The sequence below is a fragment of the Silurus aristotelis genome (assembly GCF_946808225.1).
Source record: "Silurus aristotelis genome assembly, chromosome: 14".
In the NCBI taxonomy this organism is placed as follows: Eukaryota; Metazoa; Chordata; class Actinopteri; order Siluriformes; family Siluridae; genus Silurus; species Silurus aristotelis.
Genome location: NC_139587.1, coordinates 17,548,188 through 17,673,388, shown reverse-complemented (window position 1 = coordinate 17,673,388; position 125,201 = coordinate 17,548,188). Strand labels below are relative to the sequence as shown.

General features: G+C 36.7%; 8 protein-coding genes and 1 long non-coding RNA gene across 16 annotated transcripts in view; 7 read left to right on the top strand and 2 right to left on the bottom strand.

Annotated features, from left to right (window-relative positions):
* Window positions 1–6,301, top strand: part of guf1 (GTP binding elongation factor GUF1) — a 7,900-nt gene extending 1,599 nt beyond the window's left edge. Inside the window, exons 4-17 of the mRNA XM_083561598.1 lie at window positions 1–81; window positions 1,465–1,542; window positions 1,632–1,715; window positions 1,803–1,867; window positions 2,080–2,283; window positions 2,512–2,651; window positions 3,096–3,219; window positions 3,335–3,467; window positions 4,012–4,155; window positions 4,448–4,581; window positions 4,704–4,805; window positions 5,026–5,145; window positions 5,254–5,290; window positions 5,391–6,301. Coding sequence (XP_083417724.1) covers window positions 1–81; window positions 1,465–1,542; window positions 1,632–1,715; window positions 1,803–1,867; window positions 2,080–2,283; window positions 2,512–2,651; window positions 3,096–3,219; window positions 3,335–3,467; window positions 4,012–4,155; window positions 4,448–4,581; window positions 4,704–4,805; window positions 5,026–5,145; window positions 5,254–5,290; window positions 5,391–5,519 — 1,575 coding nt within the window. The 3' untranslated portion in view covers window positions 5,520–6,301. The remainder of the gene's footprint in view (window positions 82–1,464; window positions 1,543–1,631; window positions 1,716–1,802; window positions 1,868–2,079; window positions 2,284–2,511; window positions 2,652–3,095; window positions 3,220–3,334; window positions 3,468–4,011; window positions 4,156–4,447; window positions 4,582–4,703; window positions 4,806–5,025; window positions 5,146–5,253; window positions 5,291–5,390) is intronic.
* A 169-nt stretch (window positions 6,302–6,470) lies between these two features.
* Window positions 6,471–17,049, bottom strand: gnpda2 (glucosamine-6-phosphate deaminase 2). Of its 2 annotated transcripts, none has more exons than XM_083561659.1 (7): window positions 16,926–17,049; window positions 15,829–15,958; window positions 15,580–15,681; window positions 12,850–13,032; window positions 12,004–12,188; window positions 9,836–10,010; window positions 6,471–7,968 (listed from the first exon to the last, which is right to left on the bottom strand). In XM_083561659.1, exons 2-7 carry the CDS (start codon window positions 15,950–15,952, stop codon window positions 7,904–7,906), a joined length of 834 nt encoding a protein of 277 aa, XP_083417785.1. In that variant the 5' UTR covers window positions 15,953–15,958; window positions 16,926–17,049; the 3' UTR covers window positions 6,471–7,903. The 2 variants fall into 2 exon arrangements, with proteins under 2 accessions (XP_083417785.1, XP_083417786.1); XM_083561660.1 differs by having other exon boundaries at window positions 15,829–15,961; window positions 16,926–17,042.
* Window positions 17,036–50,171, top strand: frmpd1b (FERM and PDZ domain containing 1b). Of its 4 annotated transcripts, XM_083561564.1 has the most exons (18): window positions 17,036–17,093; window positions 17,403–17,717; window positions 25,075–25,211; window positions 32,790–32,901; window positions 34,546–34,709; window positions 38,282–38,384; window positions 39,973–40,018; window positions 40,111–40,215; window positions 40,364–40,459; window positions 40,646–40,771; window positions 40,909–41,028; window positions 41,196–41,332; window positions 41,662–41,788; window positions 43,853–43,945; window positions 44,198–44,380; window positions 44,620–44,764; window positions 44,855–45,862; window positions 46,004–50,171. In XM_083561564.1, the coding sequence occupies exons 4-18, from the start codon at window positions 32,798–32,800 to the stop codon at window positions 48,247–48,249; spliced, it is 4,803 nt and encodes a 1,600-aa protein (XP_083417690.1). In that variant the 5' UTR covers window positions 17,036–17,093; window positions 17,403–17,717; window positions 25,075–25,211; window positions 32,790–32,797; the 3' UTR covers window positions 48,250–50,171. The 4 variants fall into 4 exon arrangements, with proteins under 4 accessions (XP_083417690.1, XP_083417689.1, XP_083417691.1 ...); XM_083561563.1 differs by having other exon boundaries at window positions 17,056–17,717; XM_083561565.1 differs by lacking the exon at window positions 17,036–17,093 and having other exon boundaries at window positions 17,210–17,717; window positions 38,282–39,001; window positions 39,227–40,018.
* A 4,705-nt stretch (window positions 50,172–54,876) lies between these two features.
* On the top strand, window positions 54,877–59,355 carry LOC310737365. The gene is made up of 2 exons (XR_014536810.1): window positions 54,877–56,932; window positions 57,094–59,355. It is a non-coding gene; the product is annotated as an uncharacterized lncRNA (long non-coding RNA).
* Window positions 57,953–65,789, bottom strand: slc25a51b (solute carrier family 25 member 51b). The gene is made up of 2 exons (XM_083561642.1): window positions 65,691–65,789; window positions 57,953–59,330 (listed from the first exon to the last, which is right to left on the bottom strand). The coding sequence occupies exons 1-2, from the start codon at window positions 65,695–65,697 to the stop codon at window positions 58,333–58,335; spliced, it is 1,005 nt and encodes a 334-aa protein (XP_083417768.1). The 5' UTR covers window positions 65,698–65,789; the 3' UTR covers window positions 57,953–58,332.
* Window positions 65,790–66,051: 262 nt separating this feature from the next.
* On the top strand, window positions 66,052–78,974 carry cenpu (centromere protein U). The gene is made up of 12 exons (XM_083561636.1): window positions 66,052–66,221; window positions 67,307–67,409; window positions 67,518–67,773; window positions 67,934–67,985; window positions 68,805–68,915; window positions 72,495–72,603; window positions 76,451–76,547; window positions 76,665–76,743; window positions 76,880–76,927; window positions 77,114–77,175; window positions 77,286–77,442; window positions 77,794–78,974. The coding sequence occupies exons 1-12, from the start codon at window positions 66,174–66,176 to the stop codon at window positions 77,929–77,931; spliced, it is 1,260 nt and encodes a 419-aa protein (XP_083417762.1). The 5' UTR covers window positions 66,052–66,173; the 3' UTR covers window positions 77,932–78,974.
* Window positions 78,975–79,955: 981 nt separating this feature from the next.
* casp3b (caspase 3, apoptosis-related cysteine peptidase b) lies at window positions 79,956–86,580 on the top strand. Its single transcript, XM_083561655.1, has 7 exons — window positions 79,956–80,070; window positions 80,739–80,817; window positions 82,055–82,185; window positions 82,278–82,406; window positions 82,573–82,748; window positions 84,958–85,075; window positions 85,997–86,580. Exons 2-7 carry the CDS (start codon window positions 80,744–80,746, stop codon window positions 86,224–86,226), a joined length of 858 nt encoding a protein of 285 aa, XP_083417781.1. The 5' UTR covers window positions 79,956–80,070; window positions 80,739–80,743; the 3' UTR covers window positions 86,227–86,580.
* Window positions 86,581–87,633: 1,053 nt separating this feature from the next.
* Window positions 87,634–98,178, top strand: irf2b (interferon regulatory factor 2b). 4 transcript variants are annotated; one of them, XM_083561732.1, is made up of 9 exons: window positions 87,634–87,887; window positions 90,064–90,156; window positions 90,545–90,644; window positions 90,813–90,989; window positions 91,211–91,245; window positions 91,522–91,633; window positions 92,720–92,866; window positions 94,031–94,074; window positions 95,826–98,178. In XM_083561732.1, the coding sequence occupies exons 2-9, from the start codon at window positions 90,070–90,072 to the stop codon at window positions 96,144–96,146; spliced, it is 1,023 nt and encodes a 340-aa protein (XP_083417858.1). In that variant the 5' UTR covers window positions 87,634–87,887; window positions 90,064–90,069; the 3' UTR covers window positions 96,147–98,178. The 4 variants fall into 4 exon arrangements, with proteins under 4 accessions (XP_083417858.1, XP_083417859.1, XP_083417856.1 ...); XM_083561733.1 differs by having other exon boundaries at window positions 87,669–87,887; window positions 91,211–91,239; XM_083561730.1 differs by having other exon boundaries at window positions 87,728–88,243.
* Window positions 98,179–111,258: 13,080 nt separating this feature from the next.
* On the top strand, window positions 111,259–122,328 carry enpp6 (ectonucleotide pyrophosphatase/phosphodiesterase 6). The gene is made up of 8 exons (XM_083560027.1): window positions 111,259–111,859; window positions 116,503–116,682; window positions 116,904–117,015; window positions 117,477–117,618; window positions 117,757–117,936; window positions 119,138–119,275; window positions 120,173–120,296; window positions 121,637–122,328. Exons 1-8 carry the CDS (start codon window positions 111,616–111,618, stop codon window positions 121,846–121,848), a joined length of 1,332 nt encoding a protein of 443 aa, XP_083416153.1. The 5' UTR covers window positions 111,259–111,615; the 3' UTR covers window positions 121,849–122,328.
* The last annotated feature ends 2,873 nt before the right edge of the window (window positions 122,329–125,201 follow it).

The following is a 125,201-nucleotide window of genomic DNA, read 5'->3' as shown; positions in this document are numbered from 1 at the left end:
GGTCATGTTGACTTCAGCTATGAGGTGTCACGCTCCATATCAGCCTGCCAAGGAGTTTTGCTGATAGTAGATGCAAATGAGGTACTGATGAAATGTGAATATCGACATTATCTATACCAGCGGTTTTTAGTACATGGTGGCCAAAGGTTTGTGGACACCTGACTAGGGCGGAAACGATTCCTAGGGTAAATAGAATACAGAAAAATCCTATAAAAATTTTTTTTTTTTTTTTTTTTTTTTTTTTTTTTTTCAATCGGGCAGCGTCACTTCCTCTGTATTAGGCTGCAATCAATAGAATCATATAGTATCAAACTAAGCCTCTGATTCCTGGAGAAAACTCTGTCCAACAATCAGCCCTGGATGAGGCGGAACAGGACAGATGAAGCAGAGGAGGCCTCGTTTATACACCAACAGTTTCAAACCTCAGACCGACAACATGGTTACCAGTGGAAATGCACCAAAAATGGATGACGAGAAAAAAAAAAGTCACAATTGTGAGAAAAAAAAATTAGGCAAACTTTTTTTTTTTTTATGTGGCAGAAACGGGCTTTAAGGGATTCAGGCCAAAGAAAATGACAGGAAGTTTCCAAAGTGTACTTGTCTGTACTTTTATTTTTCTATTAACTAACTTTTAGAATCAGTAATTTGAGATTTTTTTATTGATTTATATAATTGTATTTGCATTTAGATTTTTTAATTGCACAATTAAATGCACTAAACAGGTTTAGTTTTCACAGATATCCTTTTATGCAATTTCAGCAATAAAATGTATTATTTTTTTTTTTTTTTTTAAAGGAAAGCAAATTACTTGTTCATTATCAGAGACCCGTCTTATTTTCTCTTGTAGATTCAGTATTGCTTTTTAATTCAAATAATAAAGATCAACCCGATTCTTATCCGATTAAATGATGGAATAATCAGTAGAATATTCGATTACTAAATTATGTGACTGGCTTGCACACAGCCCTGACCGCAACCCCAATCACCTTTGGACTAAAATGGAGATTGCAAACCAGGTATTATTGTCCAACATGTGCCTGACCTCACAAATGCTCTACTGATGAATGAGCATTAAATTCTACAGAAACTCTCCAAAATGTTGTTGAAAGCCTTTCCAGAATAGTGGAAGCAAGTCCATGTCTGTGTATTTAGAATACTGTGTCATTACAGTGCGTGTCGGTGTAAAGGTCAATTATCACAATACTTTTGTCCGATAGTATTTTTACTTTGTAAAGAAGTTTTTTGTTTGGTTGTTTGTTGAATATCTATAATGCCCCATGAGAACTCCAACATAATTAATAAAGTGAGAGCATAAGACAGTAAAATAAAATAGGTAATCTTTAAATAAGATGATGGTCATCTTAAGCCAGGCATTGACATACATTATAGTCACTTATATAAGTAAATGCTGTTTTACATAAACATTAACCATGTTATGTTCATTTCTGCTTGTCTTTATTAAAGGGAATACAGGCTCAAACTGTAGCAAATTTTTACTTGGCATTCGAAGCTCAGTTAACCATCATACCGGTTATAAATAAAGTAAGTGCATATCAAATATATTTTGATCGTTGAAAGTCTTTACATTTGTCTGATCGAATTTTTTTGTTTGTTTGTTTTTTTGCAATCAGATTGATTTGAAAAATGCGGATCCTGACAGAGTGGAAAAGCAAATTGAAAAGATGTTTGATTTTCCAAGGGAGGACTGTATCAGGGTAAGCATGAATGGTTAGCTGAGAAGTAATTTCTTTTGGTGTTCATAATAACTGTTTAGTTTATGCTTTTGAAATCTTTGTTTCAAGATTTCTGCAAAATTAGGCACCAATGTGGACCAGGTTCTTGAAGAGATAGTGAAGAGAATACCCCCGTGAGTTTTCATCATTTTCTTTTTTTTTTTATTCAGATTTACCATAGTAATTTGGAGTATTTTGCTATTTTCTATTTGATTTTTGTTAGAAAGCAGAATGTTTAGTACATTTCAAATCACATAGGGGGTTTCTGTTGAAATATATTCACATTTATGTGCATTTCTAAACATTTCCTTAATCTTGAAAGGTTTTGTCTTGACTCTCTTTTTAGACCTACAGCTAAGCTTGGGGAACCGTTTAAAGCCCTGGTCTTTGACTCAACTTTTGACCACTACAGAGGAGTAGTAGCCAGTATCGCCTTGTTTAGTGGACAGGTCTGTAAGGGGGACAAAATTGTCTCAGCCCATCTGGGAAAGACATACGAGGTCAATGAACTGGGAATTCTGAGGCCAGATGAACAACCCACAGAGAGACTGTAAGCAACCCTTACAAGCTACGAGATCTATTTTCTTATTTTATGCACAATAAATACAGCTTAGTGTATACATTTCATATGCCATTGTACATTTGCCAAACTTTCTTTCGAAATGCACTATAAGAACCTGAGCTAAACCAGGTTAATCCACAGATTACATCTAATAAAAATCACTACTACAGATTTGTTATATTTATTTTGTTCCCGAACTCTCACTTTCTATCTAAGCTTTGCAGGACAGGTGGGTTATGTAATTGCTGGTATGAAGGAGGTGAAAGACGCTCAAATCGGAGACACATTCTATCTTCAAAAGCATCCAGTGGAGGCACTACCTGGCTTTAAAGCTGCTAAATGTATGGTCTTTGCAGGTAAACAGCTTTCATTGAAAGCTTCCAATGACTTACTATAATCATACACAATAAATGTGTATATTTCTAAGTTACACTGCATTATATTGAATTAATTTATTTTCTAATTGCTTAAAGGACATCATTAGACCTGCAGTGATCGTGATAATACTCACATTTTTACTTCAGAGTAGATATCTACGCCAAACTAAACCCAAAAATTTTTTTTACCTCTGTAGAACAGTTCAGTGACTAGACAGATGCCTCTTTCTGTAATTAAATACCGTGAATTTGTTTACACCACATCCAGAATAGGGTTCATTCAAGCCTTTTTAGATAATAAGGCAATAGGAAACGTTCCAAATGAATGTTCTCAGAGTAAGCAGGACCATCCAAAGTCCATTTTATTTAATTATGTCCAACTGTTTTAATCAAATTCAATGTGTGTGTATGTATGTGTGATAGGTATATACCCCACAGACCAGTCGGAGTATCCTTCACTGCGCAGTGCGGTGGAGAAGCTGACTCTGAATGACTCCAGTGTGAAGGTGCAGAAAGACAGCAGTCTGGCTTTGGGGGCTGGCTGGAGGTCTGGATTTAATGTTTAGTTTCACTGACCACCTGTACTGTCATGTTATAACACAAATATTATGGCATAAATGCAGTAATTATAAGAAACTCATGGATCTTTTTTGTTCTCTCAGGCTAGGATTTCTGGGTCTGTTGCACATGGAGGTCTTCAATCAGCGTCTAGAGCAGGAATATAATGCCTCTGTTATAGTCACAGCTCCAACAGTGCCGTACAAAACTATCCTGGCCTCACCCAAACTCATAAAGGTATAATACTTCACTTCAAGACTGATTGTGGTACTGACATTTCTTTATTTTATTACATTTTTTTAACACTATGTGACCAAACCTATGTGGTGATCATCACCGTTATGATTCATAAGCACCAAGTTGTAAAGGATGTCTTTGTATGCTGTAGCAGTACAATTTTAATACAGGGGGTTGGAATGAAGAACTCAAATGGCCTGGGTGAATACATGGCAAAATATATATTTTTTTTTACTTCAATGCCTGACCACACTAAATGCTCTCGTGGCTGATATGGGCACAACAGCCACACTTGAAAATCTAATCGAAAGCCTTTTCAGAATAGTGGAGGAGGTTATTATAGCTGCAAAGTGAGAATGGGATGTTGGAATGGGATGTTCAGCAAGCACATATCGGTGTTCAAGTGTATACATATGTATAGATATACTAAGCTATATAGTAAAATATATCCTTAAAGAGAAAATCAAAAACACTCAGATAACGAAAAGTAATATGTTGTTGTAGTGGATGAAGTATAAATGGACTGTCTTATTGTTTTGAGTAGGAGTATGGACAGGAGGTGGTCACCATTGTAAACCCAACTCATTTCCCTGAGAAGTCTTCTGTGGTGGAATACCTGGAGCCCATGGTAATGGGAACTATCATCAGCCCTGACGACTTTACTGGGAAGATCATGAGTCTGTGTCAGGTATCATTGGCTTATATGAACCCAAACCACAGTGCAATTTAGAATTAATTCTAAAAGAATTCATTAAGATTACTTACTTTACTTTACTGTTCTACTATTAATAAATATTTGTTGAAACAATTCACAAAATGCTTAGTGTTCAAAGCTATTGATCTATTATGGAATTATTGATGATAAACCTACTTTCCTACTGAACGTATAATATTTTGCAGTGACTGCTATAGTGTACATGTGTCTATTCAACACATGTCTAGTTTTTTTGTTTCACCCTTGACGTTACTATTATTTTCAGAGTCGCAGAGCTGTTCAGAAGAACATGGTTTACATCGATGACCATCGAGTGATGATGCAGTACCTGTTCCCTCTAAATGAAATCGTGGTCGATTTTTACGATGAGCTGAAATCCATGTCATCAGGATACGCAAGGTAATGTTACTGACTTGCCCGTACAAGCCGTTCCTTCGTAGCCCTGCAAAGAGTTGTGAACTGAGCTGTCGTTTTACACTGATCCAGCATTTTCACACCGCAATGCAATTTCTCCTTTCCAGCTTTGACTACGAGGATGCTGGCTATGAACCAGCTGAACTGATTAAGATTGATTTCCTGCTTAATGGGAACCCAGTGGAAGAACTCACCACTATTGTTCACAAGTGAGCTGGTGCTTTTGCGTGGCTGGCAGAGTCAGCGAACGCTACGTAGTTGTGCATAATAAATACTCTTTTTAAAGTCAGTGTAAACAAACATGTTTGAGTAAAGGGTAATTCATGAGCTGTCTCATTTAAATGGCAAACTATTGCTGGTGTAAAAAATTGCATGGTGGAAGTAAAGAGATGTATTTAATTAGAGCGTTTGCTGTCTTGCTGCTTTTAGAGACCGGGCCTATAACACAGGAAAAGCCATGTGCATAAGACTGAAGGAATCCATCCCCAGGCAGATGTTTGAGATCGCCGTACAGGCAGCGATCGGGAGCAAAATCATTGCCAGGGAAACGTGAGTGATGGTGCTCGTATTAAGAAATGGGATGTAAATTATTGAAATTATTATTTACATAAATTATTTACATGTTTGTCACATTTGCATTCCTGCATATTCTTGCAGGATCAAAGCATACAGAAAGAACGTCCTAGCAAAGTGTGTAAGTGACTCATCTTTGCCCCTTTGTTGTTTTTTATCCTACTGGTATTGGTTTACTCGTTTGGCTTTGACACCAATAGAAATTCAATTGTTTCTAACAGTATGGTGGAGATATCACACGAAAAATGAAGCTGCTAAAAAAGCAAGCAGAAGGCAAGAAGAAAATGAGGCGCATCGGAAATATTGATGTCCCAAAGGAAGCCTTCATTAATGTACTGAAAAGGAAGTAGAAAATGTCTGAAAATGCTACATACTGAGGCTGTATTTAAAGAAAATCTGAGGCTGGCATATGGCTGGTCCTTTGTTGTCTTATTTATTACCCATCATCTGTAGGAGCCTGTGAAAATAAATTAAATACCACATGCGCCATTCCATTAATACCACTTCAGTAACTACCACAAGAGGGCCCCCTGCAAAAAAAAATACATTAATAAATAAACAACTCTCCTTTATATGAAAGCATGATATGATGATGTTTATTTAGTAACTGTACTAAAAGAGTTCCTGAAAAACAGGGGGGTTCCAAACAAAAGCCCTTGTTCATCTGTGCAACTTATATATATAATACTGCAAAATACTGACTTTATTGTACTTCAATACTTTATCATAAATTTTTACATATTTAAATACAAAATTTCAGATACCCATGTGATTGTTACATTAAGTGACTGGTATAGTATTTTATATTTATTTGTCTCCAATAATTAGCTTTACAGGCCTTTTTTGCTTAATTTGTTGTAAAGATTCTTGAACAGGTAGCTTTATAGTGGTACCTGCTCTTTAGGATGCTGAATTTAGACAATAAAGGAATCAAAGCAGATGCCTTCTGTTTCATACACCTCCAAAGAAGAAACGTGTATTTATTCTCGAGTTGTCGATTGTGTAATGTACTGAGTGACAGTATGTAGTACATGCTCATTTCAAATGTAAATATGGGTGGAATGAAATGCTAAGAGTGCACTTAAGGGCATTAAAAATGAAATAAAGCATTTTGAATTCTTTGTGAAATACACTCAAAGTCTGTCTTCTAGAAGTGCTAGGGCTTGGGTGAAATACACCTTTGGGACATCGGGACATTGCAGGGCACCATGCACACTATAACACAACACATGAACACAATAATTCATAGCTTGGGAGACATTTAAAATAGAGGGTATACAGAAAAACATTTCCGAACATAGTTCTTCACTCAGATGCATTTTTAATCCAATCAAACATTATCATTCATTAAAGACATGTAAAGAGCATTTGGTATTGAAATGAAAGTCTGATAACAGCAGATTTACTAATGAGATTCAAATCTGTTAACACAATTGCTCTCAGCTTTGTCAAGTATAGAACTTTAATAAAATCAGTATATTGAGGTTCACTAACGCTACAAATGAATTTAGTCGTACACAATGTAACTACAGTAACATTCCATGCAGTAACTAAACACTAGGAGAAAAAGTAACAATAAAACTATAGCCAACACAGTGATAAGGAGGAGTGTACATCCGCTAACAACATATATGTTCGTTCTAAATAGGCTCAGTTCCATTTATGATGCGGAAATGTTTATGGTTCAGGCTTTATGAGCCACTGTTTGTCAAATAGTCAAGTTGAAATACACTCAATAATGATAATTTCGGAAATCATTTTAGGGGAAAAAAACACAACTGATGCTGGTCCCAAATAAACTTCAATCAAGTTTCCAGAGATGGTTTGGTCTCTAGCATTGCACACTATGTCCTTTTAAAGCATAAGCAAATTAGAAAGAAAAGCAGGTGTTGGGTTACATAGCTGAAACAAATATATTACGGTTTCATATAAAATGGTACCATTTTAATATAATATAATTATAATATTATATATATATATATATAGTAATACCGGCATGTAAATGGAATAATTTTAAGCCACTACATAGGAAGTCATTTAGCCTATTCAGCCTTTAACTTTGTGTTTGGTTTAAATTAACAGTATATTAATTAGCAGATTCAGTGTTTCTCCAGGTCTGGGCTACAGAAAGGACCCTGTAGTGAAATTTCCATGATGAACACTTCTACTGATTGTGTTCTTGAGTTAATGTTTTCCCAACATATGTCCAAAATGATACAAAAAAAAAAAAGTGTTAAATACAACTGTTTGTCAAGTAAATTAAAAAAGGAACACAATGTTATTTACCCTTGACCCATAGCCGTTTTGAAATATATGAAACGTCTTGACCTCATTTCAATACAATAATAGCACTTAAAGGCACATTGAATACACAATCAACAAATATTTTTTTTGAACACAGGAGTGAATTTAAATGGTTTTACAAAAGAGGTCTTTTTTCAGTAACAGTGCAAGGCCAGAATTAACTTTAGACTTGAACCAAAACTTAAAACTACCCCCCCCTCTTTTTTTTTTCTCCATAATACTGGTTTCAACAATAGTTTCAAATTGGCAGACAAAAGTTTGCATTTGCTGTTGTGCAAGTAAACATTAATGTGATGCAAACCTGTAGTCTACACGATATTTCAGGCACCTTTGTGAGCCGTGGGGGCTTTGAAACCACGTTCCAGTACTGTAAACCGATGCAAATCCGCTTCATTCCCTTATGACGCAACATATTGCTGGGCCTTCGTCCTTAATCCTTATAGTCCTTCATGCTGTGGGTCGGCTCAACCAGCTGATTGTGGACATGCATTAGCCCTGTAAGGAGAAAGCATTTGGAAATGAGCAGAACATTTCTGCTTACTGTGAGGAATGAATCTATAGTTTTGGGCAAAATGGAGCGTTGTAGATGCTGCATAATCTACCACAAGAAATTCTATAGGAAAAAGGAGTTTGCATGTAGATCTATGCTGATCAAACATGTAACCTAAACTACTGAGGAAAATTAAGATTATAATCATGAAGAAAACAGGAATAGAGTGAAGTGTTTTATTGTGTTTGATGGATTAATTTAGCTTGATGATTTTCCCAAATAATTTTACATTACAAATTTCTGCTCCACGTCCACCAACATTTACCATTCAACCTGCCAGAACTGGAGAGGATCTGCAAGGAGGAATGGCAGAGGATCCCCAAATCCTGGTGTGAAAAACTTGTTACATCTTTCCCAAAAAGACTCCTGGCTGTATTAGATCAAAAGGGTGCATCTACTAAATACTGAGCAACGGGTCTGAATACTTAGGACCAGTGTTGGGCAGTAACGGGTTGCTAGTTATGCGTTACTTTTGACAGTAACTAATAATGTAACTGTAATACTGTTTTTAAATAAAGTAACTCTGTTACCGTTACAGTATGATGCGTTGTCCATTACTTTTTTTAATTAATTAATTTGGGCTGAAGTGTAGCCTACAGTCTAACCTGTTTACAGCAGTGATGCATTGTAGGATTGGTGGATGAACCACTGTAAACACGAAGAAGACGCGCTGTGGGCGTGTCTCCGTTTATTCATGTCTGTGCGGCAGTAATGGCGAGTCGAGGTGAGAGCAAGACGAGTTTCTCAAAGTGGAAATATGTTCATTATTTCACTTTAGTTGAGCATAAAGACAAAAACTTTTTAGTCAAATGTAAGCTGTCTTTCTGGTTCGAAGGTTGTATTTACTGTGATAAACAGCAACTCCAATCTGTCGAAGCTCCTCCAGAAACTCCATGCCTGGACGAAGCTAGTAGCTAGAAGCTAACCCAGTGTTCTGTTCTACATTGTTGATAGTTTTCATACTTCAGCTGTGAAAGGAACATTTTTAAGAGCTCAACATAACAGCTTTTATGATGCAGAAGCCACTTTAGTTTTTGATTGTGAATATATTATTCAGCTTGTTTTGTTATTTATTTCAGAAATCCTTGTGATACATTCAGTTTGTGCTGCTCTGACTTTAATAAAATAGTGTTTAAAAATGACTGTGTTTAAGTCAGTTTTGTGTTTGTATAGATCATAACGCATATAAGGGCATTAATGGGAACATTAAAGAAGGTTCTTAAAGTAACTAAAAAGTTACTTTTAACAGTAACGCATTACTTTTTGGTGTAAGTAATCAACAAAGTAATTGAGTTACTTTTTGAATGAAGTAACGAGTAACTGTAACTAGTTACTATTTTTTAGTAACGAGCACAACACTGCTTAGGACCATGTGATATTTCAGTTTTTCTTTTTTTAATAAATCTGCAAAAATGTCAACAATTCTGTGTTTTTCTGTCAATATGGGATGCTATGTGTACATTAATCAGGAAGAAAAATAAACTTAAATGATTTCAGCGAATGACTGCAATATAACAAAGAGTGAAAATTTAAGGTGGTCTGAATACTTTCTGAACCCACTGTATATGTTTATAACAATGCAAAGAGAGATGCCACTTACTATGGTGAGTATTGAATTGTATACGTCCAGTTGTGTATACTATATTTTTATGGAGCTTCAATGTTATATATTTTCAACTGAAAAAAAACACTTACAAATGATGTTCAGTTGATACAATCAGCTTCAATGAAAAGGGAATTATGCATACCGGACCCTAGTAATGATTACTATCTTGCCCTGGATGATGAAATGGAGATTAAATACTCACATACCTTTAAAGTACTTTACAGTCTTGACCCTGAGCTCGAGTGTGGCGTCTTCATCACACACAAAGATGGTACGAGGATGCTGCTGAAATGCAGATACAGTCCACATGTGGTTCACCCCTTCTTCTATGGCCTTATATAAGGCAAAGGCTTTGTGTGCTCCTGTGATCAGGATCATAACCTAGAAAAACATTCAAGTGAAAGAATTGCTTTAAGAACAACTAAAATATATTGTTATGTTAATGGTTATTGTGGTAATCAAATGATGTGTCAGATAAATCAACATAAACACATGGATACTTCTTCCTAAATGCAGTGTATCTGTGACAAGATCCTACATACATGATCAGATTACAGCTTGTTAGCAGGATGCATAAGTTTACATCGTTATAATCATTATGCATATACAATATACAGTGAGGAAAATAAGTATTTGAACAGCCTGCTATTTTGCAAGTTCTCCCACTTAGAAATCATGGAGGGGTCTGAAATTGTCATCGTAGGTGCATGTCCACTGTGAGAGACATAATCTAAAAAAAATTAAAAAATAAATCCAGAAATCACAATATATGATTTTTAAACTATTTATTTGTATGATACAGCTGCAAATAAGTATTTGAACACCTGTCTATCAGCTAGAATTCTGAACCTTAAAGACCTGTTAGTCTGCCTTTAAAATGTCCACCTCCACTACATTTATTATCCTAAATTAGATGCACCTGTTTGAGGTCGTTAGCTGCATAAAGACACCTGTCCACCCCATACAATCAGTAAAAATCCAACTACTAACATGGCTAAGACCAAAGAGCTGTCCAAAGACACTAGAGACAAAATTGTACACCTCCACAAGGCTGGAAAGGGCTACGGGGAAATTGCCAAGCAGCTTGGTGAAAAAAGGTCCATTGTTGGAGCAATCATTAGAAAATGGAAGAAGCTAAACATGACTGTCAATCTATTGTCGGCTCCATGCAAGACCTCACCTCGTGGGGTCTCAATGATCCTAAAGAAGGGGAGAAATCAGCCCAGAACTACACGGGAGGAGCTGGTCAATGACCTAAAAAGAGCTTGGACCACCGTTTCCAAGGTTACTGTTTGTAATACACTAAGACGTCATGGTTTGAAATCATGCATGGCACGGAAGGTTCCCCTGCTTAAACCAACACATGTCCAGGCACGTCTTAAGTTTGCCAATGACCATTTGGATGATCCAGAGGAGTCATGGGAGAAAGTCATGTGGTCAGATGAAACCAAAATATAACTTTTGGGTCATAATTCCACTAAACGTGTTTGGAGGAAGAAGAATGATGAGTACCATCCCAAGAACACCATCCCTACTGTGAAGCATGGGGGTGGTAGCATCATGCTTTGGGGGTGTTTTTCTGCACATTAGACAGGGCGACTGCACTGTATTAAGGAGAGGATGACCGGGGCCATGTATTGAGAGATTTTGGGGAACAACCTCCTTCCCTCAGTTAGAACATTGAAGATGGGTCGAGGCTGGGTCTTCCAACATGACAATGACCCAAAGCACACAGCCAGGATAACCAAGGATTGGCTCTATATAAAAGCATATCAAGGTTCTGGCGTGGCCTAGCCAGTCTCCAGACCTAAACTCAATAGAGAATCTTTGGAGGGAGCTCAAAATCCGTGTTTCTCAGCGACAGGCCAGAAACCTGACTGATCTAGAGAAGATCTGTGTGGAGGAGTGGGCCAAAATCCCTCCTGCAGTGTGTGCAAACCTGGTGAAAAACTACAGGAAACGTTTGACCTCTGTAATTGCAAACAAAGGATACTGTACCAAATATTAACATTGACTTTCTCAGGTGTTCAAATACTTATTTGCAGCTGTATCATACAAATAAATAGTTAAAAAAATCATACATTGTGATTTCTGGATTTTTTTATTTTTTTTTAGATTATGTCTCTCACAGTGGACATGCACCTATGATGACAATTTCAGACCCCTCCATGATTTCTAATTGGGAGAACTTGCAAAATAGCAGGGTGTTCTTACTTATTATAATAATAATAATAATAATAATACTTATTTTCCTCACTGTATGTTAAAACTATTGTTGAGTGATTAAATGGAGCCAGTGTGGGAAGCCATAGCCCTTCTTTTTCAGTATTGCTTTGTGTATTATTTGCTTAATTTGGCCATGAGTGATTCTGACCTCTCTAGCATCCATAACAGTGCCCACGCCAACTGTGAGAGTCATGGAGGGCACTTTAGACAAGTCGTTCCCAAAGAAGCGAGCATTGGCCACTATTGTGTCTTTAGCCAGTGTCTTCACTCGGGTCCTTGACACCAAACTGGACCCTGGTTCATTAAAGGCAATGTGGCCATCTGGTCCAATTCCTACCAAAAAAAAAAAAAAGAATGTAGTAGTAAATTTTATTATATTAAACTATATAGCGCTGTTCAAATATCAAATCTAAATTGTTAGAATAATTATTGTCTAAAGCAGCAGTGCAGACCGTAGCACTGAATATAATTCAAATCCCAGGTTTATAGTAATCTGCTTAATCAAATACAATGTTTATGCAATAATGTAATTAATAACAGGAACCTCAATATTGAATGTATAAATGTAAAAATAGCTACAAGAAGTTCTTGACAAGATGCTGCAGTGCAAAAGAAATAACTCAATTTGGTTTGTGCTGTTACTTTGTGCTAACAGTAACACCACTTCAGGACAGGCTTCATTACATTACCTGGTGGTATATTTTCTAATAAAAGGCATATCTGTGATGTTTTCTTTCATAAGAAAAATTCAAGTTTGCTAAAACTAAATAGTATTTGCTAACAATGACCAAAACTGGGTTTTTTCCCAGCAATTTATGGGCTGCATAGAGATGAAATAGCTATAACTCATACCAATTTTTTCTTCTACATATATACCAATTAAGGACTTCAGTGCACATAAACACTACATATACACAGTATGATTGTGCTATTTGTCAAACACACACACACACACGTGTTAAACCTCATTAATTAGCATAAACTCTGGTCACACCTCCTACAAATAACTCAATGCCCCCAGCAGCTGTTATCTTCTGTTCAAACAAGTCACACTCAGTCTGCAGGTCAGTTGCGTTTCCATCCAAAATGTGGGTATTCTGTGGTTCGATGTCAATATGTTTGAAGAAGTTGTTCCACATGTAGGAATGGTAACTCTCCGGGTGGTCCCTAGGCAGGCCTACAAGACACACATAATAAGAAGAAAACTGCTTTAGGCATGAGTATCCTAATCATGTTGATCTCTGGTATATATATATATATATATATATATATATATATATTATATATATATAAATATAGAAAGAATATTTCATAAAATACTATGCTTGAGTTATTTTTATATGCTTAATTTTTTTCTTTGAATAGATTCATTTCCTCTCCACAATTTCTACTTGCGCTACGGTCAAAACACAAAGGCAAATAAGGAAAGACAGGGAGGTAAACTGAGACAATGTTAAGGAAATCCTATATCACCATAGGCCTCTGTATGCGGTATGCGTTGTGGAAAACCAGAGACAGGGGCTGACGTACATTAATACATTTCTCATTAGCCAAAACCCTCAAGAGACACACAGAATGTCATTGTTGTTTTAAGTAAACTCCTGGGCAAAAAAAATGGGTCAAGAGCAAAATGACTAAGTATTAAGCTGGAAGAGCACCACAGATGCATTATTTGCTTTGAGAATGTTGATGGAGAAGTATAGAGAAAGTCAGAAGGAGTTGCATTGTGCGTTTGTGGATATAGAGAAAGAGTACGAAAGAGTGCCGAGAGAGAAGTTGTGGTATTGTATAAGGAAGTCTCTGAGGTGTGTCAGAGGCGTATGTGAGGGTGGTGCAGGACATGTATGAGGACAGTGTGACAGCAGTAAAGTGTGTAGTAGAAACAACAGACTGGTTCAAGGTGGAGGTTGGACTTCATCAAGGATCAGCACTGAGCCCTTTCCTGTTTGCAGTGGATATGGACAGGTTCACGGACGAGGTCAGACAGGAGTCTCCATGGACTATGATTACGGATGATATTGTGATTTGTGGTAAAAGTATGGAGCAGGTTGAGAAGATCCTGGAGGTGAGGAATGAAGGGTGAATAAAAGTCAGTAGGAGTAAGACAGAGTACACGTGTGTGAATGAAAGGGAGGGCATTGGAGTGGTGCGGTTGCAGGGAAAAGAGGTGGAGAAGGTGGAGGAGTTCAGGTACCTGATGTCAACAATGCAAAGTAATGGAGAGTGTGTTAGAGAAGTGAAGAAAGGAGTGCAAACAGGGTGGAGTGGATGGAGAAGAGTGGCTTTGTGATAGAAGGGTATCTGCAAGAGTGAAAGGAAAAGTTTATTGGACTGTGGTGAGACCTGCGATGTTGTATGGTTTAGACAGTGACATTGAGTAAACGACAGGAGGTGGAGCTGGAGGCAGCAGAGCTGAAGATGTTGAGGTTTTTGTTGGGAGTAACGAGGATGGACAGGATTAGAAATTAGTTTATTAGAGGGACAGTGCATGTAGGATGTTTTGAAGACAAGGTGAAGGAGGAGAGATTGAGATGGTTTGGACATGTGCAGAGGAGGGACATAGGGTATATCAGTAGGAGAATTTTGAGGATGGAGCCACCAGGAAGGAGGAAAAGAGGAAGGCCAAGGAGGAGGTTTATTGATGTGGTGAGGGAAGACATGCAGGTAGTTGGTTTATTTGAGACAGATGTAGAGGACAGGGGGGATAGAGACGGATGATCCATGGAGTGGTGACCTCTGATGGGAGAAGCCGAAAGAAGAAGAAGAAGAAGAAGAAGAAGAAGAAGAAGAAGAGGATTATTTCTTGCTAAATTTCTATCAATAAAAACCTTGAATTGTATTTTTTTGCCTGGGAGTATAAATGCGTAATGTAAACAAAATGGATTAGTGTCGGAAGTATTATTGCACTGCTACAATAATACTAAGTGCTAATCCGCAGATCACACAGTGGGCACTATTGCCATCTCACAATTTCAGGGTCTATATTCTGAGGTACATACTGCCTGTGTGGAGATGTTACTGCCCACTGGTTCTAAATTGACTAAGGTTGAACATTCAAATGTGTGTGATTCCCCATGATGAACTGGCATAATAATGAGGGTGTATTTCTGCCTCACCCTCAGTCTTCCAAAAATCTCAAAAAAAAGATAATGTGGTTTTAGATGAGGAATTAATAAATATTTTTTTCTCTATTAGGATCTATATCTTATACGTAGACTGGTGCATGCCATCAAGCAGTCAACGTCTTCCTGAAATACCTAGTTTCAAAGTAGGCTAGCATTCTTCTTAGGACATTTTAAAGACACTAAGCTATTTGGTTAGACATGGTGGTGTGGTGTCAGTGATGTGCTTAGGAAAAGCAAATACGGATTTTAAATACTTGTAACTCCACCTTCAATTCCTCCTGAGGGCATTTCCTTCTATCTTCAAAACACTATTAGATTTCATATACACTGTTATGTATTACCTCTGTTCTCAATTTCATCGAGTGCAACATTTTCATTAGAGGAAAATCTATTTTGGTCATTCAAAGATTAATTTCATCATAGAAGCAAAAAATAAATATAAAGCCAACTGCAGTTACAAGACAATATAAGTGCTGATAAATACTGCGTTTTTAAGATTTATAGTATGTTTAATTTTAATGTACTATAAAAACGTAATCTATTTGTATTAAGAAAACAACTGTTTTTAATATAGAATTATATGTACTTCTATAACTTACCAACATACTCATCCATGTTAAAAGTCTTCACATATTTAAAGGAAATGTCTCCACTCTTGTAATATTCAATCAGCTTCTTGTAAACACCCAGTGGTGTGCTTCCTGAAAAACATAATACATAAAGAGTCAGAGAATTTTTCAAAGGTGGAAAATTCATGTACAAACTTATAGAGAAATATCTCGTTAATGATGCCATAGAACATGAACTATGGTGTATAGGATGTATGTGACCATTTTGCACTCCTGTACCTGTGGGCAGACCAAGAGTAAAGTATCTCTCTGCACTGGGCTTAAACTGGATAATACGGTTGCGGATGTATTTGGCAGCCCACTCACTTGCCAAGTCATAGTCATCAAGGATCACAAGCCTCATTGTCACCTACTGAAAAAAATGCAGATAAGCAGTAACAAATTAATCAATGAATCAATTCAGTAGTCAAAGTGATTGAATCATAGATCTGCATTATCTAGAACAGATTATATTCAAAATACAATATACTTTTTTTAATTTTACAATTTAAAGTACTTTTTATTTTAAAAGAAAAACAACAAACACAGACATTTGAGAATATTAGCATGCATGTGGCAAGAAAATACAACCGTTACATCAAATTGGCATGATTGTAGCTGGAATCACATCAAAGTATGAGATCAGTAGTTGCTGTATAGATTCCCTAAATATGCATAATTTACTTTCTTTATTATTTTAGTTCAATCATTAAGACGTTAAGATGGGGGGATGGGTTATCTCCGATATAAAATTATTTGCCTACATGGGGATATTTCTCAGGCTAAACCAACTAGGTCAAATATATTTGCAAGTCATGAGTTCTAAAGACTGATTTGAGTCTGAAGCGAGATCTTGACTTTCTATCTTTTAAAATACTTGCAAAATGCAAAGCATTTAAAATCCGTTTTAATTTTTACACCATCCTTTTTTTAACATGCATAGGGGAGAAAAGCGTGCAATGGGGGTTACATTGTTTTCTTTCTCAACCCTTTTTGAGGTTCAAAAAAAAAAAAGAAAAAAAAGAATGGAAGATAAATAAAATAAGAAGACGTGTACACACACCGAGCTGGAGCTCGGGTAAAAAATAAAATCAAGCTAAAAATAAAGTAAAATAAATATTATTAAGATTTGCACACGCGAGATCTTCATGTCTCCATGTTAGACAGGGTGAAGAAGCCATTATTCCAGTGTGCGTGAAGTAAGCGGAATGTATCTAAAGTTTATATTACACTCCAGATAAGATAAAGTCGGCGTGATTTTGTGCATAACAAAACCATTTTAAACATATTGCTTAATAAGAAAACACACTTTAAATAGTATATACTGGATTTCTTACCGTTAAACCTGTAATACCGCGTTTCTATCAAGCAGCGTCTGTGTGAATGGATTCAATATTTTTTGTAAACACTAATCATATGATTGTTTTCCGGTCATATGCTCTGATGTCATCAAACCGGAACTAGGATTTGTCTTTGTATGGTGGCCGAAAGGGTTCAATCAGCTTGTATGCACAGTCCTATTGCACATTTTCCTAAAAACATGTACTGTTGGTTGTAGACAGTGATTGTGTATTTTGTATGTTGAACGCCAGAATGTAGTCACAAACCAAGTAATTTTCAATGTATATAAAAGCATTATATTTTAAATTAGCTTTAAAAATGTATAAAGTAAGTTTTTGTGGGGTTTTTTTTTTTGGCTTGCAGTTTGTCTGTTGGTCCTTTTTTGAAAGAATATGTCATCTGTGATCACTCTGTCTCTCATGCCATGTTACTTTTATATATTGTTATGGGCTACCCGGCCTGACCTTGCAAAGAGGAGTCTGAGAAGAGCCGGGCAGGCGGAGAGAGAACAATGATGTGTGATAGGCAGAAAGGCCAGGGTAAAGCAGAAGATGCCAGGGAGGAGGAGGAGGGGCGGGGCAGACTGAGCTTCCTCTCCCTGAATTAAACGCCCATGAGCGGTGCTCTTCGCTGACAGCATCCACATTTACACCCGTACACACACACACACACACCCACACCCCGAATCCCGTCCCTTCCACTCTTGGATTCAGCACAGATTTGGGACGCTTTCACCTGCGCGCGCCTCACCCGCTGTCCGCTGATCCGCGCGCGCTGGAAGCCACGAGGTGATTGCATTTATTTATTATCATCATTACCGCATGCTGTGTTTAATGCTGTTTTTTTTTTTTAATGGCGAATGGGTCAATGCTTCCTCATAAACGCTGTCATCAAACTATCCGCTTTGTTTTGGCTGTACTTTTTGTATCACGGTTTGATCAGGTGTTTGGTTGAGCTCCTGCGCTACAACACGCACTGCATACATGTGTTTTCTCCTACAATGGGATCCACATCCGAAATCGGATTACGGTACAGGACAAAAAAAAGGCCATGCTTTTCTTTGTTTATTGCATGATTACACTGATCTTTTGTCTCACAAGTTGCAGAGGAAAATGTGCGGGTGTGTGTGTGTGAGTGAGTGAGTGAGGAATCATTGTAGCTGAGATTGTTGTTCTAATCCATATAAATTAGGTCAAATTTTAGAATGACTAAATAAAATTGTAAAACTGGAGAAAAGTTGATGAATTAGCGATCGGTTTTATTTACTGACACGTCCAGGAGAAAAGAAATAGCCTCAGACCAAATGTGGGATGTCTGGCTCATTGTTTGGCAGAAGAAGCTTTTTGTGTTAAGGAGGGGACGATGGCTGATGGCTGGGAACGTTCTATTGTGCATCATGGACATGTAGATCTCGGTGTGTCTGGATGCATGTGAGAACACTGCTGTTGTCTTAAGTTTGAGAAACGAGGCCAGTTGGACAAACCTCCAAAGCTTGTCTTCTCTCAGTAGGTGAGGTGTGGCACGATGCCTGCTGCCTCACTTGGTGTGTGTGTGTGTGTGTGTGTGTGTGTGTTCTCCTGAGCGCTCCGCCTGTGCGCGCACTCGGTTTGGAAGCCGAGCTCGATTCAGCTTCTTTCCTGACGCACCGCAGTGATCAGCTGAGCTGAATCCTCCATTTGTGTGTGTGTGTGTGTGTGTGTGTGTGTGTGTGTGTGTGTGTGTGTTTTGTCACTGATGATATATACAGTCGAGCTGTCAGTGAGTCGACGCTTGAATAAGGATGCCGTGTGCAGGATCTGCTAGTGCCGCGTGCATGTGCTGCGTAATTGTGTGTGTGTGTGTGTGTGTGTGTGTGTGTGTGTGTGTGTGTGTGTGTGTGTATGTGTGTATGTATATGTCACCCCCAAGGCTTAGTCATGAGTCAATGAAAAATAGGAAACATGTGATGAAGGTTGTTTTTGTAGGGGAATATAGGGGGATATTCAGGCACACATACTGCCAGCTCCCCTGTCCCATTGCATGAATCAATCTCTCTCTTTCTCACACATACACACACACACACACACATTTGTGGGGCTTGTAATTCAAGGCATGGCTATACTACAACCTAATTCTGTATTCGATTCATCAGCAAACTACAAATTGCTATTTTAAAAATATTACCTACACATATCATATCCATTTCCTCATGTAAACATAAACATGCAAATTACCAAAAAAAAAAAAAAAAAGAAACCAACCATATTGCATTCAAGTTAGTTCCATGGCCTAGCATGCAATTAAAACATGACTATAAAGAATATGGTTGATTGTTACAATAATTATCCTCAATATGTAACTACATTAGAGGATACATTTAATTGGTGTGATTAAACTGACTGTTGCTCTTGCTCTATCTCTCTTTCACCCACTCTCACACACACACACACATGTGCAGACATATGAACCTAGACATGTGAGACTGTGTGGAGAATTGATTGGCCATCTCTCGCTCTCTCCTTGCATACTTACCTTCCAAACACAGCTGCCTCCCCTTTCCAGACAAAACCTTCTTATCAACATACTGTACGTTCAAAACAAGTCTGTGGAAGCATAAAGTGTACATAATGCATTCAAATTAATTATCTAATCAATCACTTAATATACTATAGTTAAACCACTAGGAGCAGTTTAGTGTTGTACTAAAATGTCTATATGAGTCAAATAAAAATGTTGTTCAAAGCATGTTTTCTGTAGACAAACTTTTGTCTTGCTGTGTGATATCTGCACTGAGTGTGAGTATATATAGGCTTTCTTCTAGTCCCTTTTCAGGAGCAAAAAATAGCTACCCTGGACACGTGGATTACTAATCACTAAATGGTGGTAAGATTAAAAGGCAACAGAAGTCATTCTGGGTGGAACTGAATCGAAAGGAGCAGAGATGAGGTTCAGTTTATTATGCTAATGGATTTGTTCTGACAGACTAAGGACGGATTTAATTATTACAAGAGATGAAAGACAGAATCATTAGCCACACCTAGCAGAAAACATAACACAGCAGAACCAAAGACAAAAATTTTGCTGAGCTATTAATGTTAAAAGCTCTGCTTTGCTGATTTAATACTGTCAGTGAGGCAAATCTTCAAATATGATTTGACATTTATATCATATTTTTTTTGACCAAGTAGCAGATTAGAATTTTTGCTTAGGGAATTTCCCACTATGGTAAAATATTACAAATCAATCAACAGGATAATGTGATGAATAAATAAACCAAATAAAATACCTTGCACCTTCTATTACATTCCCTGTATTCATCCATATAGATTTGGTGTCAGGACAGTGTGTTTATATGCTTTTCACATACTAATGTGACCTCAAATTATATTCGTCCCAGCCCTGTTGAGGTTTACTGCCATTACTTTTTTTCGGAGATTTTGCAGTACCGTCTGGTTCATCTTGGCCAGACCTGTCTCTGCCTATACAGCCATACAGCAGTTTGAAGAGGATTTAAATGCACAGAGCATTGACCTACTGGCAGAGCTTACAGACCTCTTCTTTGGCTCTCTACAAATGAGAAAGAGAGACGGTGGGATACAGAGAGAAACAAATGAGGGCAGTAGGGGGAGGAGTGAGAAAATGCAGCAGCTGTGTGACAGTGGAAAAGGGAATGAATGAGTGTGAGTCCAGATTTATATCTTGTTTCTTGCATGAGTAACTCAACATGGGACATAAAGAAGGTATTTGGTTGATGGAGAAATATTTTGGAACTATGTTGATTACTAGTGGGCGATATGATAAATTAGGTCACGCATTCTTTTCCTTACAGTAACGCACATATTGTCTGTATTCATCGTTATGCAACTTACTCACAGTATGTGGCTTTTCGGGTGTTAATGTGTATTATTTTTTTATTTTTTTATTTTTTACAATAGTTTAATATTTAATTATCAGATTTGTTTTTTATACTTCTTTTTTTTTTTTTACTGAATAAAAAATATGTGTAATATGAATTGGCTGAAATTTATAATGTCATTACAGTTTAATCACTGTTAATTCTGCTTAATGGTATAAAGTTCCAATAAAATAAAGAAAAAAATGTTTTTTTTTACAGAAATAAATTAGTAGCTTTTGGATTCTAATGGGACTCTAATGATGGCTAGTACAGTACTAGAACTAACTGTCAAAATAAAATATCTTCAATCTTTTCCTCTTGAATTAGTTAAAAGTTAAATTTCAATAAACATTTCATAATGAACGTATAATTATTTTTTGTTAGGTTTCTAAACCGATTTTAAACGTATTTGAAACAATGTTAGAGTATTATTTTTCTTTTGTGTTTTGACAATTGTGTTTTTTTCTGTATTGTTTAAAAGCATTATATTGAGAGTGATGTTTAACTGCAATGGCGTTTGTTTGTATTTTGTCTGAGGATCTTGTTTGCATGCTTTAGTTTGTCAATGGATTTTGCTGTATGTTTTTTTTTTTTTTTTTTCTGTAAACATGATTTGAGTTTTTTGTCTTTATTTGGTTTGTGGTTTTTTTCCAGCATGTTGGTTTATTTCCAGTGAGTGAGTGTGTGTGTATTGTCATGCGTATGAACACTAATATGGTCAGTCTGTGTCTAAGGAAGCTTCATTGGAGTTAGAATGAGCTTTGTGCATGTTGGAAATTTATAGTATTTTCGTAACCTTACGTGTCAGCCTTTATTAGGGCAACACAGACAACACAATCATTTATTCCTCTTTGTGTCAGCTTAAAGACAAGATGACTCATCTCTGTTACAGATGCAGATTGTTATTGATTACCATCAAAGTCATGTTTGTTCCTGAACCATCCATGATGATAACCATTTCATCTCTTAGCTTAATTGATGGTCAAGGACCAACCAGAATACAGTATTCAAAGCATCCATCCTAGAACTCAGTGGCTTGCTGGTCTGAATCCTTGGTGGTGTACCAAAGGCTTTTTGACATAGTAATTGTTGCATGTGTTATTCATAGGAACAACTTAAAAAAAAAAAAAAAACACTGTTGTGCAGCCTGAACAGTATTTTTAGCAAGCACAGCTGTTAAAGAAACTTGAGCCTGAATTCAGCAGTCTGGAGATTCAGGAGGTACAGAATTTATTTCAGATGTATTTTGTTTGCATTGACTACATTTGATAAATGTGCTATCTTCAGGGCTCGCAGTTATCGGCTACTATATTCAGCATCGCTCAGCTCTTTCTCACATTCTTCTCTTCCCCCTGTTTTTCACACCTTTCCCACCCATCCTGGCCTTCTCTGACACCGTGCCTCCCAAAAGTGTCATTCCGCTGAAACATTTTTCTTTATATTTAAAAGGAAATTCAATTATGCATGTTCTGTGTATTGGTGTTTTTTTTGTTGGTTCTTCCAATCAGCTTTCCATCTTTATGAAATGCTTTTTGCTCTTTGGCAGTGTCGCTTTCAATTTCGCTTCACTTATTTAATCCTGTTACCTTTGTTTCTTTATTTGTAGCTCTCTGCAGCAATTTCTTAACCCTATGTTGCCCTTTTTCCTGCATTATGAAGTCTCGTTTACAGCATGGGGCCATTGCGATGCAATAAGGAATTCATTTTGCTGCAATAACGAAATTTATTATTTATACATGAGTTACAGTTAGCCCAGATTTCTGTGTGCAGAAAAAAAAGGACAAGGAGGAGTCTAGAGCAGGCTTTATGTAGAGTGGAGACAAACAGGGACAAAACCTTTTCTGGAACCCAAGAGTTTTTACAGGAATTAAGTAACCTTGGATGCATTTCCACAGCATGTAGAGTTGTAGTTTTTAGAGATTCTTTCGGTTCTTACACAACAGATGGAAATGCATATTGCTGATTGGTTACAACATGCTTCACAGAATGACCATAGACACTGACATGACAACCTTTTGTTTAACCTTGAACAACTTAAGTCTCTAGTTTCTCCATTGCTGTGTCTGAATGAAAGCTGCACTATGTAGAGTGTACTGATTTTGTAGTGCTGTCTGAATTCTTAGTGTACAAACCACATAGTGCATTATCCTCCATAGCGCAGTTTCCAAGTAATGCATACTATTTCAATACCAAGTACCTTATGACTGCGATTTCTCTTAACACAAACTTTATTTGTTCAGAATGGAGCCCACATAAAGGAAATGAGTATAATGTCATGTGGTTTAACACCCACAAAGGCCAACATGTACTTGTTAATTGTGTATTTAATGCATATTTATTTTTAATTCTTCTGTATTGCTTGCTATTTCCGCTACAGTAATGGGGTAATTTAATGGTGGATCACCAATGTATTATCAAATATACAAAAGAGGGAGACCACTTAAAATAATTTGGGATTTAGGTAACAGATGGTTTAGGATGTATTTTCTTTGGACACTAAGCATTTCTTTATATGTATGTATATGTAACCTTCTGCACTATTTGTAGGTCTTTATTTAGATATAAGCAAATGTTTAATACTCATCATGTTTACTGCATTGATTAATGGATCATATTTTCTCTTATATATTCTCTTCTATTAAAACATGTGTTTAGATGATCCTCTGATGGATTTGATTTAATAATTGAGCAAATAAAAAAAGCAGAAAGTTAACAATGGCAAATACTAAGAAACTCAAGTCATACTAAAAAGATTGTCAATATTTTTGCTCAGGTTCAAGTAATTTGTGCTCAAATGTTTTGTATCATATAAAAAAAAAAAAAGGCATATGAAATAGAAGCATTTTTAATAATACTTTGGACTTCTAAACCACAAAAGTATAGCATAGGCTGGTTTCTCTCTCTATACAGTGCTATAGTAAATATATTCAAGTGGTATATTGTAGTACAATAGTAAATATTGTACAGTTAATTGTGAATTCTTCTGGGTTGAGCTCTATAACATGCAATCTTATTGAATAAGCATACAGTTATTAATCATACACACAGGAACATGCACACATCTATTCATTGTAAGGTGGGTCTGAAACGGAAAACAAAATTGTAAAACAAAAAATTGATTTAACAACATAAGTTAATAGGCTAAACCTAAACATTTTCCCAGTAAGCATAATTTCATGTCTAGACCTGCACACCTGGCTACAGGATATTAATTTTAAATAGCTGCTGTGGATGAGGCAGCAAAATCTAAGAAAAACAAAGCATGAAAAAAAAAGGAGAAAAGTTTTGTTTTTCCACAGTTTTACAAGCAGCAACTCACACTACTAAGTTAAATGATGCATTAATAATAAATATAAATTTTGAGTTAAATGCAGTATTTGGTTTTAGCTAGGCTGTCTATAAGCAGAGTAGTTTATGTAAGAAGAAATGATCAACCCTTTATTTTATTACATAATAACTGGTTATTGCAGGAAACTAAATACTTTTTGTTTTTGTTCAGATCAAATCCCTGATTTGTATTTCCGATTTGTTTATGAGCTAAAGAAGTCTTTCAAGTTCATAATCAGCAAGTGTCTCTTCTAAATTGTGGGCAAATACGCTTTCTTTAAATAAAAGCATATTATATAACTATACGATCCATAGAAATCAACAGAAAAAGTTTTTATTTTTTATTTGTATTTTTTATCTTTTTGGGTCAGTCACAACGAAAACATTGTAGTAAACTCGGTCAGTTTGTACAGGAAGTTGAATTTGGGCAGTTGCAGAAATGTAAATTGCTGATCATAAAAAAAAAAGCCTCAAACTATACAAAGCATTCTTTAACTAAAGATTCTATGTGAAATTATTTTACTTTACCTTGACTGTAAAGAGTCTTCCACATTGGTGTACAATTTGCAATGTAATCATTTAGTGTCAATTATGCAGCTTGAGTGCAGCGACTTTTTCAAACAGAAAACAAGAAATGGGACATAAAGCATTTAGAAGGAGCTTTTGCAGGGGAAAAAATGTAAGGCGGAGCTGTATGTCTAGGACACCAAGTGTAAACATGACTATTGATGTGTGAAGTGTTAAAAATGAATTATGTGACCACACTTTACCTATTGATTTTTTTGATTTTTTATTAAGAAACTGTTAGAGCTTATTCTTTGAATCTCTTGTTTCGTTTCTTCCTCAACCATTTTATTTTATTTATTTATTTCTTTTTTAATGGAACATGCAGTGACATTGTAGTTTAGATATACAATGTTTATTTTCCTCGCTTTGTCTTGTAGATCTTAACTCTGGTCCTGATGGTTATAAAAGCATACCTCCGCTACCCTTTATCATATACAGGAAAGAAGGATGTGATATCCAAACCAATTAAGGAACTTCAGCGTTTTGAAACTTGTAAGACACTACTCACTCACAGGTAAGTGCAGATATTGATATCCATTTTATAGTATAAAGTATTTACTTGTTGACTGAAAAAATGCTGGAATATTTTTTTTTTTTTAAATAAAATGTTATTCTGATTAATGATTACATTATTTTTTATAGATTTTTTAAAATCATTAATCATGGGCTATAATCAGGATACATTTTTTTATTTTTGTGAGGTCCTCATTGTAGAACTGTGTCATAGTTCATATATCATGATGGCAATTTTATGTTATAGATTGCAGTGTACCTTTTTGCTAATGTTAATGCAACCATCAAGCTTGTAATGTTAAGGGGTTCACAATAAAAAAAGGGTATGATGCTCTGTGATATACAATCTTGTTTGTATCATGTCCAAAAAAAAAATCATAAATTGTCATCCTAAGCTTTCCGCATTGAATCTGGCAGTTGGAGGTTATATGAGAGGGGAAAAAAAAACTCCTTCCACTGTCTTTGTAGCTTGTTATGGACATTAGTCACATTTTTTTCTTATTGTTATGTAGTTACCTTATTACACTATCACTTCCTCAGCCTTGTCTTCAAATGTGTTTTGGAATTCTTATGATCTATACAAGTGTCAAAACAAAAGTACTGTGACAATCATCATAGTTTTATTTTTTCATCATGTGTGTGTTAGTGTTCTTTATCCAAGCATATAAAACTTATGAAGTCCACTGAAAATTATTTGGTCATCCATCAGCATTAGCGTGAGAATGTCCAGGCAGCTCATGATTAGATTTTTGATGTTTACTGCCACGATCAGTTTGTGATCCCCCCCACTCCACCAATATAAGCACCTGCTGGCCTGTAAAACACATTTTTTTCAATAAAATAAAAAACATTGCTTCAAATCATACATATTTAATACAGAAAATGCAACTCCGTATACTCCATGGTGGATTTCTTTTTATATGCATAAGTTTTCTAATTAAATATTAAAAGCAATCAATTTTATTAAAATGTTACTGAATAAATATTATTGTTTTTGTAAACATTAATACATGTATACAGTATGTTTATAATGAATATGTACACTATAAACATAATTAAACACATAAAAAGCAAGTATATCCTAAATCTCTAGGTCATTTTCTATTGTTTTCTGTACCTAAATCTCAAATAACATTCGGCATGTCGTGGACTAGAACATTTATAAGGGCATTATGTTATACCTTATGTAGTCAGCCTGCATGACTACATTCATGGCAAAGCTACAGTGGATAAATATACAACACTGAATACAGTTGATAAAATGTATGATAAAATTGGCATTGCTTCGGTGGAATGAATGATTTTATCATATGTGGAAAAAGTGAAAATGTCTGTCCCTAAGCATACACACAGTCCTGATATGTAAATGCTACACCTATAAACCTTTGTTGGAAATGAGTAGCATCCTGAATTACACAGAGTACCAAGATAGCTCAGCCAAAAACCTGTCAATGCCACTTTTTAAGCAGAAGATGGATGATAATAATTTAAAACCGTTTAAGATAAGTGGTCGCTGAAATGAGAATCGGTACTTTGCCTTTACCATCTTTGCTGGCCCCTGAGTCGAACCCTATTAAAAGCCTGTGGTCTGAGTTGAAGAAAGGCTTCCATAACCACACACTTTCCAATCTCAATCATCTGTAGTGGTCATGAAGGACTTATCTAACCTGATAAAGCATAATTGAATTATTATATGCTTTTGTACCAAGAGAGTTTCTATCACATATTATATAGGTGCCAATATATTATTTTTATTTTTATTTATTGGGGGGTTGGGGTGGGGTATCTAACAGAGCAGTATATTTTGTATTTGTTTTGATGGCCTAATTAAACCATAAGCGATTAAATGGTTAAGTGTTTGAATATTTATGTTGCACACACTGCCGAGTTCCATCTTTTTTGTGGCAAAGGCTGCATTATCAATAGGGAGATCTGTGCAGCTCTGCAGAGTCACACCTGCAGATACCACACCACCATTCTCACTTTACAGAATATTTTGTTTCTCTTGTTAACAAAGAAGAAGGTGAGGTGTTGACAACCAGTCAGTGTGCCTAACAGTGATCTACGTGTGTGTGATTTTAGGTTTGCTTCAGCCCCGCTCTATACCGGAGAGATCTGCAGCACATCTTTCTGTATAGAAAACGCGGTCAGCAGTATGTGATGCATAAAAAATTTTTTTACTGCAGCGATCCAAGATGTTATTGACCCACTGCCAAATGCAAAGCAAATGTGTGTCAAGAAATGGTATTTATTATATTGAGAGACTGTGGAGACATGCATAGCTGTTCTTACGTTGCTAAAGTAGAAGCAGAGACATATTCTGAAGTGGAGTGATGCAGTTAAGCAAAGCAGGTGTAGAGTTTCTGCAGGTTGCAATATGGTGTGAAAAGTGATATCAACGCACTAAAATGAGAGATTTCTTAAGAACGAATTAAAGGGTTTACCACAGATATGCAGGTATCCTTCTTCAAAACTACGGAGAGAGATAGACAGCATGGCAGCATTATAACTGATGAATTTTTACACTGGGCACAAATTTCTGCTGTCAAGTTTATTTCTATAGCGCTTTTCACAACAGACATTGTCTCAAAGCAGCTTTACAGAAATTGACAGTTTAGGTGAACGCTGTGCATTTATCCCTGATGAGCAGCCATGGCGACTGTGGTAGGGAAAAACTCCCTTAGATGTTATGAGGAAAAAACCTTGAGAGGAACCAGACTCAAAAGAGGAAGCCATCCTCATTTGGGTGACATCAATAGTGTGATTATAGTCTTTAAACAATACAGAACACTGGAGAGTGAGAACTAACATGAGCACTGGAATGTAAGATTATGAGTAATGATCTTTCTACAGTCTTTTACAGTCATTGTGGTTATAAAACTAGGAGCTACTGAGCAACTCATAAAATATTCTGTCTGGATTGAAGTACGATTGTTCCCAGTTCCCTCTGCAGTGTTGGTTTGGTTTCAGGCTACCTTGATTCTATTGAACCCCACTGCATTTGTCTCATCACAAATATACAGAGAACACATACAATAATATTGGTATTGCCTATTATGTGCAGCAAAAGGTTTATATGCATCGATCGCTGTAATTCATCAGAAGCTCTCAAGTGGGGTAAATCTGATGAGACTTCCGATCGTAAGGATTTTGTTACATGCGTTTAGGTAAACTAATTACGTCACTGTCAGCAAAAACACATGCACAAGTCACTGTGCACCAGTGCACCTGAGCATTACACGCATTCACTTTCACAGTTCCGGTGCAACTCGAAGCACCACTTACAGCTAGTCTTGAGTTCTGTGCTTGGAGTGCTTCCCAGTCCAAATGACAACATTTATATTAACAATTTTTTTAATCCAGTTCATCCATGCTCTTTTAAAGACCAGAAAGCCAGCATACATGCAAAGCCATGATCTAGCTTTTTTTTTTCAATCTGCTGCCTATTGTACATCACGGGGCAGCATAGGACACCAAAATAAGTGCTAGCTGCCCTCTTCCACACACCTGATCCCTAAGCTTCGCACAATTGTCTAGTGTTGCTCTCTGATTGATAAGGGAGTTGGTTATGTAGTACTTCCCACCCAAAGAGAACAGGCCATTTTTGCCCTCTCTGACTCCTGACCATGGATAGCTGAGGCATTTGCGGCATTCGAACTCCTGACAATTAGCTGCCCCAGAATATGATATATATATATATATATATATATATATATATATATATATATATATATATATATATATATATATATATATATACATACACACACACAGTACAGACCAAAAGTTTGGACACACCTTCTCATTCAAAGAGTTTTCTTTATTTTCATGACTATGAAAATTGTAGATTCACACTGAAGGCATCAAAACTATGAATGAACACATGTGGGATTATATATGGAATTATATACATAACAAAAAAGTGTGAAACAACTGAAAAATGTCATATTCTAGGTTCTTCAAAGTAGCCACCTTTTGCTTTGATTACTGCTTTGCACACTCTTGGCATTCACTTGATGAGCTTCAAGAGGTAGTCACCTGAAATGTTCTTCCTACAGTCTTGAAGGAGTTCCCCGAGAGATGCTTGGCACTTGTTGGCCCTTTTGCCTTCACTCTGCGGTCCAGCTCACCCCTAAACCATCTCGATTGGGTTCAGGTCCGGTGACTGTGGAGGCAAGGTCATCTGGCGCAGCACCCCATCACTCTCCTTCTTGGTCAAATAGCCCTTGATGCCTTCAGTGTGACTCTACAATTTTCATAGTCATGAAAATGAAGAAAACTCTTTGAATGAGAAGGTGTGTCCAAACTTTTGGTCTGTACTATATATATATATATATATTTATTTATTTATTTATTTATTTATTTATTTATTTTACTGCAAGATTTCTAAAGCTGTCAGACTGATGCTTTATGTGTTAGCTGGTTAGCAGAGTATTAGCTGGGATGACTTGGGGATTGCAGACGTTACTGGTTGCCCACTGACTGCATGGAACACAAATAGACTAATTTGTTGTTAGTGTGTGAATAATAGCTATGTTCTCAAGTTGCAGTTTGAAGCTGCACCGAGTGTGATAGACTTTGGATAATGGTATAAAATATCTGAAGGCTGTATATGTGAGGGACGAGAACAGAGTGGTAAAAATGGATCTCGGTTATGGTGCTACAAGAGCTCATACATTAATGGATGAAGCATTTGGGCTTTATACCTTTTGACATGTCAACTTAGACAACTTAAGGAGTCAGCAAAGGCGTTAAGATCTCGACTGAATCAGCAACAAAATGTGCACACACACACACACACACACACACACACACACACACACGCACACACACGCACACACACGCATACAAACTGATATATGAGTTGAACAATCTTAAAACAAATATATGTACCTTTGTACTTTTCAACTAGCACACTCTGACACCTCTTTATATCTGCAGTCTGGCACCAAGCATCTAAACGTAATCGTATATATCAGTGAACTACCACTCACAGTGTATTCCCCAGTCACACACACAGTTTTAATAACCATAGATCGAAAAAGCAGTGATTAGGTTATTTTATCTCCTGTTTTCTTACTGTCACTATTTTTCTCAGTGATAGCATGCGCTTACTATTGTATTTAATATGAAAGAATAGAGTTAGACGGAAATGGTAGAGGGTGGCTCTCCCACATCAACACACATGAGCATAGCAAAAGCACATTTTGGTCTAATTTATCTCTAGTGTATGTGCAATGGCCATAGCTTCCATAATATGTGGGGGGAAAAATTTATCATTATTTTACAGGACAGCATGTAGAAAAATTTAGTCTGGGTTAGTTGTACTGAGGCTACAGCTTTTACACAGTACTGAATAAAAGCACTTTCGTTTGACCGGAAGAAAACATTTGCATTGGTAGTTTTAAAATGCCACCTCATATGACCCACTGACAGAGAGGAGATTCCTTCATTATGCAGTAAAAGAGTAATTAGGGAGTGAGTGATGGCCAGCAGCTGCACATGTCAGATCAGCTCTGTTCGGGTCGAAGCGGATCAGCACAAAGGAAGAGCTGGGGCTGTCGAATCATGCAGGAAATGCAGTTTAATCCTTTAATACTAAGCACACACACTGTGAGCATATACCTTTTGTGTGTATGTTTGTACGTAAGCACACAGCAGTGGATGAAATAGAGAAGGGTTTGAGCATAGTCTTGGCTGCAACTGTTAAGTGTTGTGTGCTTTGATTACAGATTGGGTTCATGTGCTTGGCAAGTAGAAGTTGTAGAAGTTTAGCAGGTCAGTTTAAAAACTTTTTTTTCCTTTTTTCCCACAGCAGTATAGAAATCACTGATGCAGGCAGTGAGGCTGAGGTCAGGCGCCATGACACTGAGCAAATGTGAATAAGAGCAGCGTTTTTTTTTCCTTGTTAAAGCATGAATGGACTCTTTCTTTCTGCCTTTTTGTCGCTCACGGTCTCTGTGTCCCTCTATAGCTCTTAGCTTTAGGAGTCTCTCTCTCTCTCTCTCTCTCTCTCTCTCACAGCTGAGAGAGACAGACTATATATATATATATATATATATATATATATATATATATATATATATATATATATATATATATATATATATTACAGACCAAAAGTTTGGACACACCTTGTGTGTCCAAACTTTTGGTCTGTACTGTATATATATTATATATACAGTACAGACCAAAAGTTTATATATATATTATATATACAGTACAGACCAAAAGTTTGGACACACCTTCTCATTCAAAGAGAATTCATTCTTTATTTTCATGACTATGAAAATTGTAGAGTCACACTGAAGGCATCAAAACTATGAATTAACACATGTGGAATTATATACATAACAAAAAAGTGCACTGAAAATATGTCATATTGTAGGTTCTTCAAAGTAGGCATCAAGAGAATGCCAAGAGTGTGCAAAGCAGTAATCTAAGCAAAAGGTGGCTACTTTGAAGAACCTACAATATGACATATTTTCAGTTGTTTCACACTTTTTTGTTAAGTATATAATTCCATATATAATTCCACATGTGTTAATTAATAGTTTTGATGCCTTCAGTGTGACTCTACAATTTTCATAGTCATGAAAATAAAGAATGAATTCTCTTTGAATGAGAAGGTGTGTCCAAACTTTTGTTCTGTACTGTGTGTGTTATATATATATATATATATATATAATATATTCTGAGAGAGAGAGAGAGAGAGAGAGAGAGAGAGAGAGAGAGAGAGAGAGAGAGAGAGAGAGAGAGAGAGAGAGAGAGAGAGAGAGAGAGAGAGAGCGCGCGATAGATATATACTGCATTCTATCATCACACATAGTGTACAATGATTGTGTGTGTGTGCGTGTATATTATATATACATGCACACGCACACACACATACACAATCATTGTACACTATGTGTGATGATCGAATGCAGTTCTATAGTTGGAGTAAAGGCTCATTGATTACTCAGTTTCATCAGCAGATCAATTCATCATATTTAAGCACAGTTAAGATACTACCATTGATGGTGTCCCTGTGGTTTAGCAGAGTAGTTAATGGTCTATTTATCAGTGACTGGAGCTTTTATAGCCCCTTGTATCTCTACGCAATGATGGGGAAAATCATATCATAAGAGAGTGTTTCTTTATTCTTACAGCGGAGAGGCAACATGTACAGAAGTATAAGAAATGTAAAAGGGTGTGTCTGACAATGTGCAGGCTCATGTGTATGCGTCACCCCCAGAACAAACGCATTTATGTGTTTGCTTCTGAGATTACGTGAGAGCATGTTTCTGTCTTTACTGTTAAATCTGCTGTTTTGTAAATACACTGTCTCATTTTGTTAGTGTTTCACTGATGTTTACTGACACAAGTGGTTACAGACATAAAGTGTGGGTTAACTGAATAGAACTGTGAATATTTTTATGTATAATATAAATGCAGATACATTTCTGTGGGCCATATGCTGCAATTAATGAGAATTATAATCAATTATTGTAGATTATAATCAAAGAACTTGCCATCTGTACTGCCATCAATCCTGTTACTTAACATAGTTCTCAAACTTCTTTTCTCTCTATTTAAGTCATTTAAATGGAGGAAAGAGAGAGGAGTAGGAGTCGCTCTCCACGCAGGGTGCGTCGGGTAGAGCAGGTTGTGGGGAGATGGCTGCGTCGATCACGGGACTCCCTCAGCAGGTAGACTTCACACACAAACACACACACACACACACACACACACACGAAATGTAATTAATTAAGCTAACTCTTAATGTGGTCACACAAGTGCTTTTCACTGCAAGTGTAAGGACAAAAAGCAGCAATCTAAATCTGACACCCATAAACACCCTACTGTGCAAATACAGCAATGGATTTCTTCTCTATTTGTCTTTGCTCTTGTTTGCTGTCTCACAGTACAATGTGCTAATCATTTATCAAATAGGCATACAGCATTGCATGTTGTGTTTGTTTTGCTGATTGTGTTTGCAGGTCAGTTGTATTCATCTTTCACTCTTAGCCAACTTGCTGATTACCATGCACAAAGAATACTGTGTTCCAGAACAGTGTTCAACTGCTGACAGTGCTGTTCTTGTAAAATGTGCACACGGCTTCTTAAATTTGTTTATCACACCTTAAGGGAAAATTATACTGGTTCACTGACCATTGTGTACTGTTTTTTTTTTTGAGACACAAACAGTCTCAATGAAGAACATATATGAAGTTTAGTTAAAAGGATATGATTTGTCTATTGACATTGTGACTTGTAGGTGTTTCTAATCACTTTTCTGATCACAACATGCAGAAGATGGAACTATTGTTGATTTTAGTGACCATGCTAGCCTTTTTAAGATCTTGTAACTACCAGTTTAATGGCTGAACCATAACATGTGGGTGGTTATTAATGAACAGCATAAAAACACAATTGTCAAGTCAAGTTTATTTCTAAAGGGCTTTTCACAACAGACATTGTCTCAAAGCAGCTTTACGGAATTTAACAGTTAAGGTGAACGATGTGTATTTACCCCTGATGAGCAGCCATGGCGAGTGTGGTAGGGAAAAACTCCCTTAGATGTTATAAGGAAGAAACCTAGAGAAGAACCAGACTCAAAAGAGGAACCCATCCTCATTTGGGTGACATCAAGAGTGTGATTATAAATCTTTAAACAATACAGAACACTGGAGAGTGAAAACATGAGCACCAGAATGTAAGATTATAAGTAATTTCCTTTCTACAGTCTTATACAGTCATTTGAGATTATGAAACCAGGAGCTACTGAGTAACTCCAAAAAAAGCTTAACATGTGCGATCATCATAAATCCAACAACAGCTTCTCCATGCCAGAGCCTTTAAACACTCAGAGGTCCAATGTCCAAACTCCCCATGAAGTGGGATCCAAATAGCACTACTTCTTTAAAGGTCCACAATTATGGTAGATTTCTACTCTTACCTTTGAGTTCATGGGTTACCATCCAATGTCAAATGTTTTAATTATTTATTTTAAATCTACACACAATACAATATACAATACACTACACATGAGATTGTGGAAATGATTTATAAAAGCATATCTTTCCTCTCAAGGCCAATTGAGGGATATTAAATATTACTCAATAGCAAAAAAAAGAAAACATTGAACACATCACAGATGTAGATGATGTATTACATGTCTATAATGACACTTTGGATTCCTTGTATATATTTTATTGCTGAAATTAAACCAAAGATGCATTATAACCATTAGAGCGGTGGAATCTACACCTTGTCATTAAAAAAAGCTGTGAGTGTATACATATAGGTGTATGTGTGAGCTCACTTTAAATTTACTATGCTGTTTCTTAAAGGGAGCGTATTTTGGGGGACAGGAAGTCAGGCCGCTCAGACGATGGAGGCCAACACCATTTCCCAGTAAAGGAGACTGTGGAGGTGATCAGAGATGCTGTGCTGGACTCGCATGGCTTCACACTCTCCACACAGCTTCCCCTGCTGGTCAGGGATGTTATTCCAGGTACACAAGAAACAGCATTAGGTATACTTTAAACCCCATTTACTGGTAGTTCCATTTGCTTAGACAACATCAGTGCAGTTAGTAGCAAGGTGTTCTGTCTCTATTGTGTTCATAGTGTGATTTTTTTGTTGTTGTTGCTGGCTCAGATAGATTTAATGTGCATACTAGTAAGCTATAGAAATAAAGATAATCAGCTCTTGTCAAGTTAAGCATTTCTTAAATGCTAACAGACTTTTTATGGTAGCTGTTACAAAGGATTTTTTCTCTATCGGTGAAGAGTTTCTGACGTACGCCTGCGCTGTACCAGAGAGACAGAGTCGGCACACCATTTAGGCAGCTGCTGCAACACATCTTAAGCTCAGATTTAGCCGTGAAATCGGCTTAAATGGTGGGCGCATGGCAAATTAAAAATGCACAAGGTTTGTCCATGTTGTGGAAAAAATTTCCTGCAATCTCTGATTCGTATTCTCATTGCAATATTGTTTAATTTAAAAAAGGGAATCCGAATAAGTAGATGTATGCATGACTGATACTGAGTGACACATTTTTTTCTATAATTAATTTCTCCATAGTTTTACAAGTGTTTTTAGTTTTTTGATAGCCCTTTCTTGTTTCCCTTGCTGCTTCCCCCCTTAATATTAATATTTGCAGTACACACCTTTTTTCCCCACTCGTCACAGCCTCCTTCAGCAAGAAAAGAAGGGAAAAAACTCCTTAGTATTTGTCATCTAGCAAAGTGCGCTTGCGTTAATAACAAGTAATGGTGCCACTTAATGTACAATAAAAAAAAAAATATCTGAAAAATGCTTCAGAAACATTTAGACTTTTGCAGTTTGCTTGCTGACTGTAGAATTCTCTCTTAACATCTATTTTAGCCCCTGTTTTTTTATTTTTAGCTGGGGCCTCTACAAAAGGCAGGGACTTGGACAAGCTACTCTTTGAGATAGCTCTGGGCCACATTCTTCAGTGTATAGTTGCTATCTGAGTACAAACCTGGCAACGCTGTCTCTTTATTACAAGTCACATTGCAACATTTCCCACCCAGTGCTCATTTTATATTTAATAAGTTGTATGGACTAACTTGGGGTTTGGTTGTTAGGTGAGAACTGAATTCTATTGGTTGTGATTTAAAGGACCGGATGGTCGGAGTTAAAATTTGATTAGATGCTCTTTTCATCTAAAAAACAATAGCCTTGGTAGGGCAAAGCAATCGTGCTGCTTCTCATCTACAAACAGTCTGACATTTACTCTGTCTGTCTTTTTGGTTGCTGTGCATGTGCGTGGCTGTCATGAATACTTCTCTCCCACTCTGTGTGAAGCATCCAGCTGTGCACCACATCAAATCAGATTCAACTTTATTCACCCTGCCTTTTTCTTTTCTATCCTTCTTTTTAATTATCATAGCCAGGGTTACAGTGAACACTCTCCTAATCACTTCTTTCCCTGTGTGTGTGTATGTTCAAGAGACAGAAAAAGTCTAAATCGGTCACACGCAATTATCTCTGTTTGGTTTGTGTGATTGCGTTTCATGCCTGTCAAGTTCAGAGAGCAATGAGAACCAGCTGCATCTCTTCTATTTATTTCATTCTATAAGATGCAGGTGCACTCAGGGACTAATGTGTATGTATATACACACACACACACACACACACACACACACACACACACACACACACACACACACACACATTTCGACACATTCACTTACACGCAGGCCACTAACTTGGCTCTATATTTCCTCACACATGTAAAACACTCTTTAAGCTGCATCCTCTTACCTAAACAGACTCTGACTTTTGTGCACAACCACATATATGCACATATACTTCCTCACTGTCAGAGAAGCAGCATGCTGACACCATGGCTTCTGCGGCAGAAACAGCTGATCAGAGCCAAGTGGGAGAAACTTGCTGCCCTTCAGCCTGATAATTACATTCTAGAGGAGAGAGAGGGAGGGAGAGAGGGAGGGAGAGAGGGAGGGAGAGAGGGAGGGAGAGAGGGAGGGAGAGAGGGAGGGAGAGAGGGAGGGAGAGAGGGAGGGAGAGAGGGAGGGAGGGAGAGAGGGAGGGAGAGAGGGAGGGAGAGAGGGAGGGAGGGAGAGAGGGAGGGAGAGAGGGAGGGAGAGAGGGAGGGAGAGAGGGAGAGAGGGAGGGAGAGAGGGAGGGAGGGAGGGAGGGAGAGAGGGAGGGAGAGAGGGAGGGAGGGAGGGAGGGAGGGAGGGAGAGAGGGAGGGAGAGAGGGAGGGAGGGAGAGAGGGAGGGAGAGAGGGAGGGAGGGAGGGAGAGAGGGAGGGAGGGAGGGAGAGAGGGAGGGAGAGAGGGAGGGAGGGAGAGAGGGAGGGAGGGAGGGAGAGAGGGAGGGAGGGAGAGAGAGGGAGGGAGGGAGAGAGAGGGAGGGAGAGAGGGGGGAGAGAGGGGGGTGAGAGGGAGGGAGAGGGAGATGGAGACAAGAGGAGTGGGAATAGGGAAGGAGACATAAGAAGGAGTGTGTGCGTGTGTCTGTGCATGCATGCTTGTTGCCAAGGTATATTTTGGCCTAGAACCAAGGTGAGAAAGAAAGAGAGTGGGATAGATACAAACGCAGCAATGTGCAGTCTGGCAAAGAAAGCGAAGAGATATCATTAAAGGAGGGGGTATTTTTACAGCAGGAGGGCGAATTGTGTGTTTGAGCATTTACACACGTATGTGAGTGAGGTCTTATTCTGACCTAAAGAGAAGGGTGCCTGACCAGAATACTGAGCATCTTGCAGTATTCAGGTCATTTCTCTCTGCATAAATACTGAAAAAAAAAATAAAAAAAATATTCTCTATGTTACATAATGCAGTACCTAAATGGTACAGCAGAATGACTCAAATATAAGTACTCATTCAAATTTAGTTATGTAAAATGTGATTTTAGCAAGTTCCTTTATTCAAGGTTGCTGTCATAATCAGGGTAACAATTTACTTTCTTACCTTTCTTTTAGTTAGTTATCTTTAGAATTTTTCCTTTTTTTGTTTCCTTGATTTAAATAGTCATATATTTTGTTATAAATGTAGTTGAGCTATGTTTCCATCCAGAGCAATACATAAATTCATACTCAAACAAATACATTTTATAACAAAAAAAAATTGAAATTAGCAGACTAAAAACATGAATCATCACCATCATTAACATCAGCTTTATCATGTCTGGCATGCTTTATTGTCTGTATTGATGTTATGTAACATAATTACGTAACATCATCAAAAAGCATGCAGTTCCTAAATCAAAGGAAATTCACTGCAACCTGCAGTAAATCAAAAATAGGGTTTTTCTGTTAGTTTTATGCCTTAAGCACATTTTATTTAAATTTCAAAGAGCTTCCTCTTGACTGTTCTGTATATAGAATAGAATATATTGACATTCTACAATGTTCCTTGTGCTCTATATAGCCTTTATTATGCCATTTGGTATTTAACTAGAGGGGAAAGTGTTGTTGTGTTGCTGTAACACATTACTATCCACAACATTACCGATGTTGATAAGCTTCTTGCACTGTAATTAAAAGACAATTGATACATTTTCACGTGATTATTTTGGTCAAATTGTAGGAGGACCAGCTGATGGGCGGCTCTTACCAGGTGATCAAGTATTGAAAGTGAATAACAAAGCCATCGATGACCTATCTCCTGAATATATAGACAACATGATTAGGTAAATCATTGTTTTTTTGTCTCTCTTAACATGCATTTTTCTTCTCCTTACAACCTGAAATGAATGTCCCATACAGCAAAAGAGCAGTCCTACCTAGCATAAGGTAAATAGGTTTTCTCTTTGGAAACATGAGCCATGCGACTTATGAGTTTGCTATTAAAGTAATAATGTACATTTTGTTATGTCGCAACTGAGTTGGTGGCTACAAATAATTTAACCTGGAAGCCATAATTGGGAAATATATCTAAAGCTCCTTTTTTCTACATTTCAGAACAGCTTCCTGTACTATGTTTTCAATAATTTAAACAGGAAACTCTACAGTGCCTACAGTTTTACTGACTTCCTGAAACCTTCATTGGGTCTTTTAAAGAACCCTAACTGCAGTTTATAAAGTATACAAATGACACATTCTTCTAACTAGGAATTCTGACAGGAAATATATGATACTCTCTATATGTACTGTTTAATTAGGCTTTTTACCTCAAATGACACAAACTAGACTACTTTGACTATATTAATGTGTTTGTTTAATGTTACTGATAATTTTTCGTCTAACCCTGTATGTAATATATTAATTCTGCCCATTAACACTGTATTGTTGCTAAAGATTATAACAAGCTCATAATTTATTTATTTATGTATTAAAAGCATTTTAAAATATCAATGCATATTAAAATATTCCTAGCACACAACCAGTTTAACCAGCTTCAAGTCTCTTAATGCTGCTATTACCTATGCTACTATTCAAATGTTTTAGCACATGCTGGATCAAATTTATTCCTTAACAATTCTAGAACAAATTTAACTGGAAAATGCACTAATATAACATATGCATTAAACAGACAAAAGTATTGGGACACCTGACCTGTTCAGCCATATGTGGTTCTTTCCCAAATTGTTACAACAAAGTTGGAGGCACACAGTTGTGTAGGTCTTTGGATATGGAAGCATTATATTTTCTCTTCATTTGAACTAAGAGACACAAACCTGTCCCAGCATGACAATGCCCCCTGCACAAAACAAGGTCCCTTAAGATATGGTTTACATGGGTTGGAATAGAAGATCTTAATTGCTCGGCTATAGAGCTCTGACCTCAACCCTACTGAACACCTCTGGCATGAATTCAAAAGCAGACATTGAAACCGAGACCTTCTTACCCTACATTAATACCCTATTTTACTAACAGCTTTATGTCTGAATGAGCACAGATCTCCACAACCATACTCCAATCCAAAACCTAGTGGGACATGTTTTCAGAAGGGTGGAGGGTGTTATAACAGCAAACAGGGACAAAATTTGGAATGGGATGGTCGAAGAGCACATGAATCTTAGGGTCAGGTGCCAACAAACTTTTGTTCATGTAGTGTATCTGTGTCATGAACACTTCACAAGACAAATTCTATCTCATAGTAATTTATAGTCATATAATTTATAACTGCAAGTGAACTTGATTTAATATAGCACTTTTTAGAGTAACATCACTGAATGGAAAAGAAGAAATCAGGTCTTAAATACAGATATTTATGTATTTGATGGAACACATTTTTTGCCGTACAGTTCTGATTAACCTCCTGTTTTTTTTTACTAGGCAGTGCCAGGATTCTGTAACCCTGACAGTCCTCAGAAACATGTTGGTGAGGACATGCCAACCGTGCTTATATAGAATATGACACTGTAGAAGCTCCTGTGTCTTGGTAACAGAAGGGTGTGGATGCTTTATTTTCAGAACCCCAAGTCCTCATTTATGTCAGCAGAAAAGAGAGCTCGACTGAGAAGAAATCCGGTTAAAGTGCGCTTTGCAGAGGAAGTATTAGTCAACGGACACACTCAGGTTGAGACACCACATGCAAACTACCCCCCATATACACACACACACAGACACACACACGAACACAAAGCATTCACTTACACAGGTTTCATCCAGTCATTCACTATTTTAAAAATAAAAACAACCAAAGACCATTTATTTGTGTCCCCAGGGAAACTCTCTTCTCTTCCTGCCCAATGTGCTTAAGGTCTACCTAGAGAATGGGCAAACCAAAGCCTTCAAATTTGATAAAACTACCACAGTGAAGGTTTGTTTGCAGCATTTCCCTGTGACTGTATAATCAGTTTTTAAATGAATATACCTATTACCAAGCCACATGTATAAATTAAAGAATAACCTGACCCCATTATACCAAAAAAGTGAGAATTATATGTTTATGTTGATACACAAATATACTCTTTAAAGGTAATGTTGCTCATGTTTGTGTTTGTAGGACATTGTGCTGACTTTAAAGGACAAGTTGTCAATTCGATCTATTGAGTATTTCTCTCTGGTGCTGGAACAGCAATACAGCATCACCAAGCTGCTGTTACTGCATGAAGATGAGCTCATACAGAAGGTAACTAATAAGATCTCAGTCTCCTTCCAACCCCTGCCTCAATCTTTCTTTTACATGTACTCAGGTTTAACAGTGAGGTTCACACACTTACAGTATTTTATGGAAGAAAATCTTTTCTAATCATGTTAATCACTTAGGTGGTCCAAAAGAAGGACTCGCATGATTACAGATGCCTGTTCCGAGTTTGTTTTATTCCCCGAGATCCAGTGGACTTGCTGCATGATGACCCGGTCGCTTTTGAGTACCTTTTTCACCAGGTAAATATACTTTTTAATTAATGTTTCAATAATGATTTTGCTCAAGTCATATTGTGTATGTTGTCTGAGTACATTTGTTTACTGCAGGCTAATGTCTTGCATGTTAAACATTGGGCATAATCCCTTGTTGTTCAAGATGCAGGATTTGTGTGCATTTGTATATGTAGAGCGTTGGGGATGTGCTGCAGGAACGGTTTGCAGTAGAGATGAAATGTAACACTGCTTTGAGGCTAGCAGCATTGCATATGCATGAAAGGTTGGCTAGTTGTGGACAAACTACTAGAGCATCTATCAAGAATATTATGTAAGTGTCTCACACTGGCAGGTATTTATACTAATACACTTGCAACTCGAATGTAAAGCACTTATGTTGTACAATTTAAGAGTATGTTTAAAAAGCATATCTCCTTGCAGTCTTTGACCTTGGCAGGCACTATGTTTGTTATTCTCTTCCAAGTCATTAATGCTTTGTGACAGTTGCTTGCTTGTTTACCAGATGATCAATTCTGACCTAATGGCAGTTATTTTCTCTGCCCTTTAACACAACTTGACTGTATAACCTGAGAGGGTATCTGCCTGCCAACCAAATAAAGATAATGATTATAAATTGGCAAACTGTTTGTCATTTTTCAGAAAGGAGTTCGGATTGGAGAGTTTTATTTCACCCACACTACTGAGGAATATGAGGGAGAAAGATTTGCGGAAAGCTCTTACAAGTCATATGAAGAAAATCCAGTCACTGCTTGAACCGCGTCAAAAAGTAAGTTTTGTGTGTACTAGGGCTGGAAAGTGTAACATAAAATTTCAATTAATTTTGATTAAATAAGAAATTAAGATTACATAAGATTGATAGGAATATACTATAAAATTTATTAAAAAATCTATAGAATAATTCTGATAATCTGTAGTATAATAAATACACAATACATTTTATATATTCACAGTATATACATTATCACAAAAGTGAGTACACTCCACATTTTAGCAACGTATATCCTCTCAAGGGACAATAGTAGAGAAATTAAACGTATATTTACTTTAGAGTAGTCAATGTGCAGCTTAGATAGCAGTTGCAGTATAGCAGTACAGATTTACTGTCCTCTGGAAAAAAATATACACATCCATTATTTTTAGAATAGCTGGCCACAAAAGTGAGTACACCCTAAGTAAACATGTCAAAATTGTGTACAAAGTGTCAATATTTTGTGTGAGCACCATTGTTATCGAGCACGACCTTAATCCTCCTGGGCATGGAATTCACCAGAGCTGCACAGATTGTTGCTGGAATCCTCTTCAACTCCTCCATAATGACAACACGAAGCTGCCGGATGTTAGACACATGACGCTTCACCTTCTGCTTGAGGATGCCCTACAGGTTCTCAATAGGGTTCAGGTCTGGAAGCATACTTGGCCACTCCATCACCTTCACCTTCAGTAAGGCAGTTATAATCTTGACGGTGCGTTTGGGGTTGTTTTCATGTTGAAACCTGTCTTGGAACTGTACTGTAACTCAGTTTCACGGTTTTACTGATCTTCTGAAAGCGTTGGCCATCTTTGTGGAGCGCAACAATTCTAATTATTAAATCCTCAGAGAGTTCTTTCCCATGAGGTGCCATGTTAAACATCCAGTGGTTAGTATAAGAGAATTGTTTTAAAAGCACCAAATTTTGTTCAAACGTTACTGATACAAGAGCACAAATTTGTATTTTCCTGTCAAGCAGACAAAAACATGAACATGATGAATAGGACATGTGGCTTTGCATGGTTACATGATGCACATCTTTAATCACACAGCTCGCTTTTGTTGTCAGCTATTTTGACAATAATGGCTGTATGTTGAGTTATTTTCAGAGGAAAGTAAATCTTTACTGCTAAACAATCTGCACATTGAATACTCTGAAATATATATTGATCTTCTATAGTATTGTCCCTTGAGAAGATATACTTAAATGATTGTTAAAATATGAATGAAGTACTAACTTTTGTGATATTCTGTGTGTTTGTCTTTCTCTATCTAATATTTTGGGTTTAACTGTACATGGCTTTTGTTTCAGTACACACTTTCGGTGCCAAATGCAATCTTTTTACGTGCGGAACATAGTTAAAATCTGCGTTTCCTCAGAAACGTATTATGTGGCAAACCGCAAATTTGTTTAATCTCCGCTTCCGCCTCCACCTCTGCCTTTGCTCTTTAAAGTGGAAAACATACACAACAATACCAGGGCTATAAAATAAAGAAACTAGTAATTAGCTATAGGAGCTTTGGCTACTTATTCTGTACCGGAAATAAGATTTGTTTTGCACATGCATAAAAAAGCTAACCACTTCCTGGTTAGCTGCTAATGCTATTGCTATGGATTATTTAGCTTTTTATGTCCAGCTTTAAGAATTTCTCTTAAAAGGAGAAACATTCCTAACTATATATAAAATAGATAGATAGATAGATAGATAGATAGATAGATAGATAGATAGATAGATAGATAGATAGATAGATAGATAGATAGATAGATAGATAGATAGATAGATAGATATGTGTATATACATACAAACTGTATATATTGTATAAAAGTGTAAAAATCACACCCTTATATTTTTTATTTTCTCTATATACTTCATAAAGCTTAATACAATTCAGAGCTAATTAAGAAATCATGATTTGATAAACATTACAGCAAATGCAGCAACATTGTGTGAAACTCCCAGAAATAGAAGAACAAGTATGAGTGTGAATGTGTTTTTGTGATGCTTACAATATGTACTCATCTGAACATTTGTTCACTCACTTGTGCCTTCTTTCTCTGATACTTTTCACTCTTTCTCTCAGATAATCTCAGTGCCTCAAGCCAGGTTAGCATATCTAACACAGATGGCAGAATTGATATCATATAGTGGAAGATCCTACAATGCCACCATGCTGGTGAGATCACCTTGTTTCTTTCTGATAAAAGATTAAAATCTATTGGAGTGTTATTCCTTATGTCTCCTCTAACATTCACGAGCCTATTGGGTGCTGTTTGTTTCTGTTGAATAAAATAATAATTAAATAACATTATTCAGGTACTTTTTCCTTATTTTGAGATTATTGGTATTATATTTCTTTTTTATTTGGCAGACATTCCATGTGTAAGGAAGCATGATGCTGAGTGTGTGTTTTATATGTGTATCTCAGCTGCAGGACCGGGAGTCGTTGGTGAGTTTGTTGGTGGGAGCACGATTTGGTGTCGGTCAGATACTAAACCACAAGCTGAACATGATCTCGACTATTATAGACTTCCATTATATCAGCCGTGTAGAAGTGCTCTCTGAGTCTGACAGGGTCAGCATGTTAAAGATCTACCTACATGATATCCAGGTAAGCACGTGTCAAGTAGATGCAAAGTTTTAGGTAACAATGTGAACTTTTTTTAGTTATTTAGTATATGAACAAATTGTTCTAAACATATCTTCACTTTTTTCTTTTACTATTTCATATTTAAGGAATGTCTGAATTTATCTCACATACTCCAGTATCCGTTTAGAGCAAATAGGCATAGCATTTTTACAGTTTTAGGGTTTATGCTTTTTTTTCTCTCCTTTGCTCTCTATGTATAGCCCCTGGCTTTGCTGATGGATTCTGTAGCTGCTAAGGACTTGGCATGTCTGCTGGCTGGCTATTGTAAATTGTTAGTGGATCCCAATATGAATGTGTTCCGCTGGGGCCCTCGGCCCAAAATACGTCGTATACCGTTAGAAGAAGGTAAAAAATAAAGAAGATCAATCGAATCTTTGGAATTTATTTCTTATGTTCTAAACGGCTATTTGTTGATGCTTTAATTAAATTTTTTAGGTTTTGGATTCCGCTGTGGCAGTGACTCAGATGAGAGCTCAGATGAGGACTACTCCATGGACAACCTGGTAGATACACCAGTCTCTGAGGACACTGTCTCCACTCAAACAAATGATGACAGAGAAGATAAGAAAGATGAAGAGATTCAAGAAGCCAAATCAGGTATTGTAAGGGTGATTGTGACCCAGATTGAAAAAGTGGAGAAAGAAGATGATGGTGCTCTGGAAGGAACCAGTACATGTGGCTCTATTGAGGATGAAGACTATGCAGCAAGAGTAGATGCACTTCTGGAAACAGGATGGTACACAGACCCAAGAGTCAACAGCAGTTTTTCTAGTTTGTCCAGTAACTCATTTAACACTCTTGATGAGATTAGCAGGGTATCCAATACATGGCCTGCTCCTTTGGACTCTTTTCAGGAAGAGATGCCCAAATCAGACCAAGCTTCTGGAGCCTCTAGCCTGGATGTTCACCATCCTTACCTGCTAGAGATCCCTGAACAATTGAACCAGAAAGAGATATTAAACCCTCCCTCTAAATTGCTCTATGATAAGCACAGTGGCTTGCGGTACAGTGACCTCTCCCAAATGTCTGACTCCCTTCCAAGCCCACCTGAAGCAAGTGATGATGCTCTGAGTGATTTGGAAGAGATTAATAAAGATGAAAACAAAAATTATACATCTGCAGATATTGATGCTGTGCTGGCTTCAGTCAGTAGTAATAGCATAAAATCTACAGTAGCTGGCTTCAATGTCCAAGCACTTTTAGCAAGGATCCGTAACCATCCAGCATGTAAGAAAGATTTAGGAAACCTCCACCAGAAAGAGGAAGCAAGATCTAAAGGCACCTTGTCAAGACCAAAAGTTCAACCTCCACCTCCTCCACCAAGAGCAGTGTCCAGAGTTTCAGAACTAGCAAAAGACATCAGAAACAGTGGGTCAGAATCAGAAGATGAGTTCTTTGATGCACAGGATCGTCTCACTCCACCAATCTTAGAACAACCTGCAGGTCTGTGATCTTTTCCTGAACAGTAGAGTACAACTGTATAATTAATTGTAAATTCTTGTAAAAATTGTGTATTCTCTTTACTAATCCTATTGCAGCATTTATTCCTAGTATCTTAATTTCTTTCTTTTTTTTTTCTTACAGAAAAAAAAATAAGTGGGAATGGAATAGAGCATGCTCTGAAAAAGACTTCTGCAAAGATCAGTGTGGAAGAACCAGCACCATCAAAGATGCAGAGTCAACTGGACAAGCCGCTTGATAATCCTTTATCTATAAGTAGAAACAACCTGAAGATCGATAGTTCCATGCATGAAGGTCTCACTCCTGCAAAATTTTTTCCTGGTAATAAAGAGCTGAATGGTCCACCAGCAAAGAATATCTCAAATGATCACATCTTGGAAAAGAAGGGGCAGCAATGTAACGGAGATATTCATGGACATAATGCTCACATGTCTTCTGAACTTTTAGAAATGGAGCCAGACACTATGGAGTTTAAACCTGTTACTACAGTTGGTCCACCAAGATCTTCCCCCTTAATCACAGCCGTGCGACGAAGTAATTCCCAGTTATCAACCACAGTGGATTTTGCAACACTTTCAAATGATGTTCAAAATAGCACACAACATATAGACTCGAAAGAAGATGAACTACATAAAAAAGAGGAAAGAGAAGAACACCAATCATTGCCTTCTCTGCAGTCTGTGAAAGAACAAGACCAAGAACCTGACAAACTTATATTTAAAGTTTCGCAATCATCTGCTAGTCTAGCTCTAAAAACTGCAGATGAGAAACCATCAAATGGGATTTCTTTGCATACCTGGTCTCAGCGAAATGGGTCAACACCAGGCCTTCCTCTGAGTAAAGGGGTCTCTCTGAGCCATGAAAATCTCAAATGCCAACTAAGGAATGAGAGTACTGCAATTTCAGGAAGCAGCGCTTCAATTTTGACAGCCACTACAACCCCATCTGTGGTGATGAGAGGCTCTATAAGCTTGGATCCCAAAGATTCATTTGGGATTGGAAGGAGTTTTAGCAGCAGAAATTCTTCTGGGCGACTGTCTGCCTCAGCACTACGTGGAAAGATCCAGGACATGCCCTGGTATCTCACCAGATCCCATGAAATTTTGGGGACGATAGCACTTAGCAGCGATAAATTAGGAGACCCAACAGCATCCAAGGATGCAGCAGATTACAAGGACTCGACAAAGGAATCTCCGAAATCTACTTCAGTACCTGCTTTGAATGATTGGAAAGAGAAAGATGCCGAGGTGGTTGTTGTAAAGCTCAAAGATGGGCCACAAGAAGTGGCCTCGCATGTGAAAGACCCAGGTGAGCAAACGTCATTTTCTGGTCATCCAGACCTAAGGCAGAATGGATTACAAGACTCCACTGAACTTTTCTCACACTTGGGGACGTGCAGGTCTGAACAGCCGAAGTCTCAAAAAAACAGTGGTACGAAGGATAGTCTGGAAAGGCCATCTCCTCCATCTAGCATTAGCACACCCCACCGTGATGCATGTGGGTGCCATACTGTTTATGCCAATTGCTTTAGTGGGGATAGTGAGGATGTGTGTGGTTTTGATGAGGATCTGACGGTGTACGAGTTCTCCCGTCAAAAACGAGTCAACAAACCACCCCAGGCCTCTATTGCTCCTTCCTCTGCCCCATCTTCCAACATCCTGTCTTTGCTAAGAGACTCACCACACCCCCTTTCAAGTTCGTCTGAGCTTAGCCCCCTCTTTACTCCACCTCGGCCTAGACCTCTGGGATACAACCCAATGGACAATCCACTTCGGGATCTTCAAGAAAGACGATATGTAACAGGCCTAAAAGGTTCTGGGCTTAAAGGTGGCTACATGTCCCTGCACAAAGATATTGATGAACTTTTGCTGGTGCTTAAGAACGGTGAGACTGCAATAAATGCTCCAGGCCAAAAGGGGCCATGTGAAAAGGCTAGTGGTATGAATGGCAATTCCTTTTCTGAAACAGAGCGTTGTTTAGTGCAGGCCGAGGCACGGAGGCTGGCAGCAGGATGTCAGCGTGCCACACGAGTTGGTTGGGCACCGGATGATGCTCTTCTCTCACTGGGCAATAGCTTTGGAGCTTTGGTACATCTAGCAGCAGCTTGCCTTCAAGTGTCCTGTTCACACTGTGGAAGTTGCCATGGTGATATTGATGGCACTGAAGCCCTAAGAAAGCTTCAAGAAATCGTTTGTCTGTACAAGGAGTTTGTGATAGCTGTAGAAGCAGCCCGGGACGGGGAGGGCGTCAGATTGTTAGCTAAACAATGCACGGTTCTCATCTCTACAGTCTTCTCTTTAACGCAGCTCTTTAGGACACATACTCCAGACACAGACACAGACACTAGACATTTAGCCCTAAACTTCTGAACTTGGAACTTTTCATTGAAAGAGAGCAAAGAAGTTAAAAAAAAAAAAAAGAGAATAATAATTGTTTTCTTTGGATTTAAAGACTTTGAATGTGTGCTGGCACACATGAAATAAAAGTAAGTGCCGTGTACACACACAAACACACAAAATCTCAGTCAAACCCATGAACAGGCAAATTAGTCTACCAAAAAAGTAGAACCTTTGTCTTCTAAAACTGTTTGTCTTGCCAAGTCTCCCTATGAACGGGATATGGTTTTATTGTTACACACAGTAGCTATTTTCTAACAATATCTAATTTCTTTATGTATTCAAGTACTTATTTATTTTTACATACCTATGTGTGCGCACCGTGGATTATAACCTATACCTACATTTTCGTTTGTTGTATGTAAAGTCCTACCTCTTGGTCTAATAACTAGTGAATCCCGACAGAATTAGACAGTGTTATGGTGTCCAGTGTCTGTATTTTTTTTTGTAATGCTCTTCACTGATTTAGGCATGGTACTTCATGAGATGGACAATGCAGACACCAAGACTCTTTAATCTCCCAAGTCCTGATTATGTGTACATATAATAGATGCTAGAAAGGCTGTATAAAACACTCAGTATCATTTGAATTGTGTGCAGTAATTGATCAACTCACTTTCCGAAGTTTGTCTTCTTCCTTTTTGTTTTGAAAGCTGGCTAGAAATTAATTAATGAATGCCGAGAGAAATCTGAAAGTGTTTAATTTAATATGTATGTCAGTATGAACCGTTATGTTCCTTTTTCATTGGTAGGTAAGCTTAGTGTTAATAGTAGCGATCAGTTTTATCCAAAGATGATGCAGCACGGGGTGCTCTGTCATTGTGACCATTCATTTCTAGCACTAGTCGAACTACACTATTTTTACTTATTTTATTACTATGCAAGTCTCACTAACTCATATCTTTTGTCAAAGTTTTTGTATTTAACATTGCTCATATCTGATCAAAACTGTTTTGATAATGGGGCTTCCCAAATAAACCCAAGCCTTATTTTTGATCTGGAAGTGCTTTAAAAAAAAATCTGGATTGAGGTCAAATTAAGTACTTATGCAATTGCATCCTGGATCATAATTTTCCCTCTGATTATTGGGGGAAGAAATATTACCAGGTATTAGTACTAGTGTTTCAATAGTTATACAGTGGGCATCCCAAAATTGAGAAAGTGTTCTGAGTTTAAGTATGATTGAATTCATTGTGTCATAATATGTGGCATTTTCAGAGTCATGTGACTCTCTGTATGGTCACAGGTAGCATTCATCATTTCATCTTTCATGTAAGGGTTAAGTCTGAAGTATGGATCTGCATGAGAGCACCTTTCTAAATCGGTTCTGAAAGATGATTAACAGATCAATTATGAACATATGGTTTATTAACTAAAGGCATTAGATTAGAGAAGAGCTTCCACACATCACACATACACATGCTGAGATCACATGGTATGTCAAACAATTAAGTTACACATTACAGGCAACAGGTCACTTACAAGAGCAGCATAATAAAATAGCAAAATACATAAATTTTTCTTATTCCAACTTAATATTGCATTAATGGTCTTGTAGAATGTTAATAAATTTGTTCCAGCACACCGACACAAGTTATGGCACTAATCATTACACTGATAATGTTTATTAGCCATATCAAACTACCTGAATGAGGACAACCTCAAACAGACCTGTAGCTATTGTTTTGGGGGTTTTTATAATTTTGTCATAATTGTAGCAACCGAAAATGTACTAAGTTTTATGTGTATGCGGTTAGCTTGCATTTGGAGTCCACATATATAAACCCAGACTAGCTCTGAACAGTGAGAAATTGTCTGAAAAATGAAGGGACAATCGTGGAGTCATTTTGCATTCCTTCTACTGTATCACTTATTAAAGAATGAAATTAATGGAAGCTGCTGCTGAATTATTTTGTTTCTTTGTGTCTTTCTTCCAGGTTTTGATTTTGCCATGCATTTAGGGGCTTGCTCATTTTGTGCATTTACTTTTAGTGCTGGCTGCGCATAGGCATCATGCTCTGTCCAATCATCAGTTAAATACAGCTCAGTTTAAATAAGATCTTTAATGTATGCTACTAAATTATTGATGGATGATGCTCTTTCACTAGAAGCAAAGGCATAAATTGTCTAGGGTTATATGATAATCAATTGCAGAAATAGAGCAATACATTTGTTGCAGAAAAAAATATATGATTAATGCACTTTTCTTTTTTTTTTTTAACCAAATGACACTTTATTATACACAATTGGAGCATTTAATTTTAGTGTTCAGTGTGGAAAATTCAATTTGGTATAATAAGTAATTTCTTATATATTCTGACAGGATTTTAAAAAATCATTTTTATTTACTTTATTTACACTGTAATAAGTAAACATTTTTAAGAAACTTTAATTTTACCATTATCTTCATAACAGTTTAATGCAAAAAATAAAAACGAAAATACATTATCTTAAGAAGCACACTTTCACTTGTGACATTATTTTTATCTTCATTACAGCATTCAGTGAGCTCTTTGTGCTGTGAATAGGAACATGGTCATTGTGAAATAAACTACTCCATTCAAAATAGAAATAGCATAAAGGTGATCAGGCAGAATCACTTGATTTAAAGAACACAGCATAGGAGCAAGAGACTGAATGAACCATGTCAGTTGTGCCTTTGTTAGTGGGTGTTTATTGAGTTCTTTCAGTTGGTCCATAACACTTCCAGTCTTGAATTTGTTAACAAGTTTGGCAGCAGTGTCATGTGTGTGATGTGCATGGCTTCCTGTTAAAATTATTTCAAGCTTCCTTAATCTTAAAGGCTTGTGTAAATGTGTGTCGTATATAGACTAACTCTGTTCTTCTTCTGTGCAGGGATAGTAGTTAGTGTTTTAAAATAAATTTAAAATAAAATACAATAAATGTATGAAGTAAGTAGTAGGTTAATATAAGTAAAAGCCCAAAAGTTTTCACTTTGTAACATACACTACATTTCCCTACAAGGGTTTTTGTGTCTGCTTCTTACTTACTGTAATTCCTACATTCTCTATGGAATCATTCACTGCTGTGACAGAGAATCCAGGGAATGTTATTCAGCCTCAGGAGACACTCTAGCTTAGTAATTGAGTCCATTATGTCAGCAGAGTTTATACAAAGTGGGTCGCCAGAGCTTGTGTGCATAAATGTGTGTCATAGATTGAGTACATACAGTTTCATGAATGCATTAATAAATGACAAAATCAACTCTGTCCTTGATAAATATAGGTAGATTTTAAATCTATCAAATATAGTATATATATACAGTATATAAAGTATGTATAAAATTCATGCTAACAATACTATGAATGAATTGACTGGTCAATTAAATGATCTCAGTTTTTACCCAGATAATGTTTTCTTCAACAATGATGTTCGGGAAAACTTTTGTTTGTTTTCCCATTTCTATATTTCTGCATTGAAGTGTATTTGTGTCGCAGTGCAGAGAGGGCTGTAGGTAAGCAAAGAGGCATACTGACTTGCTAACTTGCTGTGCAAAAAGTTAAAAGCCCATCATGAATATACACTATATGGCAGGCTTTTGGGTTCCAAAACATGTCTCGCTTGCCCACAATTATCACAAACACAACTTTGTGTTGCATATATATTTTTCCCCTGATAACTTGCAAATTCCTGTGAATTCTTTTGGTGTAAAAACATGTTGAAACATGCATGTTTTAGTGTAATGTGTCAAATCTGGTCATGAAAAAATGCACAAATTCTAGGGGAAAAAATGATGTTCATTATAAGACTGCCAGCTCTCATTACAACCAACAACGAACATCAAAGATTAAATGCATGTAAAAAATGAAATAAAAAATGAGGTGGGCGCTAACATAAACCTGTACTTTAGCCAACATGCTAAAACTTTGAGAATTTCAGTAGGTTTTTTATTCTCAAAATAAAGAATATTTAAATTATTATTGACCCCAACCAAAATTATGAATAAATTAATATGCAATCTTATTCGACATATCCAATACACTCCTATGTTCATTTTTTAAATTCTTTTATATATGAAATTGTGGCCAAAACTTGTTATAGTAAATTTAGTTCGAAGTGCCTTACTGATATCCTGCCTGCTGTCTTTTCTCTTTTCAAATAATAACTTAGACGCCTGTTAACATGCTGTAGGCAGTTACAATATATGTTATGTGACTTAACACTAATTAAATCATGATACCACATTTTAGCACAAACATAAACATTTAAAAGTCCAAACAGCACTATTATACAATATATTATAAATATTATTACTATTTTATTAGATTAACAAAAAGGCTCAGCTTGGTTCCTTTAGGTATTTTAATTCTTTTTGACAACTTTTGATAAAAATAAAAAAATTTTACTATAGCACTATAAAGCACTATAAAATCAATTTTAAACTTGAATCCTTCCATTTGGTCTGTGTGCTCTTTGTGATTTTGAGCAATTACATCACGCCAGCATGTGGCAGTAAAGAGTTAAGGTTCACCAATGTTTCCCCCAGCAACAGAATAGAAATGTCTAAAAATAAATAAAAGTCATGAACAATCATTAAAAATTTATAATATATATAAAACCAGTTTTTACAAAAAATCAGTTATTTATATCACTTATTTAATTCCCTTTTTGAACATCTTCCTTGTTAATTGCAGGCAAAAGCAGTCAATCGCAGAAGCCCCCTCCCCTCCCTCCCCTCCCCTCACACACACTGCAGCATTTTACAGCACCGTATAGGTGGTGGCATTTATTCAAAGTAAATGTGAGTAAATGGATCTGGGATGTTATTTTAAAGAAATCTTGCTCTAATGCTTTAACTAAGAGTTATTTGAGCAGTCTGACATATATCCATATAGAAAAATTATCACGATATAATTTTTGGTCATGCAAAACAGATCTACGTACATATCTAACGGCCTTTTTAACTTGAGCTTTAAATATATAGCAGCTATGGTGTTTTTTAGATCACATACATTTATTATATGGCAAAAATATCACCCCACAGACTGTATACATATCTGCTTTATTCTTTTGCTTGTCACTCCTTCACACCAGTCTCCACATTATGTATAACTGAGCCATCACAGTTAACTTTTCCTCTACTAAACCCTGGCTCTGTTGTAGGTTTGAAAGCCACAGTTTTGATTCCATGGTATTATCTTTTATAAAAGCATTGTGAAATAGAGCAAATGATTTAAAATTGTATTTTAATGAGAGCAAGTTTAAAAACTCACAGCAAGATAGATTTAGACAGAAGCCCAAATGTATCAAAATGAATCCAAATTAAATTACATTTCTGATTACTTTGTCTGTAACACTATTTTGATTAACTGAACGCTAAGCCCATTTGCCTGGAAATAATTGCACTGCAATCAATTAGAACATTGTAGTTAACCTGAGCACTAATTAAAACCAAACCCGAACCTATTTAGAGGTAAAGGTGCTTTATAGTTGTTACTTTACAGGCACAATGAAATTCTTTCTTCGCATATCACATGTTAGGAGCTGGAGTCAGGGTCAGCCATAAACCCTGGAGCCCTGAGGGTTTAGGGACATACTGGGGCTTAAACCCCCAGCATTCCAATCAGTAACCCAGAGCCTTAAGCACTGAGCTACCACCTCCCCATTAAACAATATTATTATTAAATCAATCAAAAATACTATTGGGGAAAAAAATAAATAAATCTCAATTACTATCAAGATTGCTAAATTACCTACTGAGAAAGTATGTAAAGCATCTCATTGTTGATTGTTATTAATCAAGGGGTATAAAAAAAAATAAAAAAATGTAACAATGTAACAACACACTGACATTACCTAGAACGACAAGTCCATTTAGAATTGACAAAAAGACTAGTTAAATCCTTACCGAGCAGATTCCCTTAGGACCTACATCAAAATGTAAGTAGCTGCAGGTACATCTGCTCAACAATCTCTCGTATTCTTTACTGAATATTTCTTAGCTATTGGGTAGTGTCTCTAGATGAATGCCCTTTGACATAAAACAACATCCACTCCCACCTAAATCACTCTGAACCATGAGACAAAATGGATTATTATCAATTGAGGACAAGTAAAAGCTTTTTGAACATAATTCAAAAGATATTTTTAGTGCAAACGAGAGATTCTCGCACAAAGCCGACCATGAAGCATGGTGGTGGCAACATCATGTTGTGGGATCAAGCAGCTGAGTCTGGGATGCCAATTGAGATCATGGACAGCTTTAAATACCAATATATTTTGTTAGAAAACCTGTAAGCCTGGGGGAGTGGTGACTCCAGCGGTTAAGGCGCTGGGTTGCCGATCGGAAGGTCTGGGGTTCAAGCCCCGGTATCGCCAAGCTGCCACTCTTGGGCCCTTGAGCAAGGCCCTTAACCCTCTATGCTCCGGGGGTCCGTTACGAGGGAAATATCAAGGTCCGTGACGTAGGCGTGACAGGGGGCCGCCTTCCCGTGGGCTCACCACCTGCAGGAGGGACCGTAAGGGATGGTGCTGTGAGGATTGGGCAGCAGTCGAAGGCGGGGGCCTGCTTAGACTGCTGCCCCCGCGACCCGAATTACGGATAAGCGGGAGAAGATGAATGAACCTGTAAGCCTCTGTTACACAGCTGTCACACAATCACTTTCTAAAAGGGTTAACAACTGAAAGCACAACCTCAAGTTATAGAAATAATGGCAAAAGGAAGAAAATCAACTATATGGAATGCACAATCAGACTGAGCGCCGTATTATAAGAAATGCTTTAAAAAAAATAACATTTTTATGTAATTCTCGAATTGAAATGTAATTGTTGTTATATAAGATTACATTTGGAAAAGGATCTGATTAATTTTGTTTTCAAGTTTTTATGCAAAAAATACAGCAATTTTAACAGTTTTTTTTTTTTTTATAAGCATCGTGTACATTTTACCACACAAACAACAGTGTACTGTGATTTGGTTGGATATTGATAATTGTTTTAATTCAAGAAATAAACATCAATAGCATTCCTTTTATAATCAAAATGATAAACACAAAACAGCTGTACGAAAACAATATTCTCCACACTAAATTTTAAATCCGGTCATACCTTTATATAGAATTATTCCATGTATTTTATCATCAAAATAAATTTGCTGCTTTCAACATACAGGGAACTGACCAACTTAAGCCTTAAAAAAATCTCAATACAATTTGAAATCACTTTTAAACATGAAATGGCCTTCAGATGAAGTCACTTTCACCTGACTTGCTTTAAAAAAAATCTATTAATATAAAATCTTTCATAGAACCAACATTACCATAACCATAAAACTACACCATATAAAATTCAGCCATAGTAATGCATATAGTATTCACACTTTTTCCAGCCTCAATGCTGATTAAAATGAATGATTTCTGGCTTTGACCTTTTATCAATCGTCATGTACATCTTCATATTACGTATTAAAAAAAATCAGTCAACAGAAAAGACAACACTGAGTGATTTTAAGAAACATCAACCCTTTTTACAATAAAGATCATTTTAGTTGTAATATAATACAACTAAAATAAATTAAATAATCAATAACAAATCAAATGAGTCAGAACATCACATGAAATCCTGAAGGGTGGAATCTTGTTGGATGTTTATGTTTGTAATGAACATTTCATACTGGAACATGACAAAAAAAAAAAAAAAAAAAAAAACAGGATAAGGGTAGTAAAGGTAGCAGGCTAATGCAAACACGAACACACAAACGTGTTTATACCACAAACATAAAGGCACTCGAATTTTCTTTGCGTTGCTTTGTCAGCACCTTTGCATACACATTGCATATACTTTGTTCTAATTGTAAATAAATTTTCCGATTTATTACCTCTTATAAACAGCCAATGAAATGGCCAAACTCTCAGAACTCCAACCTATGAGTACGTATTGTAACTACATGAAATGCCACTTAATGTCAGGGTCAGTAGTGCACCTGGAAGAAGGTCCAAGTAAACAACTGCTGTGTGACATTGGACATTGGAAACTGGAAGAAAAGTCGGTCTTCTCATTCCAAATGAGAAAGCAGGTTACTGCATTGTTTTCTCACAGGCCGTAGAAATTCGCAGAAATGCTCCTGTTGCTCTATAGTGTATAACTTTAAACATGAAATCTACAGAATTGCAGTTCATCCCAATATGTTTGCTAATTCAGCTAAACCACAGAGATGCACTGTAACATAATGGCACAATCTTTGCATGGCCTGACTATTCTAACTCTAAACAGCCAGCTATAAAGTATAAATGAACAAATGATCCTGTAAGTGGACACAACAAAGTTGTAAGGTCAGTCAGTGATATCTGACTACTTACACATTTAGAATAATTATCAACCATCCCCTTTGTTCAATATCAGGATCCCTGAACAAACCTTGTATCCCAACCTGATGCCCTGCGATCGATTCTACAAACTTTCTACAGAAAAAATCTATTGTTTATCCAAATTGTATCTGTACTTGTATCTGCTTAAAACACATTACCACATTCGCTTTAGTCGGAATAAAGTATATTTGTATAAACTTGCATCCCTACTGACCGAGACACTTAAAGCCACCAGTTTCTTATTATACAGCCTGCATACCCAAATCTTCATGAACCTGAACCAGGTCAGCCTCAGTAATCTCAAGGAGAACTTCTGATCCGAACACATTGTTATTCTTCGAACTGAACACTCCGATAAGGTATTAAATATAGAACTGTTAAGACTTCAATAGATTTCCTTCAGTAATCTATCCTGAAGACATTTCTGTGTAAACAGTTAATGCAAACACTGTGTATGATGACAGGAAATCACAGTGCATCTTATTTCCAGGTTATTTATTTTTTATAAGTTTAATTTCATTACAAATAAAATGTAATGTATTGGCAGGTTGAGATCAGTTCCTAATGAGTGTTTTATTAAAGGGTAGTTAGAAAGTAGAGTTGGTTAAATCAACAATAGAAAGTGCTAATTTTAAATGTAGAACATGAGTTTGAAATCTTCGACTGGTAAATGTACATGCACTAAATGGACAATGTTTTGTGGTCATCACAGCCATATGCGGTTCTTCCACAAACTGTTGCCACAAAGTTGGAAGTACAAAAACATCCTAGACAATTGTGTATGTTGTATTGAAAGTATTACAATTTCACTTTGGAAATAAGGCCAAACATGTTTTAGCATTAGGCCAGCCCGGTCAATAAAGTGAATTCTATGAAGACAAAAATTAAGTGGCCTGCATAGAACTATGACCTTAAACCCAAAAAAAAAAAGACAACACCGCCTGACATGACTAATGATCTTGTGGCTGGGTGGGTAAATAGTAATACGCATAATCCAAAATCTGGTGAAAAGCCTTTCCATAAGAATGAGTTATTTTAAAAGTCCACAAGTGTAATGAGCCATAAACATTTTCCCTTAAAGTGTATACACTTATTCTGCTGTTTTCTGAAACTGAGAATGACAGACTCTCTACTTTAGGCATTCAGTTTGCATAATGGTAAACTGGTGGCTATAAGCTACTCTTACTCATAGCACAATTACTTTTCTACTTGAATTACAAAACCAAGCAAAGCTTTGCTGATGGATTGAATTGTGACTACATTCTTACTTGGTACAATTTGTTTATTGAGCTTCCTGTCCACAGTCTTTCTTTAATGCTGACAAGTAGAATAAAATACAGATAAATCAGTTGTGGTACGGTCCAGGTATCAACTGGTGTTTTATTAGGATTAATAGGAATACCATTACACCTTTTTAAAGACAATTTCTATTTAGTCGTGCAACACTTAATATTGATTCCCATCTCAATGCCTTACAAGCCACTTCCCAATGAGTAGGCCATATGAGATTGTAAAAAGGGCAGTGGTTGTTACCAGAACATTGACAAATATGAATGCACATTTCAGGAAACAGCACAAGATTAGCATTCTTTTTTTCATAAACATATCTCTGTGAAATTTGTAGGTGAACATAAGAAAATGGCAGTGCCTTTGAGCGCCTGTGCTGCTGAAAAGATCAAATATTGTCAGCTCTTTTTCTGCCTTTCTTCCATCATGCCTCACTCTCTCCTCAAATGACTTTCAAAAGCAGTTCATATGTTGAATTAATGATGCCCCATGAGAGCAATGAGCGGTGGTAATTAAGAGTGGCACCACGGAAGAGCATCGCTACGCTCCTGCCCCGTTCTCTCCACACGGTCTTAAGCACCTGGATGCAAGGCACGAACGCGCCTCCAACCTGCGCCTGTGCCCGGGACTTTGCCACGTTCAGTGGGTAGAAGAGGACGCCGAGCGCAGCTCCCAGAAGCCCGCCGCACACAAAGTCGTTCAACATGTGTCCGGCGTAGGTGTGGGCTTCGGGCAGCTGTTGCCCGAGTGGACCGCGCAGTCCGAAGAAAAGCATGTTGCTGGGTCCGTTGCGCATCAGCACAGGCATCAGGCCACGGTAGCACTCGCTCACTCCATGATCGCGCAGCAGTGTGCCAAAGGCGTGTGGCGTGTTGCGGAAACGCCCTGCATGCCGGTGATCTTGAAGCAGCGTTTGCACACGCTCAAACGGTGTCAGGACTGCTTCGGCTGTGCCAGCCAGAAATGCCGCTGTGCTGCGTGTGAGAATTTCGGGAGCGCCGCAAGACCCACCATGGTGTGAAAGCAGCCGGGAAAAGTCTTCATACAGGCCAAACATAAGAGCTACTGTAATCGTTTTCTGCAACAGAGGAGGCAGCAGGCCACGATACAGGGTTCTCAAACCTTCTTTTTGAAGCTGGCGTACTGCATCAGTAGCTCGCAGGCCATGCAGCTGTTGGCGGAACAGTACCTTCTGGATCGGGAAGGTGATGATGATATTGGTGAAAGCAGCAACCGAGCCACACACGTAGTGTTTCCCGCGAGGTCGGACATCCACCTCCAAGCCATGCTTAAGGACAGGGCCGCTGCTACATGAATTGCCTGAAGGAGGGGGCAGGGAGGAGTCTGGGTTCATGGTGGTAACCCCTCCCATGGGATATCCCACTACTTCTTGTTGTTCGATGCCATATTTACAAGAGCGCACCTTCACAGCAGTGCAACCTGAAACAGAAAAAAATAATAATAATTTTACTTTGGGTATACACATTGCCACACAGAAACCCCACATTGTCATATAGTCTTACATATAGTATTGTGTGTGTATTATATTTCCCAATTATAAAGTAATTAAGTCCAAAATAAACATTTATATTTAATATCAATGTTTGCATTTTTTTTTTTTTTTTTTAGGAAAAGTGGAAGTAGCAGGTTTGGACATTTATGGTTAACGTTCATTAAAATGCAAACCAAGGAAAATTTAATGTTTGTTTCGTGAGAAATAATGCCATCAAACCTGAACTGTTTATTTTGGTAAACAGCTAATTCAGTTATATTGTCATTACAAGACAAAACTTGCATGTCAAAACCCCAGCATGTCAGTAAAAACACGGTACAGGATTCAGAAAATTCAACTTCACTGGGTATAGAATTGATCGTATATGAGGTGATTCTTGCTGTCTTCTGTTAGCTGCTGTTCGGTAAGTTGCGTGATGCAGAATGCATGCTGCCGCTTAGCGTTCTGGCCGTTTATACTCTTATCTGCCTCTAGTGGTGAAGCATGGAAATACAACTGAATGGCAATCCTTTCTTATAGCAATACATTTTACTCTAACACAATCTATACAAGCTTTATTTTCGGTCAAACATTGGTCAATTTACAGTTACTTTAACAGTTATGTATTACTTTAGTCTTTAATGTATACTGAATTTGTGCATTTGTACTTTGAAAACAGCTAAACAAATAACGCTTAACCAACATAAAATCATGATTCAGCAACCTTTCTGTTTGTGTTTTATGGGGAAACCGTGTCTGGCAGCACCAGTGTTCTAGACTTGATAAGAGTTGATACATAACTTCTGCATGATCCTTTTAGTCCTGAAAGAGATGAGGACAGAGGCAAGGGTTACTATTTTCCTGACTCGTGTCTAGTTCAAATGTTTCCAAAAAGATTTTATTCAAAAATGCTCTAAACTCCTTACAGTTTTTAAAATAATTAAGTTATTTAATGCCTGTTTGAATTTACAGATGTCATGCTGTATATTACTTTAGAACTTCACAATCATGTGGATCTTTATATTCTACTTGCCGAAGGACCTTTTCTGGTCTCCTGCTATTGTTCTTTTAGCTGTTTAATTCGGTTTCTTTTTATTCCACTCTTTGGTGGGGTCATTTTTCACTGCTGGTAACTGTATCCCTGAACAGATATCTTTTTATACCCGTCTCCGTATAAAAGGCTCGGGTAAAGGTAAATAATTTCAGTTTTGAGACTTGTGGCAGCTGCTTTTCTGATTATGTTGTAATACGTGTAACTTGACAGCTAACTGTTCGACAGCTCCGGTGCTATAATTTGATGGAAATGTAACTCCTAGAATAATAATTATGAACTATGTATGAGTATTAGAGCATTATAATTGCTCTAGGTCAAAATAAAGCAGGGTATTAATGTAAGGAGCAGCACTAAGGAGCAGGCAGCAATTAGATTTTCATCCCTAAACTGTCTGACAGAGTTTTTTGTCAGAATGTGTACCGCGATTGAGATTTTGCTGTGGGATTGAGATTTCTGTTCATTATTTCTCTACATATCTACCATAAGTTTTTGCAGCAGGAAAACGATATTTGATTAAGTCATACATTAAAATATTTTTTCCCTCAAGTTTAACCAAACACAACTTAAACAGGCACTCAAATTAAAACTACACAAAAATACATAGATTACATTACGAAAATACATTACAGAGAGGAAACAGTCATGTTTAAAAAAAACCCTAGCTCCATGGTCTACAGAAAGCAGAGTTCCAGATCCACATTTTGAGAAATGCTTCTCCTCCATTGGTATCACTAAAAGGGATTCACCAATGCTACCTGGGATTAATCAGCCAGTTTTGGCTTAGTTTTTTTAATGACTTGAATGAGGCAGTCATTTCTAAACACCTCCCCAATAATCCTATGGTGCATCACTTGTGTTATTCCTCCACCTTCCCTGGCAGGCAAAACTGAACACTGTTTACATAAGCAACTGTGATTCTAACACCGTCATTCTACCGGTGATTCCCAGTTACTTACTAAATAAGTTTTTCAGTTCACAGTCCTTCCAAACAAGTGCTGAGCATGCAGAAACTCTGGGAGAAGGTTTTAAGGAAAGATGGCTGTGTGATGATATAAGTACAGAATAAATCACAGTGACTTTCTTCAACGGTCTCTAATTTTTCCATTTTTTATAGAAGCACAAAGACTTGCATAACTAGGATTTAAATAATTAGTTAAATAAAAGTCTGTTAAATGAAAACATTGATGGAAATGGAAACAAAGCAGGTCTTGTAGGATGCTGCAATATATTTCTTTAAAATAACTACATTCAGAATCAAAACTAGTAGTTTCTAGATCACCGTTTTGACTTTTCTATGTGAATTTATATTCCAAATGACAAGATTGTTGCAGATGGATTGTAAATGTTTGGAAATTATACATACGGTTTTACACCGAAAATTACATGGAAAGACTTTTAACAACGTCCATTTAAAAAAAAAGAAAAAAAAAAGCTCCAGATATGAAATCCCAAATTGCAAGATCATTTTAAATGTTATGTTCTTTTAACTATTATTAATAAATTATACTTGTTTTGTCGTCAGAATGTCTTGAATTTTATTTAATAAGAGGCACGCATGCTTGTGTGATGCATCACGTACATAAAGAAACAGTAGAAGATCATAGTGGAGTGTGGCAGAGTGAAGTGAAGAGGAGCACAGTGTGGAGGAATGGACTGCAATGTAGAGTAGCTGAGTGTAGAAGTGAGAAACTGGAATGTGGAGGAGTGAAGAGAAGACTAGGGAAGTGCAAAATACTGTAGCGAAGTGTAGTGTGCTCTAATGCAGTGTAGTAAAGCATAACCTACTGTAGTGGAGCAGATTAAGTGCAGTGTACAGAAGTGCAGTTTAAAGGAACGTTTAATATGTACTGTAGTTGAGTGAATTGCAGAGTGGTGGAACAGTAAACTATACTGCAGCAAAATTTTACATACCGTCCTGCACTGCAGCAGAACAGAGTCTATTGTTCTGGAGAGCAGTGCAGCAAGTTGTAGTGTAGTAAAATGCAGCGAGTTGCAGTGTATTGTAGTGCAGTGCAGAGATTTGTTGTGGAAAGTAGTGTAGTGAAATGAGTTGGAGTGTGGTGCAGAGCAGCAGAGCACTGGAGAGCAGTGCAGCAGGTTGTAGTAGAGTGAGGTGCAGAGAGTTGTAGTGCAGTGCAGTGGGTTTTTGTGCAGTGAGTGAAGGTGCAGTGAGTTGTAATGAACTGCAGTGCAGTGAGTTGCACTGTAGTGTAGTGCTGCAAGTAATGTGCTGTATAGTGTAATGCACTGTAGTGCAGTGCAGCGAGTTGTAGTCCAGTGTGGTGTAGTGAGTTGTGGTGTACTGTAGTGCAGCGAGTTGTATTCCAGTGTAGTGTAGTGACTTAGTGTACTGTAGTGTTTTGCAGTGAGTTGTAATGCACTATAGTGCAGTGCAGCGAGTTGTATTCCAGTGTAGTGTAATGCAGTGAGTTGTAGTCCAGTGTAGTGAGTTGTATTTCAGTGTAGTGTAGTAAATTAGTGTACTGTAGTGAAATGAATTGTAGTCCAGTGTAGTGAGTTGTATTTCAGTGTAGTGTAGTAAATTAGTGTACTGTAGTGAAATGAATTGTAGTCCAGTGTAGTGAGTTGCAGTGTACTGTAGTGAGTTGTAGTCCTGTGTAGTGAGTTAGTATACTGTAGTGTAATGCAGTGAGTTGCAGTGTACTGTAGTGAGTTGTAGTCCAGTGAAGTGAGTTTCAGTGAAATGCAGTGAGTTGTAGTCCAGTGTAGTGAGTTGTAGTCCAGTGAAGTGTAGTGAGTTGAAGTGTACAGGAGTGTAATTGTATTAGAAGCTGGGGTCGGGGGGGGCGTGTCCTTCATTTAGTGCAAAAATGTAACCTGAATGACACTGATAACTTAATGATTTGATCTCACCGCCAGACTGTCAGTAATCAGGTCAGATGTCGTGCAACAAGAAGCAGGTGGCACAATCTCACCGAAAGATTCGTTACTCATTAAATGCAGTTATCAGATCAGAGATCGGGTGGCTCATATCACAAAACTATTAAAAACAGCAGTTTGGGAAAAGGCTAACAAAAAAATATTAGGCATAAAAATGACTAAATAACAGTAGCCTGTTCTCTGAATTCAGTACTGGAACACACCCGCTTCATTACGCTCACAGCTGAGATGCTAGTCAGCTAACCCGCCTGGCGAGCTGCCATGTGCAGGCCAGGGACGTGTGAGGGCTCGTCTATGTCCTTCACACTGCCATGTTTCAAATAATACTTTTGATTCTGAAACAAATTCAACATTACACACAGTACAAGTCTTTCTTTACCTTGACTGACAAACTGACCCACACGTTCGCGGGAGTGACCCAGGAAAAAGCATCACTTGACAGGTCGCGCTGTGTGCTCTTCTTCTTTCATACGTACAACTTTACACTGAAGCCGCCGTTACTGCCTCCTAGCGGACACTGTGGGTTACGACGTTAAAATGCATTTTCAAATCCAGGGTTTGCTTTCAAAAAGCTGAATCACATCTCATGTACTTCAATCTCCATTAATAATCAGTGGCGGTTCGTGCATTACACCCAGTCGTATCCTGTTGGAATCAGTCTACTTCTTAATTATGACACCATGCCTATAGAAACCTTGAATATTTTACAAAAACAAATTATAACAGAGCCCTGCATCACAGACATCTTATGCAGTGATCTTAAATGCCATTAGTAAAGCAAGAAACCCAATGAACACAATTTAACAAATCTTCTTTCACTGCAACCACAATTGCACCACCCGCATACATCATCTGTAGCAGAAGCAACAATATTCCTCTTCTTCTACCGGCTGCTTCCATTAGGGGTCGCCACAACGATTCTCCGTCTCCATACCACCCCGTCCTCTATATCCGCCTCTTTCAAACCAACTACCTGAAGTTAATCAATATTAACCTCATAAAATCAGTATTATCAATGTAACATTATCGTAAATATTATCCTAATAAAATAAGCCAGGGTTTCCGTGCATTTTTCAGCATTTCTGCACGGTTTTCTTGGTTATTTGAAATGAAGCAAAGTGTTTTTGTGCAAATTTTACAGGAAAAGGTTTAAAGGTTTTGACATGTTCTTGAAGGAAGTAAATATGGACTTAACATCAGAGAATGATCTGCTAAACTGTATCTAAAACATGTTATAAAAATCTCAAAAAAGAAAACAAATCTGGGTAATTCCATCGCTTACTACCACCTAGTGGGCATAGGGAGTAGTTACACTCCAGTCATTCCAGTTAAAATGTCTCTTAATGATGTATTATATGGTCAAATGTTTGTAGACGCCTGGGCTGTCTCTAAACTATTGCTACAAATGTGGACGCACATTTTTCTAGGATGTTTTATGTAGGATTTCCCTTCACTGAAACGAAATGGCCTTAACCTGTCCCAGCATGACAATGCCCCTTTTCACAAAGCAATGCTAATGAAAACATGGTTTGGAAATCAGTTCCTCGTTTCACATACTTTTGTGGCTGAATGAGCAAAAATGCTTGCAGTCCTGCTACCAAAAACTCAGAGAAAGGCTAGAAGAAGTTATTATTTTAGCACATGTGGCTCCAACTTTGTTTTGTGTATTAATGTATTACTTTTCCTCCTTCCTGGTGGCTCCATCCTCAGCATTCTTCTACTGATATACCCCATGTCCCTCCTCTGCACATGGCCAAACTATCTCAGTCCAGGCTCCCTCACCTTGTCTCCAGAAGGTCCTACATGCACGGCCCCTCTAATAAACTCATTTCTAATTGTGTCAATCCTCATCACTCCTAATGAAAACCTTAACATCTTCAGCTCTGCTACCTCCAGCTCCACCTCCTGTCTTTTAGTCAATGCCACTGTCTCTAATCCATACATCACAGGTCTCACCCCAGTCCTATAAACTTTCCCTTTCACTCTTCTTTCACTCTTTTATCACAAATCACTCCTGTCACTCTTCTCCACCCACTCCACCTGCACTCTTTTCTTCACTTCTCTAACACACTCTCCATTACTTTGCACTGTTGACCCCAGGTACCTGAACTCCTCCACCTTCACCACCTCTTTCATTCCTACTGCACACGTCACTGCTGTCACACTGTCCTCATACATGGCCTATCTACTACTAATAATTATATATAAATAATAAATCGGGTTTTACCTATGCAACGATGTTAAAAATGACGCATCGATTCGTACAAATGCCAACTTGAATCCGATCCACTTTTTTAAATCGATGCATTACATCGTTAACTTTAATTCAGCGATGCAAGTTTGTGAATCTTACCATCCATACTGCTTATAGAAACACTCGGTTACCAGCAGAATGTGTCAGCCTGTTTTATCTTTATGCGTCAGCAGGTGGCAGAAGTTAGCTGTGTACAGCTTTGCGCAGGTGTAAGAGAAGAAATCCCAGCGCGGTCCATTTTTTTTAAATAGGGAGGTGATACTGATTTACTAATTGTATAATAATAATTATTATTAATATTTTACTTTTAGGAATTAAATTCAAAGAACAATTTTGGTTAACATGTTTTTGTTGTACTTGTATATAAATGCGTACGTATTTGGAATCAAATATTTTACACAATCAGTACTTTATATCCCCCCTCTGTACAATGACGGTATTTACAAAAAATAGTCTAAACACTTCGCGGGAAATATTTGCGGAAGTCAGGAAGGACGGATCCTGACGGGTACCGAAGGAGGATATTAATATTACAAACACGCTCATGTTTTGTGATGATTTGACTTTTATTCAGCAGTAAAGATGAGTCGCGTGACAAGACTGTTGAAATCTCTTCAAAATGAAGCCAAGGTTGATGGATTTTGGTTGAATAACACGTAAACTAGACCTTGTTAATATAATCCTGGTTTATTAATATATTCTATTAGGGTGGTGTTAAATTCTTGTGTCTGACCGGTTAGATGGAGATGTCTATAACATAATATTATTTGGTTTTATTATGAACTTAATTATATACATAATAAAAATATAACTCAGTATAAGGCAGAATCAGTGCGAACGTAATTTACTGATGCATACAGAAAAACTGCAAATGAAACAAGTGTAAGTAATTGGCTTAGCTAGAAGTTTTAATAAAACACCATGGAGACCGCGAAAGTCAATAAAATGGAAATACAAATGAAAAAGTTTTTATTCTTCCTGTGCGCCCCGGTATTTGGAGACCCCCGGGTCTACAAGAACCGCTCTAAAAGTAGTTCCGCCTCACTGTATCATATTTTATGCTTTCTTTCTTGAGCGTTAACGTTTTTACAGTAACAACTAATTCAAGAAATACGGCGTTTAAACATATTAATAGTTAATATGAAGATTTATATAAAGACACGTTTATTCGTTAGTTTTGAATATCCTTTTTTTTTTTGGGGGGGGGGGGGTGGTCTTAGATACGAATCTAACGCATACAGAGGAGAAAATGTACACGGTTCATTTTGCATGTAATTCTTTTTATATAATGAATCTTTATTATTATTTTTTCTTTATAATAACATTTGTTGATACCTTTTTACATCACCAAACAGATCACAACACCTTTGTGTTTATTTAGCTTAAACACACACTTTCAGACAGGAAGGGTTGTTAATTAGAAGATCAAATGAGTGTTTACACTAAAAAATGTGCAGAACATACGGTACCGCAAGGTTGGGAATCTGTGGATATAAGTGATCACTTGTCCCTCAGACATTCCAAGATATTAACAAAATGTAACTGCTTTAAAAAGTATGTAGTATTCCGTAAATAATCACAGTGGTTTATGAGGAATGAATGTCATTGATTATTTTCCTAACATACCATCCCCAAGTGTTTTCTTTCTTACTACATAATATTGTCATTTGATCTAATGCCTTACCTAATTGCTTATATAACACACATTTTTTTAGAATGGGAGCGAGAAACAGAACGATTCACCATCGGCCGAAAGTCTGGATATGTCCTCAATAGAGAAGGCCAGCTTCTTTCAAGGAGAGGAGTATTCCTCACATGGTAGGTATACCATTCATAAAATGAGCAATCTATTTGATGAGCTAGTTACAGATTTTGCCTATCAAATGATCTTACATTTTGTGCTCTGTTTGTGTTTGGTTTGTTTAGGTAACCCTCTACACAGCACTGCTCTGGAGGATGAAAGCAGACCCGATTCTGATCATCAGCACAAGGCCACAGCAAAGAAACAGACATCTAAAGGAAGAGAGAATGAGGTCCGAGGCGTAACAGAGACTCCTAAGAGACCTGCACGTGCTGTGAAAAATCTGAAAGCACAGCAGGAAAGTGAAGTGCAAGCACAGAAGAAGAGCTCCAAAGGGAACCAAAAGCCACCAAAGCAGACAGAGCATGCACCGAAATCTCAGTATTTAAAGTTTTCTTTCGTTTTATATTCTTGATCTTTTGTTTTATATTTTTGATTTTCTTATCACCGACCTACGTTGCTTTAACAATGTTTAAAGCAATGTTTAAATAACGTTATGAGTTTTAATTATATTTTGTGTGGACGTGTTATTTGTTCTCAGACATTTGCAGACCATCCCAGAGAGCAGAAAGAATGGCGGCAAAAGGTCTAAGGTCTCTAAAACAATTGTATTTGATGTGATTCTTCTCTTTAGACCAAGGGTTTTCAACCGGTAGTCCGCGGCCCCCTGGTGGTCCGCGGCGGCATTGCATGTGGTCCGTGACAGCCTACATAATTTCACTATTAAAATCACTTTTTTTCCATATATTATTTTTCCAAACATTTCCAGAATATTTGCACATTAGTGGGAAAACTGAATTTAATGATATTTAAAATATTCAAACTGACACAGTGTTTGGCAGTATGTTTTAGTGAACAATACAATTCTTTTTTTTTAAACCATGGCACTTTGCATCTACAAACTTAAATTATGTGGGACAGCACTATTGGGTTTTCTCCATTTATGTCATTCAATACAGTGTGCTAATAATAAGTTCTGGATAAGTTGCCAGACAAACTTTCCAGAGCTTACAGTAAAAGCATTGAGGTGTCTTTTACCCTTTCCAACTTCATAACTTTGTGAGAGCGGTTTTTCCATACTGGCATATCTAAAGAACAAGTACAGGGCAAGGCTAGAACCAGAGAATGATATAAGGCTGTCACTATGTACCACTATATCAGCACGAATAGACAGACTGTGTGGAAGTCACCACGCCCAGAAATCCCACTAACAGGTAAGGAGTACACACACACACACACACACACCCCCCCCCCGCCCACACGCGCGCACACAAGGGTAGGCCGCGGATTACTTGTTAGTCAGAATGATGGTCCCTGGCACAGAACCAGTTGAAAACCCCTGCTTTAGACTTTTGTCTTTTAAGTGTGTTTATCAACACATAACATAATATATGCAATATTCTTGTGTCCAGAGAAAAAGTGAAAGTTCAGCCAGCGACACATCACCTGACACAGTTCATGAGGAAAGCCAAACGCGACCATCTTTGTCTTCAGAGGACATAACCGATGAGGATGAGAGCTTTGTAAGTTTTCTGTTTTGTGGTATGTTTCTTCTCATTAAATAGAGCCGATATATGACACTCTGTTCTAGTAAAGTGCATAAGAGGTTTCCACCTGCCCCTACAGTAAATCAGCATGTGGCATGTTACAGAAGTAGCAGCATTTTCTAGATTTTATTCAGATTTAAATGCCAATTTGGAAATTGCTATTGGTTTTATGACTGCATTTTCCATTATACGCTAAAAAAAGGTAAATATATCTTTTATATATACAAGATAGAATTAAAAAACACACAAGAATTGGACAGTGAATTACTTTAATAAAGTTCTATGGACAGATGAGTCCAAATGTAACATTTTTGGCTCTAACAGAACAGGACTCTTTCACTTTGTCCACAAAACGCCCTACATGCGCTGTCCTTCACAATGTAAATCTCAACATCTTCAGCTCTGCTATCTCCAGCTCCACCTCCTTTCTTTTATTCAATGCCACTGTCTCTAATCCATACAACATCGCAGGTCTCACCACAGTCCTATAAACTTTCACTTTCACTCTCACAGATACCCTTCTATCACAAATCACTCCTGCTATCACTCTTCTCCACCCACTCCACCCTGCATGTACTCTTTTCTTCACTTCTCTAACACACTCTCCATTACTTTGCACTGTTGACCCCAGGTACCTGAACTCCTCCATCTTCACCACCTCTTCTCCCTGCAACCGCACCACTCCACTGCCCTCCCTCTCATTCACACACATGTACTCTGTCTTACTCCTACTGACTTTCATTCCCCTTCTCTCCAGAGCATATCTCCACCTCTCCAGGCTCTTCTTAACCTGCTCCCTACTCTCACCATAAATTACAATATCATCCACAAACATCATAGTCCACAGAGACTCCTGTCTGACCTCGTCCGTCAACCTGTCCATCACCACTGCAAACAGAAAAGGGTTCAGAGCTGATCCTTGATGCAGTCCAACCTCCACCTTGCACCAGTCTGTCGTTCCTACTGCACACTTCACTGCTGTCACACTGTCCACATACATGTCCTGCACCACGCTCACATACTTCTCTGACACACCTGACTTCCTCATACAATACCACAACTCCTCTGTCCACCCTGTCATATGCTTTCTCTAAATCCACAAACACACAATGCAACTCCTTCTGACCTTCTCTATACTTCTCCATCAACATTTTCAAAGCAAATAATGCATCTGTGGTGCTCTTCCTCAAATGAAACCATAATGTTGCTATAAGAATTATAAAACAAATACATTTATTAAAATTTAAATGTGTATTAATCCCTAATAAGCAAGCCTGGGGTGACAGTAGCAAGGAAAAACTCCCTTAGTTGGTATGAAGAACAAACATTGCAAGGATTACATTGTTGCATTTAAACAGAACAGGGTTTTACAGGACTGCGACTGAAATGCAACCAAAAATAATAAATTGTAATATTTTCGCCTAGATCGCCACCTGCGACCATATAAATTTGCACGTTATGACCAAATAATCTGCATGTTATGACTTTTTGTGTGCATGTTCTGTGAGGAATAGCCTATCACATCATTTGTTGACTTAATAAACGGAGACACATGCGTCGCCTACGCTTAAAGCGCCAAAATAACCTGACAGTAAAGCAAAACTCACCTTTCAGCGTAAAAAAAAACATCAGACTTTTTCAAACAGTCTCCAACTCTTCTGCTGATGGCACACCTGTTAGTAAAAACACAGGCTGCATGTTTTGCGATTTCTGCTCTAAAGCGAGCATTACCGGAACAAATCATAAAAAAATAGAGACTGTAAGAAAATACTGCGATATTGAAAAGCAGAAAAATGCTCTTCAATAAAATTCAACACCGCATATATGATTGCTTCAGTTTCCAGGCCATGCTGTAGAGAGATGGCAGATGTACACACGACAGGATGACTTCAGGATGGAAGTTTTTTAATTTTTTAAAGTTCATTCTTGTGTGGCACTTTAAAATATAATTTGGCACCTGCTGTTTTTCTAATAGGAGCCAATTGCTCCTTAATTAATTTTTTTTGTCTGGAGCCCTGCAAAAGGAAAATGCATGTGTCTCTCAAAAACAATAAAAGACTTGGTGTTTCCAAATTTCTTTCCGGAAACTAGCACAGGAAAACACAGATCTGACCGTCTCTTCACAGGACTGTCAGTTTTTCGCAAAAGCTTTAGCCAAGTTGGAGCATGAGAATAAGAATATCCAACAGAAGGATTGCTACTACCGTAATTTCCGGACTATTAAGCGCACCCAAATATAAGCCTCACCCACTGAATTTTACGAAGATTTTTATTTTGAACATAAATAAGCTGCACCTGTCTATAAGCCACAGGTGTCTACACTGAAACTAATGAACTTTACACAGGCTTTAACGAAAGACAGTGTCTGTTACACGGTGTAACGGGTGAAATATGTTGTGGCTCCTTTAAGAGCAGAGCGGCATTTTGGGAATAGCCTACCGCCGCATTTTTCCGGTATTACTGCATGTGTGCAAGGCCGAGGAATATGTCCTTAATATTTTCTGATGCTCATTTGTTTACTTTTAGTGCCGGTCCCAAGCCCGGATAAATAGGGAGGGTTGCGTTAGGAAGGGCATCCAGCGTAAAAACATGTGCCAAATCAAACATGCGGATTATCCGCTGTGGCGACCCCTAATGGGAGAAGCCGAAAGAAAGTTATTTCTAAGTTTCTTTGACTAACCCGTAACGATGTTGCCAAGAAAAATAAAAAAGCACGAGTTTTGGAAACCTGTCTGTGCTTATATGATTTCTGTTGCAACTGGAGTTAGCGAGCTCTCTCATGACCCTGACTAAACGCGTTACAACGGCTTGTATCTAAACAGTAACCTAACAAGGAAGTCATTGTTCACTGTCTTCCTCCTTCCTTTCACAACAATTTCTCTCGAGAGTTTTTCTTTTGGCATCGTCGTGCGTTTAAAAATCACCATCGGTGAAGCTTTTCTCCCGATGCCGTGCAGCTCAGAACACAGGTGAAGTGCATTTTTTCATGCTCGGTTGTTTTCAGCGCATTTCCTGTTGACAGTCCGAGTGAGCGGCAGGGCAAACGTCAGAGGAACCTCATACATATTTATGATGTGGTGCGGCCCGATTCAGTGGGAGCGCATCTGATTTAATATAAAGAGTTTTATTGGTTCACCTGAACCCGTTCGGCAATTTTATTGGTCTAATGTTATGGGGCTCAGTTTTTTGGCTTGAAGTTTGTGAAACCGGGAAAAACCCTGGGGTTCGAAGCGTCGTAGCGGCTTATAGTCCGGAAAATACGGTAACTCAATATTGCAAAATAATACAGGTTTAGACATTGACAATACAATAACAAATTATGTTTATATCTATGGTTTCTTATTAAAAGTTAACGTTTATTTTGAAGAATACAAATATGGCTGATATGCAAATAAATGAATCAATATGAATTCAAATAAAATCTAAAAATATTGCTGTAGATAGGTTTCTAAAATGTCTGTTAATACGTAATAAAGTATGATCTAAGAATTAAATCACTGTTGTTCCTTGCCTTTATATAAGCCAAACCTTTTTGACTCAGATATTGAATTGCAGCACCTGAGCAGTGAGAGGAATAGGACATCCCGTACAAGTCATAGGTCATCATCCAGTCATCCACAGAAAGGTCAGAAACAGAAAAGGAAATCTTCATCTGGATCCTCAGGTAAAATCACTTAACCTTAACTAAAGTGGAGTGAATGAGTGTGTCTGGAGTAGGGTTGTTAATGTGTCAGTCACAGTTATTCCCTCAATAACAATTTAAATGTTTAATATAAATACTAATACAATAAAATAAAATAAAGATTGTATAGAGCTAGTCAGAGAAACAAGACTTCTGGTGGTTATATCTAAGATAAGATGAGATATACCTTTTTTTGTCTCACAGTGGGAAAATTTCTCTGTTACAGCAGCAAAGAAAAAGAAATGTGCAAATATGTAAAAAAATAAATAAATAAATAAATAAAGTAGAAACATAATACAGTATATATTATATACACAACACAATGTATAAATACAAAAGAAAAAAAAAGAGACCACGAGCAAGTAGTTACGTTATCAAACATATTGCACATATGTAATATTGCACAGTTTTAAATTATTGTTATTGCACGTGTTACTTAAAAAACGTTGTTGTTAATATTGCACAGTTTGCACAGTTATAACAGTGTATATTTTGGTGACTGGTTCACTGGGAGCAGTTCTGGTTGTAAAGTCTAGTAGCAGCAGGGAGAAAAGACCGTCTGTATCTCTCCTTTAGACACATAGGATGCAACAGTCTGTCGCTGAAGAAGCTGCTCAAAGATAAAACTGTTTCATACAGGTGGTGAGAGTCGTTCTGCAGTAATGATGATAGTTTGGCTACCATCCTCCTTTCTCCCACCTCCTGTACAGTGTCCAGGGGAATCCTCAGGATTGAGCTGGCCTTCCTGATCAGCTTGTCCCTTCCTGTCTGCCGTTTTTGCACATCTTTCTGGATTGCTGCTATTTGCTCTTTTGCACAACATTTTGTTTACATTTTTGCTACTGTTCACTTTGTGCTATTTTGTGTTTTGTGTGTTGTCTTGCACTGTCTTGTGTTGTTTGCACCAGGTTGCACACATGCACTTTATGTGGCAAAGACATTTCACTGTGTACTGCGTTTCATTTCACTGTGTACTGCGTCAGCTATATATGGTTAAAATGACAATAAAAGCTTCTTGACTTGACTTGACTAGAGATGCTGCTGCACCAACAGACCACACCATAGCAGATGGTTGCTGCCACCACAGAGTCAAAAAAGGTCTTCAGTAGCTCTCCCTGCACTCCAAAAGACCTTCATCTCCTCAGCAGAAAGAGTCTGCTCTGTCCTTTCTTATGAATTGCTTTAGTATTATCTGTCCAGTCCAGTTTGCTGTTCAGATGAACACTTAGGTATTTGTAAGAGTCCACTCTCACAATGTCCTTTTCCTGAATGCTCACTGGTGATAATGAATTTTTTTTTTTTTTTTGTTCCTACGGAAATCCACCCCCAATTCTTTGGTTTTCCCAGCGTTTATATGAAGGCAGCTCCGTTCGCACCAGTCCACAAAGTTCTGTATCGATGCTGTACTCCCTGTCATCATCATCTGTGATCAGACCAACGATAGCAGAGTCATCAGAGAACTTCTGCAGGTGACAGGTTGCTGAGCTGAACATGAAGTCTGTAGATGGCAAAGAGGAACGGGGCCAGAACCATTCCCTGTGGGGCGCCAGTGTTGCAGACAACCATGTCGGACTCACAGTCACAAGACCTCACATACTGTGGTCGGTCTGTGAGGTAATCCGATATCCAGTTAGGCAGATGATAGTTAAGTTATTGAGTTCCTAGTACAGCTACCCTGCATGTTATGGATATGTTACCTACTAATGATTAAAATACATAGTAAATGTATTACATTTGTAGTAGGTACGGAATTTATTAATGCGTTCACAAGTCAAGAATACTCCCTCAACTCTGATTTATTCATAGATTGTAAAACAATCATAATGACAATCAACCTCCTCTGGCAACAATATGCAACAGGTTTCTTTTTCTTTCATTTTCATTATTTGCATGTTCATAAAAAGTTTCAAAGTACCAAAATATGTTTCGATTATGCTGTAATACCATGGAGTTTTGAAATCTCAGTAGTGAAACCTGGTGAAAGAGATTCTACATCCATAGTATTTCCCCTTGAAATCCATCTCAAGTTCCTGTTTTTGGAAGAGCACAATGACTCCAGCAGTTTGGGTGTTCAAAATTAGTCTTTTTATTTTGTATAAATGTTCATTTTTCCTGCACATACTACTTTGCTTTCCACACGTAGGAAACAGAGTTAATTCACTTCTTTAACTTATTTTGGTCTGTAGGCTTTCAGACTACTAAACTCTACTGTAGACAGCTTTTGAATATTCTCATTGTAAGACCATGATTGTCCTCAGACACTTGGTCTGACTTCATGACAGTATTGTGAAACTTTATTTGCTATGCAAATATTTATGTAAATAATGTCAGCATTTATAAGAAGCATCAATAAACCAGACGCTATAAAACATTTGCTTTGTTTAAAATATATATATAAATCGCAACAGCTTGAGCCAATAGCAGTAGTTTACAAAAGGAGTGGTAGGCAATAGAGATATGATTGTGTGGTGCCAAGTAATGTTGTGAAAGCAGCATGATGTTTAAAAGGCAAACTTTTCTTAAACCTGCTAAAGACAAAACTGGTAAAGCACAACAATGACTCTAAAACAGTTATTTATGGTTGAACAAAAGCACTTTTCTTCTGATTTCTGGGAAGTATTTCCACTAGATTTTCGAACATCGCTTTCCATTTTTAAGACACTTACATTTTTTTCACTTCAGTCTTGGTAAATTACTTCTTTATACACCTGAACATGTTAGAGCATGTTTCAGTTAACTTTCAGTTTCAGTTAACTATTCCAGGCAAACATATTACAAACAACCACGTGTCCAACATTGTGGCAAAAGTTTGGGGAAGCTCCACCGTGTATCTTGACTGTGTAGTGTTTGGGTTATGCTCTGTCACATGTACACTACATGGGAAGAAAAAAAACAGTATTGGGACACCTGACTTTTCAGCCAAATGTGGTTCTTTCCCACAACCACAAAGTTGGAGTCTCCACAACTGTATAGAATCTCTTTGGATGTGGTAGCATTTAATGTTCCCTTCACTTGAACTAGGAGACCCCAGATTGTTTCAGCTGACAAAGCCCCTCAACTCCACTGAACATGTTTGGGATGAATTGGAACTCTGACTTTACCCCAGGTCTCCTCACCCTACAACCTACATCAGTACCTGACTTTACTACCATTGTGTCTGAAATGAACACACACAAGCTCTTCAAAATCTAGTGAAACATCTTCCCAGAAGAGTGGTAGATTTTTTTTAACAGCAAATGGGGACTAAGTGTTATCAGTTGTCCACAAGCTTTTGTACACGTAGTGCATGTATGTGTTCATGTCTGTATGTTTATATGCAATGAAAAGCAGGGGAAAATATTTTCTTTATTTTTTTTTTTTACATTTTATAGTGTTCTATATACAAAAGACAAGGTAATTGACATCAAATCAAGTTTTCCAATAGTTTGCTATTTGAAAACACTTATTAGTGATTGATATATCTTCATATCCCACACAGTGCACTAAAGTTTTATTTCAGGGAACAGGTGTGTTACAATTAGCAGTTTTTTTGCAAACTTTGGTGTTGCCTAAAGAATTTGAGATTCTGCTGTGGTGTCTTGACAATATGTCTAAATCCTATTTGCATGACATTTACAATTGGGTTTATAGACATTTACAAGAGTTTGTGATGGTTGGTAGATTCTGTTCATTATCTGAAACAATTCTAATCATCAGAATGCTTGAAAATCTTGTTTGGGTTGTTTTGATTTGTAAATCAAACAACACACCCATACTGTCCAGACTTAAAAGGATTTGTTGTTTAGCTTGTCCATCTATTAGATAAGGAGGGAGACATTTTCTGTTACAGACAATCCCAGGAAGAAGCAGAAACCAGGAAGTGTGAGAAATCCAAGTGATTTTGATGTTGTTCTTGAAGCGTTCCAGGAATTTGTCGCGCAATATAAGTAAGTCTTTGGCATCACGTAACTTATTTTCTACTTTTTTTTTATTGAATCAGTATTTGCTATTGTAATATTGCACTGTTACTAAAATATTAAAATGAGCATGATTATTTTGTGCAGAGAAACTGTGAGCTCTGAGGTTGTTAAAAAAGCAATAAATGCACTTTCTCACTCATTTGAGGAGCAGCTCACTGAGAAGGTAAAGCTCTCGGAATATTTGTTAATACAGAAGCATATATGTATCCGAAATAACATTTCATGCAAAGATGAGACATTCTGTTTGAACAAGATAGCATGCATAGCTTTTAGCTAATGCTAACACATCTGTTTTCCAGATCACTGCAGTTAAGGAGTTTAACAGTGTAAAGTGTGAAGCTGTAAAGGTTAGATCTGTATTCACTTGTGATTTTTTCGTATCGTTGCCAGACAATCATTTACATAAGATCATGTAATGGACAGTGAATGACATAAGTCAGAATTTGGTGGTGCTTGACAGCAATCCAATTACCAAGCTCTTTTTAATATATTTTTTTAGAAATGAATGTATTCTCTGTTTTTAATTGGCTCAGATTAATAGAAGCCTAAACCAGAAGAAGACTAGACTATTGGAAGCCAAAAATGAACTAATCAAGTAAGCAATATATGTTAGATGTTAAAAAATTCACTAATTTTTTAGTGGATCTACATTGGCTTTCTTTTATTTCACTCAAGTAAAAAATATATATTTTTCTACCATATCAGGAGTAAGGCTGAGGTGAGGAAGCTTGAGAACGAGCACAGTGATCTGGAGCAAAGGCTCACAGCTTTGAAACAGGGCACTGCCTTTCTTAACAACCTAAAAGTGCTGAACAGGAGATATCTTCAACATCGGAGCACTCACACTGATGAACCAGAAACGGTGAGAAACGAAATGAGCTAATACTCATCAGCCTTGTTTTGTGGAAGTTCTACATGTTCTAAATATACTAGAGATGTATTGTTAAATGTCTCCAACTCAGATCTTGAATACTTTCAGCTTGTCTTATTTATTATTATTTTTTTTTTATTATTAAAATAAGAATACATTATCATTGTCTTTGAGGACTGGATTACACTAGCAGCTCCTGAAATAGTCATAAATGTTATTATTTTAAGATTGTTTGGTTCGGTTGTTTATTTTAGTGAAAAATATGTCGAACAGTCAGATAAAAAAAAAAAAAAATTCCAGTATTTTCTACTAAATCTTGGAATTTTTTTCCCTTTTTGACAGTATGGACCATCTTGCATGCCAGCTATGCTACTGGAGGCCAGAAGCATCACAGGGACAGAAAACCTGTTAAAGAACATCAATGACAAGCTGCAGCAAGTCTTGGAGGAAACTGCTCACAAAAAGCATTGCATGCAGTAAATCACAAATCAGTGAATTTCTGAATGTTTAACTTTTTGTTTTTGGACGATTTGTACAAAAGAGTTGATTGTAATAACTGGTTTCAAATAAATCATTTTATTAAAGAAAAAGTGGAGGTGCAATACTGTTAAATTATACATTAGATGATCATCAGCTGTATTATCTGGAACTGCATGAAATGGCAAAAAATATTACTACAATTTATTTACACGTGCATTTTATCAAGTGAAAAATAAACATCTGGTTTTTGTGCAGTGCCAAAACAAATGGTGTGACTTAGACAGACATTTAGTGGTCAAAACCAAATCCCAGAGTGAGTAAACTAATTTGCATGAGTGAAAATATTAGCACTGTTTGCTTAGTTTTGTAATCATCACACAAACTCAATGACAAAATGTGAGTTTGTTTGATATTTTTCCTTTTTTTTCCCCTCTATGCTCAGTTGTTAATAAAAAAATTGTAGTTTGAAAATAAAAAACGGAATGCCATATCTGTTAAAGATTAGTATTTGTGGCAATTAATACATACATTATATAGATTGGTTACTAGTTTTTACCATAAAAATACTTTCTCTTGGTTTTTTTTGTTTGTTTCTTGTGTTTATATTTTTCTGTTGATACAAAGTGTGTTTGTATTGCATTTTTGTTGCTAATGAATACAAATTATCGAACAGATCTATATGTAAAATTGTTCTTAATTTGACCTTTCATCTCAACACCTGCAGCACAAATCTTTACCTAACATTTTTTCTGTTATAGGCAGATACATTTCGGAATATTTCTTTTTTAACTGGTGTTAATATAGTTTAAGATACCACCCTTTTTGTTACTGTTTCAGTGACAGTGGCAGTTGGTTATAAGGTTGCACCCCTTTGAGACAGCTCCTAGTCATAATACAAAAAAAAAGTTATGAATCTACTAAAGAAAAAAGAAAGTGCATTTTTATTAAATAGTTTTTCTTTTTTCTCCCAGACTCCCATTCATCCAAAGCAACCCACATGATTCAAAATGTTGTATTAATGTGGACACACTGTGAGAGCATAATGTTTGTCCTTAATTTAAAAAAAAATTATATATATATATATAGATAGATAGATAGATAGATAGATAGATAGATAGATAGATAGATAGAAAGATAGATAGATAGATAGATAGATAGATAGATAGATAGATAGATAGATAGATAGATAGATAGATCAAAATAAGCTCATCGAATTGTAGAACACTTTCCTGGGATTTACACTGCCCACCCCTGCTTGACAATTTGACTTCATACTGTATTTAATTACATTTTACCAATGGGGTCAAGTGATACATTTTTGATAAACATCTCATTGCTGCAGTTTGATCATTATTTAGGGGAAGCGTCTCATGCAGCCTTATAGCAAGTACCTTTAATACAATTAGGAAGTAATCAGTATTTTAATAGAAAAATTTTCCAAAGGGATTTTCTGAATAGTTGCATTTTCCAGTCGTAGACCTTGACATCTCAGCATTCTTAAATTTTAAAATGCAAATTTGTCTTCTGCTCTCAAGTCTCCATTTCATTCTAAGCACTTTGTATATTTTCCTCTATAAATTCTAGCATTCATATTAAAATTTAAGCATCGCTTTAACTAAATATTCCAACAGTTAGTTTACACTACTATTACTACTGTTTATATAAATGATACTAGTAGTAGTAGTGCTATAATTCATGCAATATACTATACTTTAATTATAGTCTAATAACCTTAGCTAAAAAACAATGATTATATCATAATAAACAATTGGGCTTTTTTTATTATTATTTCATCCCGAGCTTTACATACATTTAATGAAATGTAGTGGTGTTTTTTTTTTTTGTTTTTTTTAGTTCTTTATTCCACAATGTAACAAGAGCAAGACCATTCACATAATACAATTTGAATATAATAACTTTTATAAAAGAATTATTTGTAGTAATATTTCATTGCGATTGCAATCGAAGCGCCGCAGTGCATGCCGGTCATTGTGCTGACGCAATTGACAGGCAGGACTTGAGTGGGCGGAGCTACAGTGTTTAAGTTCAGGACAGAGGTGAAGTGTTTATTTCAAACTCCAGTCCACAGGAAGAGTTTACTGGTGTGCGTGACTCTCACTTCTCAGCTTTAAACAACACGTAAGTTATCTCATTTATAATCGTGTTGGTCATTCTGTTAGTTTTGGTTGCTGTCACTTTTTAAGTGATCTTATTATAGTGAGAGACTTATTATTGTGGCTCACAGTGCTGTCACTAATAAGGAAATGTTTTATATTTTAGGCCTGAATATACTTTAGAAATCCAGTTAATATTCACTTCCTTAGAACTTCCACAAAAATGTCATATATATCTATATCTATACGCCAAATTGTGTAATTAGGTTTTATATAATTCTTTGTCTTTAGACATGTCAATGTAAAGAGCATTAAACAACCTTAAAATTACAATAAACCTGTATTTTTTAAGATTAATTGATTATCTTGGTTACATACCGGGAATAAATTACTTTAATTGTACTTGATCTTTGACTCCTGTAGCAGATCTTTGGTGAAACTGAAAGCTGTTAGTCCACTGTAAAGGAAAATAAAGGTTGTATAGGTAGTTGTATAGGTAGTAAAGCATTCAATTTGAAAATCATGACCATTTTATTATGTACTTTTATGAGTAAATTATTAAATGTATATTAATGTGAAAATAAATTTGTGCCTGCTGGTGTTGATGTGGGTTTTGACAAGTTTTTCTAAATTTCTAAACACTAACAAACTTTCTAAAACTGCCTTAATTGTTGGTTTTTTTTGTTCTTTTAGAGGCCATGTCTGGTGTGAAGAACAGTGGTAGAGCAGATGGAGGAGACCATGTGGATGCCAGGAAAGCAGAAGCCACACCGTAAAACTTTTAAAAGATTATTTTTATATGTGTGTGTGTATATATATATATATATATATATATATATATATATATATATATATATATATATATATATATATATATATATATTTAAAGTTAACTTGTAATTAATCGCAACTTAATCACACATTTTTATCTGTTCTAAATGCACCTTAAATTAATAATTTTCGAATTTTTAATACTAAAATTAACATGGGCATAGACAACTATGGATGCTTTATGCAAATGTATGTTTATTATTAGTATTCTACATTTCTACAAAAACGGTTTTAATTGCTGAACATGTGCAATGGTGGATTTTGGTGCTTGATTTGAGACTTGGTGCATCAGTAAAACAAATGTTTGATGATTAAAAATTATTTTTCTGGGAACTTTATTAATTTTTTTTATATCTGAGTAAAGAAAGAATAAAATTTAATTAAAGTTGTTCTTTGGTAGTTAAATATTTATTTCATACTCTATAATTCAGTTAATCTCAGAGCAGTTCAATAGCATGTAGGTACAGGGACTGGGCAGGTCATGATAGATAAGACTTCAGCCAACTATATCATTTTAAAATAAGGATTAAAGAGCTTGGCCGTATGCTTCAGCTCATTGTCTTGTATGCTGAAGCTAGTTCAATTTAGCCACCATCCAGATGGAACTGCATGGTATGAAGTATGAAATGATAGCTGTGTTTGTTCAGTTTTTTATCTGTTATAAGTCTCCAACATTCCTTGCTCCAAAACAACCATTAATCTTTTACTTCCCATTTTGACTGTGGGTGTGAGGCAGTCTGCTAACACATTCTGTTTTCCATCATACAGAAGTTTTTCTGTTAGAGCCAAAAGAATTCAAATTTGGACTCCTGTGCCCACAGAATTTTCTTTCAGCCATTTGCTGTCCAGTTCTTGTTTGTGTTTTTGATCTAGTTTGTTGCATATTCACAAAAGGAACATGTGTATGTTTCTAAAACAATGTTCCCAAACTTTTGACAAGCACTTTATAAACATGGTTATAAATATGAATGAGCATAGTGATGATTTATTTGATGATAAATTACAAAAATATTTATTCACTAAATGTTGTGATGTTTGAGATGTACAAATTTGTAAAACTCAACTATTTAAGCAAAAATATTTAGCAAAAAGAAATTCTTGTTTTGCTGTTGTAAAATTGTACATAAAAATCAAATTTTGGCCAACGTATCTTCTCACACACTTAATTTCATCTTAAGGGCAGCGACTCAAAGTAAAAGCGTGCATGGCAAAGGCAGCAAATTGGCTGATTCAGATGTATACCGAATGGACTACCCTAAACTTGGGAAATGTCTCATCATCAACAACAAGAATTTTGCCAAACATACAGGTAAAAACTTGAACAGACAGCGTTTCTTTCATATTTGTTTGTAGTAGTTAATGTCATATATAGTTTTCTTTCTAATTATTTTTTATTTGAAGGCATGACGGAACGCAGTGGAACTGATGTTGATGCTGCAAACGTAATGAAAGTCTTCTGTGATCTGGGCTTCGAAGCTGTGTTCAAGAATGACCAAACTGTTTCCCAGATCACAAATCTTTTAATATCAGGTTTTATGGACAAACATTTCATATATATTATTCAACATTATTCTAAACCTAAAACACAGATGAGTCAGTTTATCATTAAATTTAACATTTATAGTGTATAAATGTTTATACAATGTATACTAAACGTGTAAAAGTATACTACAAATGTTAACTTTTTTCCCTTAAGTATCGAAAGAGGACCACAGCAAGTCGGCCATGTTTGTGTGCGTGATCCTAAGTCATGGGGATGACGGAGTGATCTACGGCACTGATGGGATCGTTCAGCTGAAAGAGCTGGCTGGACTCTTTCGAGGAGATCGGTGTCTTTCACTAGTTGGCAAACCTAAACTTTTCATCATTCAGGTCGGAATTTAAATGACTTTTTAACAATACAAAAATATTTGCTAAACAGATTTGTTTTTTCCAGCTTATTCATTTGTATATTCCATTATTCATTCATATTCATTATCCAATTGCAGTGGATCTAATGCCTGTTCTGTGAACTCTGGACAACAGTCCATCACTGAATACTGTAAACATACATATTAAAACATTCATTCGAATCTAGGGCCAATTTATCATAGCTATTTCAACTACTCTCATGTTTTGGCAAGTGAAATAAAATGGGAATCTATTTGAAACACACATGGGGAAATAAAGACTCATTTGTTTTGCATATGGTCACAAATTCCCGCCTCACCACATTTTATCATATAATCATGTTCCATAACATTACGACTATTTCCGATTTAAAGTCTCCAACCAATAATGTAGAACACTTACATTTTTACATCAATATGTTGAATAATGTCTTCAGGATGACATCCTAACTATTTTCTTTTCTCAAAAAAAATATGTTGACTAGATACTGTAGGCAATGCATGTGCACATTACTGCACAGCATTTATATTAAAATCCTTGTCAACTACAAAGTAGAGGGCAAATGATTATTAAGGGTGGCACCAATCTCTAGTTAGTCTCTGTGTGGTGTTTTGCATGCATTGGTTTCATCTGGGTGTACTCCTTTCTCATGCCCAGCTCTGAATCCATGGTGACAGTTGAATAATGCAATATATACAGTAAAAATGTTAAGTTCCCTGGTGGTCTAGTGGTTAGGACACGGCGCTCTCACCGCTGCGGCCCGGGTTCGATCCTCGGTTAGGGAACCAACCCCAGTTATTAGGGTTGCACTAGCTATTGAACTCTTAGTGCCGGTCCTAAGCCCGGATAAATGGGGAGTGTTGCATTAGGAAGGGCATCCAGCGTAAAAACATGTGCCAAATCAAACATGCGGATGATCTGCTGTGGCGACCACTAATGGGAGAAGCCGAAAGAAAGTTTAAGTATACAGTAAAAATGTTGTTAAATAAATGTACAGATGTTATTTACAGGTGTTCAGTTTACAAATAGACCATTTGGATTCTATGTACAAATGTGTCAGTTATGATGGACAATGTGTTATGAATATTTTAATTGTTCATGCTGAGTAAAGCCTGCTGGGTGTATGGTGTCCAAAGTGATTTTTTTAGCCTTTTTCTCCACTCTGGATGAGTAAAGATCTTGGAGATTGGGCAGTGGAGCACCAATAATCCTCTCAGCAGTCCTGACCATCCGCTGTAGCCTCTTGATGTCTGATTTGGTAGCTGAACCAAACCAGACAATTGTAGATCTACACAGGACAGATTCAATGATGGCTGAGTAGAATTGTTTCAGCAGCTCCTGTGGCAGGCAAATTTCCTCAGTTGGCAAAGGACGTACAACCTCTGCTGGGCCTTTTTAGCAACGTAGTCCATGTTATCGTCCCACTTCAGGTCTTGAGAGATGGTGGTACCCAGAAACTTGAATGACTCCACTGTTGTTACAGTGCTGTTCATAATGGTGAATGGGGGGAGTACTGGGGGATTTCTCCTGAAGTCCATGATCATCTCCACTGTTTGAAATCGATGAAAGACTTGCTAAAAATGATTGAATGAATAAATCAATAAAATAAAAGGCAGCTATTTATCTGTCCCTCTTCTTGCTAGCTAACCAATTCAATTACGATGCCTACTAACCTGTGTCTTATGTATTGTTTTACAGTTTTGTTTATTCATTTGTCTGTGCAAGCAGGTCACTAAAGAAAAATAAGTATCAATCTAAGAAATATCTAAAGGAGTTCTAAAAAAATTCTAACCTGAAACCATTAATTTCCCATTAATTTTTGAGGATGTTTTCGTAGCACATTTACAAACAATGAGTCACCATGCTTTTGGTTTCCTTACTTAAGGTTTCTTGGCAGTGTCTAAATTTGTGTATTTCAGGCACAATCCACTGTTAAAATACTACAAGTCTAAACATGTGCTAGACGTAAATAAGGAATTCAGTGGCAATGGTATTTACATTGTCACTGCATGAAAAAAACCTAGTATAAGACACACGGGATTTATGCCTTAGTCAAGAGTACTGTATTTTTCATATGTTTAAGCAGAAAAAAAAATTTCACTAAGCATATTGTCATTTTGGTTACCAGGAGACGAACTGTAAAATTGTACAGTGTTGCACATGCTAAATACCTTCCTGTATATTCATTCAGGCTTGTCGTGGAACAGATTTGGATTCTGGCATTGAGACTGATAGTGTTAGTGATTCAGAGGGCACACAAAGGATTCCTGTTGAAGCAGATTTTTTGTATGCGTACTCTACTGCTCCAGGTAGGAAACAGGTTTTATACTTGAATGTATGCAGCTTTATAGTAGTCCATTGGTAATGGTAAATCTGGAGTATCTTCAGTATTACCTGCACGTTCATGTCATTTTGGATGTGAATAATTTCAAAATCTTTATCGTTTCTCAATTCCTGGTCCTGTAAAAAAAAAAAAAAAAGAAACCAGATGTTGAGGGATGTCACATAGTGGTGGGGACAGATGCTAGCACAAGCTTTTTATAAAATAAAAGACAAACAAATCAAAGTTAGAAAAAGAGACATATTAAGGGAAACAGTGGCTAAGAAAAGCTTGGAGACCCATGGTCATGTGATCAGTTATAGTGAGTGCTGATGAGAAGTGTCATTGAAGCCGATGATGATGATGTGACATAATGTAGAATCATTTGGTCTTTTTTTTTTTTTTGCTGAAACCGAGATTTTAGACCAAGATTCTGAAGTACACATAGTTGATTCATCTGTTTTGTAACAGTTTGAATTTGTCATATTTTTTAAGCTTCTGCAGTTATTATTATTATTGTTGTTATTGTTATTGTTATTACTGTTTCTACATCTACTATCATTACTACTACAGGCTTGACCAAATATTATTATTATTATTACTAAATACTTGACTATTGGCTGTTAAATATTACTACATTGGTCAATAAAAAGCTTAATGAAAAGCCATTGCTGTTAATGTATTGTAATGTTTTTTCTATGTTATAGTGCGCTTAAATTAATAAATTAAATAAATGCATACATATACTACTAATAATAATAATAATAACTTGTAACTAAAAAAAGTTTGGTGTTTTTAGATCATGTTTTAATTATGCTAATGTGAATGCTTAAATCATTGATCTGTTTAAATTGTTTGTGTATTCAAATCTGTGCGGTATAGGTCTTAATTCTAACACTTCCCTTCACAGGTTATTATGCTTGGAGAAACACAGCCAATGGATCTTGGTTCATAGCCAGTCTATGTGAAATGCTTTCTAAGCACGGCAGAGAGATGGAGATTATGCAACTTATGACACGTGTCAACCGCAAGGTGGCGATGGAGTTCCAGTCTTGTTCCTCCGTTCCTGGTTTCAATGACAAGAAACAAATACCCTGCATTGTGTCCATGCTGACCAAAGATCTGTATTTTCCAAAGTGATCATTTGAATTAAAACAAGAAAATGCCTTTAGGTTAAAAGGGAATTCATAATCTACACATTTTAACAATTCCATTTTTTTATTCGTTTGTAAGCAGTTGACATTTGTTAAACTGTATCCTGTACCATGTAACGACATAATTTGACAACAGATATGTTCACATTTGGCATTTGTGGCATAAAATCTACTCTTTTTTTTTTTTTTTTTACTTTTACATGCATACACTGGGCAAATCGTACGTATCATATTTTTTCCACTCACTGCAAACCCTGTATAATCTACTAAAGTAAGATATGTTAACACATGTCTTTAATGTTTTCTGTTTTATTAAAAAGAAAAAAAAAAACCAATCAAATCATGCCTCTGATTTTCTATTCACTTCCCACATCTTACATCTCCAATTATTTTACAAACTGTTATATTTGAGCTTCTTTCTAAAATGATACTTCTTATAGTACACTTCACTGCCTGGCTTATTCTACAACATGGCTCTTTAAATAATCGCCCTACTTAATAGTGGGAGCATTAACTATAATCGAATTTGTGCAATTTTGTGTTGCACACTAATTACATAATATATTTCTGTTTACAATTGAATTTCTTGAACAAATTGAAAAAAAAAAAAAAACAGCACACAGATTGTTTTTTTCCCTCAGAATGGAAAGCAGAACTGACACATCACATCAATTTCTATTTCTCAAAACAAGTACCATTGTGCCTATTCAACTGCTTTCATTACATTTTGTTTAAAGTCTGTGGTTGATATTTGCATCTAAGACTAATATTAAATATATATTTCTTGGTAGTTGCAAGAAGTGTTAATTAAAAGGAATTGTTTATCCAAAAAAAAAAAAAAAGTCATTGAGAATTTGCTTGACTGGTTTAAGAAAAAACATCTGGGTGCAGCTTTGTTCATTAAGGCAGCTGGAATGCTGTACAAAAGTTCAACAAGAATGCATAAACAAATATAAAATTGTTTTAGTTATATAGCAGTGTTTGGCTTTATCTTCTTTTTCTTATTGACTAATAATAATAAAATACAATGGCATGCAATGAGATGCACGTCTTTGTACAACGAAACAAACTCCACTGGTAAAACTGCAAAATGCACACACAAAAAAAAAACGTGGAACCATGAAAAAAATAAATAAAGATTTTTATATTACATGATCCTGCAAGTCTGCCCTATTAAAAGTCTTGACAAAAAAAATGTACATGGCAAGAAAGCATTTATTTTTCGATATATTCATCAGTTCCTATTTAGACCAGACTCCTGTTAACGGTTATCTAAGGATGGTAATCATTTTCTAATAAGTTTCTATTCGGGTCAATTTCGCTTTAAGGTCCAATACTGAAAAGCGGGGAAGTGAAAATGAAAACGAGGCGCGCGCCCCGACGCGCTGCTCAGCGCCCTCTCGCGCTGCAATCCGCGCGCTCACTCACACACACACACACACACACACACACACACACATATATACTCGGGAGGGGATTTCCACGAAGCACGGCTTCCTCTACTTGTTTTGCTTTCGTTCTGGAATCCTTATTTGTTTTAACTTTTCGTTTTTGCGCTTCCACCCTCGTGAATTAAAAGCAGTCCGGGTGCGTTTGCGGCCACACTGCGGACTTGTTCCGAGTCGGAATTCATCTCAAATTTTGCAGGTAAATTCATTTCCGCGTTTCTTATTTATGGGGCCGATTATTTCGTGTGCTAGCTTCGTGTAGCTTCACCCCGCTGTTGTGGAGAGCAAAAGAGAAAGAGAGAGAGAGAGGCAGAGAATCGAAAGTGTTGGAGTGTTTTCATCCAGCGGGATCTGGGAATGTGTATTTTCACTTTTGAAATGACTTGACGCTCTAAAACGGATTGGTGGACGGCGGACTCGGCAGTCGTGGGGACAGTTTTGACAGTTCATGGCCAGAGCGAATTCGAGGCGGGAGACAGACAGAGTGTGTGCAGTGCTAAAACACATCTCTATTGACTTTACATTGCTGCGAAAATGCTCGTAACCGATGACACCGTAAGTCCCGATAGCATTTTTTAATAATGGTTAAAGTAGTCGTGGTTGTTTGTGGTGTAGTGTTGAATATGTGTTTGTTTGTTTTTTTTGCACTGAGATACACACGCACTGTATGTCTAGCAGTTATAGAAGGTAACAAACCTAGCCCTGTTGAGAGAAACATGACTGCGCTGTTTTTTGGTTTTTCGCTTTTTTTATTGCCACTCTTCCTTTGCAAACCTTTTTACCTTATTATTGGATTATTACCCGTTATTCATGCCTGTTTATATATACTGTACTGTACTGTACACTGATTTAAGAGCTCGTATGTCTTAGTAGAGTGGAGCACGAGCTTGTCAATGAGTAACTGAATATATTGTGCTCAGCGAAATGGTTGCAAAATGGTTACTGTAGCCTGGATGTTTTAATGTATACTTTTTGCATTGGAAGGGTTGTGGGAAAAATATTTAATATTTCTTAACCGGAACTCATTAGTCACTCAAATAGCGCGTGTAATGAGCAAGAGCTTTGAGTGGAAGAGAAAGGGCTAGATCTGGTGAGCACGAGGTCAAACTCTCACCTTATTGCACAACATCTTCTAAACAATATACCCAAATGTCTAGTGTGTGAAACGAGCTGTTGTGAAATGCATATTTCTGAATTCAAATTAAAACAGTGTATCATAGAATTATTGCTCACATCCAGAAGCATAAAGACAGCTCAGTGCCAGTTTACCTCCAGAATACAGTACAATAAACAGATCATTAACATATTTTCACGATTATTTACATATTGATACTGAATATATCTTCTGTGCTGTTTAAAGAACCTACTCCTAAGCATCAAATGAGGGAGGAGCATAGAGATTAGTGACTTTATTTTTTAGTTTTTGCAAATGTTTTGCCATTAAGATTGATCAATTTACCAACAACTAACACAACATCTAGGCTTAGGTACCACAGGGGTTTTCTAAATCGTTTACGTCATATAGAATCCAACTACAGATTTACTACAGATTTATTACACTGTAACTAGTAATGCTTGGAATAAAAACAATTTAATTGCTAATTGTTAAGGTTTTTCTTCCAAATGTTTGACCCGTATTGCAAAGATAGGATGCACACCTGAGAGCAAGAGATCACTGAAATTGCAAAAGTCAGTGCAGCATAGGGATGACCCTTAATATTCAAATCAGTACAGAACAGGAAAATAGTTCCAGGCAAGTTGTTTTTTCCTTACAGGTTTGTCATAGCAGACTTTACCATAAGATAAAACAAAAAGGGCAAAGTTTATGCAATTTTGCATTTTTTTTTTTTTGCTGTTTCACGCGCGTTTTGCGCATTGTCTTGTTTTAGGATTATTCCACTAAAACACAAGCAAGCCCTGTGCAATTTGCATGAAAAACAAAACACGAATGACCCTAAGGCACCCTGTGATATTGAGGTAGTTTAGGTAGGTTGCCTTCACTATTTGTGTAGGTGTGTTCTAGTGTTTCAAATACATTGTGCAAGTGCTTTACACAAGTTAGGAAACTCAAAACATTTGCTTTCCAATAAACCAGTTGGATAATGTGCAGTAAACCACTTTATGTCTGGAAAAGGGGTCAGCGTTTTAATAGCAAGATTTTTTTCCAACTTTTTCCTGGCTTTGTTTCCTGTAAATAAATGAAGGAATGTAAGTCTGTAGTAGAATTGTAGTTATTCAAGGTAGTTAACCAGCCCCCCCTTTTCTCTCTCTCTCTCTCTCTCTCTCTCTCTCTCTCTCTCTCTCTCTCTCTCTCTCTCTCTCTCTCTCTGTCTGTCTTTCTTCTTTTTCTCTCTGTCCTGTTTCTCTGTTTATAGGCCATTATGCCCGTGGAGAGAATGCGTATGCGACCATGGCTGGAGGAACAGATAAACTCTTGTAAAATACCAGGACTTAAATGGGTTAATAGGGTAGGTATCTTTCAAATAGGGAAAATACCTTTGATTCATTGATTAGAAATAATGCTGATATGAGCAATGTGATCAAAATATCTGATCATTATTTAAATATGGACCACAAAGTATAAGTGAGCCAAGACATTTGCAGCAGAACATTAACGCTTATCCTGTTGAACAACACGAACCTGTCACTTTTTTACTGTTATCGTGTAAATCTCTTTTAAAGTATTAATTATTTACTGATAGGTGTAGCCGTATGAAAATCATAAGCATGTCTATGATTATTTACCTTAAACGTATCTGATATTTGCACCTGCACTTGATCACATAAATACACACAATAAACCTACCATGTCATAATGTTTGCATTGTGTTTTCTTTGGATTTTGGACACTTGCAGGAAAAGAAAATTTTTCAGATTCCATGGATGCATGCTGCACGGCATGGCTGGGATGTGGAGAAAGATGCACCTCTGTTTCGAAACTGGGCCATACACACAGGTATAAACTTTTTTTTCTTCCAATAACTTTGTCACTCACATAAAGAGAATTATTGACTACCAGAAAAGTGAATAAAATACTCAGATATTGTTTGGACGGCATGCACATAGACCGTAATAATCAGTTATGTTTATTTTTCTGTGCCCACATATTCTTTCCATTAATTAGGCAAATACCAACCAGGGGTGGACAAGCCTGACCCTAAAACATGGAAAGCAAACTTCCGTTGTGCTATGAACTCCCTTCCTGACATTGAGGAGGTGAAAGATAAAAGCAACAAAAAAGGAACAAATGCCTTTAGGGTTTACAAGATGCTGTCAGCATCTGAAAGACAATCAAAGAGAGGTTGGTATCTGTTCTATGCACCAACACAAGACAAAAGTCATAACAAATTCAAAACACATTGATAGAACTCATACTGCAAATGCATAATCTGTCATATGTTAAAAAAAAAATTCAGAAATTGCTTTTGTGAAGTTCTGTAATTAATATTTCCTTACCTTACTCTATGTTTATTACAAGAACTAAATGTGATATACTTTATGCATTATTTTCATGTCTAATAGGAAAGAAGAGACCAGATAAGGACATAAAGGTAAAGGTAGGTGCCTGGCATTATTATTTATTTTTTGCATCACACTTAAAAAGGGCTGTCACGTGAACAGTGGCATAAGTATGTGGGTAATGTGAAAAATCACCTTTTTTTAAAATATTCACATTGTTTGACCAGAGAGTTACAGTGTGCAGTAAAATATGAATGTGATTGCCTGTTTAAAACAAAGCCGATATATATTAAATGTTTGATTTATGTAATATATAAATCTTACACGAAGGTAAAATTCGTGTGTGTGTGTGTGTGTGTGTGTGTGTGTGGCAGGAGGAGCAGCAATGCCCTGTTTCCTCTGCCTGGGAGAGTACGAATGGCTCCACAAGGAGTGCAGGAGCACTAGCAGTCAAACAGGAAGCAGATCACACTATCACAGAAACAGGTAAACAAAGGACTTTGTGTGTGAGCACACACACACACATGAATTAAGTTGTACACATTGCATCACCTTTTTATTACTATAATTTATTTCACTTTTATCTTTATTGTGTTTTATACTGTTTAATACAATCTAATTTTTTATGATCCTTAAGTTAAGTTTTTAAAGACAGCTTGAAGTCCCTGTGAGTTTATACAATGTTTTATCTCTAACCTATTAAAAAGGTTAATGTTACATCAATGGGATTTTCACAAATAATCATTGATAGAATTTTATTGGAAAAAAAAATAGCACAGGGAAAACAACATGACTGACCACTTTACTGTTGCACGAAACAGTTTTGTCTGTTGTTTTAGGCTTGTTTTCAGTAGTGTGACTCACCCTTTGGTTCAAGATTCCCAGGCTGATGAAAACACCACACCATTATTCCTAAATTCTTCTTCCAAAAACAAATAAATAAAAGAAAAATAAATCAATAAATATATATAGTTTTTATAGCAAGATGGCACATTTTTATAGCAAGATGGCATCATGGCTGTGTTTTAAATCATGGATTGTACACTGCCCTAATAAATCTTTTTATATTCATTTGCATAAAGGGAGTGTTTTGCAAATCCGGTTCAAATCTGTCACTTCTGAACATCAAAGAGTCTGGCTGTACACTTTTGTATCTTCATTACCGTGTACTTTATAACATCCTCTATGTGTTTATAAGTTCTATTTTGATTAATGTTTTCCTATCAGCACAGCTCAGCTTCCCATCAGATAGGCATCAGATAGGCCTAGGGGGTCAGAGTCCAGGTTGGAGAAAGCAGAACCACTAGAGCAGAGCCAGTGCGTGTTTGCCTTCATTACACTATTTACAAGGAAATGCCAATTTAATTATCCATGCTACCCAGCCATTCTTACATTAACTCTTGTGGAGCCATAGCAAGGTTGCCTGTGTTAGCTACCAGACCAGACACTTTCTTCAAGGCGGCCCCCTCACTCCTTCAGATTCATGAATACAAACATGCACACATGTGCATCATCAGTTCCCTCTTGCCTGTTCTTCATATTTACTCTCTCTTCCTTGTTTCTCTTCCACAGAAGCTGGTAACCACAGCCCCTCCGAAGACCATCTGATCATCCCGGACGTGTGTCAGACCATCGAGGTGGTGACAGAGAACGAGGAGCAAGCTGTTAGCTCAAGCCACTCCTACCCCCTCCAGATCTCTCCAATGTCCTCATATGGAGGTTTTAAACTCTTTCTTTCTTTGTTGATTAATTTCTGCTATAATTTACCACTGTAGTAAAGCTCACTACAAACTAATCATCATTGGGATATTCATTACAAGTTTCTTCCAATCATATGGTTCATATTTCTAGAAATTAGGATTCTTTCATTTGGAAACAGTCTTGGCTTTATATTAATTTCTGCACTGCATGGTGTATTTATTCAGTGTCCATAAGAGTTTATGTTTTATCTGGCTGTACTCGAAGCAAGGTCAGTTGTCCTCTGTTTATTGCTGCCAATCTTTGGCATAATAGTGCAGAGAGAGTTAATTTATAATCCATTCTCTCCATGTTACTTGCATTGGTGTAGCTTTTTCATTGCTGCAGCAATGTAATATATTCATTCATCCATAGACATAGATAGTATTGCTATTTATCTTTATCTGTACTGTAGTTTATGCGTATTGGAGAACACAGCTATCAAATATTACTCAGTACAAACAAAGCAGGTGTCCATTTCTACTGGACTTTTCTGCTCAGACACTGCAAAGATTAGAAGGTGGGGTTTTTGTGCTGAACGCCTCATTCAGATGCAGTAGGACGGCAAAGTTCATGATGAATTCAAACAGGTTTTTTTTTTTTTTTTTTTTTTATCTGCTACGTGCCACGCCCAAACAAGTTCTGGATGCCAAACACACCTTAACCGACAGCACAAAACATGCACAAATGTTTCCATATTTACTTCATTTGATCTTGGGCCTGACTTATTATTGCCTTCCAGCTGTACATCCATTCACAATTATTTTAACTGATGATTGATGTCATTATATCCATTCATCATTTAAATAAAAGAAACTAAACAAAGTAGGTTCATTGACCATTGATTTAAACTTTAATATAAGTTTCATGGACAGTAAACAAAGAAAAAAAAAACACTGAGTTACTGTATCTTAGATGTAGTCTTTTTCAGCTGAGAGGGTGATTACTTGAGGGATGATGTTGGCTCGTTTTCAACAGAACATGACTAAGCATATCTCCATACCTGGTGTGGAAATTCGAAAGCTCTTTTTATGTAGGAAGGCAAGGAAGGGCTTTCGTTGTTCTGCTGCTCTTGTTTGGCTGCAGTAACCTGTCTTTCAGGAAAACCCTGAGTAATATATTCTCTCCACTTTTTTTTGTGCACAGAGAGCGATACTGACAGCGTGCAGAGTGAAGAGGACTCTAAAGAGGTATGTGCATAACTATTCCATAAAGCAAAGCAGGTGGTGGATGATTTCTTCCCAAGACTGTAGTAGTGGCATTAATCCAATAAAAACAGTAGTGGCATTAATCCAGGAAAAGTGAATCGGAGTGATGGGAATAGTTTTGCAACCAAGTAAATATAGCACTGCCTCTTTAAAGTGACGTCAAGCATTGCCCAGAATCTGCTCCCTCCCTGGTGTCTGCTTCCTGTAATGCTTGCAGGCACGTGTTCGCGTGTTTAGCCCCAACACTAAAAAACAGCAGTATGACATTCAAAGGACCTGATCTTTTTTTCTAGACTGTGTCCTGTCAGTTATAGTGGCAGCTGGTTCTGATGAGCCCTAAAAAGTAATGTAAAATTGTCTTATGTGTTATTTCTTATTAATAGGGATGTAGATTTACACAGTTCCTTTTATAAGGACTAGGAAGTCGAACCACACAGTGGAGTTTCTGGAGTGTCTGTGGAGTGCAGTATGTTGCTGGCTGTGGCTCAACCTGTATTTTCAGTTCCTGTCATGCAAGGCTGAAAAGTATAGCAGAAAAAGGGACGTGGTGCGATGTCGTCATCGAAAGTAAAAAAAAATAAATAAATTTAAGAACAAGTATTAAAACCTGTAAAGTAGTATAATAAAAAATAGTTAATATTTTAAGTACTTTTTATTTTATAGGTACAAAATAATTTTGCCCTACACCAAAACTGTTCATTATAACTGTTACCAAAATGATTGACTTCATAGCCATTAATAGATAATCTGTAAGGGTGTTAGTGTGTAACTGGAACATGGTGTGTTAAGACTTTGGAAAGGAACATGATTCAGATTTCTAGTTTGAGTGTACTTTTGGTTTGGCAGATGTGGACTTTGCTAACTAACGCCTCAGGTTTCAATTTATTTTGTGTCAAGTATCACTTTTACTGTTTCAGCTGAAAACTGTGTAATTCCCCTTTTGTGGTACACACATTCACTAACCAAAAGAGTGAAGCTGAATGGAGTTATCTGCCTTCCCTTACAGTCATTTCAGGGATGATTTACAAGTAGTCAGGAAGCAGGTTTACTTTTGCAGTTAGCTGCAGTGCGGAGATAGCGTCAAGCTGGCAACAATATTTACAGCAAAAACAGCTCGATCTGTAATTTATAGCGGAGGTGAACTTGGAGTTGTATGTTGTTCCTTTTTTTCTGCCGTAATTTACATGCATTGAATGAATAGTATATTTCTGCGTGTTTTCTGTGTGAGTGTGTGTGGGAGTGTAAGGATAGACAGGCGGTAGTCTGGGGTTTTTGTGCATTCCAGTGCTCAGATGAATCATGCAGAGCTTCAACGTGGCAAAAAGACTAAGAAGTAAAATGTTAACTACAACAAGCTTTTAGTATAAATAAAGTGTGCCTTTTTTGTAACGGTTGGTAATAATAAACGTGGTTTGTTTATGTTACAGGCCATTGTTAAGTACTGTATTTCAGGAAGTACTGTAACGGAACCTTGCTATTGTGTGGGGATTTTTTTCACCAGTGAGCTGTTGGTTTACATGTGGGTGATACAGACCAAAGATTATTTATGAAATTGCATTTGTCAGAATAACACAGGTCTACTGAGATGAGAAAACAGCAATGGAATTGCTGTTATTACTATGGACATTTTACAATTTGATGAATTTTTTTATTTTCATGTTTTATAACATGGTGTGTCTAAAGACCATATGGATCAATAAGGTCTTAAACCTGAATTATTTTCTCTTTTACAGGGCATGCGATCACTTGTATGGGGCTCTAATCAAGATGAGGCAAATCCAATGCTGGACAGCCCTGTGATGCGGACATCTTTACCCAGCATGTCCACTTTCATTACTCAGTCTAAGCCCAACTTCAGGATTACAACTGTCCAGGACACTTCGTCCACACCCTTTCACGGCCCTTACAACAGCGGGGGATCATGGACCCTCCTAAACCCACCACACCCTCCATCGCAGCCTCCAGCAACTTCCAACAAACCACCTGTCCACGAAAAACGGGCCAGTGTCATCATGAAAACATCAGACGTATCGAAATCTGTCAAAAGTTGCTGAGGAGAACCACTAATTCTTGATCCTGACTTCTTTGAAGGCTCTACTGAACTTGAATGCGGATCGAAGAGCTTAAGCCACACACTGTTGCCTCTAAATGATGATCTCACAGCTAGCAAAACTGATGATGATGGTGATGGCTGGCTCGCTGAATAGCTCATCGTAGCCATGGGTGAGATAAGACATTATTCAGAGCAAAATGCAGAATTCAGTGCAGGTCCCAGCCTTAAATTCAGGGAGCAGTCTAGTGTAGTGACAGATGTCAACACTGCCATCGTGCCATTGTTTCCAGCTTGTTTTGGATGTATATGTAGAGGAGTCAATAATGTCTAATCAGTGGCATTAGCTTTAGCACCTTATAGAAAAGCACTGAATGAGATTATCTGTGGCCTTCTTTTCATAGTACCACGACTATGGAGACACATCTTTGAAAGGATTTTTTAGTTTGTGTCTCATGTCCACCAAGAAAGCACTTTTAAAGATAACCTTTTTATATCTCGAAATCTGACATAGTCCCATATATTATGTCTTGAGGGATTTTTCTTAAAAGGTGGATATATTTAAATTTTTGCTCACTATAATCAGTTTTGATTTATGGATGTTTTTTAGTGAATGACAAAAATGGCACTTATTTTATTTAATTTTTTTTTTTCTAAGGAAAATTATATTGATATTTTTTGCTTTCTACTGTATGCGTGAACATAAATGTACATACAAACAAATGTTATTATACAGTGCTGTGAAAAGGCATTTGCCCCTGAAGTGGTTTTCTGCATTTTTGCATATTTTAGTCGATGCCAAAGTCAGAATACAGTGCCCAAAGCACTTGTAGCAAGAAGGGGTGTGGTCGAATATTCATTTTAAATACATAAGATAAATGTGAATATACTATACCATTTACTACCAAGCAGCTATTCAAAGACTCTTCTAAATCAAGCCTTGGTGAGTCAAGGTATTGGCAGAGTTTGAGCTCACTACTATATACCCCAATGAGTACTTTCCAGTACTGTATATTTCAGCTCCAGACAGTGGAGATTCAGTCAATTCAGAGTTGCGATAACTTTCTGCAACCTCACATCTCCCAAGAGTTCTTGTGAAAAACCTGCAACATATGCACTTGCCAAAAGTATGCTGGGTCTCATCACTCTTGTACAATTTGGCCTGTTACATATGCCCCCCCCCCCTTCTTTTTCTCAAACCCATGGTTCATAAATCAGTCCCATGTGAAGACACATTCTGACCTGCTACAACCATAAAGGATGTGTATTTCTTGATGTGTATTTCTTGCAACGCACAGTGTCACTGGAAAAACAATACCCCTGCTCAGCATCTGTTATCCCACCTTCCCTTTGCCACTAATAACTGCAAAGTCAAATATTTTCTTTTAGAAGTTTCAAAGCTTCAGAGAAATCTTATATTTTCTTCCGCTTTAACATGCATCAAACCAAGTCACTGTTTAGGTATAAGCCATTCATTTAAATCTATTATTTACAGATTTTTTATATTTTTTTTTTTTTTATTTATTTTTTTTTTTTACATTTACATGTGGACCATTCAAATGAATAATTATCTGTGTTTGGGTCATGGTTTTCCTTTTTGGCTAAGTGTTTCAGGATACAGCATTCTAAATTGCACTCATAGCTCTTACATGTTCCAGCAAACAATTCATAAATGCTGACCAGGAAAAAACTTTAATCATCTGTACATAGCTCACTTTTCTAGATTTTTGCAAATATTTTTTTTGGGGGGACAAACTTTTGACAATTTTTTTAATAATTTTTTTTTTATATTACTAACAGGGATCACATCACAGGGATCTGTTAACATGGCTTTATGGTATTCAGTCATTTTTGTGGATGCTTTTATGCAAATTAGCCAGCTATCCTAATATCACGAAATGTTCCACAACAGGCCTCGGACATTATCAAATTATTCACATAAATATAAGCAACCAAATACTTTTTTATTTAATTATGCTGCCCACCAAAATACATTTACTGTTCATTCAATGTGGAAAAACAAGAAAATCTAAAAAGTGACAAAAACTTCTGCCCTTGTCTGTGACTTTATGGAAGTGTGTTCATGTAACCAAATGTGTCTCTATACACATTTATGGGCTTCTAAATCCTGTGGATCATTGAATACCTAATTATATGATAAGATAATGTCATGTAAAATAAGAATTTCTTAATAATAAATATAAAAAAAAACACTGTTTCTGCATTTGAATTATATCAGGTGCTCATATATTTGAACCCATAAATAAGACATTATACTTGCAATGTCTGTTGGATTTACGTGTATGCAAACAGAGAGAAATTGGGACAGGTAGAATGCTTGTATGAGACAATGTGGGACATAATTCTGACACTTATTGTCATTTCAACCATACATAGTGCAGGACACAATGAAACGAAACAACATTTTCCCAGGACCATGATGCTATATCAAACAACATAAGAAACACAGAACTACACAGAAATCTAAACTTACAACACAAAGACAACAGACAAAAGACAAAATGAAACAAGGAAAAACAGTAGCACCGACCAGTAAATTACAGAATAGATTGTCCATATACAAATAAAAGATAAATACTGTACATGTAAACTTTTGGTTCAAACAGCAGTGTGGTTTTTTTTGTTGTTGTTTTTTTTGCGTTGTGTGTATCAGTCCAGTTACTTTATGTTAAGACGTCTGGTGGCTTGTGAAAAGAAACTGTTACACAGTCTGATGTGAGGGCCCGAATGCTTCTGTACCTATTTCCAGATGGCAGGAGAGCAAAGAGTATGAGGGGTGAGTGTGGTCAGTCACAATGCTGGAGGCTTCAAGGATGTAGCGTGTGGTGTAAATGTCAATGATGGAAAGAAGACAGACCCTGATGATCTTCTCAGATCGACTCAGGTCCTGCGGACTGAGACGATGCAATTCCCAAACCAGAGAGGTAGTTGTGAAAAGTTGTGCCTTTCTCAGGAAGTAAAGATGCTACTGGGCTTTCCTTGTTATGGAGCCAGTGTTTAGGAAACAGGTGAGGTAAGGTTCTCCACCAGGTGAACAACAAGGTGTTTGGTGATCTTGACGATCTCCATGGGGGACCATTGATTTTTAGTCAATTATGTCAATATACAGTGGGGCAAAAAAGTATTTAGTCAGCCACCAATTGTGCAAGTTTTCCCACTTATAAAGATGAGAGAGGCCTGTAATTTTCATCATAGGTACACTTCAACTATGAGAAAAAAAATCCAGATTTTCACATTGTCTGATTTTTAAAGAATTTATTTGCAAATTATGGTGGAAAATAAGTATTTGGTCACCTACAAAAAAGCTTGATTTCTGTCTCTCACAGACCTGTAACTACTTCTTTAAGAGGCTCATCTGCCCTCCACTTGTTACCTGTATTTATGGCACCTGTTTGATGAAGACAAATGTTCACAAGCACACTACAAAATCTAGTGGAACTAGTGTGTTATAAGAACAGATTGGGACCATACAGTACTTATTACCAGGTGTTGGTTTTTTTTGTTTGTTTGTTGGTTTTTTTTTTGTTATGGCCATGCTTGCTTAATTGTTAGACATAATAGTTATTTTAGGATTTAACATTTTTTTTTTTGTATGTTACGCTTTATGACTAAACACACAAGAACACCACTCATGCAATTATTCCTCAAAGTTGCACAAAGTTGAAACCACACAGTTGCATTAAATGTCTTAGTATGCTGTAGGATTATGATTTGCTGTCAGTAGAACTAAGAGACCCAAAAAGTTCCATCATTACTATGCTCCTGTACATTCAAAAAGACATGGTTTGTTGATGTTTGTGGATGACCTTGACTGACCTGTCCAGAGCTCTGGCATCAACCCCAATGCCAGCAACCCCAACCCCAGGCAGTAATACCATTGCAGCAAACATGCATGTGTGGGTTTACTGTGGTGCAGTGTGGGCAGGCAAACCCACACTAATTCAACACAGGGCCCCTGTGGCTCTATGTGGTTTTTCTCTGAACAACCTGACTGTAAGCCCACAGAAGGCCCACCTGTGTCTTAGGGTTGTCTCTGTGCAACACTACCTTAAGGTTTGCCAACATAAAGCCCACATGGGTCCCACTAGGGCCCGCTCTACTTTGTGAAATGGCCCCTCTATATGAATAGTGTATTTTTTGTTTTTTTTTCACGCCCAGCATGAAATGCGGGTCATGTGGGGCCAGAGTGGGCCACTAGGGCCCCACTAAAGCCCCATGGTGTAAGGCCCATACAAGATTTCACACTAGTAACAGGTCTAACACCTGATTGCTGGCAGTGTTCCCACATTGGTATTTGCTGGGTTTGGAATGACTTGGAACACAGACTGTGCATCACGTTCTTATCTGATATCTGTGCCCGACCTCAGTAATGCTTTCGAAAAGTCCCTACCACCATGCTCACAGAGATCTTTGGAATTGTGTGTTTAGCAAGCATATATGCATGCAATTTTCAGGCGTCCACACATATTTGGATATATAGTGTAAGTAAAATTAAATTGACATTGCCTAATAGTAAGAAATTTGAATGTTTCTATAATAGGATGTTGTGGCTGGCTATTAGCAGGTAGCTTATTTTTATTTATTTTTTTAAATGTACAATTATGCTTTAAAACAGCAGTTTTGTAATAACCATTTCACCTGATCTGCCTTTATACATTTGGAGTGGCAACAGAATCTGAAAACCTTCAGGGTTGACAAATTTCTACCAGCTTCTTGTTTTTACTGGTTCACTTCCTGGCGCCATTGCTTATTTAAAGTATTTGACACATGATCACAATCCACAGCCACCTGAAAAAAAATAAGGTATTCTTACAGTGCTAAAAAATTGATAATGAAACTGTAAGTGGACAAAAGATTAGATAAATGAAAATCTGGTCTGGAAAAAAATAAAAGAAAGATTAAGACACATGATAAATGACAGAACAACCAAGATAAGCATCTGTGGCATCGTAAGCTCCACCTTAGTGAAACGAAAAAGAAAAAAAAACTCAAAGGAATTAACAGTTACCTAAATATTTCTATTAAGTGTGAAACTCTACTAGTGGAACATATTAAAGGTGTTTTCTCATTTCCTGGTGCAGTATCATATCTCAGTCAAAGGGAAACTGGGTAACAGCTCTTGTGCAGCTGTGACTAAAATCTGTGGGGTCCCAATGACTAAAATTTTTTTTTAGATATAATTCATTTGCTTTATGTATTTTTTCTGCAAACAGGATTTTATAGTGACATGGATCGCTTAATGGCATGTTCCCTGTCCTGTACAATCTCGTTCTGTGTGTTTGCATATCAAAGGTACTGACAGATGCTAGTGTAATATGATAGTGTGTTTGTGTGTGTGTGTGTGTGTGTGTGTGTGTGTGTGTGTGTGTGTGTGTGTGTGTGTGTGTGTGTGAGTGTGTGTGTGTGTGTGTGTGTGTGTGTGTGTGTGTGTGTGTGTGTGTGTGTGTGTGTGTGTGTGTAAGGTGTGAAGTGTGAGATGTGTGAGATGTGTTTGTGTGTGCTGTATGTAGAAAGGAAAACAGAACCCCGCTCCTCGCCTTTTGGTTTCAGTTGCTGTTCTCGGCCTGTAAATGTGTTATCTCAGGCCCACGCACAGCCCTAATGACACTGTTAATTATATAACACAAGTAAACACAAAGGTCATTATGAAAGTGTTTTACTCCCTTCTCCTCTCCTACTTTTCCTTGTTGTATATTTGCTTGAGGCTTTGTTCGTCTGTGTTCAATGAATATTAGTCTGTCTGTACATTAAAGGCTGTCAGTCTATATATAAAGGCAACAGAATAATTTAACTGTGTTGACCTATTTTATTTGATATGGTTTGGAAGGCCTGTTATTGGTTGAACTATTCATCTTTTAATTTAGTTTGGCGCCATCTACTGGCAGAAGAGTAAGAGTACATAGGTTTGAGTGTCAGGAAAGAGTGTTTAGAATAACACATTTTGAAAATTTTAATAACAAACAATGTTTGTTTAGATATTCGAAACTTGTATAATATTTTTATATCTTGGGTTTCAGTTTCTGTAAGCATGTGTAATTGCTGGTTTCATGGTTTCTTACATTACATTGCTGGGAAAATCCCAAACACTAAATTAGTGAAACTAGGAAAAGACTTAACCTCTCATTACCTAAACACAATGATTATAGAATAAAATGGAATTAGAAAATTTTATGAGGTAACATTCATTAAAAAAAAAAAAAGACAATGTCCAGGGGCAAAAGAGAATGGGCAGATAAACGACCTAAACTAAAGAAACTGACCAGAGTCCAAGAGTGGCAAATTCCACAACATAAATAAATAATAAGACAAAAAACACACTCAAACCACAATTTGGGCTTGCACACTATGGCCACACCTGAGCTCCAATGTGGGAGCGCATACAAGATTACCTGCACTAAATTTCACGCTGGTAGCCAATGATGGTTAAGCGTCAAAGTGAACTGTTTGCACCTAAAGGTTGCTAGGTTTGAATTGACTTGGTTGGAGCACAGATTGTGAATCAACTTCCCATCTGATATCATTGCCTGACCTGAGTAACGCTCTCAAGAATGGATGAGCCCAAATGCCCACCACCATGCTCACAAATCTAGTGAAAGCCTGCTTTTTATTCAGTTTCTTTTCTAAAAATAAAATGTAAAAATAAATAAATAAATAAATAACAGTCCTCTACAAGCTAATTATTATCAGTTAACAGCCTTTCTGGAACATACTGTAGTAAGTCAATATTTGGCAAACTCATATTAAGTTAAAGCTTATCATACAAGTAGAGCAGTGGCCAAAAGTGATGTCTGGAGGGAATTTTGTTTCCACAATATTTGATTTTAATGACCCTACATGGTCGATTAAATAATCAAAATATGAGGACTATGCCATACTGGGAAGAAGAAAAAGGTAAACTTAGTTAAGATATTTCACTGAAAAGATTAAGCAAAGAAAAGCAATCTACTTCACATATTGGAATATGGTTTTATTTTAATATGCATATATGTATAACAAATAAAGAGAAAAATGGTGGAGCAAAGGAACTACTTTGTTGCACACATAGTGCCTTCGAGGTCATTATCAATGTTTTTATTTATAAAAACTATTATAAGAAATTCAAACGCCTATCCTTTTGGACAAAGACATCTGTTGTAGCAGTTGTGCACAGTAGTGCCTATATTTTTTGCCTATTTTCTTACCGCCAGCTGTGAAATTTTGTTAAAGCTATCTAACAGTAGAAGGAATGGGAGAGTCATCAGTACTCAAGTTCTCACACACCCAAGTTCAGTACTCAAGTTCTCACCCATTGCAGCAAAGGTAATGGCTTTCTCTTATGGTACATTTATATTGCAGTTTTATTTATAGCAACAAGCCTGGAAGGCAATGACATGTTGGTTTTATTCACACATGTAGTAAAGGGCATGTGCTTATTACCCAAGCTCAGGTCAGTTTGAATTGTTTAATCCGAGTTGAGTCAGACCTCTCGGCTTCTGCACTTCTGCACCAATTTTGCGTTGCCGGGAATAACAGCGGAACTCTGCAATTTTCACAATAAAAATTACCAGAATCATAAAGAAAGTGCAGTGCGAGATGAAACCGGAAGCTTGTGACTATTGCATGTCTCATTCAGGACTCTGGAACCTGTTCTGAAGCAGCCATAAATTGTGATGATTTTCATCCAGCTGCCTAAAATGCTTACTAAGTTTACTTGGCTGGTCACAACCCTTTACATTCTGCATGGTCTTACAATGCTTTGCAGTCATTCTCCGGATGGTGTGACAGTTTAAATCCAGCACATCAGCAATATCTCAAGATGTTTCACCAATTTGAACTATTTTGACAATATCCTCTTATTGTTGCAGAGGACAGCTCTTTCCTCTTGGCCATTTTTACCAAAGCACACAAAACAGCATCTAGTAACATAGCCAACACAGCGATAGACACACTTGTGAGGTACCAGAGTTCCTCTCCCTTTATTCACTTAAGATCTGCCTGATTCATCTATACACCCCATCTCTGGATAGAGTTCCTAAAAATCCATGAAGTTAATTAGAAACTCAAGAACTGTGAGAATGGATTTGGACTGTAATTAATATAAACAGTCTGCTTCAGTGGTTTTGGACCACAATTTGCTTGAACAGTTTTGCATGCATTTTTACACCAATGAACAGCACACCTCAGCAATAATAAAACTATAACAAATGGACATTCATGAGGACAGGTTGTGTTTTGGGACCGGTTCCTCTCATGGTTTCTTCCTTAAACCATCTCAGAAGAGACATTTTCCTTGCCATTGTCTCCATATGCTTGCTCAATAGAAATAAACTTACAAGAGATACACCTTTTTATCTCTGTAAAGCTGTTTCGGGAAAATGTCTATTGTTAAACGCGCTACATGTATAAACCTACATTTAATTAAATTGATCTTGTAGCAATTATGACCTGGGAATAACGAGTGCAAGCTTTGTGGAGCAGCTTGGCCAATATTGATGTTTGCGCAATGCAGCGTGTTTAACTGCATTTAACACACATGCACACAAAATCATTAATAACTCTTTAATAATATGCTGGAATAAAAGCAAATATGTCAACTTTCATTGGTCAGACCTCACTTTTGGCAACTAATATTTATCAAAAAATTGCTTCTAATTGTTTAATTAACACACTTTCCTGCATATTATACATTTATTTTCTTCGTGCTAAAACACAATGCAATACAGAGAAACACAAACATTTCGATGGTTGGTTTTATAAACATGCCTGCATGAAAGTATAACTAATTATAAAAGGTTCCGCTGTGGCGACCCCTAATGGAAGAAGCCGAAAGAACGTTTTACTGTAAATGACCAAATTAAGAATACCAATGAAATCAGTGAAACAGGATTTGCAAAAACAACAACAACAAGAGTGGCAGTGCCCTCTGGCTGTCTGACAGAGAATTGTCCGTGGTGGTCATGTTTCTTTCTGTTTTTAATTTTTGTAACACTGTCAAAAATAAATACAAATTTACAATTAAAAAATAGAATAACAGTTAATCATGTACTGGAACATATGGTGCATTACACTCTATACCCCTGGATAAATGACACAGGTTTTCATTAACATTTTATTATACTGCAGTAACAGTGTGGTTTGTAAAAGCTTCATTCTTCAACATTTCACCTTTAAGTCTTTTAAATGGCATCTGACCTGCCCAGTCTAGTAGCAGCAACATTCTTGTGTTTATTATGCAAATTATCTCAAAATCGTTGTTGGGTATAAAAAGTCCCATTGTCTACCTTATGCATGGTTTAGGAAACAAATAAAGCTGCTACTGGATGGTACTGGTATTCTGACAAACTGTACTTCATTGGTCTGCCAAATCTCTTGGTTCTTTGCCTTAGCAGATTAATAAACAAAACATCTGAATGATAACGCATAACCCTGCAGAAAAACACATCTTAGTCAATCTACAGCTATCTGCTGTAAAAACACAGATCAGGCTGGAACTGCATTTCACAACAGTAAACATTTTATAGTGCCCAAACATTACGCTTCAGACGCAATTACATTACAATTATAATTTTTTTAATAAATAGTTCAAGTCCAAGTTTCTTTCTTAAGCGCTCTTCACAATGGACATTGTCTCAAAGCAACTTTACAGAATTTAAGAGTTAAAGTGAAAGATAGGCTCTATATAGCAAGGTTTTGGGATTTTTCCCACTTGAGTCTACAGTATCTTACAAAAGTAAGTACACCACTCATATTTCAGCAACCATTTTAGTATATCTTTTCGAGGGACAATACTATAGAAATGAAAACTGGATACACTTAATGCAGTGGTCCCGAACCCCTGGGTCACGGAATGGCACCGGTCCGCGGATCAATTGGTACCGGGCGGCACAGAAATAATACATAACTTACATTATTTACGTTTTATTTATTATCTGATTCTGAACGATGTTTTATTGTGGAAAAAAAACGGATTCTCTTCGCCACATCTGTTTATGACTCACTCTTGAGGCATGTGAAGATGCCTCGGTCACATGACTCACCTCCATCTGCTAACTTCCTAAAGGGGCTGCTCTGGACGCTAACACACAATACATTACCGCTAAATTGAAACCCCCAAGCGAGCAAAATGAACCAAAAGCAACACAGTGAATTCGCCTTTATTATTATATTTAGAAAATTCCAGTTATAATTCTATTTTGTTGTATTCGTCCGCCACACCTTGAAGGCCGGTCCGTGAAAATATTGTCCGACATTAAACTGGTCCGTTGGGCAAAAAAAGGTTGGGGACCACTGCTTTAGAGTATAGATTTACTGTCCTCTCAAAATAACTCAACATGCAGCCATTATTGTCAAAAATAACTGGCAGCAAAAGTAAGTACACCCCAAGTGAACATGTCAAAACTGTGCCCAAAGTGTCAATATTTTGTGTGAGCGCACTGTTATCTAGCACTGCCTTAATCCTCCTGTTCATGGTATTCACAAGAGCTGCAAATATTGCTGCTGGGATCCTCTTTTACTCCACCACAATGACATCACGGAGCTACTGGATGTTAGACATTCTCATCTTGGCAGTGTGTTTGGGGTTGTTTTCATGCTGGAAAACTGCTGTTTGGCCCAGTTTCTGAAGGGAGGGCAGAAACTACTTTGGAATGTTACAGTACATTTTGAAATCAATGACACAATTTTTCTGTAAAAAAAAAAAAAAAAAAAAAAAAAAAAGTGTTGCCACACATGCTGTCCCCCATCTGAGCCAAACAAGTTTATCATAGTCTCATCAGACCACAGGACATGGTGCAAGTAATATCAGTAATGCTCTTTGACAGTTTGTTTTCACCAAACTGTCTGCAGGCTTTCTTGTGACCCAGCTTTAGAAGAGGCTTCCTTCTGGGACGGCAGCCATGCAAACTGACTTGTTGCAAAGTGCGGCGTATAGTCTGAGCACGGACAAGTGGACCTTCCACTTCTGCAACCTCTAAAGCAATGCTGGCAGCACTCTTGTGACTTTTTTTTTAAGCTAGCTTCTGCACCTGATGCACAGCACAAGGACTCAACTTCTTTGATAGTCACTTGCGAGGGCTGTGTTTAGAGTGGAACCCACTGTACTGTAACTTAGTTTGAGGCTATTACCGATCTTCTTATAACCTCTTTTAAGAGGACAGTAAATATGTACTGCTATACAAGCTGCACACTGACTACTAAAAATATATCCATGTTTTATTTGTATAGTATTGCCCCTTGAGAAGATATACTAAAATGGTGGTTAAAATGTGAGGGGCGTATTTACTTTTGTGAGATATTGTATATAAAATAACTAAATTCAGACACCTTTAAGTACACTGAGGTGAACTAAGTGAAAATAGACACATTTCATGTTTTTCTTCAAACTGTGCCTGTCCCGGAAAGAGATCTCAGATAATTTATTTCACCATACAAGCACTAATTTGGTCTCAGACCTCTTTGCATTCAAACAACTGCTTTATTGCTCATTTTAGATTTGGCTTTGTAAAAAAATGCCATATGTGAAATATTGAGCCCTGTGGCTAAAGAAAGGAGACACACAAATGTTATTAACAAAAATTATTTTAAAAAAATGGCTAAATAGGTACAGCAAATCTGCATTCTCATCACTTCCTTCCTCTATGCCCAAACGTTCTCTTATAAAGCACCAAAAATTTTATTTGATTAAGGGTCCATGAGCCGCAAATAAATGTTGCATTATAGCAAACATTATACTCAAATGAAAGTTGCTATGGTTTCTCTCATTTACGATTTCATGATATTTTAAATAAATACATTTTATTTCCAAAGTTCCAGTTTAGTGAAATGTATTTTACACTGAGAAACAATCCAGTTTATTGTACAATAGAGTTCAATACCAAATGAATAAGAGACATGAAACTGGTCCTTATTTTTCAAAAGTGATCCCCCCCCCTTTTTTTTTTTCTCTACTTATTTATTACATTACATTTCTATTAAATTTTAACTGGGCTGTGACATTGCCATGTCTGATAAGTCTATACATTTAGTAAATAATTGTTCCTTTATCTGACTTGCAAGCAAAGTCCTATCCGATTTCTTGTCTGAGGTCTGGTTTAAATGTTTCTAATCATTAATCAACATCATTTATCAATCTCTTAGGAGTAAATGTAATAGTTTCTTTCCAAGAATAAAGTAAATCACTGTATTTAAAGTATCAATATAAATCATTATTATTTATATAGTTTTGCTGTTATACTGTCCTCTTCACATTGTAAAAAGGTATATATTCTATACACCAGAGGTGCCAACTTTTTACTATGAAGGGGTTTGACTGATGGTCGTAAGCTGAGAATAAATAATGCATTTCACCATACTGTATTACATTAAAGTTGCCATGGTTCCCCTCATTTAAAATTTTATAATATTTAGAAACAAATAAATAGAAAATATTACTTTGTAATCTGTTTGGCTGCTACAGTTTTATTTTGAAAGTTGTGCGAGTCAGTGAAGCTTCTAGTACACTGAAAAAATAGAAACACTCCCATTTCTAGTATAACGCAATTCAATGCCTAATACAACTATTCAGGCTATAATACAATACAGTGATACATTTCCAATAGCAGTAACCGTAGATGAGAGACTTGAAGCTTATTTTTCAAAAGTTTTACTAAAAAAAATAAAATTATTATGTAGGTGAGAGGCAGTTTGCTTATCAGTTGACTCTTTATCAGGTTCATCAGACCATAAATGTAAAACACAGAGGTAGGCACTGCCAAAGTATTTGTATTGAAGTAGTCAAGTATGTTTGCTTTTATTGTCATTTTAAACATATAAAGTACAATACACAGTAAAAAGAAACACCATTCCCTCAGGATCAAGGTTTCACATAAGACAACATAAATAAATAAAAAAATAACACAAAACACAGAACTACACAAAACTAACTGGTTCATGTGTCAAGTCAAGTCAAGTTTATTTCTATAGCGCTTTTCACAATGGACATTGTCTCAAAGCCACTTTACAGAGTTTAAGAGCAATGTGTATTTATTCCTGATGAGCAAGCCATGGCCACTGTGGCAAGGAAATACTTCCTTAAATGTTATGAGGAAGAAACCTTGAGAGAAACCAGACTCAAAATGGGAACTCATCCTTATTTGGGTGATATCCAGATTGTGATTATAAGTTTTGAAAACAACACAAAACACCGGAGAGTGAAAACTAACATGAGCACTGGAATGTAAGATTATGAGTAATGTCTTTTCTACAGTCTTATACAGTCATTTGAGGATATGGAACCAGGAGCTACTGAGCAAATCATAAAATGTGTCTGTGTTAGTTCAGTCCCTTTGTATTTAGTAGTCGAGTGACCCAGCTGATTTTCTCAGCCATCCTCACTATCTGCTGTAGAATCTTGCAATCAGCAATGGTGCAATTCCTAAAACCAGGCAGTCATGCAGCTGCCTAGGATGCTCTTGATGGTCCCTCTGTAGAATGCTGTGAGAATGTGCCATGGGAGCTGGGCCTTCCTCAGTTTTTTCAAGAGGTAGAGATGCTGCTTTCCTTGTTATAGAGGCTCTAATGTTCTATCCACATTCAGAGACAAGTTGTTGGCTTTGCACCAGTCCATTAACCTCTGCATGACCTCTCTATGCTGACTCATTATTGCTCATGAGACCCACCATGGTCATGTCTTTGGCAGACTTGATTATTCAAGCTGTGCAGTTCACAAAGTTCATGAGTCAGCAGTGTGAACAGCAGGTGACTAAGCACACAGCCACATTGCTCACTGTAATGCTCACTTAGACGAAGTACACAAACCATGTACTTGAGTTAAAGTAGAGATATAGTAGGTAAAATATTACTCTAGTAAAAGTGCTCCCTTTAAACTTTTTCTTGATTAAAAGTGCAACAATGTTTGCCTTCAAATGTACTTAAGTAATCAATACTTCATGTTACTCTTAGCATGCCAATCTATTAATAGAATGATATTAATCAGTTAAACACTGATGGATATGTATTAGCATTATCATGAGCCTAAAAAACAACTTAAAAAAAAATAAGGCCACGAGTGTTGTGGCAAATCAGGGTCAGGAGTTTCTTTAATTTTTTCTTACTCTCAAAATGTTCTACTTACTGTTGAACTGATGCCCAACTGTATATTTATATACTAAGTAGATACCACTGTCAGGCGAAAGAAAGTGCCCGGAAACCAAAGTAGAATTCACAAAGGGTTTTTAAATGAAAGAACAACAGGGCAAAGCAGAAAACGGCAAACCACCAAGAAACACCAGGTAAACTAATCTTGGTGAAAGCTGTGACTAGACTGAAGCACACAAAACACACAGAGTCTCGTAAACAAAGATAAAACAAACTGAGATGGTTGGGTAGTCCGATAGTGTTCCTTAGCCTTAACTGTAGAACGGACAATGAACTGGTGGAGGAACGGGGGTTATGAAGTGTGAGAACTGATGAGGGCCAGGTGTAGCTGATTAGTAAGTGGGAGAGGTGCTTGGAGTGATAGGTGAATGTGTAGCTGGTGGATCCCTGACAACCACCAAGCAAAAAGAAATGACTGAGTTTTTCAATATGTAGTTTAATAAAAAGTAAGATATCTAACTTTGAACTGTAGTGACGTAAAGTCTCCCCAAATCGAAATACTTCAGTTAAGTAGAGATACTTAAGTACAGTAATGAATTACATTTACTCCGTTACAGTCCACCACTGGTAACATATGGCATAGGCCAAATCAAAGGTCACCACTAGCCAACAGTGGCCCCCGGGCCCTAGTTTGAGCATCTCTTCTGAAGTTAATCTGTAAGGAACCTTCAGATTCCACATGTTTTTTATTTATGAACTTGATTACGGTGTACTTTATCCATTACTGTACATTACATATTAAATAGTTTTGTATGTTCGGACATACTGACAAAATCTGACCAGTAGAACATCTGGATCCTACTAGGAATGCACACAGACATTTAGAATATAAAAATTTGATTATGTAATTACCAAATTATTTCACGAATTAGTTATTTTGCACATGAAATATTGTAAAAATGTCATTCGTATTATTTTTTTTTTTTTAGATAGCAGTTGCGCCATGTTGTAGCCCTAGTGGGTAGAATTTGTAGACGGTCCCTAACTTACAGTTTCTCACTGCGCATTTGACTGATACGAGACGCAATCCTGCAGCTTCAATATCTAATAACCGTTTGACAAGTATCTTCTGCAGGCTACGAGTAGTACTTGTTTGTGCCGATAAATAAAAATACGGTACTGCTGTATTAGGTCAGATATTCAGATCCAAAGCCAGTGCGTACTCAAACCCAATAATTTAATGTCGGACCCTATTTAATCACGGTCCGCTTCCAGTCTCCCTATTTTTCTTTCTCCGCCCCACGGAACATGTCCTAGTCCTCAATCCATGTTCATTTCTCATTCTGCACTTCGTCCTTGATCACTTCTCTCTCAGCCCATTTGATCCTCCCTGCAGCACCATGCCTAGTCCTGCGCGCTCAGCATGGGCTTTTATCGTTGCTTTTCTTCTTGTATTTGGATGCCAATGCGCGGATAAGCAAAAACTTTTGGTCTTCCTCATCGACGGTTTCCGCTATGACTACATGGCCGATCTTCAAAACCTGCCTGGGTTTAATGAAATTGTGAACAACGGCGTCAAAGTAGATTACATGACTCCGGACTTCCCGAGTCTTTCCTATCCCAACTATTACACCCTTATGACAGGTAAGAGAAGCTTCTTTAAACACCAAACAATCTGTATACTGTATTTCTGTAAAAGATGATTGCTAAATTTCATTTTTATTTATTCAAATTTTTACACTGCCTATTTCATGTATATCAAACTAAAACTGCTTTCTCACTGGTATTGCAATTGGACAAGGTTGTGTAATGGTAATGAAGGTTATGCACTCTGTAATGTATAGCTTTTGCATTATCTTCTAGACCTCCATGGCCGCAGGAAGTGGGGGTGCTGGGGGTGCTGCAGCACCCCTATTGACGAGAGAGATTTTTTTTAAATGTAGGCCTATTAAAAATATTTTGCACAATTTATAAATTCCTTATAAATATTTTAGGAAATTATTTTGACACACGTAGGCTATTAAGTGTATTTTGGATTTTAATTTAATTATTTTTTATTATTTTTATTATATTGATTTTTCAAGTTCATTTGTAAAGCGCGTTTCACACGCGCGGGTGATTTTAGTTTGGATTTCTCTGGCAGCGCGCAAACATAGCCTAAATGCCTTGCGCTTGTGAAAGATAAAATTAGCTCTTCGTACCTTTTACAACAACATGAAGATATCAGAAAAAGAGATCGGTGGTCTCTTTCCTGCTCGTGTTCCACATCCCTCTCAAAGCGCAGAGCGGTAGGCTATAACGCGTCTTTGTGTGGAAATATATTTTATATTTTAAATATATATATATATTTTTTAAAATGGATTCAACTTTATTATATTATGTAAGTTACCAGTATTTACTGATATTTATTTCAATGCTTTACAGGCTTAAGTGTGTTGTTTCTTTGTTTTTGTTTTTTTATTATTATTTCAAAACAACCACCGCAACACCGCCGGTATTTGGTCCACTACCACCGCGGTGGTAAAAAAAAAAAAAAAAGTGCCATCGTCACAGCCCTACGTTATTTTTTAAAATGTATTTTAAATAGGCCCATAGGCTCATAGGTTTTTTTGTCCAAAAAAAAAATAATTTACAGCACCCCCTGTTCAAAATTACTTCCAGCGGCCCTGTAGACCTCTGTATTCATCTAATCTATTGAATCTTAGTGTTGACAAAACATGGATCTTTTTATCTAAAATGACAAGATGACTCTTTTCCAATCTCAACAATCCAGATCCGGTCAGCCTGTGCCCACTGTACTGTAGCTTCAGATTTCTGTTCTTGACAGCTGACCATGTAACCTGATGTCATCTCCTGTTGTAACCCATCTGTCTGAACATGTGCTTTGTTTTGCATTTTGAGATGCTTTTTTTACTTACTGTGGTTGTGATATTATTTAAGTTATTGTAGTGTTCCTTTCAGCTTCCTGACCATCCTTATCTGGACACTGCTGATTAATCAGTTGCTTTGGTTTGTGTCTGGATCTCTGCTCTCTTGATGTTTTTTTATTTTTTTTTATATAAGAAATTTCATGAGATCCAAATATTCACAGTAACTGAAATCACCCCCACCCCATTCTGAGGTTTGAAGATAACATTTAATCCTTTATATCCCTTGACCTGTAGCTGTACAGGTGCCACAGGATTGGTTGATTGGGTAATTCCATAAATGTGTAAGTTTACAAGGTAAAAGGAAAGCTGACAGGACAAAGGAAAGACTGATTGACAGCACAATGAAAAAAAACATGGAGTGTACAGCTGAATGTACTCTTCTCCCATTATCAAATAGTATGTATATTTCTATAGAATAGAATAGTTTTATTGTATAGTATATTTTATGTGTACTATATTTTATGAGTCAAATATGATCATTCTCTTACTGGAACTCTTTTGAAGGTAACTATTCTTTTTTTCCCCCAAATGAGTATTGAAGTACATATTCCTTGTATATCATTTTGCATATACGGTAATATACATATAATATTCTTCATATCAGATGCTGCTTTATGCATAATATTGCTCAACCCCTTACATATTGTTAACTCTAAGCAAGTCTCATGTCACTATAAAGTATTATTATATCAGTTTTTACATTTAAATGAAACTGTTAAGCTTATACCTAGTAATAGACTTTTCAAACTAAGCGAGCATGAAAAATGTAACTAATTACTTCATTAGATTTGATTTATTTATTCAAAGAAACTGTTTTATTTTGGTTAGGCCATGGTGAATCTATGCCAAAACTCGGAATACATGTTCTGATATTCAAGCTGGAAAAATATCCCACTGGCTGGCCCTGTGCCATATAGTCCATAAAATAGATCCACCAACACCACAAGGGCTAGGAGGAAAAGATACAAAACAGTTGTAAACGTGGTTGTTCTTGTTTTTTTTTCTTTTAAATATTGATATATGGCTTTTGCTTCAGGCAACATAAGGTATAAGGCAACTTATAATGGGAACAAAGTACGGAAGGGTCAGCAGTATCAACGTGCTATAAAAGAAGGCCATAATTTAATGACAGCAGATATTGTCAAGATTTAATGGTGCCAAACACTAGAAGAGCTTGGCACAGCTAACAGCTTTTTGACATATACTTCCACAAAAGTACTCTCCATTCTAATAACATAGACAAATGTGCCTTTCTAATATTTCAGGCTCTCATTATAATTACAAACAAATATAGAAGTAGTGATTTAAAATCATAGAAAAATGAAGAAGAAAGTGTTACAATGTGTAAAAAATGTTTTAGACATTATTTTCAATAAATAAAAGAAATAAGGTATGCTTCATGGATAAAAACAGGAAACCCTATTTATTACAGTAAAGAACAAACATACAAATTGTAAATATTTTCCTTAAATATCATTTTATATATATATATATATATATATATATATATATATATATATGTCTTTGGCAATGAAAAAATATTAGCTTATGATACAACCATATTGTTATTAATAGTTTCATATTAAACTCTTATAAGCTTTGATACTAGGTTGTTTACTGCATTTATTATACTATTATTTCTTCACATTGCCCTGGCTATAGATAGACCTCGGCTAATAATTAACCAAATATAAAACCATGGAGGTCATTACAGGCTCGATAAAGACTCTATTAAACAAAATCCCAATAAGCCATGCTGTATGTGGCATGTGTATTTGTGATGCACAAACCTTGAGTCAGGTAGACTTTATGAAACGTCTGGTTCCATGTGCTTGTCCTAGTAGCATATGTGAAGAAACAACTGTTTGCTGTTTTTTAAACCTTTATATAATCCTAGCAATATTTCACCAAATCCAGGGCCATGTCAGAAGCCTGTTTATGATAAGCTAGATAATTGTGTTATCAACAAAAAAAAAAAAGTGGTTATCAACAAAGACATTAAGTTTATTGTTATTATGAGAGAAAGATAATTAAAGTTCACATTTATATTTTTTTATGACTATATGGACACATGAACCAAGCATTAGATTAGTTTTTTTTATCAGGTAGGTGCATTGTTCATGTTTACTTCTATCTTTCTGTTTCAATAAGCTTTTTTTCTCTGGGAAACAATCCTCAATCCCAATCACTGCAGCTATGTGGATGATTTGCTGATGGTGGTTGTTTTTCTTAGGCTTTTGGATTTCCCCCTCAGCCTGGGCTCGAGTCTGTTCCAATAATCACATCCAGGCAATAGTAAAGCCAGTAAACAATGAAGTTTAATCCAGATTGCTGATTTCACTACTCTAACAGCAGACTAAAGTTAATTGTTTTCTCAACTTTTTAAAGATGCTGAAAGAAGAGAAACTGGCAGAAATCTCTTGCTTTCTTATTTGTATACTTTCAGGTTTAAAGATTTTCTATAAATCATTTAAATATTTATCGGAGTGTGAACACAGTATTCGGTATTGTGTATGTTGATTTGGCTGTATTCCTGCACATACAGTGCAGAAATTACACCTCTGAATTTTTTTTTGTCAAGTTTTTAAAAAATTTTCTTAGGTTTGTTTTTAATTAAATTAAAATATTCTATTTGTTAACTTATAAAATACTATAAAATAATCTATGGAAAACTCTAGTTTTCAAATAAAGTATTTGTAAATGAACAGAAACAGTTTGAAGAAACTGAAAAAGAGATTGCACAGATTTCATAGACCTTAATCTGATCGAGCATCTGCAGGATATGTTGGACAAAAGAAATGTGATCCATGGTAGCCTGTTCTAACAAAAAACAGTTAAATGATCTACTGCTAACATATCGGTGCCAAGCAGCACACATTTAGAGGACTTGTAGAGACCATGCCTTAATTGGTCAGTGCTATTTTGGTGATGAAAGAGGGGCTTACACAATATCATGGAGGTGGTTTATATATTATGTCTAAACAGTTTATAGTATAAGATTAATTTAGATTAGATCTATGGAATAATTAAGAAAGGATAGTGACACAGCAAGCAACACATAAGACAACTAAAGGTCTAGGCTGTCATTCTGATGTCTTTGTGGAGACGTTCTGTACATGTTCCATGAAAGTGGCCTCAGATTTCCCTGCAAAAGGTTCCATAGAAGACTAATTTGTGTGTGCGTTGGGCTGATGTCCCATCCAAAGATAGAGTGAAAACTAAAAATTAATGAATTCAGTGTACTAGGGTAAATTACGATTTCAGTTATTTGTTTAAATGATTTTTATTTTGTAACCAAATCAACTTGTTCAGTTTAAATCTGCACAAACGGTCATCCTTATCCCTTTAATATACCAGGTCGCCATTGTGATGTGCACCAAATGACCGGGAATTTTATGTGGGATCAGAACTCATCTGAGGAATTTCTAATTGGAGCCAATTCAGGCAGCCTTTTACCGATGTGGTGGAATGGCTCTGAACCCATCTGGGTGACTTTGCAGAAACTAGGCAAGAATGTCTACATGTACCACTGGCCAGGTCAGTGATGGTTGTGTGTTGTCTTTGTTATTGCTCTCAAATCACCATTTGCATAAATATACCAAATACAGGATAAGATATTTGACATTCACTTAGTGTAAATTAAAAAACTGTGTGACATAAAATCCGTGTGACTGATCAGTGTTGATTCATTTTCTATTACAATTCAAGACATGTCAATATTAATACAAGTACACAAACAATTATTTATGTATTATTAGGTTGTGAAGTGAAGATTCTTGGTGTAAATCCTGCATTCTGTGAGAAATATGTTGCCAGTCCTTCTTTGAAGAATCTAAGTGATGCTATAGAGAATGGTCTTAATGTACTGAAGTAAGTGTTACACAGACCTCCTCTAGCTAAACAAAGAACACTTTAAAACCACTTCAAAACCCAAAATTTTTTTAGAATGATAGAATTCCAAAGCAAGTTCTCAGACAAATTGTTACACACTGTATTAACAATACAGTGTAATGCAGTATATTGCAGCAACGCATTTTACTACTTTTTTTCAGATAACAATGAATCTTAGTAAAGAATAAAGATGTACTAAGCACATAATGAATGGTTCAGATTACATGTTCTTTATCATTGAAGGTCTTCTGGGATGGCATGTAAAGAAAATCCATTATATGAATAATATTAAAATGAAACTTTTGAGAGACTTACCTATATTAATTCAGGGGTTTATACTCATGATTTATTTTCAATTATAAACATATGTAAATAAAACTATTTAATTGTGATTAAAAAAATATTTGGTGTATATTCTGTGTATATTTTGTTTTTCTAAGGAATGATGTGGCAGATATGGCTGCTGTGTACTATGAAAACATCGATGTGGAGGGCCACCACTTTGGGCCTGGGTCGGCACAGGTGCGGACTGCTGTTCGATCACTGGACATGGCATTCCAGACGTTAAACCAAAAGATTAAGGTCTGTACTAAACCATGTACACAAGCCAGTCTGTGTGTAATGAAAGAGACACATTGTTGTTCAGTTACTTTTCATGTACAGCACCACAGAGGAAACATTTATGCAAAATTCCACTGAGATTGCAGTTGTGTATTTCAGGAGAAAGGCTTGGAAGATAATTTGAATGTCATCATGTTCTCTGACCATGGAATGACTGATATCAACTGGATGGAGAAGATTATAGAACTGGATAACTACATAAACATGTCCAACGTCTTAAAGATGATGGACAGAGGCCCAGTTGTCAGTCTGTGGCCTAAACCAGGAATGCTTGAAAAGGTAAACTTACTGTTGTATTTTCTATTATGTATATTGAACATATGTATATGTTCCTATTATTTATAGTGGTCAGAGTAAATGTGTGTTGTCTGAGTCAGAATTTCCTTCAAACCATCCTTTCCTTCCTTTCTTTCACCAGCACAAACATACATAATTTTAATAAAATGTGATGCTTAGCATATTAACTCACCACCTTTTAACTACAATGTTAAAAGTTACAGTCTGCAATGTAAACTGGGATTTTTACCATTTAATTTATTTTCTATGTTCAGATCCACTCCAGTGTAGTTTTGGCAATATGCTTAGGGTCATTTCGGAAGGTGAACCTCCACCCTAGAGTCCAGTGTATTTCTCACTGAAACAGTTTTTTTTTTCTAGAATTGTCATGTCCATTATTGGCTCTATCCATCCATCTCGCTTTTAACCCTGAGCAGTTTCCAATGCACTGCTGTTGAAAAGCATCTGACAAATGGTGTTCCTACAACTATGTTCACTGTGGGTATAATGATCTCACAGGATGATCAATTCAGATTTTTTGCGGTTCCAAGGCAAACAAAAATCAGTTTTAGTCACAGCATATCTAAGACAATTCTTCTACTTATTTGGTTAACCTCTAAGATGCCTTTATAATGGTTTTTTGTCCTCACGTCATTTGTTCATAAATATCTTTGTTGAGTGTTCAGGCTACTCTTAGCCTTTTCCCATCTGAGCTGCGGTCATTGGTTTTTGGTTACTTTTCTTACTATAGATACTTGAGTAGAGTGGATGACTTTCTCTAAGCACATTTACAAAGAGCAATATATACATTAGAATTTTAAATAATGAATTTGAACACCTTTGAAAAAAAAGGTCTGATCAGTACTTTCCCTGGACTTTTTTTTAGACATCTATGTCTTCTTGATACATTCCATTCAACAAATTAAGTGATTTGTACTGGCACCAGTGCTAATTTAAGGAACTAAGGACTAAAAAGAAGTAAGTGAATAGTATAAAATCGCTTTTAGATTTATATTTTGGGAATAATTATGCAAACTATGTTGATTTGTCACAGGCCATATGTGTAGAGATCTGTATGACTTCTTTGTATATGGTTCCAGGTTGTAACAGTACAAAATATGGTGAAGGGTGGTGAAGGTGTTGTTTTTTTACTGCCACACAGAATGTATATAGAATAATACTTTTCCTAAACTTTTTGTTTCAGATATATACGGCATTGAAGGCAGCAAAAAACATGAACGTGTATCAGACACCTGATATCCCGGATCGCTATAACTATAAACGTGGAAAATTTGTCTCACCCTTAACACTTGTTGCTGACCCTGGATGGTTCATCACTCAGGTTAGACTTGCGTATTAATGTCACAAATTTAACTGAGTAAAACATGGAATTTTGCTTTTATTGGCACAAATTTTTATTTTATTGTTGCAAAAATGTTTTTGGGATCGTGATAATTTTAATAGATATCAATAAGTGTTCCGCTAATTCTATTCTTCATTCTATTAATAAATTGGTGTGCTAAGAGTCACATTACAGTTGATTAGGCAAGAGTCTTGTGAAAAAATACAATATTATAGCCATAATAAATCATCATGAATCACTTTGGATGCTTGAGTACAATTGAAGGCAAATACTTTAGTACTTTTACTCAAGTAAAAGTTTAAAAGGAGCACTTTTACTTTTATTGGAGATATATTTTACCTACAACTTAAATTGTGTACTTTGTCCACCACTGCTGGTAAAAAAAACAAACACTAATAGAATATAAGCAAATGTAGGCAATTCTTATAGCTAGTTTAATATTTTTCTGATTTAGTTTTTTTTTTTTATATTTGAGTTATTTGTTTACTGGTAGCTTTAGTCTGAATTTTAAATACAATTTCCAATAGAAAATATCCTCAATTTTCTTAAATGTAAAAACTTTGGAAAGTTTCTAAATGTCCAAAACATACAAAAAGTACAAATATTTTTGGAGAAAAAAGTAACCATTAACATAAAATTCACTTGGAATAAAGGTTTAGTATTCTGCTTGAATAGTATTTTATTTAAAATTAAATCATCACTTTTAAGTCTAGGTTATACTTACATTGACTTTTCTGTGCTTAATAGATAATACTTCTCAAGTCCCCTATAATCACTATCTAAAAAAACTCAAGCAATTTCTCTACAAAGCAAACCTATTGCATTTCTGTGTCAAACTGAACCTATCTCAGTAATCTTTCCTGGTTCTGCTTGCAGAACAAAGATACACTGCCTTACTGGCAGAATGACACAGGAAAGCCTCAGGGCTGGCAGCATGGTTGGCATGGCTATGACAATGAGTTCCTGGACATGAGGGGCTTTCTACTTGCTAAAGGACCAGGTAAACACCATATAAACACTAAACATGTTTGTTTGCTAGAGATATGGTCATTTTCTATAAAAGCAGTGCTTGGGAATGAATGTCATGACATTTGTTGTAAGATTTTTGTACTTTTTTGAAAGTTAGTTCTTTTTTGTTAACTTATACAAACATGCTCGCACACAATGTAAGAACTTACAGAAATTGCTATTATATTTTGTCATTGTTTAAATCACAGAAACATACTGTAGCTTAACTCATGACAAACAGCTGTGGGATACCAAGCAATAATTGGCTTGCAGCACATCCTCTCCAGTATCCTTGCCCTTACCTCCACTCTCGCCCCTCCGGGAGGATTATTATTATTATTATTATTATTATTTTAATAATACATTATTTTATATATATAATTGGAATGTGATAATCGGAATCTCGACTAGGGTAGGAATGGCCATGCAAACTATGCAATCCAAAATAAGCAATCACCCTTAAGACATTGTCATAACATCATATTCTATAAAGTCTAATAGTAATAGATTGTGTATATACACAATGCTGTCAAAATAGTAAATAGGTTTCAGCTCTTTGTGACAGTTAGAGGCAAAGTTATTCCTTTAACGTTTATAGCATGGGACAAGATTTCAGAGAGGAGGACTTTAAGCTTTGCTGTTTATAAGTAACTTACATTTTTGCCTTGTCACCAAGATTAAGGGAATAATTAAAGTGATTGGTAAGGCAGTAACTGTATATATTTGCTATAATGCAGGTGAGAACGGTAACTAGTTTAATGTATGGTCACTATAACAGGCTTACAATTCCTAGATTTTTGTTATCATTCACTTTATATTGGATTTCAACATATCTGAATTGTCAGTTTAGCTGATTTTACAATGACATTGGCTGACCCTTAAATTAAATATTTAGCCTAAACTATATTGCCAAAGGTTTATGCACACTTGAACATCATGTTATTTTAATTAGATTTTCAATTAAGGTCTGGGGGTGTGTGCTCATTCATTCAAAAGAAAATGTGAGATTACGCACTGATCTAATGGTGCATTCAGCATTCCAGTTTAACCTAAAGGTGTTCAGCTGAGTTAAGGTCAGGGCTCTGCAGATCATTTAAAATCTTTTACACCAACCTTGACACTAAAATCTTATGCACAGGGTCAGTATCATGCCAGGGTCAGCCATGATGTTATAAGGAGAATGCCTAACTAGATTTTTTATATTTCTTTATCTTCCAGTGAACTTAAAATGTATATTAAATTGTACTTATAAATACTAGATATTTGTAAGTTATTATTATACCATGAACATGTACATGTTTATTAATCCCTTGTCTCATCTCTGCATGTCAGCCTTCAAGACAAATTTCCAAGCAGGGCCTATCAGATCAGTGGATGTGTATAATTTAATGTGCAACATGCTTTCCATCACTCCACTTCCCAACAACGGCTCCTGGTCTCGAGTGGAATTTATGCTGAGGAATTCTGCTGATGCCATACAGCCTGTGCTGCTTTACAGTACTGTGTTAGCACTGCTGTTAATGCTACTGTCTGTTCGTATTTAGAAACAACACACACGTCTACCTTCTGCAAGACTGCACTAGGGTGCAGTACACTCTGCAGTTCAAAAAGAGTTGGATACATTAATTAGAAATCTTAGTTAAAACTGTACAAATTGGGAAATTGAAATTCATTTTTAGGTTGTTAGTTCATGATTCGACTCTTGGCACAGACAATAAAGCAAAATAAAGCTCAGGTACTTGTCCTTATTAATTTTTTTATGACTTTCTTCATTGTGACACCATGCAAGATACTTTTAATGCTATACATCAATTTTACCCTCATTTTATGTTGATAGAATAAATTAAGAATTAGTGATTCTTATTTTATTCTTGTACTTTGTTGAATGTAAAGATATATGATGTTTACATTTTTCAGCATGTGAAAATCAATTTTCTTAACATCATTTCTAAATAAGATTGTATATGTTGGGTTTAAAAATTAGTTTTTAAAAAAAATAAAAAATAAAAATAAAAGAAAAGAAATGTTTTTGTCCTATGTTGTCAGCAAAACTGTGCTGCATCACATGTTGATCTGGTTCTTTCCCAAATGTACAACCTTTTACCTTATCAACTTATATCTTTGACTCTAGCACATCATATTTATTGTTTTATTGCCTGCATTATTTATATATATATATATATATATATATATATATATATATATATATATATATATATATATATATATATATATATACAGTACAGAACAAAAGTTTGGACACACCTTCTCATTCAAAGAGTTTTCTTTATTTTCATGACTATGAAAATTGTAGAGTCACACTGAAGGCATCAAGGGCTATTTGACCAAGAAGGAGAGTGATGGGGTGCTGCGCCAGATGACCTGGCCTTCACAGTCACCGGACCTGAACCCAATCGAGATGGTTTAGGGGTGAGCTGGACCGCAGAGTGAAGGCAAAAGGGCCAACAAGTGCCAAGCATCTCTCGGGGAACTCCTTCAAGACTGTTGGAAGACCATTTTAGGTGACTACCTCTTGAAGCTCATCAAGAGAATGCCAAGAGTGTGCAAAGCAGTAATCAAAGCAAAAGGTGGCTACTTTGAAGAACCTAGAATATGACATTTTTCAGTTGTTTCACACTTTTTTGTTATGTATATAATTCCATATATAATCCCACATGTGTTCATTCATAGGTTTGATGCCTTCAGTGTGAATCTACAATTTTCATAGTCATGAAAATAAAGAAAACTCTTTGAATGAGAAGGTGTGTCCAAACTTTTGGTCTGTACTGTATATATATATATATATATATATATATATATATATATATATATATATATATATATATATATATATATATATATATATATATTATACCCAGCCATTAGGGTTGGTCTAAGAGCTGTTAGTGCTGGTCCCAAGCCCAGATAAATGGGGAGGGTTGTGTTAGGAAAGGCATCCAGAGTAAAACATGTGCCAAATAAAACATGTGGATCACGAATCGGAATTTCAAGCCGGATCGGTTGAGGCCCGGGTTACCAACAACCGCCACAGGTATCGTTAGTCAAAAGGGTTACTGTTGGGCTACTGTTGACTGAAGGAGGAGTAGGAGAGGAGGAGAACGACGGCAGAGAAACGAGAAGTGTAGGAGAGTAGAATTTCGGGTTGGTACTTTAAATGCTGGTACTATGACTGGTAAAGAGAGAGAGAGGTAGCTGATATAATGGAGAGGAGAAAGGTAGATATGTTGTGTGTTCAGGAGATGAAGTGGAAAGTGAGTAAGAAGTCAAAGGTGAAGCCGTGTGCTTAGTTTGTGGTACACAAGTCGCTGTCTTTAAGGATTACAATCTGAATCGCCACTACATGACCAAACACGAGGAGAAATATAAGAGCTTATCTGACGAAGAGCACACAAAGAAGTCAGAGGCTTTGCTAGCCAAGCTGCAAACTCAAGAAAAGCTTCTTACAAAACTTTGCAAATACAGATACAGATCCTCTATAACTGACGATCACCTCTCAGCTTCGCATAGCCACCTCAGACATTCAGCCAGATTTCAGTGCACTTGTTCAAGCCCAAGACAGACTGGATTTTTCTTACTAAACAAGTAAACTAAACTGAAAACATCAAAAGCACTTATTGCTTTTTGTATAAAGTTGTTCAGCTGCTTATTTTTTTAAATACTGCAAAACACCTTTTTAGTATTTGTGAAGATTAACAAGTTATAAATACAATTAAACAGTGATTTTTTGTTTTGTTTTAAACTGTTTAATTACTTGCTTTAATCGCTTTAATACTTTATTTACTAGCAGCTTACATTTAAATTTATCATTGGTTCGGCCCTCCAACACAGTTTTTTCATGTGGCCCCCCTATCGACATTAAATGCCCAGACCTGGTTTAAACTGTTCTCTCATGGTGTGGATGAAAAGAGAAATGGTGTATGGGTGATCCTGAAGGAAGAGTACATTAAGAGTGTAGTGGAGGTGAAGAGAGTTTCTGATTGGTTGATGAACGTGAAGCTGGAATTTGAAGGGGTGATGATAAATGTCATCAGTGCCTATGCTTCTCGAGGGGGTTGTAAGATGGAGGAGAAGGAAAGATTCTGGAGTGAGTAAGATGAAGTGGTAGAAGGTGTAACTAGGACGGAAAGATTCTGGAGTGAGTAAGATGAAGTGGTAGAAGGTGTAACTAGGACGGAAAGATTAGTGATTGGGGCAGACATTAATGGGCATGTAGGTGAAGGGAACAGAGGTGATGAGGAGGTAATAGGTAGGTATGGCTTTAACGAGAGGAATGTGGAAGGGCAGATGGTGGTAGCTTTTGTAAAAAGGATGGAAATGGCAAATAGTAAATACAATGGTAAATACATATTTTAAGAAGAAGGAGGATCATATGGTGACGTATAAGAGTGGAGGAAGGTGCACACAGGTGGACTATAATCTATGCAGGAGATGCAACCTGAAGGAGATTGGAAACTGTTAGGAGTTGGCAGGGGACAGTGTAGCTAGACAGCATCAGATGGTGGTCTGTAAGATGACTTTAAAGGTGAAGATTAAGAGGAGGAGAGTAAGAACTAAAAAAAAAAAGGAAACTGATTGGCCAGGCAGAGGGACTGAGCTGGGAAGGATGTGCTGCAAGTTAGAGCAATAAAGGATGGAGATTGAAATGTGTTGACTAGTGAGGAGAGTGTGTTGTGAAGATGGAGGGAGTATTTTGAGCAGCTGAAATGAGAAAAATGAGAGAGAGAAAAGGTTGGATGATGTGAAGATGGTGAAGCAGGAGGTAGATAGGATTAGTAAGGAGAATGTGAGAGCAGCTATTAAGAGGATGAAGAATGGAAAGGAATCGAATTACATACCAGTAGAAGCATGGAGATGTTTAGGAGAGATGGCAGAGAGT

Coding starts and splice junctions, on each gene's coding strand:
- gnpda2 (XM_083561659.1), bottom strand. CDS start 15,952: ATGAGGCTTGTGATCCTTGATGACTATGACTTGGCAAGTGAGTGGGCT. Junction 15,682..15,828: donor TACTCTTGGTCTGCCCACAG/GTACAGGAGTGC, acceptor TATGTTTTTCAG/GAAGCACACCACTGGGTGTT. Junction 12,189..12,849: donor CATTGAGTTATTTGTAGGAG/GTGTGACCAGAG, acceptor TTTTTTTGGTAG/GAATTGGACCAGATGGCCAC.
- frmpd1b (XM_083561564.1), top strand. CDS start 32,798: ATGGAGGAAAGAGAGAGGAGTAGGAGTCGCTCTCCACGCAGGGTGCGT. Junction 40,019..40,110: donor CAGTCCTCAGAAACATGTTG/GTGAGGACATGC, acceptor CTTTATTTTCAG/AACCCCAAGTCCTCATTTAT. Junction 40,772..40,908: donor AAGATGAGCTCATACAGAAG/GTAACTAATAAG, acceptor TTAATCACTTAG/GTGGTCCAAAAGAAGGACTC.
- cenpu (XM_083561636.1), top strand. CDS start 66,174: ATGAGTCGCGTGACAAGACTGTTGAAATCTCTTCAAAATGAAGCCAAG. Junction 67,410..67,517: donor AGAGGAGTATTCCTCACATG/GTAGGTATACCA, acceptor TGGTTTGTTTAG/GTAACCCTCTACACAGCACT. Junction 76,744..76,879: donor AGGAGCAGCTCACTGAGAAG/GTAAAGCTCTCG, acceptor TCTGTTTTCCAG/ATCACTGCAGTTAAGGAGTT.
- casp3b (XM_083561655.1), top strand. CDS start 80,744: ATGTCTGGTGTGAAGAACAGTGGTAGAGCAGATGGAGGAGACCATGTG. Junction 82,407..82,572: donor CACAAATCTTTTAATATCAG/GTTTTATGGACA, acceptor TTTTCCCTTAAG/TATCGAAAGAGGACCACAGC. Junction 82,749..84,957: donor CTAAACTTTTCATCATTCAG/GTCGGAATTTAA, acceptor ATATTCATTCAG/GCTTGTCGTGGAACAGATTT.
- irf2b (XM_083561730.1), top strand. CDS start 88,223: ATGCTCGTAACCGATGACACC. Junction 90,157..90,544: donor GACTTAAATGGGTTAATAGG/GTAGGTATCTTT, acceptor GGACACTTGCAG/GAAAAGAAAATTTTTCAGAT. Junction 94,075..95,825: donor GTGAAGAGGACTCTAAAGAG/GTATGTGCATAA, acceptor TCTCTTTTACAG/GGCATGCGATCACTTGTATG.
- enpp6 (XM_083560027.1), top strand. CDS start 111,616: ATGCCTAGTCCTGCGCGCTCAGCATGGGCTTTTATCGTTGCTTTTCTT. Junction 111,860..116,502: donor CTATTACACCCTTATGACAG/GTAAGAGAAGCT, acceptor TTAATATACCAG/GTCGCCATTGTGATGTGCAC. Junction 119,276..120,172: donor CTGGATGGTTCATCACTCAG/GTTAGACTTGCG, acceptor TTCTGCTTGCAG/AACAAAGATACACTGCCTTA.